This window comes from Bombina bombina, chromosome 1 (genome assembly GCF_027579735.1).
Source record: "Bombina bombina isolate aBomBom1 chromosome 1, aBomBom1.pri, whole genome shotgun sequence".
Classification (NCBI taxonomy): Eukaryota; Metazoa; Chordata; class Amphibia; order Anura; family Bombinatoridae; genus Bombina; species Bombina bombina.
The window spans coordinates 1,039,181,683-1,039,325,861 of NC_069499.1; the positions used below are offsets into that span (position 1 = coordinate 1,039,181,683).

The 144,179-nt window shown below is 36.9% G+C and overlaps 1 protein-coding gene across 2 annotated transcripts; it reads right to left on the reverse strand.

Annotated features, from left to right (window-relative positions):
* Positions 1–5,574: 5,574 nt before the first annotated feature.
* On the reverse strand, positions 5,575–114,952 carry MATN4 (matrilin 4). 2 transcript variants are annotated; one of them, XM_053720202.1, is made up of 13 exons: positions 114,925–114,952; positions 86,837–86,933; positions 83,114–83,683; positions 72,511–72,633; positions 69,256–69,378; positions 67,477–67,599; positions 63,859–63,981; positions 41,747–41,869; positions 22,603–22,725; positions 21,074–21,487; positions 20,522–20,674; positions 14,076–14,180; positions 5,575–8,812 (listed from the first exon to the last, which is right to left on the reverse strand). In XM_053720202.1, the coding sequence occupies exons 2-13, from the start codon at positions 86,922–86,924 to the stop codon at positions 8,754–8,756; spliced, it is 2,127 nt and encodes a 708-aa protein (XP_053576177.1). In that variant the 5' UTR covers positions 86,925–86,933; positions 114,925–114,952; the 3' UTR covers positions 5,575–8,753. The 2 variants fall into 2 exon arrangements, with proteins under 2 accessions (XP_053576177.1, XP_053576257.1); XM_053720282.1 differs by lacking the exon at positions 41,747–41,869.
* Positions 114,953–144,179: the final 29,227 nt, after the last annotated feature.

The following is a 144,179-nucleotide window of genomic DNA, read 5'->3' on the forward strand; positions in this document are numbered from 1 at the left end:
CCCCCTGTGCCTGCAGTCTGTGTCAGTCTCTGTCCCCTAGCCTGTGCAGTCTGTTTATAGGTCACAGCTGAGGTTACTGGGGTCTCTGTCACCCACAATCTTTCACACTCATTCTGGGGGCCCCTCAAAGAGTATCCTGTACCCTCCTCCCCCACACAGTCTGAAATCTGTGGCTTTGCTGCTTCTGTCCTAGAGTGGGCTAGTTTGCCCCCCTGCTCTCTCTCACAGTCAGTCTGCCACTTTGCATAATCACACAGAATCTGGTATCCTTTTGACACTGGTGCAGACAAGCACACATCTTCCTTCTGCCATTTATCACAACCATTGTGTCTTTTCACAGGGTACAGAATTGTCCCTGGCCGAGACTGGCACACATCATCCAGCGGCCCAGTCACCCAGTCATTCTCTCCCCTGTCAATCTCACCTCCTTCTATAGAATCCACTGATTCAATCACAGGCAGACACGCACCCCTCATCTGCCTTCTTTCACAAACAGCTCCTCCCTGTACAGGTAAACTCAGTTCAGGCACTGACAGACCCACACAGTCTATCGGCCTTTCTCCACTATCAGTTTCTCCCTGAACAGCTAATGGTAATTCTGCCGATACTGCTGGTTTAAGTACAGGAAGACACACACCGTCTGTCTGTCGTTCTCCCCAGTCAGCATCTCCTCGTACAGCTTCACCTCTCAGCACAGACACCCCCAGTTCAGGCACAGCCCTGCGCACACATGCACTCTGTCCTCCCTCCTGGTCATAATGTCTCTGAGCATTTTTACACACAGCCCTTTCCACATAAGGGTCTGCAACTAATGTCACTAGGTCACATGTAGCATTGTCAGGCACATAAAGAGATAACAATCTACCCAAATCAGTACCCAGTAAAACATCATTAGGAATATTTTCAGATACCCCCACATTTCTTAAACCTCTCCCCACTCCCCAATCAAGATATATACGTGCCATAGGCACTGCAAGTTTCATTCCCCCAATCCCTTTAACTGCTAGAGTCTTTCCAGGGATAATGTTCTCAGAGTTCACTAGCTTTGGATGCACCATAGTCACTTCTGCACCTGTGTCCCTTAGCCCTAGGGTTACCTTATCTCCAACAGTCACAGGTTGCAGGTTCTCATGGTTGTTTTCCTCTGGACAGGTAACAAACAAAACAGATGCTGGTACTTCTGAGGGATTACTCCCTCCATCTGATTGCCCCAAGTTAATCCTCTCTGGGCAAGTGGAGCTGATGTGGCCCACTTTGTTGCAAATAAAACATCTGCGGGTATCCCCCTGCCCAGATGCAGCACTCGCCCCTCCTTTCCCAGAGGGAGCAGACACACTGGATAAAGGCACAGCAGGCTTTGTGAAGGGGGGTCGTGCAGCAGCTCCTTTACAGGTGGATCCCCCCTTAGAAAAGGATTTCCTCCCATTCTCTGGAGACCTGTTAGCTGTGTAAAAATCAGCCAGCTCACCAGCTTCCAATGCTGTTATGGGCTTCCGATCTAAAACCCATTCTTGAACTCCGGCTGGGCACAGCTGCATAAATTGCTCCTTCACAATCAAATCTTCCAGCTCCTCCATAGTGGCAACTTTTAATCCTCTGACCCACTGTTTAAAGGCTGTCCTCAAGTTTCCAACAGCTGTAATATAGCTCTCTGACACACCTTTCTGCAGGGAACGGAATTTCTTTCGGTAAACTTCAGGAGTAAGATTGTATCTCCTCTGCAGGGCAGCTTTAATGGAATCATAGTCCTGATCAAACTCTGGGGGTAGTTCAGCAAACGCCTCCAGTGCAGGACCTTTCAGGCCAGGGGTAAGGTACTTGGCCCACTGCTCCCTTGGCAACTGGAACTGTCTGCAAACTTTCTCAAAGCTACGCAGGAATACATCCACATCTCCATCTTTCTCCAGGGTGGGAAAGTTCTCTGCACGCACTCTGGGAGCAGGTAGGTCTCTAGGTTCACCAACAACAGGTGAGACCATCCCTCTCTCCAACCGTGCAAGCTGTAGCTGATACTCTCTCTCTGCCTGTCGTTCAGCAGCCTGTCTCTCAGCTGCCAGAGACGCCTGTCTCTCAGCCACAGCAGCTTGTCGTTCAGCAGCCTGTCTTTCATAAAACTTTGTAATCAGTTCCATGCGCAAACTTGCATCCACTGAGCCCATATGTTTAAGAACAGTTTGCAAATAACAGTCCAAGGGATCCCCAGATTCTGATGAATCGCTGCCCCCAGCTGCAGACATCTCTCCTGAGACCTCAACTGGTGTGATTTGGCTGTTATCATATTCAACAAGAGCTTGTATTAGTAAATCTTTGTTCTTTGAACGTGTTGGAATATCCCGCTCCTGGCATAGGAGTATAAGTGCCTCTTTAGATCGCTGCTTGTATGCCTCCATAGCAAAAATAAAATAGAAAAGAACAACAGAGAATAGGGAAGGGGACTGTTTGCAATGTGTCACTATATAATGCACTGAGTTTTAGCCTTTGGAAATTGTAAGAAACAATCTCTTTTAGTACCGGGATTTCCACACTAGCAAATCCACAAGCACTAAAATCTAATAATAAAAAAAATTATCTACACCGCTGTCCACCAATTTGTGACGAACCAAGGTTATCCAACCCTGCGCCCGTCACTTATTTGGCACAGAAAGGGTTTTCAGCCCCCTTTTCTGTCACCTATAGGTCACAATCTAGCCACACCAGGCAAGCTTGTGATTCAGTTTAGTGGGTGCAAGAGTTAATTCGCATTCCCTTAATCTGTACTAGACGTAAGAGAAATGCCCAACACTCCCTTGTAATGCCACCCACAATAAACTATAAATCCTATAGCTCAAATGCTGCCACCACTTAAAATTTATTAAAGGGAAAATCTTAAGGAAAACCCCAGACTTTACACATTAACTCTAGAAATACAATTTAGCAGAAAATAACCTAAAATTATACAGTTCTAATATTCCAGTCTCTTTCAGTAACGTGGTTCAATTATTAGACAAAGGCCAAACTTAATAAAGGAATTATTTATTATGCCAAAAATATTATGCACAATGCATTATTAATAAAAAGTTGTTACAAATAAAATTACACACGCAAACAGTATTTTAAAATAAAAAGGAGAAAAACAGAATTGAATACTTTCCTAGTCTTCAAGATCTGCGCCAGGGGCTGGCATGAAAATGATGGCTCCTTACTTCTGTACAGCAGCTCCCCTTGTAAGAATGACAATCTTATTGTTAAAAAATAAGATTCTTAAACCCTACTTTTCAGAGATTAGGTTGCTTAACCACACCCTCCTGGGCGGGCTAAGAAACCCCCCTGTCTTTACAACCTTCAATAGACTAATTTCTTGCCTGAGTTTATACAACCCATTATCATTCCTGCTAGGTAAGAAATTTCTATATTTACATATTTAGAACCTCTTAGTTTTATTGGGAGAACCGGTTTGTTATCAAATATGCCATAGGTTGTCATATTTACCTGCCTTTAGGTTATAACAGCTTTAACCCACATATGTACATAATATACCAATGTCCTGTCAGTGACCTGGTCAGTTTTTGTAATGAAGAGCCTGTTTTGCATCAGGCATTCTATTGACAGCTTAAGCCATAAACTTTATCCTGTGTATCTCTGTGACTAAGAGTTTCAGTGACTTTATGACCCAATGCATACACACTAACATTTGGTGGCTATTTAGGGGGTTCTGGCACTTCAAAGAAAATACAAACACAATTCTTCTTGAAAACAAATAACTGTTTTGAGTGCAAGCTACACAGAATTAACTCCTTAGCAGCTGAATCCTGAGATATTTGTGACAGGTGTTTAGACTCGGGGTTCATGTTAGGGTGTTAGGTGTAAACATAAAATGTGTTTCCCCATAGGAATCAATGGGGCTACGTTACTGAGTTTTACGCTGCTTTTTTGCAGGTGTTAGACTTTTTCTCAGCCGGCTCTCCCCATTGATGTCTATGGGGAAATCGTGCACGAGCACGTACATTCAGCTCACCGCTGACTTAAGCAGCGCGGGTATTGGAGTGCGGTAAGGAGCTCAATTTTGCTCTACGCTCACTTCTTGTCTGTTAACGCCGGGTTTGTAAAAACTTGTAATACCAGCGCTGCAGATAAGTGAGCGGTGAGACAAAACTGCTCGCATAGCTCCTAACGCAAAACTCGTAATCTGACTGAAATGTTTCCTATTGTAATACATTTTCTTTAAGAGAAACAACATGCATGTGATACAAATTATCCAATTACATTTCTCTACATGACCAAGCACTAGGAGTTTTATTTTGATCACCAAGGTTTCGTCTTGAGTTAACCTGTATCTCAGATTCCCAAAACTTTATATTATTTGATAACTGGATCAATTAAATTTTTAAATAAATTCACTTATGATGTGATTACATACAAAGGAACACAAAACACAAATTTCTGGAAAAAAAAACTTTTATTGTCAATATTCAGTGCCTCATAAAAATCATAGTTTACAACATTGCTGTAGAATATAATTCTGCCAATATTAAAAACATTAGTATTTATCCCCCCCCCCACTTAGAATATAAACAGATATGTTTGCTTCAGAAAGTGACCCAAAGCCTTATGATAAACTAGATAATACGAATTCTTGACATTTTTAAGTTATCTCTAAAACGCAATTAACCAATTTTAGAACTATGTTGACATGCTTCTTTTATTTTAATTTGTACATAGTATTTTTTTTTTTAAAACAAACAAAAAATCAATGGACCTTCATTTTAAACCAGACAAGAAACTAGCAATTATTCTGCAATGCTATAAAGAGAAAGGATTACACTAACGTTTTAGAATTAAACACAAGTATCAAATATTTATATTTATTTTGGAGCAAACCTATCTACAGTTCATTACTCAATTTCATAAAATACTTTCACCCTTAAAGGGACAGTCTACACCAAAATTGTTCTTATTTAAAAAGATAGATAATCCCTTTATTACCCATTCCCCATTTTTGCATAACCAACACAATTATAATAATATACTTTTTACCTCTGTGATTACCTTGTATCTAAGCCTTTGCAGACAGCCTCCTTATCTAAGTGCCTTTGACAGACATGCAGTGTAGTCAATCAGTGAAGACTCCTAAATAACTTCACGGGAGTGAGCACAATGTTATCTATATGACACATGTGAACTAGCACAGTCTAACTGTGAAAAACTTTTAAAATGCTCTGAGTTAGGAGGCGGTTTTCAACGGTTTAGAAATCAGTTTGAGCCTAGCTAGGTTTAGCTTTTCAAAAATACCACCAAGGGAACAAAGCAAATTTGATGATAAAAGTAAATAGGAAAGTTGTTTAAAATTGCATGCCCTATCTGAATCATGAAAGTTTAGTTTTGACTTTACTGTCCCTTTAAAAGCCAACAAGAAAGCCAGAGAGCTGTAAACAATGCTTTGCTTTCAATGACACTAAGCCCCTGTTTTGAAATTGTGGAGTAATACTTATGCTTTAGCCGTATACAAGTATAATGTGTAATCTTTAGATGATTTAATAATTAATAATCAATAAGCAGAAAAAATGCATAGCCAAAAGAAAACAACAACAACAAAACTAAACAGCTATTTCTTTATTGTGGGCACACAAAATATTATTATCAACCAAACATATTTTAAGAACATAAAAAGTGGCCACTTGGATGTCAGGGCTATATATTATTGTATCTGCAAATGATATTACCTAGTAGAAAAAAAATACAATCTATGTAATGCTTTATGCAAGAAACTTTCTTAATGGTGCATAGATGGATTACATCAATAATGCAGTGAAAACAGCTAACTAGAACACATCCCTATTTGCAGAGATTCAAACTTGTAAAGCTTTTCAAACGTACTAACAGTTTACCATTAAATCTAACAGTACATGAACTTAAAACTGTGTGTATTTAAAGGGACATGAAACCCAATTTTTTTCTTTCATGATTTAGAAAGAGCATGTCATTTTAAACAACTTTCTAATTTACTTCTATTATCTAATTTGTTTTATCCTCTTAATATTCTTTGCTGAAAAGCATATCTACATAGGCTCAGTGGCCGCTGATTGGTTGCTGCACATAGAAGCTTCATGTGATTGGCTCACCCATGTACATTGCTTTTTCTTCAACTAAGGATATCTAAAAAATGAAGCAAAATAAATAAAATAAGTAAATTGGATTGTTGTTTAAATTTGTATTATCTATCTAAATCATGAAAGAAAAATTTTGGGTTTAGTGTCCCTTTAACATGCTGAATGCTACTTTCTAGTACTAGAATGTTGGCAAAGAATTGCAACAGACAAGAACATTCACTGGAGTGTTTCTGTTACAATGGATTTCTGTTGGGAAATCAAGCTGTAATTTACTCATTGGTATTTTTACATTTTAGTTATCACATTACGTAAGGCTCAGCAGCAACTGTTTTGTCATTTTACCATGATAGCAACAAGACAGCAGCATGTAATTAACTCTTTGCTAATGTCTTTATAGGCAGTACACAGGAAAACAAAAAAAATGTTGTAATAGACTAATTTTACTGGTTACTCTGACTCTTTAAAGGGACAGTCAAGTAAACATCTTTCTAATTAATTCTATTATCTAATTTGCTTAATTTTCTTTGTATTTGTGTTGAAAAACCATGCCTAGGTAGTCTCAGCATCAGCAATACATTAATGGGAGCTAGCTGCCGGTTGGTGGCTGCAAATATATTCCTCTTGTTATTGGCTCACCAGATGAGCACAGCTAGCTCCCAGCTAACCATGTTTCTCATATAACAAAGGATACCAAGAGAATGAAGTACATTTGATATTATAAATAAATTGGAAATTTGATAAAAATTGTATGTTTTATAGGAATCATCAAAGAAAAAAATTGGGTTGCATGTCTCTTAAAACTGGGATTATGTTAAAAAATGCATTGGTTAGCACACACTGCTTAGATCTTGTGATAGGACACTGGCATTACTTGGAGAAAAATAAATTCTGTGATGCTTTATAGAAGGCACTGAACTATGATTTATGATCAAAAGGGCTTAAAGGGACACTGAACCCAAATGTTTTTTTCGTAATTCAGATAGAGCATGCAAAATTAAGCAACTTTCTAATTTACTCCTATTATATATTTTTCTTTGTTCTCTTGCTATCTTTATTTGAAAAAGAAGGCATCTAAGCTTTTTTTTTTTTTTTAGAACTCTGGACAGCACTTTTTTTATTGGTGGATGAATTTATCCAACAATCAGCAAGGACAACCCAGGTTGTTCACCAAAAATGGGCCGGCATCTAAACTTACATTCTTGCATTTCAAATAAAGATACCAAGAGAATGAAGAAAATTTGATAATAGGAGTAAATTAGAATGTTGCTTAAAATGTCATGCTCTATCTAAATCACAAAAGAAAAAATTGGGTTCAGTGTCCCTTTAATTGTTAGAGTAGGTGAAAGGGTTCTAATCTTGAAATAACATTATAAATTACACATATGAAGGGATTTTCTTACTAAAAGTGAACACGCTAATAATCTTATATATTTTATCAACTATCAGAAATATAGAGAAATGATTTTCACTATTATTTGCCAGTTTGGTTCCTTGCAAATGATTGTTGTTAGAATAGTTTCCAGACCAAGGAATACCTTGTTACTGATCTTATATTTAAAGTTGCTGCTTAAACTTTATCATGTTCAAAATATTTCTTTCATGGAAAAAAACTTCCTCAACAGTATTGGTAAAGGAACACAAGATATCACGATTATAAAATAAAAAAGCAGCTTACAGAAACACAGGAACGTATATTTTTTTTTTTTTTAAGTAAAATGAATATTAAAATACCCTCTTTTAATTTCATCAAATTAACTAATTGAATATATGTCCCTTTAATGCAAACTAAGGATATATTCATAGTTCTAAACACTTCTTGACTCTTCACTAGCCAAACTATTGCACCATTGTTGCGGGTCTATGACATGTAAGTAAGGCACTGACAGTCGTAATTTATTTTTGCGATTGTTTTGCTTTTTACATAACACAAAGTCATTAGAATCATCATTTGGGATTTATAGAAAAAGTGCTACAAAACCACAGAATTAAAAACTTACGAAAACACACTTTGAAATCTAGAACAAAAGCCAACTTTATATAAAAGTAAAAAACTTGAATCTAACTTAGGCTCCAAAGAAGCATTCTTTAAATGTTTTTTTTTTTTGTTATGAACTATATTATAAAATATGAAAAAAGAAAGTCAGTTAAAAATGCAAAATATTTTTTAACATTATATGTTGATGGGTTGTCACATCATATGGAGATTTAGAGGATAATGAATATCAGACTTGTGTGGTATAACATTGTTCATTACTCAGTTTTGTCATATAATTTATTAGATGTACAACAATTACAGTAAAATATACTTTTTATTAACTATATGCTATGCCAGTATACACCTGGAAAATGATTGGCAACATTTCAATTCTATTTGCAATTTTTGATTTCAGACTGTGACCAATTTATACATTTTGAATTGCCATTCATTTCAAACATTGTTACTAGATGTTCCCCATAGTAATGTTGTCCGTTTCAATTTCAATTTAAAGTTATATTATTTGTACCACTTTTCTTCAATAACAAGTCAATTCACAATTATTTATAATGCGATAGCTTTACAATTTGAGTTGACCGTTATACAAACGCCTCCTTTGATTACAAAACAATACCACTTGACATTAGAAGAGACACAGTCATAGAATGTGAATTATTCTCAGCAACACTTCTTTATTTTTTGCTGACCAGCTGGTTTTCCAGATTTTCGAGTCTTGCTGTAAGCTGAGCTAGTAAGTTATGTTAAAGAATATAGGAGTATTTTGTATGTAATCATGCATATTGTATATAAAACATTTGAAACAAACATCTATCTTTATGTATCTATATATATAGTGTCAAAAATTAACAATATGACTTATACACCTCTTAAAGTGATTGTAAAGTTTAATAATTTAAAGCCCAGAATTAAAAAATAATCTTAAAAACAAGGGCACTTTAAGTCATTAAACTTTACAAAGACCCTTCTAATTTTAAATACTTACCATTTCATTACGCTAAACAGAACACCAATCCTCCGCCCGCATCTCCTTCTGTATATGGATGATGAATCCAGCTTCCTCCAATCATTATGTGCCCTGCGAGCTGGACGCCAAACGGGGCACGCAATGAAGGAGGAAGCCGGTGTTCTAAAATAAGTTGTCTACCATAGGAATGCGCGACCACTTCCGGTGACGTGAAATCAGCTACTGGAGGTTTGTGGAGCTCACTGCGCATGCGCTAGAGGCCCAACCTCCTACAACAGCTGTTTAAGACACAATAGGTGACTGAGCTGCATCTTCACAGATACAGAGATAACAGATATTGCATTAGCTCATTGGTAGACAATTAATTTTAAAACATGGCGTTGGAAACATGGTTCGGGTTTCAGCTATGAAGTGTCACTATGAGATGCTTGGTGTTCTCAGAGAATGCATTGATGATGATCTCAAGAAGGCCTACAGGAAGCTGGCCCTGAGGTGTCACCCGGGTAAGAGGAAGCTGGGTAGACACTATTTTCTACTGCCTCTCTAAAAGTGGACAAGATGTGAGGTTGCAATCTATTCTGTTCTTATGACCGAGGTAGATGTAAGGCTTGGGTAAACATGAGGCTGTTGTTTATTGCCTCCACGTCAGTAATAGTTGTGAGGTTGCGGTTTACTAATTTATTGTTACTTAACTCAGGGTGAGTGGACAGCCAAGGGGTTAACGCGATAATAGTGTCTACCCAGAACACTGAGCATCTCATAGTGACACTTCATAGCTGAAACCCGATGTCATTTGTCTGTCATCAGATGTTTTAAGGAGGTTGGGCCTCTAGCGCATGCGCAGTGGGCGCCACAAACCTCAAGCAGCTGATTTACATCACAGGAAGTGACGTAGAAGTCACATTCCTACGCGGTAGACAACTTATTTTAGAACACCGGATTGCTATTAAACCAGACATTCCAGAATCCAAACACATTTGGAAGGCGAAGTAGTGGGGGATGGTGTCCTTGAAAGGTTCAGGCTATCTGGGGCATCTCTCTGCAGTGGGCCTCCTGTGAGCTGAGGTAGGAACTGAGGAAGCCTCTACATGCCTATCTGCAGACTTCGGCTCTCACTCTCCCATGGAACTGCCTCAGCTCAGTCGCCCTTCCCCTTAACTATTTCATCAACCTCCCTGGTAAGACAGTGGTTTTAAGGTTCTTTACCATGACAGATTTCTCTGAACTGCTGTTTTTTTAAGAGCATCCAAGGATGTAGGAGATTTTTTGAAAACAGAAAATAAATACTCAACAGATTCTGATGTCATTCTTTTTTTTACTCAAAATTATTTGTTAATAAGAACATTAAATGCCCTATTAGTCAGAATTGCATTAATTTCCATACTTTAAAGGGACACTGTACTCCAAAATTATATGTCATCCATATGAAAGCATACCCTCTACTGTAAATGTTATTTTTTTATTTTTGCGTGAAAATATTTGAAGTAAAAGCTTTTTCAATTTCAGTTTCCAAAATACAGCTGCTCATTGTCTGTTAATGCTCATTGGTTGATATATACTATCTGTTAATGTTCATTGGTTGATAGATACTACCTGTTAATGCTCATTGGTTTATAGGTACTTTGTGTTAATGCTGATTGAGCATTATTAGGAAGTAACTATAATCCAATTACATATAAGCCAATGTGCATGTTATGTGCATATTGGTATGTTTTCAGGACTGCTTTTCCTTTTAACAGTCTCATGCCTATTCCACAGGCAGGCTCACATGGTCATACCTTACCCTTCTCCATATGCAGTTTTTATAGGCCCCTCTCTCCTTTCTTTTCCATACCTTAGCTCTCATGAACTACTTTCTATTTAAAAATCTATATCAATAACTGCACCACCTCACAGAAATATCCCCACTGCTATAAATCTCATTCTCACCTACTCCTACTTTACATCTTGCTGCTATTATCATCAGATGACATCTCTATAAATCATTCCCACCATTACCCAATCATGCACTCCTTATAGAAACTTTAATAAAAGGAACACACATAACCTAATTTCCATCCAATGCATACCGTATGCACACACTCCTTTTACTTGTGCACTATGGATCATTTGTTCTGTCTGCAACAAACTTACTATTTATGACCTGGGTTATATCAAATGCTTTCACCCTTTTAGCAATTACCGAAACGGCTATCTTCTTCTGACTCTGTTTCCATTGCTGCTCTCACACATGGTGGTCTCCAGTTTAGCCATACCCCGAGGCCAGGTAAGAACCATGGCGGCGGTGTTGGGATCCTGCTCTCCCCCTCCTGCACTTATCAGTACCTACCTCCAATCCCATCTCTCTCCTTCTCCTCCTTTGAAGTCCACTGTATTCGCCTGTTCTCCCCCCTCTTCCTCAGAGTGGCAGTTATCAATCGCCCTCCTGGACCGACCTCCCAATTCCTTGACAACTTTGCCGCCTGGCTTCCTCACTTTCTCCCTACAAATATACCAACCCTAATTCTTGGGGACTTCAACATTCCCATTGACAACCCATCTGCCCCTGCTGCCTCTAAACATCTTTCACTCACATCCTCTTTTGGTCTCTCACAATCCACCCTATTCCCTAATCACAGTGATGGACACTCCATCGACCTGGTATTTTCCTGACTCTGCTCTATATCTGACCTCACCTGTTGCCCTTTTTACCATTTCAAACCATCACCTGGTCACCTATAATATTAAAGCAACAGCTAAACCCACTTCTCCATCCTGCCTCCGCACCTGTAGAGACTACTTTTTCAACAAAACACGTACTATCCGAAACAACATCCCAACACCAACCTGCAATCTTACAACAACAGGCCCAGTTACTCCCTCTGCCACCCTCTGCATTTTCCATCCAGCCACTGAGTATGAAGTTTCTTTGTTACTATCTTCCTCACGCCTCACTACCTGCCCGCTCGACCCTATCCCTTCCCATCTTATATCCCCACTATCTTCCATCCTCACTCCTGCTCTCACTTACATCTTCATCCTAGCTCTCTCTAATGGTTCATTCCCATCTTCTTTCAAACATGCAAAGGTCACTCCCATACTCAAAAACCCCTCCCTTGACCTCCTGAAAGCTACAGCCCCATATCACTGCTTCCACTAAAATCAAAACTCCTTGAAAAACTAGTTTACAGTCGCCTAACCCACTTCCTGCCCACCAACTCCTTGCTTAACCCCCTGCAATCTGGATTCCACCCCAAACACTCAATTGAGACTGCCCTTACCAAGGTTACTATCGATCTTCTTTCTACTAATAGTAGTGGCCACTACTCCATACTTATCTTACTTGACCTCTCAGCTGTCTTCGACACAGTTGACCACCCCCTCCTCCTACAGACCCTTAGCTCTTTTGGCCTCTGTAACACTGCTCTTTCTTGGATTCACTCTTTCTCACAGGTCTTTTTCTGTGTCAATTGCTGGTGGCTCCTCCTCTTCAATGTCTCTGTCTGTTGGAGTACCTCAAGGAGCCTACCACCCAACTCAGTAATAAATTAATTTCACTTACCTAACAACATTTCCCTCCTCTAACTCTGCATTAACATCTGTCTCAATCTTGCAGTCCTCACCTCCTGTTTCTCAACCTCCTACCCTTCTGGATTGTAAGTTCCCATGGGAATAGGGCCCTCAATTCCTCCTGTATGTGTTTGTAAATTGTGTCCTTTCTCTTACAAGTTTTATATCATTGTTTTATTTAAATGAATTGTACCCATGGACAGTGCTGCGGAATATGTTGGCGCTTTATAAATAAAGTATAATAATAATAATATTAATTTATAGGCATGTGCATTTGTGGATTCATTTAAAAAATGAATGTTGAATAAAGCAGCAGGCAGCAGCATTCGACTATATTCAGCGCCAGATATATTCATGTGAATGTGTAACACACAAAGATCAGTATAAATAAATCTGGTGTCGAATATAGCCACATGCTGCTGCCTGTGGCCAAATCTGACATTTGTTTATGAAACTAATCTGCACATTCCTATTAGTTTACATCTAAATTTCTTCAGTTTTTGTTACTTCATATTTTTTCAGGTAAAATATGTCAATATGTTTATGGCAGCAAAAAAATTGAGTACAGTGTCTCTTTAAGGCAAAAACTGACATTTTTAATATGTTTACAAAAAGGTTTTGTTTTTAGGCCAGTTATAAAATTCTTTATTGTTGGCTGAGGTTGCCAGAAGTAATCTCTTTTGTAAAATGTAAACTATTGCATGTTTGGTACATATGTATATTATATTCTTGTTAAACAAGATAGAAAATAAACAGACATTACTAACATATGTTAAGTGTTTTCAAAATCCCATTTCCTTCCAAATTTCCTTTTTTGTTTTTGTTTTAAACATTCAATTACCTATTAAAACACATTGAGCCTTCTTCTTATGTAAGTGGATGTTTTTCATCTTCTAAAGGCTGCGTATAATGGCTTTGAAAAATGTAACTTCAAGATCTAAATTAGGCCTTACTGTAAGTTCAGATAGCTTTGCTCATATTTGTTGTATTAACATTGTCCATACTGGAGATTACCAGTTAATTCAACATCATAATACCCAGTAGCGGACCTACTCAACAGAGGGCCCCGGTGCAAGATTTTTTTGGGGCTCCCCAAAGGTAACTCAGTAGAAAGCAAAAGCATTAATCTACATTCTGCTCTGTATAATAATTTTGAGGATACATAGAAAGAAAGAGATAGACAAACAGACAGAGAGACTGATAAATAGACCTACAACTTGCATTAATAAAAGGCTCCTCCGCATTAGTATTGTACACATTCTGCACACAACTATGTATAGGCTGGCTGTAATGGGCCCCCTCCAGCTATTAGGCCCTGATGCCTAATGGTAGTTCTGCCCCTGATAATACTGACATTTGTTGATAAGTCAGTGTCTTAAATGGAGATTTGTAGACTAGCTACCAGGCTTTATTAACAGTAGGTTTCTTACCTTATTGGTGCACTACCTGAACAAAATTATTAATATACACAAAAGGATATGTTTTTCCGCAAGATTTCCCAAAGTTGTAAGCGTGGTTGATTGAAAACTGACAAGATGTTCACAGTCACAGGGATTCTTAAACTCAGTCTCACCTTTAATCTCCTCTGCAAAATAAGAAGTTAAATCATAATCTTTCCCAGTGTTTATTATATAATTTAATTAATTTATAGCTTGCACAGTTCTTTGCAGTCACATATAATATTTTTTTATTAGGCTACAAACAGTGTAAATGTAGTTGCTATATAAATATTTAGTGACACCACAATCATTATTATCAGGCAATCAATTAATTTTAAGGGACAATCTAGTCAAAATTATACTTTCATGATTCAGATAGGGCTTGCAAGTTTAAACAATTTTTCAGCTTTTATCGTCAAATTTGCTTTGTTCTCTTGGTAAAAAGCTAAACATAGGTAGGCTCATATGCTAATTTCTCATCCCTTAAAGGCCATCTTCTATCTCAGTGCATTTTAACAGTTTTTCACAGCTAGACAGTGCTAGTTTATGTGTGTCATATAGATAACATTATGCTCACTCCTGTGGAATTTTTTATGAGTCAGCACTGATTGGATAAAATTCATGTCCGTCTAAAAGCACTGAGATAAGGGGGCAGTCTGCAGAGGCTTAGATACAAGGTAATCATAGTGTATTAGTATAACAGTGTTGGTTATGCAAAAATGGAGAATGGGTAATAAAGGGATTATTTATAGTTTTAAACAATAAACATTTTCAATTAGACTGTGCCTTTAAGCAGGGCCGGCTCAACTATGGGACCAAGTGGGTCCAATGGACCCAGGCAGCACTTGATAAGGGGCAGCACTTCAGTGACTGAGTCAGTAACTGTCAGACCCAGGCCACTCCAGTTCTCTGTCTCAAGCTCGCAGCAGCACAACCTCATCTTGCACAAATGCACAGTACCGGTCAGGGGCGACATTCAAGGTGGGACAAGTGCATCCCTTCCCTAACTTCCTTCCCACATATTGTGCATCAGCATTGGTTGCATGTATCTAGGCAGGCTAGTAGGTTGATATGCTAATTGTTAATGTTGCTACGGGGGTGGGGCGTCATTGCAATCTTGGACAGCACAATATCTAGAGCCAGCCCTGCCTTTAAGTAACATATTAATAGATCATTTAAATTAAACTTTAATGTTTCAGACAAAAGTTTTCCCATTAGTTTCAATTGAAATGTACCTCATTCTCTTGATGTCCCTGTGACTCATGGGTGTGCATGTGTCTTGAGCACTATGTACAACCAGGGCTGCCACTAGAAAGTTTGGGGCCCCTTACTAAACCATTAATCAGGGCCCCCCACTTTGACATGTGCAATTTTTGACCAAGTGACTAAAACATTTATATGCACTTTATTCTTAAGTGTAGCCAAACTTGGAAATATTGTAGAGGTAGTAAAAACAAACACAGAAACACACAGACACACTCATACACTGAAACACACACTCACACATAAGGATTTACATATAGACACTCTAGCAGACACGCAAAGAAATACAAACACACTCAGACACAGACACCCACACAGACACTGAGCACTTGTTTACATTGACCTGACAAGTAATGGGGTAGACTACAGTTTTGTCAAAAAAGGAGATTACAAGGCAAAATATGGAGTTCTGATTATCTGTTTGTCAAGGAAGATGCCAACTGCAGTATATGATGACAACAGAATTCAGTGGCTGAAAGGAAGGGCCCTGAACTGCCTAAACAATAATTTAAAGGTTAAGTGGTGGATTGGTGACTTCCGGAAAGGTCTCATTAGTCTCAAAATCTGTAGAAAGATGTGAATAATCAGTAGTAAATGTCCTAAAAAGGAACAGACAATGGACACACACAAACTCAAACACAGACTTGCACAATTTTTTTTTAAAAACAATAATAGTTGTGCTTGCCTCATGGCCCCCCCCCCCCCCCGTCAAGTCGGCCCTTGACAGGAGTCACCCCTGTCACCCCCTAATGGCGGCCCTGTGTACAACATTGTTACAAACACTTGCACGCTCCAGAGCCAACCTCAGTGTAGTCTCATGGAAAGCTTCTAAGTTTCAGCAAAAGATACAAAGAGAAAAAAAGTAAAATTCCTAAAAGAGGGAAACTGGAAAGTTTTTTCTTTTTTTTAAATTGTATGCATGGAATTGAGAAAGGTATAAATATGACTGCTGTGTCACTTTAAAGGGCCGTTATGGTACAAAAAGGGCATGCTGTAATTCACCCTGCTGTAATGCTCCCTGCAAGTGTCAGTGCTTAACTCCCTCAAAGGGGTTAAACACAGAATAAAGTGCCACTCAGGAGAACTGCATTTCCTAAGGAAAACTGCTGGTTACCCAATCAGCAGCAGTAATTGCATGACCAAGCTGTTCAACTGCCACTGCCAATAGGCTCACTGGACGTATGCTATCGGCTAGATTACGAGTTTTCCGTTATGAGTGAAAAAGCCTCATAACGCTGCTTTTTTCACTACCGCTGGTATTACAAATCTTGCAGGTATATCTGTCCGGCACACTTTTTTGTCCGTAATGCAACGTAACTACCGCAGCTTTCAAAAAGTCCTTTTTCAATGGGACTTCCATAGCGCTGGTATTACGAGTTTGCCTGTCCGGCCAAAAAGTGAGCGGTACAGCCTATACCGTCAAGATTCGTACCGTAAACTGAAAGTCAGTAGTTATGAGTATTACGCTACAAAGCTGTAACATAAAACTCATAACTAAAGTGCTAAAAAGTACACTAACACCCATAAACTACCTATTAACTCCTAAACCGAGGCTCTCCCGCATCTCAAAACACTAAAATAAAATTATTAACCCCTAATCTCCCGCTCCCGACATCGCCAACAATATAATAAACATATTAACCCCCAAACCGCCGTACTCCTGCATCGCAAACACTAGTTAAATATTATTAACCCCTAATCTGCTGTCCATAGCATCGCCGCAACCTACATTACTGTTATTAACCCCTAATCTGCTGCCCCCAAAATCGCTGCCACTATACTAAAGTTATTAAACCCTAAATCTAAACTTAAGTCTAACCCTAACCCTAACACACACTAACTTTAACATACTTAAAATAAATCTAAATAAAAATTACAATTAATACCTAAATAATTCCTATTTAAAACTAAATACCTATAAAATAAACCCTAAGCTAGCTACAATATAACTAATAGTTACATTGTAGCTATCGTAGGTTTTATTTTTATTTCACAGGTAAGTTTGTATTTATTTTAACTAGGTAGAATAGTTAGTAAATAGTTATTAACTATTTACTAACTACCTAGTTAAAATAAATACAAATTTACCTGTAAGGGCCTTTTGCGGGGCATTGCCCCAAAGAAATCAGCTCTTTTACCTGTAAAAAAAATACAAACAACCCTACAACAGTAAAAATCACCACCCACACAACCAACCCCCCCAAATAAAATCCTATCTAAAAAAACTCAAGCTCCCCATTGCCCTGAAAAGGGCATTTGGATGGGCATTGCCCTTAAAAGGGCATTTAGCTCTTTTTCAGCCCAAACCCTAAGCTAAAAATAAAACCCACCCAATAAACCCATAAAAAAACAATCAGCCAATAGAATGTGAGCTCAATCCTATTGGTTGATTGGATCAGCCAATAGGATTGAAGCTCAATCCTATTGGCTGATTGCATCAGCCAATAGGATTTTTTCAACTTTAATTCTGATTGGATGATAGAATTCTATCAGCCAATCGGAATTCAAGGGATGCCATCTTGGATGAAGTCCCTTAAAGGAAGAGGATGCTCCGCGCCGGATGTCTTGAAGATGGAGCCGCTCCGCATCAGAAGGATGAAGATAGAAGATGCCATCTGGATGAAGACTTCTGCCCGTCTGGAGGATGACTTCTTGCTGCTTGGATGAAGACTTCTCCCGGCTTCGTTGAGGACTTCTTGCCGCTTAGATGAAGACTTCTCCCGGCTTCGTTGAGGATTGATGTCCGGTGTTTAAAAACTATAAGTGGATCTTCGGAGGTTATTGTTAGGTTTTTTTTAGGGTTTATTTGGTGGGTTTTATTTTTAGCTTAGGGTTTGGGCTGAAAAAGAGCTAAATGCCCTATAAAGGGCAATGCCCATCCAAATGCCCTTTTCAGGGCAATGGGGAGCTTAGTTTTTTTAGATAGGATTTTATTTGGGGGGGTTGGTTGTGTGAGTGGTGGGTTTTACTGTTGTGGGGTTGTTTCTATTTTTTTTACAGGTAAAAGAGCTGATTTCTTTGGGGTAATGCCCCGCAAAAGGCCCTTTTAAGGGCTATTGGCAGTTTAGTTTAGGCTAGGTTTTTTTTTTTTTTTTTTGGGGGGGGGGGGGCTTTTTTATTTTGATAGGGCTATTAGATTAGGTGTAATTAGTTTAAATATTTGATCATTTCTTTTTTATTTTGTGTAATTTAGTGTTTATTATTTTTTGTAATGTAGTTAATTGTATTTAATTAATGTAATTGATTTAATTGTAGTGTAATGTTAGGTGTTAGTGTAAGACAGGTTAGGTTTTATTTTACAGGTAAATTTGTGTATTTATTTCAACTAGGTAGTTAGTAAATAGTTAATAACTATTTACTAACTATTCTGCCTAGTTAAAATAAATACAAACTTAGCTGTGAAATAAAAATAAAACCTAATATAGCTACAATGTAACTATTAGTTATATTGTAGCTAGCTTAGAATTTATTTTATAGGTAAGTATTTAGTTTTAAAAAGGAATTATTTAGGTATTAATTGTAATTTTTATTTAGATTTATTTTAATTATGTTAAAGTTAGTGGGTGTTAGGGTTAGGGTTAGACTTAGGGCTAGGTTTAGGGGTTAATAATTTTAGTATAGTGGCGGCGACGTTGGGGGCGGCAGATTAGGGGTTAATAAGTGTAATGTAGGTGTCGGCAATGTTGGGGGCGGCAGATTAGAGATGTTTAGACTCAGGGTTTATGCTAGGGTGTTAGGTGTAAACATAACTTTTCTTTCCCCATAGGAATCAATGGGGCTGCGTTACGGAGCTTTACTCTCCTTTATTGCAGGTGTTAGGCTTTTTTTTTTTAGCCGGCTCTCCCCATTGATGTCTATGGGGAAATCGTGCATGAGCACGTAAAACCAGCTCAAAGCAGCACTGGTATTTGGGTGCGGTATGGAGCTCAATGGAGCTCAACGCTGCCATATTGCCTGCAAACCTGTAATAGCAGCGCTATAGGGAGGTGAGAGGTGGAAATAACTTGCAAGTTAGTACAGAGCCGCTCATAACGCAAAACTCGTAATCTAGCTGTATGAAATTAACTCCTTTTGAGGGTTAAACATATACACTTGCAGGGTTGCTAGTGCTTAAATTACATGCTCAAGCAAATCAAAACATGTCATTTTTGCACTATAATGGTCCTTGAAACAACATGAAAGTCTAAATTATACATTCCGATTAACAAGTGCTGGTCCCAAGCAGAAAGGGCCGGTGAGCCAATCAGCAATGGCAGTTTAGCAGCTGAGTCATGTGACTACCAGTGCTGATTGAGTCACTGGCAGTCTCTTCTTGGGTCCAGCAGTTCTCTTCTTTAACAATATGTTTAACACTTTTACAGGGGTTAGCCACACAGGCTTGACAAGTTACCAGTGCTAAAAGAAACATTCTCTAACAAATGTTTGCACTTTAGTTGCCCTTTAAGTCTGCCAAACTTGAGATATTTAATATATATATGCAATGACACGAGGCAAGGAAACCCTAGCACTCTAATTCACTGCTCTATGTCTGTTGCTGGCTCAGATTGGGTTAAGGCATTGTTCTGTGTGTGTTACTGACATACAGTGGATACATTCACAACTCTATATTTGCTACTGTCAGAGGCATAAAATGCTCATCTGTTATGTTTATGTGACAGGTTTTGGGTAGGGCTTAAAGGGACACTGTACACTAGATTTTATTTGAATAAATGTTTTGTAGATAATCCAATTATATAGCCCATCTGGGAGTGTTTTTGTAACAACGTATAGTTTTTCTTATTTTTTTCAATAACATTGTGCTGATTTCCAAACTCCTAACCAAGCCCCAAAGTATCAGATGTAGACCCAAGTCTACATATTCCTGCTTGTTCCTGTTTGTGTAATCTGAGTTTTAATATGCAGAGGAGGGGGGAGTGTCTGCTCCTCCAGCTCTCTCGGCCCCTTTCACTGGGTGTCCCAGCCTAACCTTATCAATAGTGCTAAACTGGGAGCCTCTAAGTAAAATTTTTTAAAAGGTTTTATACTGGATTTTTAGATCAGTATATGTGTATATTCTTATTTATAGCAGTGTCTATTACATGCAGTTATATAAAAATTGGTGTACACTTTCCCTTTAAGATGTGGCTTTGGGAGAGGCCACTGAAACACCTGATCTTTCTTTTTAGCCTTGTCTTTAGAAAAATGGATAAACTGGGGTAAAGCCACTGATTTATTAAGATCATACCTGGGCAAATATTGAGTTTTAAATCTTCAGCAATAAGATTGATTGTGCCAAAATCTGCTGTGTAGAATGAATGCTTGTTTACAGGATCTGAAGCAATTTCATTAAGTTCATCTTCAACAGCTTTGCCAACACCAACAGCATACATAGTAATGCCTGTAATGCAAAATAGAAATAGTATTTAATACATAATAACCTTTAGTCACTAATACGCAAACAACATTTATAGTTTAAGATACTGGCATAAATCTCCCATGTGTTCACATACTTTTTATACTAATGTTGGGCCTCTTTCCTTCTAGATCCCAAGAGTAGGACAATTAAAATATATTAATATTGAACATTTCTATATTCAATATTAATATATGTTGCAACTGGTGCCATAGTAATATACATAAAATATTCTCATCAATGTCTACTTTAATCTTCATAATCTTTAACCTATTTTGTGTTCTCTATGATTCTTATATTGTTATATTAATATTTATATTGATCAGATGAATGTTAAGTCAAATTAACAAAACCACAATGAAAATAAAATGAATAGGTTCTTACCAGCTTCCTTAGCCTTTCTTGCCCACTCAGAAATATCATCTTGAGAGCGACCATCGGTGAACACCAAGCCAATTCTTGGTATATTTCTAGAAGTGTGTCTTGCACCTTCCTGTTCTGAGAAACTATGTTCTACCATATGTTTAAGTGCTAGTCCGGTCATGGTTCCCTTTTCCATGTACTGTATGTTCTCCACAGCATTCTTAATATCTTTTGCAGTCTTGAATTGTCCCAGAGAAAACTCTGTACGCACACGACTTGAATACTGAACCAGCCCAACATGTGTTCCATGAACAGAAACATCCAAGGAATCAACAATCTTTATTACAAATTGCTTTACCAGTTCAAAGTTCTGTGGTCGAACACTCTTGGAACCATCAATTACAAATACCAAATCAATAATGCCTGATCCACATTCTGTAAAACAGGATATCACACCATCAGCACCATGCAGATAAAAACTCAAATGCACATATTACCTTTATAAGAGGTAAAATGTTTATGTAACTTTTATTTTTTTTAGATATTTATAGGTAAGATGATATTTCTAACCTCCATTTTGTATTAATAATTTGAAGTGAAAGATAAGCAAGTATATATTAATTTCTCTGATACTTCCTACTATATTAACAATTATTAGTAATGAATATTTAATCTCTTTGACATAAAGCATTATGATTACTCTTTTTTTTTTTTTTTTTTTTTTTTTTAACATTTGCAATGAGAATTCAAAGCATCCTAAAATGCTAAGGTGTTTGGGGCAGAATGAAGGTCTGTGTTTATGTGTCTTGCCTGGTCATAAATTGTTTTTTTACTCTTTAGCACATTTGCAATGCACCCCTGATGCCTCCCTCTAGCATGAGGCTGCCACCTTTCTAAATACAAAATACCAGCCTTTATAAGTATCAAAAATAATTGTTCAAATTAATTCAGAAACTAAAACTGACAGGAGTGATTAAAAAATATCATACATTTTAAATTAGATTTGCACATGCTTAGAAGGTGCACCAGGTCTTTATTTCTATATTTATTCTTTATTGTTTGGTACAATCTAAACCAGGAGTGTGCACCCATATTGGCAAATACTCTTCCAAAACATTATCATGTCCTTGGTACCTTTTTTAAAGGGACAATAAAGATGCATTAAATCATTTTTTTCTTCTAAAAAAATAATATTTTTCTGCCATCTTGTAATAAGTAAACATACTTGGTGAGGGTGAATAAAGTGAATGATAACACCTTGTCTGCTGCAATTGTTTTTGAATAACCAAACTCCACCCACCACTTGCCTTTAGAGGAGCCAGTTGGGCCTACTCTTAAGCTTTAAATTACTGCTTTTTAAATAAAGATAGCAAGAGAATGAAGAAAAATTGATAATAGGAATAAATTAGCAAGTTGCTTAAAATTGCATGCTCTATCTGAATCATGAAAGAAAAAAGTTGGGTTTAGTGTCCCTTTAATCTACTGTACAAAAAGAAGCAGGCCAGTTGCTTTTTAGACCTTGCATGCTTCTCTGCTAGAAGAATACTTACTGCTGCATGATTTCCCATCTGCCTGAAGTTCCTGTCCTTCTGGGCAAATACAATGGAAAGAGCCAGGTGTGCTGACACACTTAAATTCACATCCATGATCCACAACATTGCAGATGTCATTGGCTAAAAATGTACAATAAAATGTTATTTTTTTAGATGCAGTTGGTATTGATACATTTGTATTGGACTTACATTTCATATTAATGGACAATATTTCAAGATATTTCTTCTTTTAGTGTGAAGAAATACTCTTACATTTTAAGGAATATTCAAATTACATCAAAATAGCAGAATAGACTAAAATCATAAGATAAGATGTATGTGAGTTGAAAAAACAAAGCTCAGTTAATGAACTGATGTAGCAATTTTAATACAGAAAAGGTGAAGTTCAGCGCTAAACTCCTCCCACCTGCCAATCTAGGATAACTGCCTCCTTCCAAGGTAGTTAGTTTTCACAGAAAAATCACAATAAATTTAGATGGCGCTATAAGCTGTGGGAAACATTAGAAGATGCTTATTGGTAATATGTTTTTGTAACTCCCCTTTAAAAGATTATCCTAATGGACTATAGATCTCGTTAAATACCTTTTAAGAACTTATATTTACTTATGTCTTTATATATAGAGGATAATAATATTGAAAATATATTCTTTTTTAACCCTCCAAACAAATCTACACACCTGAATGTAGTAATCACACAAATGTATTTACTTTGCAATAAAATACAATTCTGATACTATCTGATCAAATCTTTTCCCAAACATTTGGGTGCTAAAAATTCAAATGATATAATTGTCACCTGCATTCACTCCAAACACACATTCAAATACCTTGCTCCATAATTTATCACACAATATAAAATCTTTAAGAATATAAACAACTTGAATCTAAACAACTTACGCTGATAAATTGAGATTCAAGTTGTTTATATTCTTAAAGATTTTATATTGTGTGATAAATTATGGAGGAAGGTATTTGAATGTGTGTTTGGAGTAAATGCAGGTGACAATTATATCATTTGAATTTTTAGCACCCAAATGTTTGGGAAAAGATTTGATCAGATAGTATCAGAATTGTATTTTATTGCAAAGTAAATAAATTTGTGTGATTACTACATTCAGGTGTGTAGATTTGTTTGGAGGGTTAAAAAAGAATATATTTTTAAAAAGAATATATTTTCAATATTATTAACCTCTATATATAAAGACATAAGTAAATATAAGTTCTTAAAAGGTATTTAACGAGATCTATAGTCCATTAGGATAATCTTTTAAAGGGGAGTTACAAAAATATATTACTAATAAGCATCTCCTAAAGTTTCCCACAGCTTATAGCGCCATCTAAATTTATTGTGATTTTTCAATGAACTGATGTAGAAATTGGAAATTCAAAGGGACATTTTTTAGTGTAAAGCAAATGCTCAATGTGGTTAAATACATAATGAAAATTGTGCTTGTTTGCCACTCCAGATAAGGATACATTTGGTTATCAAATAAGAAGCAGACATACAGTATATGAGTATGCTACAATTTCTGAATGTATCTTCATCTGCAACAGAATGGGGTGTTCCATGAATACAACATTCACTATGTGTTTAACCTTTTTGAAGGAATTAAACACATAAGGGTCGCCAGAAACAGAAGTTATGAAGCAGCGGTCTAAAGACCGCTGCTCCATAACCTGTCCGCCTGCTCTGAGGCGGCAGACTGAAATCAACCCGATCGAATACGATCGGGTTGATTGACACCCCCTGCTAGCGGCTGATTGGCCACGAATCTGCAGGGGGCGGCATTGCACCAGCAGTTCACAAGAACTGCTGGTGCAATGATATGAACTGCTGGTGCAATAATAAATGCCGACAGCTTATGCTGTTGGCATTTATCGATGTGCAGAGGACATGATCCGCTATATCGGATCATGTCCGGTTGCACTTACATAAATTGACCCCATAGAACAATAATAAAAGATCATTTTTTTTTTTTACAAATATAAATATTTTAGAATGGGAGACACAGATATGAACATCAACTCCTTTCTAAAAATCAAAAAAATCTGTAAGCCCTGCAAATATCCTCTACACACAAATGTTAATCTAGCATTCCTCTCCAGCTGCCATCCTATCCCTATAGGTCTCTTTCACAATTGCCTTCGTCACTGTAATAATGTTTTCCTTCAATAATGCTGCAGAGAACCCTGGACTCAAATGGATGATTAGATACAATTTAAATAGAAACATATTCATCCCTGCACTAAATAACCTAAAACAATTACACTACAATTAATGATTTTGATATCAGGAAGGAATGACAAAAAAAAAATGCACGTAAACACTTGTGTTCTGTAGTAATGCATTACATTAACCCTTCTATGTGTATATGTAATGTCACTACAAGTGGGATTAGCGTGCATACACTTATGACTACATGACATGATACTTAAAAAAATGTTACAAATGATTCATCAAAATCTGTATTTAGTTATATTCATATTTGCTTCATGCAGCAACATTTGTTTATCCTGATTACAATTGTATGTTTCATATATTTAAAAGTAATTGTTAAACCATTACAAAATAAGAAAAGAAAATAGACAGACACACACACACAAACTCAAATATACACTAACACACACATACACACTAACACACACACATACACACATAGACTAACACACACATACACACTAACACACACACTCACACTACACTAACACACACATACACACTAACACACACATACACACATAGACTAAGACACACATACACACTAACACACACACACACACACTAACACACACATACACACTAGCGCACACACACACAAACTCAAATATACACTAACACACACATACACACACACATACACACATAGACTAACACACACATACACACTAACACACACACTCACACATAGACTAACACACACATACACACTAGCACACACACACACTAACGCACACATACACACTAGCACACACACACACACAGTAAAAGTTATTAAGGGTTATGCAATAATTTGGCATTATCACAAAGGGTTATTTTGTTCACCAAAGACCACATGTAATAAGATCAGTCTACTTCTACTGGTTTCCAATTTGTAAAACAAGATGTTATTCCATTATGCAATTCTGTTGAGAAATAATATGAGCACAATAGTAAAGGCTACAGGGATTAAATGTGAGAGGACACTGTGTGCTTTTACACTGACAATGTGAAGCAAATTAAATCTATCAAAAGGAAAGGTAAGAAGCCCCTAGCACAAGACGTGTTTAAAGCTTTATAGGTTCAGTGAGCAAATACATAGGGCTGTTTTTAAGCAAGAAGAAGGCTACTTTGAAATTATGCAAAACAACACTTGCCATTTGACCGCTGTATCACCTTATGTATAATCTTTCAAAGCTTGGCATGCCAAACTACAACTGTGTTCTCTGTGTTTGGTTGCTTTTTTTTTTATATATTTCTCTATTTTTTTTTTTTTTTTTAAAATCAAAGATTTTTATTAAGGTATTGGGCACAATCATGTTCATACATAAATACAATAACAGGTTATTTCAAACTGAACATATCTAATAACAGCAGTAAATCGTGATAAAGATTATACAAGACATGAATATCCTACCGTATGACTAGCATACCTCAGGTAAAAATATTGCAAGATCTACATTAATACCTTATTTTGTTTTATTTTTTTTTTAAATTTAATACTCTTTACTTAGAAACCTCTGTATCGTGAAATAATGCCTAATAGAATGATACTTTAAATTGCACTGTATATTAAAATAACAACTACCTTAACTGAGAGGTTCCAACATATAACAAGTAAGGACACCAATTTCCCCTTGTGACATAGAGGGTAACTCTGATACCCAAAGAAGCGTGTAATATGAGCCAGGTAAGTTGGTGTCATGGAGCGGGTTAATACCGCTAAAGGATTCACCAAGGTGGGTGAGTATTTTAAAGAGGGGGGGGGGGGAGGGGGGAAAATGGTATAAAATATTCAGGACTTAATAATGTCGCACAAAGAGCATAGATTAATTATATCTGCAATACTGAAATGCTTAGCTGAGTCATAAGGAAACTGATACACCTTGAACACATATCTTTTAAAAGTGGGATTGGTAAAACTGTAAGTAAACATATGACCTGATCTGCCAGCCATACCAAGGGGGTCAGTAAATTCTCTACTTTCTAGGTTTAAGAGGATGCTTGGAGTATTTATCTGGTAAAAGAGTCTAATGAATAAGGGAATAATACATTTGCTAGTGAGAGTATAGATACCCCACTACTCCATGTCCAGTTATAAGTGTCATATTTTCCCCCAACCTAATAATACATCTGGGTAGTACATAGGATAGGGTAGGTACAGTTGGAGAATATAGCCCCAGAATCGCAAATAGCGTTGAAACCCCTAGTATATTTAATGGAAGAACTCTATCTCCACAACAGATATACTGCAAGATAACATTAGTTATGAAGTGAGGAACAATGCTGTAAATATTACAATAAAAAAAAAAAAATAAGTCCTCTCTTTTGCGCTAGTAGAGTAAAATAAAACCATCATATTTCTCTCTATTGGCCTCCCATTGTGTGAGATGACTGATGTCCACTTATATTCTGAGCTACACAAAATGTCTTGTATGAATTGCCCTAAGGGGAAATTAAAAGCAGATACTAGGGATGTGGGGGAAAGGTTACCCATACCATAAAGAGATAAAGAAGGAAACAGAAAAAGAAATGATAAACCTCTCCTCAGCAAACTAGAAATATATGTTTAACTGTGATTAAACTGTGATTAAACTGTGAATATCATACACACTCATATACCAATAGCCCTCAAACCCAGATTTTAATAACAACCCTTAACCATTTAGCCTAAAATTTATTGTACTATAGCTCCAAAGAAACAGAACTCTTATTATAACAGTTTAGCAGGAGTTAGTCCCTTTGTTTCCGATCTTCATATCATCATTTGTGGGATCTAAATTGAATTAGTCAGATTCTCAGGTTGGTGGGGAAAGTTCCATGATGATAAGACTCCTTTACCCCACCCCAGTTCTTATGGTTATAACCAATGCACTCTGAGTGAGCTGGGGAACAAAATCAATCATACCCCATGTGGATAGCGATGAGATATCAGGGTATCCTGGCCGACTATGGACATCAACTCCTTCCATTTGTGTACTGTATACACATTTGACCTCCCAGAGTGTAAACATACCGACCTGGCTGTTTAGATGGTCAGGCCGCTGCACATTTTCAAAAGCTGGATCTGCTTCTCCAACCGCCAACACCTCTGCAATGCTATTCGGAAGCGGTATCTCACCTATTTCTAGGTCCTCCTCAGTGAGAGCCATGCCGTGCACAATCGCTCTCCCTTGTGAGTGCTGACAGTTCCATATGGCCTCCGCCCAGAGACAACACTGGGGCCCCACAGCGCTGATCCGGACCGCAAAGACATCTGTGCACGGATCATGTGTATTAGAGGAAGGTAAATCAGCTCCGTCATGTAGTGCATCAATACAAGCTGAGAAATGTTGGTCTAGTCGATCAGACAGATCTTTCAAGAGTAAGGCAATGTGCTCCATCGGTATTTAGATTCTCTGCGTAATCTTTCGCTCTGGTCCGGCCCTCCTCCTCTCTTAGGAGTTGTGGCGACGGCTATAGATGTGTGAGTTGTTGCGTTATTTATTCTTTCACCTCTCGTTTCAAAAACATAACCAGCCTAATTCTGTCTCCATGTGTCATTCCCCTGGTGATCCGCAGCCTGCAGTTCTGTGGGGTTCCAAGAGCACATGGGGACTAGACTAGAACAGCGAAGTACGGTAACTGCCGTCTTAGGCCTGATTCCCCAGCCTAATAAAATCAAATGTTTAAAGGGTGGATGAAGGCCTGTATCCGGTAGATGTCTGGCCGAACATGGATCTGTTAATGACCTCACCACATTTGTAGAGTAATCTGCCTCTTTTGGGGATAGTTAATAACCATTAAATTATATTATATAGAGGAGCTCTGCAGACACGCGTCCATTCTCTTTGCTAGTTGGCTCCGCCCCCCATTTCTCTATTTTTTATTCATACAAAGAATGTAGAGCAGTATACATTTGTACTTGAAACATTAAAGGGACATTTCAAATAAAAAAATCACGTGCCCCAATTTGATTATTATTTTGTATCATTGATTGCTTAAAACGTATTTAACCCACGGAAAAGTGTTAAACTAGCGCTGCAGAATCTGTTGGTGCTCTACAAATAACCGATAATAATACTAACACATAATTCACACTCAGAAGCCATAAGCATTACATCTCCTAAGTAGAAAACAGATGGTTATTGGGGGCTGTGTGTAACTACCACTAGAAAAAGGGTACATTTTTTTGTTTGTATAAAGTACTTTAGTTTCAATGGCATTGCCATGTTGAAACCAAAGTTTCCCTTATCCAATATCCTCTGCTGAGGTCAACTAGTGACATAATTCTGTGCACACAATAGCGTGTGGAATATAACAATGTTATCAGGGTGTAAAGGCTATGATTATGGAAAAGAATCCAAAACATGTTAGTCATTCAGGGCTATGGTATTTTTCAATTGTCTGTTTTAACACTATTTCTATTTTTAATCTGTTTATAATAAATTTAAAATTTTAACAAGTCCCTTTGACATTGCTTTATTACACAGATATCTTTCGCACACGTTATCTGTCCTTAATTGACCTAGTTTTCAGCACAGTAGTACCCATTACTTTATAGAAACTCAGGGGGTTTGGAAATCCCATAATTTCCAGAGGTAAATTACAGGAAAAGAGGGGAAAAAATTATGAACGTATATTGCAACATTTTTTACTTTACAGACATATTTAAACAATTTATATTACAATCTTAAAGTATTTAATGTCCCTTTAAGTTTATCATCAAGTTTAAAATCAATTATATAATTTACACTTTCTGTTCTATCCCACAATATTTATAATTTATCTGTGAAAGTGCCTTATATTTGACTTTTGCCTAGGGTGTAGAAAGTTCCAGAAATCTAGATAATATTTTCTAATTATTATTCCTCAAAAAGTATTTTCGAAATGTCAATGTTTATATAGACAAGAAGGAACTATAAAAATCTCAGTCTCTTAAAATGGAATATACATAAAATAAGTTTAATTTCACTACCATAAGAGTATGCAGACTACTGCATTAGGGTGTGCACCCACTGTAATTCTGCACTAACCATATATATACACACGGACTTACATGTACACTTGCACTCATATACACACACATATACACACACACACATGTATACTCTTACACACTCACGCACACTGATCATAGACACATATATACAAATACACACTCATCCCCCTCCCATGCCCAAACCCCTTCTTTCTCCTCTTCCCATGCATATACCCCTTCTTACTCTCTCTCCATTGCACCAACTCCTTACCCCCCTCCCATGCCCATAGCCTTTCTCACTCCCCTCCAATGCCCATACCACTGCTCTCTCCCCCGTTCCATGTCTCTTCTATCTGCCTCCTTCCATGCCACTTCTCTCACCCCCCTTTCCATGTCCTTTCTCTCTCCCTCCTTCTATGCCCCTTCTCTCACCCCCCCTTTCCATGTCCATACCCCTTATCTCTCCCCCTTCCATGTCCTTTCTCTTTCCCTCCTTCCATGCCCCTTCTCTCACCCCCGTTCTAAATTTAGACCCCTTCTCTATCCCCCTCAAGCCCTAACCAACAATGTTATTCTTAGTTAACAACTGCTGTTTAAAGCTATCAAGACCATCATTTTTAATATTAATCCAAGAGGTTTTTATTTTTGTTGTTTTTAATTGTGATTTTTATTTTATTTTATCCATTGTGAGCTTACTTAGGAAAGTGAGTGTATAGAGACTGTGTTCAATTCTTTTTTACCCCCACAGATTTTGGCTTTTAACCACCAAGCAAGCATAATATACTCACATATACATATTGAGCTAGATTACAAGTGGAGTTCTAATTCATTGCAAGCCTGTAAATGGGTAAAAAGCAATACTCTATAGTCCTCAAAGGTCTCTCATCAGCAGAACAGCATATATAGGGAAGGATTCCTGTCACGTTTTACACATTATTATGACATAACAAAAAACTTTGAACTGTGCATATATGTAATAGCCACCCTATTTGCTATTTATCCTCCCCAGAGGTATCTAAGGGGCAGTCTTGGGAAGAAGGAGCAGGACCATTTCAGGAGTTGAAAGTAACGCTGTAGATAGGAAAGGGTTAGAAGATGCATCTGCTGGGAGATTACATAAGGAGGCTGTGCTACTGCACCACCTTACGTTGGTGGTATTGTGGGAAATGTAGTTCCCAGTCAAGTGGCCTTAAAAGCACCCAGTTTCACCAGGCTAAATCTTAGCTGCGTCTGGAATGTGTCAAGTGGCGGCCATCGATTAAACTTTAGTCCAGGGCCCAATTTTAAGGCACCAGGGGTGTCTTGGTGCGCCCGGAGTTGCACTGGATTAGTATTATGACATTATTTTGTTTTTCAGACTTGAAAATTATAAATTGTTGGTTACTCTGTAACCATCAAGAATATTTTTTAAAGGTCTGATAATCTAAAGGTCCCTGGGAAGGAGAGATTATTTAAGAATGCTCGCCAGTATTTCTATTTGTTTGGTGGAATTCTATACAGCGACTTTTTTCTCGCAAAAGGGGTATATACTACATTTTTGTATGTTTGTATGGGAAGGCGATGCATACATTATAAAAGTAAACAATTACATTTATAATTTAAAATCATTCAAAATGACTAATTGAACTATTCACACCAAAATACAGTGAAAAAAAGGTATTGCTAAAATTCGTAACAAAATTGTTCACCAAAATTCGTATTTTATCAAAAATCGTATCAAATATGCACAGCGTAAATTGGGCAAAAGACACAAACATTTGTACTTATGAGTACAAAATACAAAGCGTAATTCTAATTCTGCATTAAAAGTAGGAGAACTTTTCAGTGTTTTATTGGGCCTGTTTTGTGAAGCCAAGACAGCCCCACTAGGTTTCTGAATAGCTGTTCCAGAAAATACAGTTGTATTACAAGTCTGCATAGGTTCCTTCAATATAACATGAACTTAAGTGTTGTTGTGCCCTAGGTGTCTGTGTTCTCTCTACCATATGTGCTAAACTGAATGCCAGATGACTGTATTTCATGTGTTTTTCATTTCTATTTGTGCAATTCCTTGGTTTTGAATAGCTCTGTATATATGTGCACATACACAGTTATTTACCCAATGCAACAATGTTCAATTAATTGGTGGTAATTTAGTCAGAAATGACATTTAACAGAAGCATATTGTGTTTAGTGTGGCACTGGTACAATCCAAAATGCAGGAAACAGTTCATTAGTTTAACAAGGAAATTCCAGTTACAAATATAAATGTTATTCTAAGTTTACAGTGAAGGAAGCTACATGGAATGTTTGAACACCATGTAAGAACATTTTTATTTATTTGTAAAATTGTGTTGTAATATACAAATATTTATTGTGCATTCCTTCATTTAATTGTTTGTTTTCTCAAGATAATTGCTCTTCACATATCGCAATAACTACTCTACTAATCTCTGTTTAAATACTAGACTCTTCTGACAAAAACTGTGTTTTGTTTTTTCTTTCTTTCTTTTTCCAGCATGAGGCCTTCAGTTGTGAAAGGAAAATAATATAAGGGTGATCAAAGCTTAAAGGGACATGACATCCACATTTTTTCTTTCATGATTTAGAAAGAGAATGCAATTTTAAACATCTTTCTAATTTACTTATATTATCTAATTTGTTTTATCCTCTTGATATTCTTTGCTGAAAAGCATATCTAGATATGCTCAGTAACTGCTGATTGGTTGCTGCACATAGAAGCCTTGTGTGATTGGCTCACCATGTGCATTGCTTTTTCTTCAACTAAGGATATCTAAAAAAGGAAGCAAAATAAATAATAGAAGTAAATTGTAATGTTGTTTAAATTTATATTCTCTATCTGAATTTTGAAAGAAAGATTTTGGGTTTAGTGGCCCTTTAACCCCTTAATGACCGAGGACGTGCAGGGTACGTCCTCAAAAAAAGGCAGTTAATGCCTGAGAACGTACCCTGCACGTCCTCGGTTTGGAAAGCAGTTGGAAGCGATCCTGCTCGCTTCCAGCTGCTTTCCGGTTATTGCAGTGATGCCTCGATATCGAGGCATCCTGCAATAACCATTTGTAGCCATCCGGTGCAGAGAGAGCCACTCTGTGGCCCTCTCTGCTCCGGACATTAACGGCTACGTTCGTTGGTGGGTGGGAGCCGGTGTGGGAGGTGGGTGGCGGCCATCGATGGCCTTTGTGATGCGGAGGGGGGCGGGATCGGGGGCGGGGACGACCGGGGGGGACGCGCACGGACGCGCGCGCGTGCACGGGGAGGCCGGGCGGGCGCGTGCACGGGGAGGGAGCGGGTGGGAACCACTACGCTACAGAAAATGTTTTTGTTAGAAGTGGGGATCAAAGGGGTTAATATGGTTATTTTGGTGATCGGTTTGGCTGGTGGGGTATTGGACTGTGGGGGGGAAGCTACACTACAGAAACAAATAGTTAAACATTAAAAAAAAACATTTTTATTTGCAAACTGGGTACTGGCAGACAGCTGCCAGTACCCAAGATGGCCCCAATAAGGCAGAGGGGGAGGGTTAGGGAGCTATTTTGGGGGGATCAGGGAGGTTGGGGGCTAAGGGGGGACCCTACATAGCAGCATATGTAAATATGCTTAAAAAAAATTTTTTTTTTTTTTTTTATACCTTTTATTTTAGTACTGGCAGACTTTCTGCCAGTACTTAAGATGGCGGGGACAATTGTGGGGTGGGGGAGGGAAGAGTGCTGTTTGGGAGGGATCAGGGGGTGGGATGTGTCAGGTGGGAGTCTGATCTGTACACTAAAGCTAAAATTAACCCTGCAAGCTCCCTACAAACTACCTAATTAACCCCTTCACTGCTGGCCATAATACACATGTGATGCGCAGCAGCATTTAGCGGCCTTATAATTACCAAAAAGCAACGCCAAAGCCATATATGTCTGCTATTTATGAACAAAGGGGATCCCAGAGAAGCATTTAAAACCATTTGTGCCATAATTGCACAAGCTGTTTGTAAATAATTTTAGTGAAAAACCTAAAGTTTGAAAAAGTGAACAATTTTTTTTTATTTGATTGCTTTTGGCGGTGAAATGGTGGCATGAAATATACCAAAATGGGCCTAGATCAATACTTGGGGTTGTCTACTACACTACACTAGAGCTAAAATTAACCCTAGAAGCTCCCTACATGCTCCCTAATTAACCCATTCACTGCTGGGCATAATACACGGTTGGTGCGCAGTGGCATTTAGCAGCCTTCTAATTACCAAAAAGCAAAGCCAAAGCCATATATGTCTGCTATTTATGAACAAAGGGGATCCCAGAGAAGCATTTACAACCATTTATTCCATAATTTCATGAGTTGTTTGTAAATAATTTCAGTGAGAAACCTAAAGTTTGTGAAAAAATTTGTGAAAAAGTAAAATAATTTTTTTATTTGATCGCATTCGGCGGTGAAATGGTGCCATGAAATATACCAAAATGGGCCTAGATCAATACTTTGGGATGTCTTCTAAAAAAAAATATATACATGTCAATGGATATTCAGAGATTCCTGAAAGATATTAGTGTCCCAATGTAACTAGCGCTAATTTTGAAAAAAAAGGGGTTTGGAAATGGCAAAGTGCTACTTGTACTTATAGCCCTATAACTTGCAAAAAAAGTAAAGAACATGTAAACATTGGGTATTTCTAAACTCAGGACAAAATTTAGAAACTATTTAGCATGGGTGTTTTTTGGTGGTTGTAGATGTGTAACAGATTTTGGGGGTCAAAGTTAGAAAAAGTGTGTTTTTTTCCATTTTTTCCTCATATTTTATAATATTTTTTATAGTAAATTATAAGATATGATGAAAATAATGGTATATTTTGAAAGTCCATTTAATGGCGAGAAAAACGGTATATAATATGTGTGGGTACAGTAAATGAGTAAGAGGAAAATTACAGCTAAACACAAACACCACAAAAATGTAAAAATAGCCTTGGTCCCAAACGGACAGAAAATGGAAAAGTGCTGTGGTCATTAAGGGGTTAAGATCTGATGAAAGACAGAATTATTTAATGAGATTATTTTCTGTTTTGGATGTGAAAATAATGTAATTTGCAGTCAGTAATGTCATCAAATATGGCGAAGGGTAATTTCAATTTGTTTTGCCCTTGTGCAAAATGAGTGTTAAATTCAAAAGCTTTTGGTATGTTCAGTATTAAAGGGACAGTCTACAATATAATTATTGTTTTAAAAGATAGATAATCCCTTTATTACCCATTCCCCAGTTTTGCATAACAAACACAGTTATATTAATGTACTTTTTACCTCTGTGATTACCTTGTATCTAGGAACCTTCTTCCAGCCCACTGATCACATGACTGTGACTGTTTATTATCTATTGTCTTGCACTTAGCATTGTAATGTGCTAAATCTTAAATAACTCCCTGTGCCTGAACACAGTGTTATTTATATGGCCCACGTATATTATTATTATTATTATCATTTATTTGTATAGCGCCGCCAAATTCCGTAGCGCTGGGTACAATGATAGGGTATACAATGACAAGGATTTGTGATACAATACAAAACATAGACTAAACAAATCTAGCACAGGAGGAAGAGGGCCCTGCTCCGGAGAGCTCACACTCTATAGGTTTAGGGTGCAGAGACATAAGGTTGGGGTAGCTTGTTACATCGGTTGTATTTGCAGCAGTGAGTCAGGCAGTTCATGTACATGTATTAGCTTGGTTCGGATGCGGGATTGAGGAGAGATGGTAAACCTCTCTGAATAGGTGGGTTTTCAAGGATCTTCTGAAGCTATACAAGGTTGGAGACAGTCTGATGGAGCGGGGTAGAGAGTTCCAGAGGACAGGAGCAGCACGTGCAAAGTCTTGGAGGCGGGAGTGTGATGTAGAGATAACAGGAGTGTAGAGACGTAGGTCAGAGGTTGACCGAAGAGGACGGGATGGGGAGTATTTCACAATGAGAGAGGAAATATAGTTGGGAGTTAGACTGTTGAGTGTTTTGTAGGTTAGGGCTAATACTTTAAATTGTATTCTGGAGTGTATGGGGAGCCAGTGTAGAGACTGGCAGAGCGGAGCAGCTGATGTAGATCGTCGACTTAGGTGGATGAGTCTAGCAGAAGCATTCATAATAGATTGGAGGGCGGAGAGGCGGTGTTTTGGAAGGCCATTTAAGAGTAGATTGCAATAATCAATGCGTGACAGGATGAGGGAATGAATAAGTATTTTTGAAGTTTTTTGAGTAAGGAAGGGACGAATTCTGGAAATGTTGCACAGGTGTGAACGGCAGGATTTGGTAAGCATTTGTATATGTGGGTTGAATGTGAGTTCTGAGTCTAGTGTGACCCCAAGGCAGCGGACCTGGGGTGAGGTGTTGAGAATAGAGTCTACAACCGTTAGAGAAATGTCAGGTGTCGGATGTCTCAAAGAGGGGGGATAAGAAGCAGCTCAGTTTTGGACAGATTGAGTTGGAGGTAGTGTGAAGACATCCAAGAGAAAATTGCAGAGAGGCAGTTAGAAATCTGGTTGAGTAAAGAGGGAGAGATATCAGGAGAGGAAAGATAGATTTGGGTATCATCAGCATATAGGTGGTACTGGAATCCAAAGGAGGCTATAAGTTTTCCAAGGCAGGATGTATAAAGTGTACTTTCAGTCTCTGTGTTGAAATGCAATTTAAAAAGCATGTGATAATAGGCAGCCCTCAAGGGTTTAGAAATTAGCATATGAGTAGGGTGACCATATTGCTGCTTTAAAAAGGGACACATGAAAAATACATATATCAGGGTTCTTATACAAACCATTTCTTGATAATTTGGATTATGATCAGAAAAACAGGACTGGCACATGTTAAATATTGAGACATTTTCACTGAAATGATAATGAAAAGTCTGCTGCTGGTGAAGACTGAAAATGCCTTATTGTGATCGTGCTGACATTGAAAACAGCTGTTAACATGTATATAATTATTAAACCATAGATTGTGCTTAGCTAGAATCAGCAATGTAAACATTACTGAAAGGAGCTTGAGGGCCCGTGTGTCTGGGGAGTCTTCAGACTCGCCAGAAACATCAGTTATGAAGCAGCGGTCACAAAGACCGCTGCTCCATAACCCTGTCCGCCTGCTCTGAGCAGGCAGACAGGAATCGCAACAATTCAACCCGATCGAGGCCGATTGGCCGTGAGTCTGCAGGGGGGTGGCGTTGCGCCAGCAGCTCTTGTGAGCTGCTGGTGCAATGTTAAATGTGGAGAGTGTATTGCTCTCCGCATTCAGCGATGTCTTGCGGACCTGATCTGCCTTGTCCACAAGACATTTCTTAAATATGTCTCAATGAATTTGATCATGTCATATTTATAATCAGAATATCCCTTTAAACTTGGGAAAGCCAAGATAATGAGGATTTAAAAAGATTATATATATATATATACATATACAGAATATATATATATATATATATATATATATATATATATATATATATGTATAAATAATTGTCATTTAGACTGTGTCAATGGCTAGGCAGTTGTTACTGGTGTGTTAATGAATTAATAATAAATAGCTTGTAGTTGTGTGCCCTATTTATTAAGGATATGATAAGTGTAAAAATCATACAGCCAATAAGAGAATATATAATGATTGAGTAAAGTCTGCTCAACGTTAGGCTTAGCAGACAGTGTCACAAGTAATAATTTCAGAAAACGTTACATATTTTTTCCTTTATTCTTTGTTACTTTTGAATTTAGATGGTACCCGAATTTGAGGTGCTTACCTTTTCTGTAAGAACATATACCCCTCTAGTCCTCTACAGTCTGTTCTTCTAGTGAAAACTAACCAGTGGATATCACTATAATGGGAGACAAGTCCTCCACAGCTCACATATTCACGTTAAGGGCTAAATTGAGCTCAAAATACTGCTTCAGCAAAAGCGATATTTGCGCACAATTTAGTAATACAAGCACACGCAAATGTGCGCTAGAATTACAAGTGAGGTGCAATCGCATTGCGCTCATGAGAGAACACTCCCATAGGCTCTCTCTCTCTCTCTCTCTCTCTCTCTCGCTCTAGCTCTCTCGCTCTCTCGCTCTCTCGCTCTCGCTCTCGCTCTCTCTCTCTCCTGTTATTCACCCCTGCGCGTGCGATCAGCTGGGCTCTTTCACTTGCCAGGTCCTCGCGCTGCTGTCGGGTGGGTGCGCGTGCGATCAGCTGTCTAAGGCCAAGTGTTTGTCTGTACTGCGCATGACGGCTTCAGACAAACACTTGTCTTTTATAATATAGGATATGAATATATACATATATATTTATGTGTTAATATGTGTATATACACATATTAATACATAAATATATATGTATATAAGCATATGCACATATATTTACTGGGAACACACAGTTCCCTTAGACCACAATGTAAAGGTACTTTTCAGTGCTGTTTTTTTCTAACACCCCACACCCGCCAACTTTAGCCCCCAAAAACTGTTTAGGGCAGTTTGTTTGTTTTTTTATAAAAAATGGATATCACATTTTTTGGGGGACATTTAAAAATGAACCAGCGATCTGACCTTGAGCACTAATAAATTAGCGCTCCACTTGTAATCTAGCCCTAAATATAAAATCTTCAAAACAAGTGATGTTAATAATGTAGCAAAGCAAAAATATTGCAAACGTCTCTCTCTATTTCATAACCATATAAACAACCAGTAACCCTTCCAATATGTCCCGGGCAGCACAGCCTTGTAAAAAGGAAATACTAATGCATTTTCTGCCCTACTGAGGTAGTCATAGGAAATGTTTTAGGCATTATTTTTGTTGTCCAGTACACATGGAAAGAGTTACTATGTTTACAATCTACCTGGCTTTCTGAATTATTAAAGGGATACTGAACCCAATTTTTTTCTTTCATGATTCAGATAGAGCAGGCAATTTTAAGCAACTTTCTAATTTACTCCTATTATCAATTTTTTCTTCGCTCTCTTGGTATCTTTATTTGAAAAAAGCAGCAATGTAAGCTTAATAGCTGGCCCATTTTTGGTTCAGTACCCTGGATAGCGCTTGCTGATTGTTGGCAGCATTTGCCACCAATCAACAAGAGCTACCCAGGTGCTGAACCAAAGATGGGCCAGCTCAAATAAAGATACCAAGAGAACAAAGAAACATTGATAATAGGAATAAATTAGAAAGCTGCTTAAAATTGCATGCGCTATCTGAATCATGAAAGAAAAAATTTGGGTTCAGTGTCCCTTTAACATCAATTTATTTTGAGAATTCAATTTCACAAACAAATTTGTTAATTTGTTTATAGGTTTGTCTTAAATGTTAAGAAATTAGAACACAAGAAGAATATTTAAACTATAGTAAATGTTACAAATGTATAGAAAATATGACAATACTGGCTTGATTTTTGTACTTTAAAGGGACACTAAACCCATTTTTTTGCTTTCATGATTCAGATAGAGCATGCAATTTTAAGCAACTTTCTAATTTACTCCTATTATCAATTTTTCTTCGTTCTCTTGCTATCTTTATTTAAAAAGCATGAATGTGATGCATAAGAGTCAGACTATTTTTGGTTGAGCACCTGGGTTATACTTGCTTATTGGTGGGTAAATGTAAGCCTCCAATAAGCAAGTGCTATCCATGGTGCTGAACCTAAAATGGACTGGCTGCTAAGATTTACATTTCTGCTTTTAAAATAAAAATAGCAAGAGAATGAAGAAAAATTGATAATAGGAGTAAATTAGAAAGTTGCCTAAAATTTCATGCTCTATCTGAATCATGAAAGAAAAAAATTTGGATTCAGTGTCCCTTTAATGCTTTATAAAAGTATTTATTATGGGCTAGATTACAAGTGGACGTCCAAATTATTGCGCTCCTGCAAACGGGCAAATTTGCCCGTTTGCAGGAGTGCAATAATTATCCAGCTATTTCAAGTGGCTGGATATTGCTACAGCAAGCTCACGGTAGCAATTAGCGCTTATAAAATTAACCAGAGATCGGATCTGCCTCAAATGCCCCCACAATACTGTCTAGTATAGTTTATTAATAAATAGAGATAGCAGCACATAAATATTTATGTATATAAGTATATACAGTACATATGTATCTACATGTTGCTGCCATCGCTGCGCTACTTACCCCCTTCACTGCTCAAGGTTCTGATGCGGTCAAGCTCGCGTTCGTATTACAGCTAACGTGTAATACCAGTGTACGTTATCATGCTCTGATATTACAAAGTGGAGCGCTAATACCTCTTTCATGAAAGCTATATATAGCACTCTACTAATCTGGCCCTATATATATATATATATATATATTTATATAGAGAACACTGAATGATGCAGAGACATTGGTCTTATGTAGACTTAAAGGGACATAAAACCAAACATTTTTCATCCACAATTCAGATAGAGCACACAATTTGAAACAACTTTCGAATTTGCTTCATTCTCTTGGTATTCTTTGTTGAAGGAACAGCAATTCACTACTGGGATCTAATTTAACACATCAGGTGACTTAATGACAACAGTCATATATGTGCAGCCACCAATCAGCAGCTAGTTCCTAGTAATGCATTGCTGCTCCTGAGTCTACTAGGTATGCTTTTCAACAACAGATACAAAGAGAAGGAAGCAAATTAGATAAGAAGTAAATTAGAAAGTTGTTCAGAATTGTATGTTCTAGCTGAATCATGAATTCATGTCTTTTTAAAGATGTATCAATTTGTGTTTGTGAGTCACTTTCTCATTAGTTTATTGAAGATTGCTTCTGTATTATTTGCCAAAAATGCAAAAAAGACATTCTAGATCCATTACAAATCATGTCCGCCCGCCATTTCATAATTAGGGCCCCCTTAGAATTAAGTGTCTTCTGCTTCACAGCATTAAAGATATATTTTCTTTTAATTTTTATAGATAGTATATATCAGCATTTAAAGGGACATGAAACCCAAAATGTTTCTTTCATGATTCAGATAGAGAATACAATTTTAAACAACTTTCCAATTTATTTCTATTATTTAATTTGCTTCCTTTTACTGTTATCCTTTGCTGAAAGGTTTATCTAGGTAAGCTCAGGAGCAGCAAAGGACCTAGGTTCCAGCTGCTGATTGGTGACTGCATATACAGTATATACTGATTGTCATTGGCTCACCCATTTGTTCAGTTAGAAACCAGTAGTGCATTGCTGCTTCTTCAACAAATAATACCAAGAGAATGAAACAAATTAGATAATAGAATTAAATTAGAAATATGTTTAAAATTGTATTATCTATCTGAATCATAAAATACATTTTTAGGGGTTCATGTCCCTTTAAGCCCTTTTTTTTTTATAAAAGATCTGCACACAAAATATATAATTTAGCAGCATTTAAATCTGTCCTTCTTTTAGCAAATTTCCATTGTTTTGCAGTTCACTGACCTAGCCTCTATAGTGTTTTATCTCCTTTGCTTTGACCAATAAGAGACACATTTAAATGAGCTCCTGCACTGGTCAAGCAAACACTGTGTAGAATGTTTAGGACTAGCTTTCAGAATTTTGCAGAAACCACGACATCCCCTCATAACTTTAATAATTAAATTGGAGGAAAAGCTAGTAAAATAAATCATAAAAGTAAATTACTTTTTTTATTACACATAACTAAACTTTTTTTTTTTTTTTAATGAGAAATTACATTTTGATTTGAATGCCCCTTTAACAATAATTGTACAGCACAGCTTCATTCTGTAAATCAGTGTTTCTCAACCGCGGTCCTCAAGTACCCCCAACAGGGCAGGTTTTTATTATAGATGAATCAGTGCACATTTGGAGTAATCAGGTAATCAGTTAAACCATGGTTACTAACTTGCCCATCAGCTGATTTCATTTCTGCTGTAATGAAAACCTGTCCTGCTGGGGGTACTTGAGGACTGCGGTTGAGAAACAATGCTGTAAATTACATAATAATAAAATGAAAACTTTAATCATTACCTCATTTTGTTAAGCAGTAAAAAATACTGTCAAATAATTGTATTTTTTTCTACCTACCCAAGCAAGTTTTCCCATCATTTTGCAATGTGTAGTCTTCATTGCAGCGGCAATAGTAACCATTCAGAATACCAACACACTCATGCTGGCAACTGTGGTTCCCATACGAGCAATAGTCAATCACTAGAATTCACAATAAAAAGATACAATAATATAATTATTAGAGATAATATTAAGAAGAACGTGTCTAGACATATTTTATATTTGAATGACATTTTTAGCATCTTTATCTCTCCATCTTTCTAACTATATCTAGTGCTTGATTGATCTAACTTTAGCTTTTTACCTATATGTGTCTGTTGTGTCTGTCGCTTTCTATCTCTCTATATATCTCTGTCTATATCTGTCTATCACTCTCTCACTATATATATATATGTGTGTGTGTGTGTGTGTGTATTATCTGTTTATTAATGTATCTCTCTATATATCTCTGTCTATATCTGTCTATCACTCTCTCACTATATATATATGTGTGTGTGTGTATTATCTGTTTATTAATGTATCTCTCTATATATCTCTGTCTATATCTGTCTATCCCTCTCTCACTATATATATATATATATATACATATGTGTGTGTGTGTGTATTATCTGTTTATTAATGTATCTCTCTATATATCTCTGTCTACATCTGTCTATCCCTCTCTCTCTCTCTCTCTCTCTCTCTCTCTCTCTCTCTCTCTCTATATATATATATATATATATATATATATATATAATCTGTATATTAATGTATCTATCCCTATTACAATAGCTTTCAATGTTATGGAATAAAAGTTACATTTGGCTCAGTGGTATTGCAACCATTGGGGTGCTATTTTTTTCTATATCTTTGGCTCTCTTGACATTGCCTTAAAACATTTTATCTTGCAATAAATAAATAAATAAATAAATAAATAAATAAATAAATACAAAATAGTAAAAATTCATCATGCAAGCCAACCCAAAAGAAAAAAAGTATGTTTATCATAAACTTAAAAGAGCTGCTCTTCAACAGATACTAATTTGCAAGCTGATATTAATTATAGCCTGTTCGGGGAGATTTCAGTATTATATAAACCAGGGACATACAGAGGTAGACACTGCTCAGTACCAGGTGTTGCCGACTGTTGAAGAGATACAAAAACCTGGCAGCATTACACTGATTCATTCATTACTTGTTTTTTGTCTAAGGATTTACAGCATTTTATTACCATTTTCTTTGATATTTTTTCTGAAAGAAATCAGTGTAAAAAAAGGTCAAGATTCTTTCCCAGTTATTACTGCCGGACTGGACTCACATTAAAGTTCTTTATCAGTTTTGTAAAGAATTTGAAAGAGAGCTACAAAAGGTATTTGTGTGGATGTATCTTTCACATGGGATTGAAATTAAACCTTCTCAAGGGGATTATGCAGGTTTTTTTTGTGTCTACAGATACTGTATATTCTTTAAAATTGTTATTCAAAACATCTATGTCACATTGTATTTTAATCTACAAAAGTATTTATTTGTAACTAATATCAGTTTACATGGTAAAATAATAGAATATAAGGTTGTGGTTGAAGATAATGTGTTTAAAGGGACCTTAAAGTCAAAATTAAAACCTTCATGGATCAGAGAGATCATTATTTTTTAACAACTTTCCTGTTTACGCCTATTGTCAATTTTACCTTATTAGCTTCTTGTTCTCTTCTTTGTTGAAGAGCATGGCAACAACGTTTGTAACAATGTTTTTTTTAAAGTATGTTATAACACCTTGCTAAACACTAGAGGGCAGCAGTGTTAATACTGCTACTATATATTGCTCAGGACATAAGCACACTCCTGAACCTAAGCTCTTCAAGAAAGAAAAATACCAAAATAAAGTTCATTTGATAACAGAAGTAAATTGGAAAGTTGTTTAAAATTGCATCATTAAAGGGACAATATAATGTAAATCTTCTCCCAGTTAATGTGTTCCCAATTATCCACTTATATGCTGGAATGTATTAAACTATTTATAAACAACTCAATGACTTATATTTGACAGTTTAAATAGTTGTTTTTGCTGCTGTAAACTCTGCTAAAACAATAATAATAATAATAATAATAATAATAATAATAATAATGTAGTAATGGCTACAAAAAACTATGTAAAAAAGAGGCATCAGTAGAAATCAACACCCTATGGAAGTGTGTGGGGGGGGAGTGTCCAGTCCTATTTAAAGGGTGTTCCTGCATCAACTTTTAATACAATAAACTCATATTTCCATCTTGCCTCAGTACACTGTCCCTTCAAGACAAGGATGGTTGACAGAACACCATGTTGCCCAGAAACATTTATCTCTATGGGGCCTATTTAACAAAGGTCTGTCGGACCTGATCCGACAGTGCGGATCAGGTCCGACAGACCTCGCTGAATGCGGAAAGCAGTACGCTCTCTGTATTCAGCATTGCACCAGCAGCTCTTGTGAGCTGCTGGTGCAACGCCGCCCCCTGCAGATTTGCGGCCGCCAGCAGGGGGGATGTCAATCAACCCGATCGTACTTGATTGGGTTGAATTGTGGTAATGTCTGTCCGCCTCCTCAGAGCAGGTGGACAGGTTATGGAGCAGCGGTCTTTAGACTGTTGCTTCATAACTGGTGTTTCTGGCGAGCCTGCTTGGGCCCTCAAGCTCCATCTGGAGCTTGATAAATGGGCCCCTATAAGTCTAAATAATCTAGTCTGAAAGAATTGTACTTGATTTTATGGTATACAACATTTACAATATTGTGTGTATCAGGTCACCCCCTCTGAGGAAGCGTTCTGTGAAACGCGCGTCAGGGGTCCAGCAGGAGCAGCTGTGTCTGTTGTTTTTAATTTGCTAGCCTTTGTTAAAACTTATATGCTATCTCATTAATTCTTAACATTATTGTATGGTGCCCACCAGATTAACTGCTAATATTTAAAGTAAATTAGCCCTCGGATTGTAAGGGCTTATCTTATGTTAAGTGATTATAATAGTGGGCTCATACTTATCATTTTTTGTGACTATTTGAGCATAACCAGTGATTATTTCGAAACAAGGTCTTAGTGTTTTTAATTCACTTGCCTATGCTACAGTATGAATGTTGGTTCCTAGTTTAACCTAATAAAAACCGTTAAGTATGAATGATATGGAACTTTTTAAATAAATACTATAAGTCTCTACACTACATTAACCATATATAATTTTGCCTAGGAGTTAAGATTTATTCAATTTATGTGGAATTCTTTGCTAAAAGCTCTGTTGTATTTCTCTATACAATTAGCGTATCTAGTTGCTAAGTTACAATTACACCTAACACTACACTATAATTAAATAAATTCCCTAAACTAAATATAATTAAAAATATTTATCTAAAGTACAAAAAACAAACAAACACTAAACTACAGAAAATAATAAAATAATTACAAGATTTTAAAACTAATTACACCTAATCTAATCCCCCTAACAAAATAAAAAAGCCCCCGAAAATAAAAAAAGCCCTACCCTACACTAAATTACAAATAGCCCTTAAAAGGGCCTTTTGCAGGGCATTGCCCCAAAGTAATCAGCTCTTTTACCTGTAAAAAAAAAATGACAACCCCCCCAAACATTAAAACCCACCACCCACACAACCAACCCTACTTTAAAACCCACCCTACCTTGAGAAGTCTTCACCCAACCGGGCCAAAGTCCTCCATGAAGCCGGCACAAGTGGTCCTCCAGAAGGGCAGAAGTGATCCTCCAGACGGGCAGAAGTGATTCTCCAGACGGGCAGAAGTCTTCATACAGGTGGCATCTTCTATCTTCATCCATCTGGCATGGAGCGGCTCCATCTTCAAGACATCCGACGCGGAGCATCCTCTTCAAACGACATCCAATAGGATTAAGCTTGCATTCTATTGGCTGTTCCAATCAGCCAATAGAATGCAAGCTCAATCCTATTGGCTGATTGCATCAGCCAATAGGATTTTTCCTACCTTAATTCCAATTGGCTGATAGAATTATATCAGCCAATCGGAATTCAAGGGATGACATCTTGGAGGACGTCATTTAAAGGAACCTTCATTCTTCAGTTGGACGTAGTTTGAAGAGGATGCTCCACGTCGGATGTCTTGAAGATGGAGCCGCTCCGCTGTAACATATATTCTAGTGTGGTATGTCCCTTTAAGACCTGCTCTATAAATTCCCACAATCCTTAGAGCACTCTGTCAATTATTCTGTGTTTGTGCAGAAACTAAGAAGCCTGACTAGATGATTTAAAGCTACCTCTCATTAACTCCATTTTATTCCAACTGGGATATATTCAAATAGAGGACATTCATATTTAAATTGCTTGCTGCAGTTATCCAAAGACTCACTCTTTGCTCTACTGTTGTGATCCAAAACATTTTAACTCTACAGTTAAAGGAATCTAATTACTTCAGTTTAGCTGCATTACATAATAATTGACACAAAAAGTAAAATGGATCCAGCAGATCTACCTAATGTTGTATACAGTTTGTCCCAGCGTGTGGATCAGCTAACTCAAGGTCTACGTGAATTAAAAGTTCAAAACGATACTCTCAAGGTAATGGTTAGGGATAATACACCTGAACTACAAGTATCCCCCCCAGATCTCTTCACTGGAGACAGGGCAACCTTTAGACAGTTCCGCAATGCATGTTTGTTACTTTTTCAAATGAGACCTAAGACATATTTCTCAGAGAGGATTAAAGTAATTACAGTTATATCATTCTTAAGGGGGGAACCCCGCAAATGGGCAGATGTTTTTTTTGAGAATGATGATCCCATACTGGGATCACTATCAGATTTTTTTTTTTACAAATGGGAACTTTATACGAAGATGTTCATAAACAATTTTCTGCTGAAACAAATATGCGATCACTTAAACAGGGCCGCCGTCCTGTAGAAGAGTATTTAACAGAATTTAAGTTGTATGCTAAGGACTCTGAATGGAGTGATGTATCTCTTCGGAATCAATATAGATTGGGATTAAATGATTCTGTTAAGGATGAATTAGCACGTACTGATTTACCCAGGACACTAGAAGGGTTAATAGATCTCACAATACAATTGGATAGACGCTTAAGAGAAAGACGTGCAGAAAAAACACACTCTGATAGTCCACAGAAATATTTCCCTTCAATCAATAAATCTTCAAACCAAAAGGACACACCAGTTCCCATGGATCTAGGTATCATGAAGGGACCCCTACAGCCAGAAGAAAGGCTTAGAAGAAAAAGGGCGAACCTTTGTATGTACTGCGCTTCCCCCGTACATACCGTAAAAGAATGTCCCATTCTTCAAAGACAGAAGAGCAGTAAGTTCCTATATCATAAAAATAATTGTTTCACAACTAAAGTTTTAAATTCAGCTTACTGTACCTTACCTCTGTCATTGCAGTGGGATCTACTAACAATTCGTACTGAGGCCATTGTGGATTCAGGAGCCTACTCTAATTTCTTGGATTTTGATTTAGCAATGAAGAATAAAATACCTTTGTGTGCAAAAGCAAAACCTGTGTCTATAAGAGTTATTGATGGGTCATATGTAAACTCCGGACCAATCACACATCATACCATTCCTTTAAAAACACTCACTGAAACAGGACACACAGAATATATCACCTTTGACATCATACCCTCTCCTTTATTTCCTGTAGTTTTAGGTCTATCTTGGCTACAACTACATAAACCAAACATTAACTGGGGAACTTTACAGATAAATTTTGATTCATCATATTGTCAAAAAACATGTTTCCCCCACCAGCATATATTACAGGTTTCTGAATTTCATCTACCAGATCAATATGAGGATTTCTCTGATGTTTTTAGTAAAAAAGAGGCAGAAAGTTTACCCCCTCACCGAATCTATGACTGCCCTATTGAACTACTTCCAGGAGCCACCATACCATATGGGCACATTTACCCATTATCCGAACCAGAACTGCAACATCTCAAAACATATCTGGAGGAAAACCTGAAGAAAGGTTTCATCAGGCCATCCACTTCTCCTGCTGGTGCCGGTATTTTTTTTGTCAGGAACAAAGATCTTTCCCTGAGGCCAATTATTGATTACCGGGAACATAATAAACGCACGGTTAAGAACCGTTATCCTCTCCCGCTAATACCTGAACTGGTGGAAAGGCTCTGCGATGCAAAGATTTATTTAAAGTTGGATTTGAGAGGAGCTTATAATTTGGTAAGGATTTGCGACGGAGATGAATGGCTCACTGCCTTCAGAACACGCTATGGATTGTATGAGTACCTGGTGATGCCATTTGGGCTTTGCAATGCCCTAGCCACGTTCCAACACTTCATAAACGACATCTTTAGAGATTTGTTGGACGTGTGCATGGTCGTGTATTTAGACGATATTCTTATCTACTCAGACAATGAAGAAGATCATATAAGCATGTTCGCTGGGTTCTAGGATGGTTAAGGACACACCAATTATACGCAAAGCCCGAGAAATGTCTTTTCCATGTAAACCAGATATCTTTTCTTGGGTATCATATATCTTCTGCTGGTCTGAAGATGGATGACGGTAAGGTAGAGGCAATACAAACATGGCCCGTACCAACTAACACTAAGGAAGTTCAATGATTTTTGGGCTTTGACAACTTCTACCCGAAATTTATTAAGGGATTCTCCACCATAGTAAAACCTCTTACTATACTTACTGGTTCTCACACACCTTTCAAATGGAATTCCCAGGCAAAGGAAGCATTTAATACATTAAAAAAATCCTTCACCACCGCACCAATTCTACAATTCCCAAATCCCGATTTACAGTATATTTTAGAGGTTGATGCCTCCAACTATGCTATGGGAGCCATCCTCTCGCAAAGGAAGACCGCTTTGGATCCTGTACATCCTGTTGCTTTCTTTTCTAAATTGATGACATCTACAGAATTAAATTATTCTATTGGTGACAAGGAGCTTCTGGTTATTAGAAAAGCTTTTGAACACTGGCGTCATTTACTTGAAGGTACCAAGATACCAATACTTATTTATACAGACCATAAGAATTTGGAATATTTACAATCCAGTAAGACTCTCTCTGCTCGTCAACTTCGATGGAGTCTCTATTTCACCCGTTTCAACTTTCATATCACAAATCATCCAGGTTCAAAAAATTGTAAAGCTGACGCCTTATCCAGAAAAGACAGCCATTCTTTATCTCAATCTCCACCACATTCTATACTTACACCCGAACATTTTTGTGCCTTAGTAACACCCTACGAATTCCTACGTGAAACTCAAAGGGAAGATATCACATACCCTAAGGAGAAATTACAACAAAAAGATGATCATCTCTACTATCATCAGGACAAAATATTTATACCACCTCCTCTTCGAACAGAGATTCTAAACACTCATCATGATTCTCCTCTTGTAGGTCATCCAGGGATCAGTAAGACTTTAGAATTATTGAAAAGGAACTACTGGTGGCCAAACATTGACAAATCTGTGGAGGACTATGTTAAAACCTGTGAGGTTTGTGCCACTCTTAAACCAGAAAAGGCCCGGCCTTATGGATACCTAAAATCTCTTCATATATCTGACAGACCTTGGCAGACCATCGGAATGGATTATATAGTCGATCTCCCATTATCCAACAATTGTAACACCATTTTAGTGGTAGTAGATCTGTTAACAAAGATGGCACACTTTATTCCCTACCGAAAATTACCAACCTCATCAGAAACTGCTCAGTTATTTTTACATAACGTAGTAAGGTTACATGGACTACCTTCCATCATCATAACCGATAGAGGATCTCAGTTCACCTCCAAGTTCTGGAAGGCAATATGTAATGTCCTTCAAATCGATCAGAGATACAGTACAGCATTCCATCCACAAACAAATGGACAAACAGAAAGGGTAAACCAATGGTTGGAACAGTACATCAGATGTTACTGTTCTTTCCACCAAGACCAATGGTATGACAAGATCTCCACAGCAGAATACGCATACAACAATACTTTGAACGCATCTACGAAAATGACTCCGTTCTATTCCAACTATGGATATCATCCAACATTCCATCTTTTCCCTCATATGAACACCACTTCTCCAAAAGTTGATGAAACAAGTAACAGCCTAGTTTAATCGTTTGAGTTCCTCAAGGACAACATTAAAGAAGCACAAATGAGACAGAAAAAGTATTACAATACTAGAAGAAGAAGACCCCCAGCCTATTCTGTAGGAGATAAGGTATGGCTTTCTACTAAAAATCTAAAATTGAATACACCCAGTAGAAAATTCACTCAACTATTCATTGGTCCATTCCCTATCACCAAGGTGGTGAATGAAAATGCCGTTACTTTGGATCTTCCTCCCGAATATAAGTTTCATCTGACATTCCATGTCTCTTTATTAAAACCATATATTGAAACCAGACTTCAATCAACTAATTCATTACTTCCACCGACAGTCATTGAAGAAGAAATTTATGAGATCAGCTCAATTCAAGACTCCAGATTACTCAAAGGAAAACTCCAATATCTAATCCGATGGAAGGATATCATCCCGATGATGATTCTTGGGAACCTGCTGACAACATCTTCGCTTCAAGATTGGTTTCTGCTTTCCATTGTGCTAATCCGGATAGACCAGGTCCTGGTGCTGCGGTGCAGCCCCTTTGATGGGGGGTCCTGTAACATATATTCTAGTGTGGTATGTCCCTTTAAGACCTGCTCTATAAATTCCCACAATCCTTAGAGCACTCTGTCAATTATTCTGTGTTTGTGCAGAAACTAAGAAGCCTGACTAGATGATTTAAAGCTACCTCGCATTAACTCCATTTAATTCCAACTGGGATATATTCAAATAGAGGACATTCATATTTAAACTGCTTGCTGCAGTTATCCAAAGACTCACTCTTTGCTCTACTTTAGAGACAGGAATCTCACTGCTTATCAAGCGGTTCACCATACCTTACAAGCCTTTCAGTTGTAACTGAATCCCGGAATCAGACCCTCCAACTCGGGTTTAACTTTCAAAGACATCCCCTGCTGATTGCGGTTATAACCGCCAACAAACAAACATAACAAGGCTTGTTTTTCATTGCTATCAAAGCTGCCATTTTTCCAAGCTCCTGATTGCGCATCGGCCTCACACCCCCAGCGTGACGTCACGGCTGATCTGAAAGAGGCCTCAGAGACGCTGCAGCTTCACCAAACACGCTGAGTTTTACAAGGTATCTAATTGGAACAAGCGGACACACCTCTCAATAGTGAGTAACTGATAATTTCTTATCATCTGTTCTGCTAACTGCCTGACTCTAGCATACTACAAGCGGTCCGTGTAATCCATACTTAAAGGACAGTTCTAATATCTCATTGCAGCCTATGTACAGATAGCCAAAGTACCTAATTAACTACTGATACCCTCCTCTATCTAAAGCTAATGAAATTACATTCCAAAAGAATTACAGGACATCTTACTCTCTCCTGTAACCAATAAACAAGATCCTCCTTAAAGGGACAATTTACACAATATATTATTTAGAAAACATTCAATAGAAGAACTGCAGTTGTGATCCAAAACATTTTAACTCTACAGTTAAAGGAATCTAATTACTTCAGTTTAGCTGCATTACATCCGTGCTGGATGGATGAAGATAGAAGATGCCGTCTGGATGAAGACTTCTGCCCGTCTGGAGGATCACTTCTGCCCATCTGGAGGATCACTTCATGCCCGTCTGGAGGACCACTTCTGCCGGCTTCGTGGAGGACTTCGGCCCGGTTGGGTGAAGACTTCTCAAGGTAGGGTGTTCTTCAAGGGGTTAGTGTTAGGTTTTTTTTAAGGGGGGATTGGGTGGGTTTTAGAGTAGGGTTGATTGTGTGGGTGGTGGGTTTTAATGTTTGGGGGGGTTGTAATTTTTTTTTTACAGGTAAAAGAGCTGATTACTTTGTGGCAATTATTATTATTTATTATTATCGGTTATTTGTAGAGTTGCACTGTTGTAGTCAGCTCTTGAGAAGGTGATCAACAAACAGCTGGACTCTTAAGCTTATATGATAAGGGGGTTCAGGGGATAGCAATGGAGGAGAGGAACTGGTATAAAGAAAGGTTAGCGTAGGTGTATGTATCCCTGAACAGTAGAGTCTTTAGGGAGCACTTGAAGCTTTTAAAACTAGAAGAGAGTCTTGTGGAGTGAGGCAGAGAGTTCCACAAGATGGGAGCCAGTCTGGAGAAGTCCTGTAAACGGGAGTGTGATGAGGTGACAAGAGAGGAGGAGAGTAGGAGGTCGTGAGCAGAGCGAAGGGGATGGGAGGGAGAGTATCTGGAGACAAGGTCTGAGATATAGGGGGGAGCAGTGCAGTTGAGGGCTTTGTATGTCAGAGTAAGAATTTTGTGTTTGATCCTAGAGGCAAGAGGAAGCCAGTGAAGAGATTGACAGAGAGGTGCAGCAGATGAAGAGCGACTTGTAAGGAAGATGAGTCTGGCAGAGGCATTCATTAAGGATTGTAAAGGAGCTAGGCGGTAGGTGGGGAGACCAGAGAGGACAGAGTTGCAGTAATCGAGGCGGGAGAGGATGAAAGAGTGGATTAAAATCTTAGTTGTGTCTTGTGTAAGGAAGTGTCTAACTTTAGATATGTTTTGAAGCTGGAAGCGGCAGGCTTTAGCCAAAGACTGAATGTGAGGAGTGAAAGAAAGATCTGAGTCAAGTGTGACCCCGAGACATCGGGTATGCGGGGTAGGGGTAATGATGGAGTTGTCGACAGTTATAGAGAGATTGGGGGTAGAGAGTTTAAAAGAAGGGGGGAAAATAAGGAGCACAGTTTTGGAGAGATTTAGCTTGAGGTAGTGAGAGGACATCCAGTTGGAGATGTGAGAAAGACAGTTAGTGACACGGGTTAGCAAGGAAGGAGAAAGGTCTGGTGCAGAGAAGTAGATTTGGGTGTCATCGGCATACAAATGATATTGTAAACCGTGGGACTTTATTAGGGAACCTAGTGATGACGTGTAGATTGAGAAGAGAAGGGGACCGAGGCAGAGCCTTGCAGTACAGAAAGTGGTGACGGAGCAGCCCCAGAGAAGGTTACACTAAAGGTACGGTTTGACAGGTAGGAAGAGAGCCACAAGAAAGCTGTGTCACATATGCCAAATGATTGGAGGGTTTGGAGCAAGAGAGGGTGGTCAACAGTGTCAAAGGCTGCGGAGAGATCAAGGAGAATAAGCAGAGAGAAGTGGGCTTTTGATTTTGCTATAAGTAGGTCGTTGGTAACCTTAACAATTGCTGTTTCTGTGGAGTGATGGGGATGAAATCCAGATTGCAATGGGTCAAGGAGGGAGTTTATTGTAAGGAAATGGGATAGGCGTGCATAAGCTAGTTTTTAGAGAAGCTTTGATGCAAGAGGGAGGAAAGTTTTTTGAGGATAGGTGTGACCAGTGCATGTTTCAGCGATGAGGGAAATATACCGGTGCTGAAGGAGAGGTTGAAAGTGTGTGTGAGTAAAGGGGTAAGTGTGGCAGAGAGGGAGGGGAGTAGCTGTGAGGGGATAGGGTCAAGGGGACAGGTAGTGAGGTGAGAGTGCAGTATAAGTGCCGAAACTTCTTCCTCAGTAACAGGGGAGAATGAGCTAAGTTTAAGGTTATGTGGGTTGTGGTTGATTGAGAGCATTTGAGGGGGTGAGAGAATGGAACTATGTTGAGAGCTGATTTCATTTCTGATGGAGTTGATTTTGTGAAGTGGTTGTCAAAGCCTTGAGCTGACAGAGAAGTTGTATTAGGAGGTGGGGGAGGGCGGAGAAGAGTATTGAAAGTGGAGAACAAATGTTTTGGGTTTGAAGAAAGATTAGAGATACGAGTAGAGAAGTAGTGTTGCTTATGGAAATTAAGGGCAGAGTAGTAGGAGTTCAAGATAAATTTGTAATGTTGAAAATCAGCTGAACTCCTAGATTTTCTCCATTGCTGCTCAGCACTACGGGAACATCTGCGTAGGTATCGTGTCAGAGGAGTATGCCAGGGCTGAGGATGAGTGTTTGATTTCCGAGCTATGGTAAGAGGGGCGAGATTGTCAAGGACGGATGTAAGGGTTGAATTATAGTGGCAGATAGATAGGTCAGGGCATGAAAAGGAGGAGAAGGATGAGAGGGGAGGTTTGAGGGAATTATAAAGCTGTTGTTGATCTAATGACATAATGCTTCTGTGAAGTTTGGTGTGAGGAGCAGAAGGAGGAAGAGTTGTAGGGAGTGATGATATGTTGCAAGTAAGGAGATGGTGGTCAGAAAGAGGAAAGGGGGAGTTTGTGAAGTTTGAGAGAGTGCATCGATAGCTAAAGATCAGGTCAAGGGAGTGACTATCTTTGTGAGTGGGAGAATCAGTCCATTGTGACAATTCCAAAAGAGGAAGTGAGTTTCAGAAGTTGCAATGCACTGCAAAAGGCCCTTTTAAGGGCTATTTGTAATTTAGTGTAGGGTAGGGTTTTTTTTATTTTGGGGGGCTTTTTTATTTTGTTAGGGGGAGTTAGATCAGGTGTAATTAGTTTAAAAATCTTTTGTTTATTATTTTCTGTAATTTAGTGTTTGTTTTTTTTCGTACTTTATATAATTTTTTTTAATTGTATTTAGTTTAGGGAATTTATTTAATTATAGTGTAGTGTTAGGTGTAATTGTAACTTAGGTTAGGTTTTATTTTACAGGTATATTTGTCTTTATTTTAACTAGGAAGTTATTAAATAGTTAATAACTATTTAATAACTATTGTACCTAGTTAAAATAAATACAAACTTGCCTGTAAAATAAAAATAAACCCTAAGATAGCTACTATGTAACTATTAGTTATATTGTAGCTATCTTAGGGTTTATTTTATAGGTAAGTATTTAGTTTTAAATAGGAATTATTTAGTTAATGATAGTAATATTTATTTAGATATATTTAAATTATATTTAAGTTAGGGGGTGTTAGAGTTAGGGTTAGACTTAGGTTTAGGGGTTAATAAATTTAATATAGTGGTGGCGGTGTAGGGGGGGGCAGATTAGGGGTTAATAAGTATAATGTAGGTGGCAGTGGGCTACGGGAGTGATGGTTTAGGGGTTAATAAGTTTATTTAGTTGCGGCGGGGTACGGGAGCGGCGGGATAGGGGTCAATAAATTTTATTTAGGTGGCGGCGGTGTCGGGCGGCAGATTAGGGGTTAATAAGTATAATGTAGGTGGCGGCGGTGTAGGGGGGGCAGATTAGGGGCGTTTAGACTGGGGGTACATGTTAGGGTGTTAGGTGTACACGTTCCCATAGGAATCAATGGGATATCGGGCAGCAGCGAACATAAGCTCTCGCTGCTTTCGGACTCCCATTGATTCCTATGGCATCCGCCGCCTCCAGGGCAGCGGATTGAAAACCAGGTACGCTGGGCCGGAATGGTGCAAAACGTACCTGGAAGATATTTGATAACTTCCAAAAGTAGTCAGATTTATTAAGGGCAGAGTAGTAGGAGTTCAAGAAAAACTTGCGTTCGGAACATCTGTAGTGACGTAAGCATTGATCTGTGTCAGACTGAGTCCGGCGGATCGTATGTTACGTCACAAAATTCTACTTTTGCCGGTTTGTAGGGTTTGATAACTAAGGCGAATCAGGCTCGCCACAAATATGCTGTGGAATTCCAGCGTATTTGTGGTTGACAGCTTGATAAATACATTACACCTGAGTATGATGATGATTCTGGTGCATTTGATAGCATTCAGCATTCTTTCAACAAGTAGGATGGATAGGATTGAAGGAGATAAATCATTTCATGCCCTCATGGCTTAGTTCACTTTTGGCTCAAGTGCACATTCATTGAATGATAAAAGATGTTGTATTTATTATCCAGAATGAATCCATTTTTTATAAAAAGAGGGGTGTGGCTATAGGAAATGTTGAGGTAAAAATCTCTCTTTTTTTACATAGAGATAGTCTTGTGATATTTTCTAGTCAGCATTTTACAGACATGCTGCATTATTTTCAACTGATTTCCATATAGGCAGCATATCCCTTTAAAAAAGAAAACAAATTGAAAAGATAAATCTCTAAAACTAAGAGCTATGTTATAATTATATCAATAAAAAGAACCTGCATTTAAAAAAAAAAATTAATCCCTTTTTTTAATTGGGAGTACATTTTCCTTAGCATACAACAACCAAGCAACAATAGTTGTATTAAAATATTGAATCATGCTGACTGCATGCCAAGGACCATACTACTGCTATTAAATTTAGCACCAGCCATTTGACTACATTTACTACCAAAACTTGCCTTTGACCACCTCTGTGTTCTCTTGAAGTATTATCCTAATAATTCTACCTTAATCAGTAAGTATGAAGAAGAATGTGATATAATGAGTAAGACATAGATTGCTGTTCCCACCTGATTTTTAAAGGCTTTAAACCAGCTCTAAAATGCTGTAATCAAAATAACATTTTTCAAATAGTCACAAGGTTCATGTGATTACTTTGCTACCTTATATTCCTTAATTGCAGAAGTAAATGAATGTCTTTACTAGCATTGCACTACCCGGCTCAATCCTATAGAAATAACAAAGCTTTATAAACCACTAGCTGGTTTATCAGCCGGACTCATTTTTTGTGACTTTTTGGTAAGATTCCAACAAACCATGTTCAAAAAGCATGAAAATATTTTAGGCTCTAACATTTAAAGCATAAAGAATTAGACTAAATTCTTAAATACAATTATAATCATCTATATAAATATGATCTATTTTTATATGCAAATATGATAAAAGCCATACCAGTTTGCTGATGTAAATTGTTGGGGCATTTCATAGCTGATAACTTCTTAACTGCATGCATAAGATTACCAGACTACAAAATATAATTGTTTGCTCTGGCTAATTGGTCATCTTAAAGGGACATTAAAGTCAAAATTAAACTGTCATGATTCAGACAGAGTTGCAATTTTAAACACCTTTCCAATTTACTTTTATCATCACATTTGTTTTGTCCTCTTTTTATTCTTTGTTGAAGGCTAAACCTAGGTAGGCTCATAGGCTGATTCTAAGCCCTTAAAGGCCACCTCTTATCTCAGTGCATTTTATTAGCTTGTCACAGCTAGACAGTGTTAGTTCATGTGTGCCTTATAGATAACATTGTGCTCATTCCCATCAAGTTATGCACGAGTCAGCACTAATTGGCTGAAATGCAATGTAAAAAGAGCCAGCGGTAACATATATTTATCAACAATGATGAAAACTAAGCTATTACAATACAATATATACACGCTGAGCAGGTGTAGGATTGAATGTAGGTGCACGGGGTCTACAGTATCTATACATGCTCCATGCAAATTAAAAGCTGTCACTGAAACAGTCATAACTTTAACATGAAGCAGTTCTGCTAATGCATTGTGCATTTCAAATTTTAATTTCAGGTCCCTCTACATTAAAAAAAATGCTGCAAAAAAAAAAAAAAATCCTCTGAAAATAGGTAGAGGTTTTAGAGTATACTGATTGATAATTAGCACTAAAGTCTTTTTTTTTTTTTTTTTTTTTTTAAATTATTTTTTATTGAGACAACTTATTAAACAACAATATTGCCAACAAATACTGGGTTAATAGTACATTGAGATGTCATTGAGGTATACAGATAAGTATATTAAAAAAAAAAAAAGAAGAGAAAAAATAAAATTGAATACTTTTACATGAGAAGGAATGAAAATAAGTGAAGATAAGCATGAAGGCAAGTCTGTATATTAGATGGGTCTCTTTTTTAGAGGTAACATGTAGCAGATATAGGTTTTGCAATTGAGTCTGTGTCTAGAAATACTCATCATCAATCAGGTATGATATGCTGGGGTTGGTATAAGACGGACATAAAGGGTGAGAGAGGGAGGGGGAAGAGGGAAGAGAGAGAGAAAGAAGAAAAAAAAAAAAAGGGGGAGGGGGGAGAGAGGGGTGCAGGAAAAAGAGAGTGGGAAAGGATTGATATATCTATAGTGTGGTTTGAGGACTTGAGGACCAGTTGGGGAATATTGTGAGCCATGGGAGCCAAATTTCATGGAAGGCATTAGTGTTGTTAAGAACTCGATACGAGTATTGTTCCATTTGACCGATGTAATGTGTACAAGAAATTACCTGGGAGAGAGTTGGCGACCCCTTCTCTCTCCAGGCCCTCGCTAGGGACAGTTTTGTGGCCATGAGGACATATATCGTGAGTGCTTCTTGAGAGGTGGTGAGGTTGGGCATCTGCATGTGTAAGAGGGTGACTTCAGGGGTGAATGGGGGAGTCATGCCCAGTGCTCGGAGAAGTACAAATACTTTCTTCCATAGTGGTTGAATTACTGGGCATGTCCACCATATGTGGAGGGGAGAACCAAGCGACTTGCATCCTCTCCAACACTATGGATAGGATAGTTGGTACATGGTGCCAGCGGACTAAGATCTTATAGTGTAGTTCCCAGAGTGTAGCACAATGAAGGATCTTTTTGGTTATTTTAATTCTGGCATGCCAATCCTCTGGAGTGAGAGTGGTACCAATTTCCCTCTCCCAAGCCTGGTGTTGTGAGATTTTGTGTAAAGGAGCCGGGTTGATAAGTATATTGTAGTGGAGAGACAGGAGACGTCGGAGAGCGTGAGCTCCCCGCCATGCTCTCTCCCAAGCAGTTAAAGGGCGTAGTGTTTGTTTGGGGTACCCCCATGTGCGTAAGCGGGTGCTCAGTCGGAATCCCTCAAAATGCAGTCTGGGTGGGAGTTGTAATTTTGCGCACATTTTTGAGTGTGAGAGCCAAATGTCCTCTTCATAGAGGTCCGAGACTTGTAGTGTGTGCGCTTGTGGCCATAGGTCATAGTGGGAATCTGGGAGGCAGAACAGAGCAGCAGGAATTGTCATGACGGGGGAGGGGTGTGGGGATATGTCTGGGTGGTGTCTGATCTGATCCCAGAATCGAAGTGTATGTCTGAATATGGGGTGTAAGCCGTCAATATCTCGTCTGTGGTGGGGGGGGGATCCAGATTATGTCGGGGAGGGTTATATTCGAGGGAAGGAGTGAGGACTCTAGGGAGTACCAGCTAAGATGTCTCTCAGGATCATTCCAGCGGAGGATGTGTGAGAATCTTGCGGCATTGTAATATGAGATCATGTTCGGAAGAGCGAGGCCTCCCTGCAAGATCGGTTTTTCAAGTGTGCGACCTGATGTTCTCGGTCGGCGGTCTCTCCAGACATATGAAGTGATTAGACTTTGGAATTTGTTAAGTAGTGGTCTCGGGATATTGTAAGGGATAGATCTAAAAAGATATGTAACCTTGGGAAGAAAGGACATCTTTATCGCGGCAATGCGGCCTGTCCAGGAGATCTCCCGGAATTCCCACGAGTCAAGAAGCCTTCCAAACTCCGGGAGTCTGTCAGTATAATTCTGCAAGATGGTGGTGTTGGGATCTGGGCTAAGGTGAACTCCTAGAATCTTAAACGAGGAAGATTTCCATTGAAGTGATAAGTGGATTGTAATAAGGAAAGAGTTTGTGGGGGAATGTTTATGGAAAAGGCCTCAGTTTTGGTTACATTGAGTTTGTAAAAACATAGTGAACCGAATTTCTCTAGGAGAGTGAAGACCGCAGGGAGAGAAGTGTCAGGAGAGGTGAGGAAGAGAGTGATGTCATCAGCATAAAGGGAAATTTTGTGGACATGTGGTCCTATGGTCAGTCCTGTGGTCTGAGGGTCTAGGCTGATAGATTGGGCTAGAGGCTCTATAGTGAGGGCAAACAAAAGTGGGGAGAGGGGACACCCCTGTCGGGTGCCATTTGCAATTGTGAATTTGGGGGATTGGAACCCAACTCCACGGACAGTGGCTGTTGGATGATTATAAAGGGCTTGGACTGCGCTCACAAAGGCGGTAGGAAAGCCAAAGATGGTCATAGCTTCCCATAGGAACTCCCACCTGACCCTGTCAAACGCCTTTTCTGCGTCTAGTGACAGGGCCAGGAAGGGAGTTTTTCGACTATCTGCGAGATGGAGGATGTCTAGGATTCGCCTGGTTGCATCAATTCCCTCTCTATTCGGGATAAAACCCACTTGGTCGTTCGCTATAAGGGAGGGGATGACTTTTGAGACTCTATTAGCCAGGAGTTTGGAGTATATTTTTGTATCGATGTTAATCAATGAAATTGGGCGATAGCTGCTACATAGATCAGGCGGTTTACCAGGTTTTAAAATGGTAACTATAGTAGCTTCTAAGAATTCATCTGTGAGGGGGGTACCTGATAGTACTTCTTGGAAGAACTTGCTAAGGAGAGGGGTAATCTGAGGTGAGAAGGTTTTGTAAAACCTAGCTGTGAAGCCATCTGGGCCGGGTGCTTTCCCTAATTTTAGGTTGCGTATAATTTTTGAAATTTCTTGTGTGGTGAACGGGGATACCAGAGGGGAGGAATCCTCGGGTGGTAGTGAGGGTAGCTCAAGGGATCTGAGAAATTCAGAGATATGTTGGGCTGTACAGGTCGGGGATTCTATGTTGGATTCGATATTGTAAAGGTCGGAGTAGTATTGCCTGAATGTATCGCCTATTTCACGAGGGGCGGTGACCTGTATCCCTAAAGGGGTGCGCATGGACATGATTCTGGCTTGCGCTGTTCGATTTTTAAGTTTGTTGGCTAGGAGTGTGGAAGCTTTGTTACCGAAATGGTAGTAGATTTTTTTGTACTTCTCTAACATGGATTGGGTTTTCTGGAGTTCTAGAGTTTGGATTTGTTTCAGTGTTTCTGCGATTTTGTCATTGAGAGAGGGGGAGTATGCGTGAGATATGTCCACTCTAAGTTGGCGAAGCTTAATATTCAGGGAGGATAAGGTGGTCCTGCTTTTTGCCCGAACCTCCCCTTCAAATTGAATGAGGTGGCCCCTCACTACTGCCTTCAAGGCGGCCCATTGATTTTGAGCTGATGTCTGGTCATTGTCGTTGAGGGAAATGTACTCTGTGATTATGTTCTGTAGAGTGGTCTTAAGGTGTGGGTCTGTAAGAGTCCAGTCCTGTAGGCGCCAGGTAAACGGAGGTGGGCGAGTGTGTGGGCCTATTTGTATGTGAAGTGAGTCATGGTCTGACCACGAAATGGGGGATATATATGCAGAGTGGACCTCGTCAAGGAATTTAGGATGTACAAAAAAGTAATCTATGCGTGTATGTGATCTATGTGGGGAAGAGTAGAAGGTGAATTCCTTATCCTGTGGGTGGAGGGCACGCCAAGCGTCATATAAGTTATGTAATGCTATCAGTGATTGGAGGGCTGAAGAGAGGGAGTGAGTTGCTCTATCGTTTCTAGAGAGTGGAGGTCCCAGTCTGTCCATGTGGACATCCCATATGAGGTTGAAATCTCCTCCCAGTATGAGGTCTCCCTGCTGTATGGGAGCTATAGACTTGAGTATAGTTCTGAGAAAGTTAACTTGTTTACTATTCGGTGCATATATATTAAGGAGGGTCACTAGGTGGGTATTAATTCTACAAACAGCAATAATGTAGCGTGCTTGGGGATCTGATTCAAAATGGATCTGATCATAATGGACATCCTTGCCTATGTAGATAGCCACTCCTCTGGATTTCGATGGGAATGTTGCATCTAAGAGAGTCGGGTAGTGTTTGGAAGTGTATCGTTTGCTAAGTTCAGGTGTCCAGTGTGTCTCCTGGATGAAAGCAATGTCTACGTGATTTTTGCGTAGGTAGTTGAATAGAAGGCTGCGTTTAGTAGGAGAATTTAAACCCTGAACGTTAAGGGTTAAGAGATGTAGGCCTTTCATGGTGTATCTGGGTTATGATCTGTGGGTGTGGTAGAGAGAAGAGGAGGGAGGGGGAAAGAGAGAGAGAGAGGAAGGTAGAGGAAAGAAAAAAAAAAAAAAAAAGGGGGTGAGTGGGGTCCGACAGGTGTCGATGAGTACCAGCTAAAACAACAGGAGTAAGAGTTAACTTCACTTACTAAAATGTGTTTTCCGGGGGAAGGGAGACAGCGGGCCAGAGCCGCTTTGTTTAAAAGGAGGATAGGGATATAGGTAATAGGGGAGTATGGAGTTATGGTAGGAGCTCTTGAGTTAGGGAAGCGTAAATGGAGGGGTACAAGGTGGGGGGAGGGGAAGGGGGCGGAGCCTAAAGTGTGTATCGAATGGGGGGTTAGTGTAAGGATGGATGGGACGTTCTACCGATCATGAAAGGAGAGGGTGGTAATATAAAGTGGGGTTAGTGATGAGGAAGAGAGGTAAATGAGGGGAGATAGGAGAGGGAGATGCAGTCCCGTGGGAAAGTGTGGGGGGAGTGACTGTGCATGAATAGAGGGTAAAGAAGAGGCGCGGGGGGCCAAAGGGGTAGCGGGGGCAGGGCCCCCCAATACTATATGAAAAGGTGTGTGGGGTGGTTCAGCAGAGGTTGGTGGTGTGAGGAGTATTGAGGGCTGGATGAGTAGAGATTTGTATGGAGGCTATTCTGTGGTAAGAGATAGGATTTAAAGTATGTGAAGAAGAGGTGAGCAGTAAAGGAGGGAAAAAAAGGTAGCAGGAGGTAGGAGTAATATGAATATTGGCATGGGGGTTAACGGAAGAATCATGACAAACAGGAAAATACAGATAAGAGTTTGAAGGTGGTGTGAACATCATGTACCTAGGAGTAGATATGATCATGTTGACTAGAACATTGAACCTGGGATATGAAGTCTGACAGAGGCCTCTTAATTAAATTATATTAAGTGTACTGTTAGGAGAAGACAATAAAGTGTGATAATCGCGGGGAGAAGGATAGAGTAGGTCCTCTGTGGGGAGAGATTAGGGTCAAGTGAGAGAAAGTACAGTGAGATACAAAATATTAAACAAACAATGCATGTGTCATGTCTGAATACATTGAGCTTACCACCTCTTCCAGAGCAAAACAAGGGTAAAATGCAGTAACTTAGTAGCAGAAAAGAAAAAAGGTACCAACTAGGTGTGTAACATTTTGTGTATTTAACTAAACATAGATAAACTTAGATATGATCATGTTGACTAGAACATTGAACCTGGGACATGAAGTCTGACAGAGACCTCTTAATTATAATAAGTGTGTTGTTAGGAGTAGACAATAGAGTGTGAGAATCGCGGGGAGAAGGATAGAGTAGGTCCTCTGTGGGGAAAGATTAGGGTCAAGGGAGAGAAGGTACAATGAGAAACAAAATATTAAACAGATAAAACATGTGTCATGCCTGAATACATTGAGCTTACCACCTTTTCCGGAACAAAACAAAGGCAAAATGCAGTAACTTATTAGCAGAAAAGAAAAGGGGTAACGCACTAAAGTCTTTTAATATCTACTCAGTGGTGGAATATATAGTTCAGGACTTTTACCAGGGGTATCATGCTGTATAGAGAGGCTAGGCTCAGGGCTAGCATAGGTTGGCAACATTGACAAAATAGCAGAGAATCAGGCAGAAGTGGGTGGTTCATCCACCAATAAAAAAGTGCTGTCCAGAGTCTTGAATAAAAAAAAAGCTTAGATGCCTTCTTTTTCAAATAAAGATAGCAAGAGAACGAAGAAAAATTGATAATAGGATTAAATTAGAAAGTTGCTTAAAATTGCATGCTCTATCTGAATCACAAAAGAAAAAAAAATTGGGTTCAGTGTCCCTTTAAGCAAGCCCTATGGGCCTTTTGGTTTTTAACCTTTTATTTCTATTCATTTATATATTGGTTTGGCACAATGTGGCTGTGGGTGCACCAGAAGTTGCACAGATGGCAGAGCAGTGTTTTATGCAGTGCCAATGGCAGTGCAGATGAATTTGGGTGCAGGATGCTGAGGTGCAATGTCTAATACATTTTCGGTAGCAGCAGTTTTGCAAGAATGTTATCTATGTACAAGAGCACTAGAGGGCAGCACTATTTCTTGCCATGTAGTGCTCCAGACACCTACCTAGGTATCTCTCCATCAAAGAACACCATGATTTTTAATTTGTATGCTCTGCCTGAATCACAAAAGACATTTTCTGGGTTTCATATCCCTTTAATGCCTGGGCAATAGTTGAGCTAAAGTCACCTCAGAGTTTTACACTGTTGCTCCTGCATTTTGTTCTGTCTTATACTCAGGTAAACTGGGCAAAAAGTATATAACATAGATGTCCCTTTTTGTGCCCTAACTAAACTATAAATTTGCATAAATGTTCTACTTTTACCGACATATAAAATATTCAACACAAAAGTGTCAACTTACTAGAGCAGGTCTTTTTGTCATTGTTCAGTTGGAATCCAGTTCGACAGGCACAAGAATAGGAACCAAGGGAACTAATGCAGAGTTGCTCACAGCCGTGATTTCCTTGGGCACAAAGATCTATCACTGGAAACAATAACATATTCAGGTTAGTAGGAGAGTTTTTATCTCTAGTTATCATTAGGTTTTGCAGTCCTTTCAAAAACATTATAGATTGATTGCCTATACTTTTTGTAAAATGAAATTGGTTGAGGGCTCCTATATGATTTGATATAGGATAATAATAAGTATAATGTAGATGGCAGTGGGCTACGGGAGCGACGGTTTAGGGGTTAATAAGTTTATTTAGTTGCGGCCGGGTCCGGGAGCGGCGGGATAGGGGTTAATAACTTTTATTTAAGTGGTGGCGGTGTTGGGCGGCAGATTAGGGGTTAATAAGTATAATGTAGGTGGTGGCGGTGTAGGGGGGGCATATTAGGGGCGTTTATACTCGGGGATACATGTTAGGGTGTTAGGTGTACACGTTCCCATAGGAATCAATGGGATATCGGGCAGCAGCGAACATAAGCTCTCACTGCTTTCCGACTCCCATTGATTCCTATGGCATCCACCGCCTCCAGGGCGGCGGATTGAAAACCAAGTACGCTGGGCCGGAATGGTGCGAAATGTACCTGGAAGATATTTGATAACTTCCAAAAGTAGTCAGATTGTGCCGAACTTGCGTTCGGAACATCTGTAGTGACGTAAGCATCGATCTGTGTCAGACTGAGTCCGGAGGATCGTATGTTACGTCACAAAATTCTACTTTTGCCGGTTTGTAGGGTTTGATAACTAAGGCGAATCAGGCTCTCCACAAATACGCTGCGGAATTCCAGCGTATTTGCGGTTGACAGCTTGATAAATACATTACACCTGAGTATGATGATGATTCTGGTGCATTTGATAGCATTCAGCATTCTTTCAACAAGTAGGATGGATAGGATTGTAGGAGATAAATCATTTCATGCCCTCATGACTTAGTTCACTTTTGGCTCAAGTGCAAGTTCATTGAATGATAAAAGATGTTGTATTTAATATCCAGAATGAATCAATTTTTTAAAAAAAGAGGGGTGTGGCTATAGGAAATGTTGAGGTAAAATCTCTCTTTTTTTACATAGAGATAGTCTTGTGATATTTTCTAGTCAGCATTTTACAGACATGCTGCATTATTTTCAACTGATTTCCATATAGGCAGCATATCCCTTTAAAAAAGAAAACAAATTGAAAAGATAAATCTCTAAAACTAAGAGCTATGTTATAATTATATCAATAAAAAGAACCTGCATTTAAAAAAAAAAAAAAATGAATCCCTTTTTTTAATTGGGAGTACATTTTCCTTAGCATACAACAACCAAGCAACAATAGTTGTATTAAAATATTGAATCATGCTGACTGCATGCCAAGGACCATACTACTGCTATTAAATTTAGCACCAGCCATTTGACTACATTTACTACCAAAACTTGCCTTTGACCACCTCTGTGTTCTCTTGAAGTATTATCCTAATAATTCTACCTTAATCAGTAAGTATGAAGAAGAATGTGATATAATGAGAAAGACATGGATTGCTGTTCCCACCTGATTTTTAAAGGCTTTAAACCAGCTCTAAAATGCTGTAATCAAAATAACATTTTTCAAATAGTCACAAGGTTCATGTGATTACTTTGCTACCTTATATTCCTTAATTGCAGAAGTAAATGAATGTCTTTACTAGCATTGCACTACCCGGCTCAATCCTATAGAAATAACAAAGCTTTATAAACCACTAGCTGGTTTATCAGCCGGACTCATTTTTTGTGACTTTTTGGTAAGATTCCAACAAACCATGTTCAAAAAGCATGAAAATATTTTAGGCTCTAACATTTAAAGCATAAAGAATTAGACCAAATTCTTAAATACAATTATAATCATCTATATAAATATGATCTATTTTTATATGCAAATATGATAAAAGCCATACCAGTTTGCTGATGTAAATTGTTGGGGCATTTCATAGCTGATAACTTCTTAACTGCATGCATAAGATTACCAGACTACAAAATATAATTGTTTGCTCTGGCTAATTGGTCATCTTAAAGGGACATTAAAGTCAAAATTAAACTGTCATGATTCAGACAGAGTTGCAATTTTAAACACCTTTCCAATTTACTTTTATCATCAAATTTGTTTTGTTCCTTTTTTATTCTTTGTTGAAGGCTAAACCTAGGTAGGCTCATAGGCTGATTCTAAGCCTTTAAAGGCCACCTCTTATCTCAGTGCATTTTATTAGCTTGTCACAGCTAGACAGTGTTAGTTCATGTGTGCCTTATAGATAACATTGTGCTCATTCCCGTTAAGTTTTGCACGAGTCAGCACTAATTGGCTGAAATGCAATGTAAAAAGAGCCGGCGGTAACATATATTTATCAACAATGATGAAAACTAAGCTATTACAATACAATATATACACGCTGAGCAGGTGTGGGATTGAATGTAGGTGCTCCATGCAAATTAAAAGCTGTCACTGAAACAGTCATAACTTTAACATGAAGCAGTTCTGCTAATGCATTGTGCATTTCAAATTTTTATTTCAGGTCCCTCTACATTAAAAAAAATACTTGCTGCAAAAAAAAAAAAAAAATCCTGTGAAAATAGGTAGAGGTTTTAGAGTATACTGATTGATAATCAGGACTAAAGTCTTTTAATATCTACTCAGTGGTGGAATATATAGTACAGGACTTTTACCGGGGTATCATGCTGTATAGAGAGGCTAGGCTCCGGGCTAGCATAGGTTGGCAACATTGAAAAAATAGCAGAGAATCAGGCAGAAGTGGGTGGTTCATCCACCAATAAAAAAGTGCTGTCCAGAGTTCTGAATAAAAAAAAAAAGCTTAGATGCCTTCTTTTTCAAATAAAGATAGCAAGAGAACGAAGAAAAAATGATAATAGGAGTAAATTAGAAAGTTGCTTAAAATTGCATGCTCTATCTGAATCACGAAAGAAAAAAAATTGGGTTCAGTGTCCCTTTAAGCAAGCCCTATGGGCCTTTTGGTTTTTAACCTTTTATTTCTATTCATTTATATATTGGTTTGGCACAATGTGGCTGTGGGTGCACCGGAAGTTGCACAGATGGCAGAGCAGTGTTTTATGCAGTGCCAATGGCAGTGCAGATGAATTTGGGTGCAGGATGCTGAGGTGCAATGTCTAATACATTTTCGGTAGCAGCAGTTTTGCAAGAATGTTATCTATGTACAAGAGCACTAGAGGGCAGCACTATTTCTTGCCATGTAGTGCTCCAGACACCTACCTAGGTATCTCTCCATCAAAGAACACCATGATTTTTAATTTGTATGCTCTGCCTGAATCACAAAAGACATTTTCTGGGTTTCATATCCCTTTAATGCCTGGGCAATAGTTGAGCTAAAGTCACCTCAGAGTTTTACACTGTTGCTCCTGCATTTTGTTCTGTCTTATACTCAGGTAAACTGGGCAAAAAGTATATAACATAGATGTCCCTTTTTGTGCCCTAACTAAACTATAAATTTGCATAAGTGTTCTACTTTTACCGACATATAAAATATTCAACACAAAAGTGTCAACTTACTAGAGCAGGTCTTTTTGTCATTGTTCAGTTGGAAACCAGTTCGACAGGCACAAGAATAGGAACCAAGGGAACTAATGCAGAGTTGCTCACAGCCGTGATTTCCTTGGGCACAAAGATCTATCACTGGAAACAATAACATATTCAGGTTAGTAGGAGAGTTTTTATCTCTAGTTATCATTAGGTTTTGCAGTCCTTTCAAAAACATTATAGATTGATCACCCATACTTTTTGTAAAATTAAATTGGTTGAGGGCTCCTATATGATTTGATAGATCATTGGTTCCTAGTGTATGTGTGTGTGTATGCTTGTGTTTGTGTGAGTTTGTGTGTGTGTGTATTTGTATGTTTTTGTGTTTATATGTGTGTATTTGTATGTGTGTATGTATGTGAGTTTGTGTGTGTATATATGTGTGTATATATGTTTGTGTGTGTGTTTGTTTGTGTGTATACTGTATATGTTTGTGTGTGTATATATGTGTGTATATATGTTTGTGTGTGTGTGTGTGTGTATTTGTATGTTTTTGTGTTTATATGTGTGTTTTTGTATGTGTGTTTGTATGTATGTGAGTTTGTGTATTTATATATGTGTGTATATATGTTTGTGTGTGTTTTTGTTTGTGTGTATACTGTATATGTTTGTGTGTGTGTATATATGTGTGTATATTTGTTTGTGTGTGTGTGTGTGCGTGTTTGCATTTAAAAAATGAAAGACTACATTAATTAATTTTCTGATAACATTTGAGAATAGTATAGTATGAAATTCATACTTTACTTTATTTGAGGTGATGAGACATAGGGGCCGATTTATCATTGCCCGAATTGGCCCCAATGCAGCTGTTTCCGCGCAAGCCTTCAGGCTCACTGGAAACAGGAGTTAAGAAGCAGCGGTCTTAAGACAGCTGCCTCTTAACTCATACGCCTCCTCTGAGGCTGTGGTCTGCAATCTGCCCAATCGTATACTAATCTGCAGGGGGCGGCATTGCTTTTGCAATGTATGCTGAATGCAATCAGCGATGTCGGGCAGACATGATCACTACAGCAGATCATGTCTGTCCGACTCTTAATAAATCATCCCCAAAGACTGTAAGGGAATTCAAGAATATCAGTAAAATCATATTAGGGAATAAGATTACTCTTCAGAAGGAAATTTAATCAAGCCCTATGGGCCTTTTGGTTCTTACCTGTTAAACTTTTCTATTGCTTTATATATTGGTCTGGCACAATGTGGCTGTGTGGCTGTGTGTGCACACATGGCAGAGCAGTTTTTTTTATACCGTGTCAGTGTCTGTGCAGATGAGATTGGGTGTAGGATGCTGAGGTGCAATTTCTAATACATCTTTCAGGGCAGCAGACTGCCTAGCACAACACTCAGGAGCAATGTCAATAATGGTTCAGAAAGTGCACTAAAAATATGGAATTCTATTTTGCTCATGATGACAAACATAAAATGTGTATGCTTCACTAGGTCAAATAATTTGATATCAGATGTCTTCTCCTGGGTGTTTCTATCTACAGACCACCCACCTTACAAATACAGATTTCTCTTTAGACAACAAGACCACCCACCCACCAGCCTTCCAGACAGCTAAAACACTCAACCTTCAGCCCTCTAGTCCACTAGTGCTATACGTTTTCCTTTTTATGACATGACTGAGTCTATGATATATGCATAGAATTTGTATATGTTGCACAGGTAAAATTCAGCTGCATCTAGAAAGTAATGATATATTTAATTGACCTGAGACAGAATTAAAAGATGCAAGAAAGGGTGCCAACTTACTAGAGCAAGTCTTTTTATCACTGTTCAGCTTGAATCCCGCTCTACAAGCGCATGAGTAGGAGCCAGGGGAGCTAACGCAGAGCTGTTCACAACCAGGATTGCCTTGTAGACAAAGGTCTATCACTGAATAAAAATAGGAGAATTTACACACAATGTATAATCTGTATACCCAGCACGTTAAACATCTGCACAACATTTTATAAAGCTCACTCTGTCCTTTTAACATGACAACATATGTAGTTTTAAAGGAACATTGAAGCCAAAATTACATTTCACAATGTAGACTGAGTGTACAATTTAAAAACGTTGGGTTCCAATTTACCACATTCTCTCTGTATAATGAGCTGAGCACAAGAGCATGCATGTGTCTTGAACACTATATGACAGCAGTGTTACTTTGCAATAATGTTTGTAGAAATGTTATACATACAGTTCACATGCACGCTCCTGAGCCTACCTCAGTATTGCCATGGAATGGAGCCAAGTTTCACCAAAGGATGGCAAGAGAATGAGGCAAATTTGATAATAAAAGTTATTAAATTAAAACTGTACGTTCTGTCTGAATCATGAACATTTCATTTTGATTTTCTTGTACCTTTAAACTAAAATGTTTTAAATGCTAATAAAGTAGCTTTAATGTTTCTGAACTATCATGGTTACATATAGGATTAGATGACAATTAGGGTGCAATCAATAGCGTAAATTGTATTATCTTTTGTGCCACCATGCGTTACAAATAACACAATATCTGGTATTACAATTGTATGGCTAAAATATTTAACCAAAGCATCTTAACGAGGCCAAACATGTTTAGTACAACCTGTAGCTTTAATGGGTAATGCAGGAAGATTTAATAGCGCACTCGCTGTGCTTGTGTTACAAGAGGTGCATTTAAGTATTGAACTTGAGTGCAATCCAAAATATGTTGCACAAAATAGCACTTTCAGCAGATAGACTATCACTTGATCGATAAAAAGAAACTTAAAGGGACATAAAACAAGTTGAGATCTGTGCATATCCTAAAATAAATTATTAATTAAAAATAGTTTGCATAAAAAAATTGTTTAAAAGTTGCTTGCAACTATTTTTAAATAATTTTCAAAAAGAAGCAAAATGAATTACATAGCTAAGCTGCCTGGAGCAGCCAACTCCACCCCCCCCATCAATGTTTAGACACAGGCATTGTATTTCAACCGAGTTCATCTTCCAGGCATGCTCCAGCAGATAATCCCTATTTACTTTTGCATTCTACCAAAACAACAATAGATACAGTCATAGAGGAAATGTGTGGGGGAGTTAGAGCTGTACAATTCAGAAAATAAAAAGAAAAGGTTAATGGCGAGGCACTGCAGTATACATTTGCAGGTAAAGTAATTAAAGTACATATTATATTTTGTCTCTACCCCAACTTGTTTTATGTCCCTTTAAAACTTGTAATTTGAATGCAAAAATATAAGCACTATTACCTGTTTACTCACAATAGCACTAAGATTGTTTTAACCTTAATCAGTGACATTTACCTTCTGATAATAAATAGTATCATGTAATTGACCTATGTTTGGGTAATGCTTTTTCAGATTAGGGCAATTAAATAGTAAAACATTATCTTGATTGGCAGTGTTGGGCAGCCATGTTTGGAATTTGAAACATTGAAAACTGATTGCAAAATTGCATAAGTGACAAGCCAGCCAGACGCCCCACTTACTTAAGGTACCAATTACCTATTTTGGCAAACAAACAAAACAAGCTCTGTTTTCTATTACAGCAAAAGTCTGAGAAAGATTTGCATCCCACGTGGGAAATTGTTTTATAATTATTACAAATTCTGCCAATGTATACTGTATGACTATTTTATTTGCAATGGTCAGCAATAAGTGTAGTCATTTATAAAGTGGAAATTGGCTGTAGTGGAATTGTATTCTCCTCTTACCATAGGGAAAAAATTGCTTGTGTTTTTTTTTAAACTACATCCTTTGTTATCTATAGATGTAATAAAATGTGTTATTGCCAAAGAAACATAATTATGTTGAAGGTAACAAATATATATATACATATATACATAAATATATACACACACATGTATGTATGTATATATATATATATATATATATATATATATATATATATATATATATGTTTACCATATATATTATTTATGTTTAACATATAATAAAGAATATTTTTTACGTTGTACTCAAAAATGTTTTTCATCAGAACAGTGTCCTTGGTGCCCCTAACAGGCCAGATGAAATAATCAGAGCAGAGGTGAAATAATCAGGTTAGTAACCATGGTTACTGGTCAGTTGATTATTTCACATGTGCTCTAGTTCAGATATGATAACATTCTGTCCTGTTAGGGGTGCTGAGGAGTGACATTGAGAAACACTGATGTAGTATATATGAAAAAACAGCATTTCAACATGCTTGGAATATTTTTTTATGATAAAAGGTTAATTCAAAGCTGTTTAATTTGAAGTGGAACTAACAGGAATTGTACAGCTTTGTGTAACTGATACCTAGGTGTCAATTTATTAAAGTCTGGCATATCACGTCTGCCATAGCAAACAGTTCAATCCAGCACACAACGGAGCATGATTAAGGTAGTAATGCCGAAACGTCACTAGACATCACTGAATGATATGCTGTAGCGTATCACGTCTGCCAGACATCACTGAATGATATGTTGTAGCATATCACATCTGCCAGACATCACTGAATGATATGCTGTAGCATATCATGTCTGCCAGACATCACTGAATGATATGCTGTAGCGTATCATGTCTGCCAGACATCACTGAATGAGGACAGCATACGCTGTCCGTATTCAGCATTGCACAAGCAGTTCTAGTGAACTGCTTGTGCAATACCGCCACCCTGCAGATACGCGGCCAATCTGCCGCTAGCAAGGGGTGTCAATCAGTCCGATCGTATAGGATCGGGCAGATTGCTTTACACAGCCTCAGAGGTGGTGTATGAGTTAAGGAGCAGCGGTCTATAGACCGCTGTTTCTTAACTCCTGTTTTCGGCGAGCCTAAAGGCTCGCGCGGAAACAGGGTGAATTGGCCCAATTCAGCCAATAATAAATTGACCCCCTTAGATATCTGTTGCTTACTGGCTGTAATGACAGCTCCCACTTAGCACTGTAATACATTTTTAAAAACCCTCTTTCAAACGGAACAGATAAAATAACCTAAATACAATTTATTTCCCTGCAATACACCCCATAGACTAATATTCTCAGGAAAATATACTTACAAGAACATGTTTTCCCATCTGCATTGAGTTTATATCCTTCATTACATTCACAATAATAAGATCCAGGGACATTAACACAGCTATGCTGGCAGCCATGGTCCATCTCAGTGCACATATCGACACCTGCATGGTTGATAGAAAAAAAATCACTTTTTGTCCTTAACCGAATTAAACGGAATAATAAGGAATTTGTTTGCATTAAACGTACTATGGTCTGACTTACTAACTTATAAATTATTAGCAATAAAAGCCTTTCTTCATAATCATAATGGCAAAGGGTCAGTAAAGTCAAAATTATACTTTTGTTATTAAGGTAGAACATGCATTTTAAACAACTTCCCATTTTACGTCTATAATGAAATTATTCTTTTGTTATCCTTTGTTGAAGAGTAAATCTAGGTATTCTCATAAGAGCTCAGGAACATGCACATGTCTTTAGTATCTTTAGCAGCAGTTTTGCAACATTGTTTATAGCAGTGTTATACATTGTTGCAAAATACTGCTGTCATAGAGTGCTAAAGACACATGCACGCTCCTGAGCTTTTATGAGCCTACCTAGATTTACTCTTCTAAGGATAGCAACATAACTAATCAATTTTAACAATAAAAGTAAATTGGAAAGTTGCTTAAAATTGTATGCTCTGTCTGAAACATGAAGGTTTGATTTTGAATTTAATGTCCCTTTAAGCTAATAGTTTAGTCTCCTATTGATTGATTTGTAGAAGTACAGAAATGATGTAGTCAAACTCTTTAGAATTACTATTTTCTAATTGACTTTATGTGCCAATATGCTGAATTCTAATGAAGATTCAAGATTAAGAAATACTGTAAAAGCCATTGAATAGTTCCCCAACATTTTTTGTAATAATATTAAAGGGACATAAAACTCACATTTTTTTTTCAAGATTCAGATACATGTAATTTTAAATAACGTTCCAATTTATTTCTATTATCTAATTTGTGTAGTTCTCATTATATCCTTTGTTAAAAATTGTAGGCTCAGAAGCTGCTGATTGGTGGCTGCACATATATATTTTTATTGGCTTTTACCTAACTCCCAAGTAGTGCATTGCTGTTCCTTCATTAAAGAATAACAAGAGAATGAAGCAAATTAGATAACAGTAGTGAATTTGAAAGTAGTTTAAAATAGTATGATCTATCTGAATCATGACATTTTGAGTTTCATGTCCCTTTAAATATTTGACAACTCTGGCCTAGTATTATTTTTGGAAGGCATATCAACTCCCTATATTTATCTGAGGTTTTTTTTAGTCTCACAAATGTATAATAGTTCACTTTTCAAGAATGAAATAGGTCCATCGACCATTGTGTCAATGTCCAACATTTTTAGTCATTTAAACTGGATCTTTATAGTTACATTTTGTGAGTAATTATTGTTTTGTAGCTCAATTCATTCTGTTTTAGCCATATCTGATTCAACAGAATATATACAACATGAAGATGATGATTTAGAGGGCTATTTAGAAAGGCCTAAGAACAATCACTTTTCATAACTTTGCTTTGAAAATAGCTGAATGGTGATTTTTTTTTTTTATTAAAGAATTTACTAGGTAAAGCACAATGACTCTTTATAAATATACATCAACTGCTTTTAATGGGAATGCCCTCTGAATGGCTGAATATTGTATTATTTTAAGGAACAGTAAATGCTTTCAGATTTGAAAATATGTGTGGCAAAAGAAAGATTGTGTGACCATAAAGAGTAATATGTGTGGGTTTCATGGCAATCCACTGCAACTAAGATAAACAAAGCTGAATATATATATATATATATATATATATATATATATATATATATATATATATATATATATATATATGTGTGTGTGTGTGTGTGCATTGGAGCCCTTTGTAGTCAAGTAGCTGAATTTTAAAATAGATATGCCTATATATTTTACCCAAAAAATCATATACATATACAAATATTTATTTAAGAATAAATAGAACATATTGTTATTTATTCTACAAACTATCCAATCTTCATTTGGCATCTGTTCACATTTTTTACTCTACTCTTAACACCTAACAACAAAGTGAGCTGTGTATAAGTTATTAATACCATTTATGGTGTAAAGAAACTGAGACTTTATCCAATGTGCCAAATGGGTTGTAATGTTTTGTACTGTGCTTATGCCGAAATCCACCTCTTTTTCTTGATTTGTTTAAAAAAAAAAAAAAAAATACATTTATTCTTTTTGAAGAGGGCTCCAAAATTATAACTTCTCCAAATAAGTAGAACCAGAACAGAATGCCTGGGAAAAATGATTTGATATATAGAAGATGATTCTCTGATGTCCCACCAGAAAGCTTCTAGTTGCCAAATAAAACACTTCCACCCCAGTATTGTCTTTAAGATATTATCAAGATAAAATGTAAGATACAAATTGTAAGGCTCCCTTATTAATTCAGAAGTCAAAATGTTATTTTTATATATGCATTAAACATCAAAGGAACATTAAAGTTAAAATGTAATGTTCATGATTCAGATAGAGCATGCAGTTTTAAACAGCTTTACAATGTATTTATATTTTCAACTGTATCTTGTTCTTTTGGTATCCTTTGTTGAAGAGTACAGCTTAGTAGGCTGAGAGAAGCTTAGGAACTTGTCTTTAGGAACTTTTTCTATAGCAGTGTTTGCAACTATGTATAACATTGGTGCAACATTGTTGCAAAAACTGCTGGCACATCTCGTGCATGATCTGAGGTCACTTAGGGGCGGATTCTAAAAATGTGCTGCTCTCTGTTACATAATAGTTCACAATGGAGGACGAAGTACAGAGCGAGATCCCAGCGTATCTTTAAAGTTTAATATTATGCCTAATACAAATCATATTATGCTGATTTCAGTGCTATGTTCCTTAAATTCAATGTTATTTTCATATGCATAGGTTTTTTTTCCTTTTAGAGTAATTAGGGCTAGATTATTAATGTCATGCTAACTGTTGTGCGCAAGCGAAAAGTGGTTTATCGTGGCTATTTGCGCGTGACAGAGGTAGCGCGTGTATTACAAGTTGAAATTTAACACGTTCTCTTGAGTGCAATGGAATTGAATGCAATTTAGGATAGCGCGATTTCAGAGCTCTGATTAACTGTTACGCGAGTCAAAAAAGTTGAACAAAACACATCAAGAATATATTTAACAGTACAGTTACACTCATAATAACACTATCTAATACAATTTATTTAAAAAAAATGCAATAAAAAGTTATAAGGATATAGTCCAGAAAATAGATACTCCATCTTGTAATCTTCTCCCTGAAGTAAAAAACCTCCAAAGAAGAAAGAGAACTGGAAATGGTGAAGTAAGTAATCACATCAACATTCACATATAGAAATATAATGTGATTACCTCATTAGTTCCAGTTCTCTTTCTATTTTGGAGGTTTTTTCAACAAGGAGAAGACGGAGAATATATTTTCAGGACTGTATCCTTTAGTGCACATATATACACATTTATCTGCATTTTGATTCCAATTTTTGTATTTTGTCTATCATACGTTGTATCTTACCTTTTCTGTTAATAAGTTATAAGGGCTCAAAGATATGAAGTCTCAGGTGTTAGATACAAATGGACTGCAAAGGGCTTTAACATGAAGATATATTCAATGTATATGTATGTTTGTATGTATATATATATATATATATATATATATATATATATATATACTGTGTGTATATATATATATATATATATACACAGTACGTGTGTGTATGTATTTACTTATGTATTTATATGTATATAAATGTATTTACAGACATATATACACATATAAACACATACATACATATGTATACATATATATATATATATATATATATAAATATAAATATGAATATATAAGTGCATTGGAGCCATTTTCAGTCAAGCAGCTGGAAACATGTAAAAGCATATTTATGCTATATTCATATACTAATAAATGTAGTTACTGTAAATATTTCACATTCCAATATTCTTCACATAGGGGAAAATACATATATATATATATATATATATATATATATATATATATATATATATATATATATATATATATTGTGACAGAAAGCATGGCCTGGTTATAAATGGAAGATATTTAAGACCAAGCATTGTACATGCTATTTCTCCTTTCAGTTAAAACCCCAGGGAGAAAGAGTGTGTATTTGATTATGCAGTTGATAAACTGTGTTCTGGGTCCCTGGGGTTTGGGATAATTGGAGAGAGGGTGGGCCATTATCCCAGACAGCTGTGAAGCTGTCCAGCAGCTAATCACAGGTGTGGCTAATTAGAAGTTGTGAGGGTTTAAATAGCAGCCTCACTTAGGCCTTGAGAGAGAGTTACACAGCTACAGAAGCTGGTGTGTGTGTTTGTTACACTGTGTAAAAGACTTTTGTTCCTGTGAACTGTAAAAGGACATTATTTTTACAAAGCACTTGTGGAATGCTGTGAAGTGCTGGGACACATTTAAAAGTACTTAACTTTGCTGCAGAGGAAGGATTTCCCTCTTTTGAAAATGAACTGCCTGTTTGTTATTGTTGTGAAAAATAAAGCCTTTTAAAACTACAGTGGACTGTCCTGTGCTGCATTTGTGCCCTAGAAGACCGTGGTTAAAAGTGGTCCCTGTTACACTTGGTGGAGAATGCGGGCAACCACGTTGTATGTCTGAGGGCATAATAATCTGCAAGCAACATGGAGGAAGTCATTAAAGCTTTGATACATTCTAATGCTATACAGCAGGAGACTAACAGAAAAGCTGCTGAAAATAGTGCAGCACTGCAACAGTTGGTCTTGGCCCAGTCAGAGAGTGCTATGCTGCTGGCTAAATCACAGAAGGAGAACACTGAATTGTTGATACAACAGATGGCTGCTGTGCAAGCTGAGACATTCAGGAAGACCCGGGAAGAGCAACAAAGTGCTACACAAATTCTGCAACGAGAGGTTCAAGCCATATCAGAAAAACTGAACTCTGAATATGTTGGTGGCAGCCAAGGTTCCAGAGTAATAAGGGCTAGTCATTATCTTCAAAAAATGACAGCAGCTGATGATGTTGAGGCGTATCTTTTGGCATTTGAACGCACAGCAGAAAGAGAAAAATGGCCGACAGTTGAGTGGGCGAGTATACTTGCGCCATTTCTTAGTGGTGAACCTCAGAAGGCCTACTTTGATTTAGAGCCAGCACAAGCCAGTGACTATGAGAAATTGAAAGCAGAAATCCTTGCACCTGGGGGTGACTTTGGCAGTCCATGCACAAAGATTCCATTCCTGGATGTTTTCATCTAATAATGCTGCAAGATCCCAGATGTTCGACCTTATACACCTTGCCAGGAAGTGGCTGCAACCAGAGGTTAATTCGGCTACCAAAATAGTGGAACTACTGGTGATGGACCGGTTTCAGCGTGGATTACCTGCTTCCCTGCGGCGGTGGGTTAATCAAGGTGATCCTCAAACAGCGGATCAGTTGATTGTATTGGTCGAAAGATTTATAGCTTCAGGAGAAGTTTTGCAACAATCTTCAATGGATCAGCCCCACAATCCCAAGTCCCAGAGCTCTACAAGAACTGGTAAGACTGTTCAGGGGATAAAGGGGATAAGAGAGCAGCAGGTGTATAGGCAAAACATCAGAGACATTTCCCCAGGAATTAAGGAAACATTTAAATATAACCAACCTGTAAGATGTTTTAAATGTAATGAGGTTGGGCATATTGCTAGAGACTGTGATAAAGATGAATTTATGGACTGTAATGTTGCACATTCACTATTGTCTAATAGCAACAGCTCTGTTAATAATGATTCCCATTGGTGTACTGTGACGGTTAATGGTAAAGTGTCTAGGGCTTTGCTTGATTCAGGAAGTATGGTCACACTAGGGGCTAAATCTTTAGTACCAGATGCAGTATTAGATTATGGGGAAAAATGGGAATTATCTGTGTTCATGGAGATAAACAGGAATATCCTACAGCTGAGGTGGAGATTGAGACTCAGTGTGGTAAATTAAAATATTGTGTGGGTGTAGTACCAAATTTAGCCCATAAGGTGGTGATAGGGAGAGATTTTCCAAAATTTCTGGAGTTATGGGAATCTCCAGAAATATGTCAAACTTCTGATATTTATGTATTTCCTTTCTCTGAAACTGATTTTGAAGGGGGTTCCATTTAAAAGGAGAAAAATAAGATTTATTGCCCTATGCCTGTATTAGTAGGTGATCAACCTTCTCAGAGTAATGAAGTACCAAGTACTAGCTCGGAAAATATTGATGATTTGATAGATCTGGTTGGTGGCCCTGTTAATTTTAAAAAAGCCCAATGGGAGGATCCAACATTGGTAGAGGCAAGAAATAATATCAGGGTTATAAATGATGTTAATTACAAAGTAAGTCAGCCAGGGAGAAGGAAACCTGAGCAAATATATCATATAAATCTGTTAAAACCTTGGAAAGATAGGGAAGTTTTAGTTACCTTAAAACCAACAGAACTCCCTGTCACTGAACCAGAGATAAATATATCGGAAACCCTATCTGTACATCAGAAGCGAGAGGTCAAGGATTTTATTAGAATGAACAAAGAGGTATTTTCTGTGGTACCGGGAAAAACTAATGTTATTAAGCATGACATAATAACAGAACCAGGGAAGAAGGTCTGCCTTAAACCCTATAGGGTCCCTGAGGCTCGTAGAAAGGCTATTAAACTGGAGGTAGAAAAAATGTTAAAGCTTGGGGTAATTGAGGAATCACAAAGTGAGTGGAACAGTCCAATCGTGCTTGTTCCAAAGCCGGATGGTTCATTAAGGTTCTGTAATGACTTTCGTAAGCTTAATTGTGTTTCCAAATTTGACACCTACCCAATGCCTAGAGTAGATGAGTTGATAGAAAGGCTAGGAAAAGCATGTTTTCTCACTACAATTGATTTAACGAAAGGGTATTGGCAGGTGCCTCTCACTAGTCAAGCAAAGGAAAAGACAGCTTTTTCAACCCCAGAGGGCTTATTTCAGTATATGGTGTTGCCATTTGGTTTACATGGGGCCCCGGCAACATTCCAGAGGATGATGGATAGAATTCTGAAACCCCATGTTCGTTATGCGGCAGCATATTTGGATGATGTTATAATTTATAGTACAGATTGGGAATCCCATCTTCCAAAAGTTCAAGCAGTACTTGATACAATACGGTCCGCTGGGTTAACTGCCAATCCTGCAAAATGTACTGTTGGTTTACAGGAAGCTAAGTACTTGGGTTATACTATTGGTAGAGGATTAGTTAAACCTCAGACAACAAAAGTAGAGGCCATACAGAACTGGCGACAGCCTCTAACTAAAAAACAAGTAAGAGCATTTATTGGTATAACTAGTTATTATAGAAGGTTTATCCTGAATTTCGCTACAATTTGACAGAGGTCAAACGTTTTCTGTAAGTCTTCACAAGGTTGTCGCACACTGTTGCTGGTATATTGGCCCATTCCTGCATGCAGATCTCCTTTAGAGCAGTGATGTTTTGGGGCTGTCGCTGGGCAACACAGACTTTCAACTCACTCCCAAGGTTTTCTATGGGGTTGAGATCTAGAGACTGGCTAGGCTACTCCAGGACCTTGAAATGCTTCTTACGAAGCCAGTCCTTTGTTGCCCGGGCGGTGTGTTTGTGATCATTGTCATGCTGAAAGACCCAGCCACGTTTCATCTTTAATGCCCTTGCTGATGGAAGGAGGTTTGCATTTAAAATCTCACGATACATGGCACCATTCATTCTTTCATGTACACATATCAGTCGTCCTGTTCCCTTTGCAGAGAAACAGCCCCAAAGCATGATGTTGCCACCCCCATGCTTCACAGTAGGTATGGTGTTCTTTGGTTGCAACTCAGCATTCTCTCTCCTCCAAACACAACGAGTTGTGTTTCTACCAAACAGTTCTACTTTGGTTTCATCTGACCATATGACATTCTCCCAATCCGCTTCTGTATCATCCAAATGCTCTCTAGCATACTTCAGACAGGCCCGGACATGTACTGACTTAAGCAGGGGGACACGTCTGGCACTGCAGGATCTGAGTCCCTGGCGGCGTAGTGTGTTACTGATGGTAGCCTTTGTTACGTTGGTCCCAACTCTCTGCAGGTCATTCACTAGGTCCCCCCATGTGGTTCTGGGATGTTTGCTCACTGTTCTTGTGATCATTTTGACCCCACGGGGTGAGATCGTGTGTGGAGCCCCAGATCGAGGGAGATTATCAGTGGTCTTGTATGTCTTCCATTTTCTAATTATTGCTCCCACAGTTGATTTCTTCACACCAAGCTGCTTGCCTATTGCAGATTCAGTTTACCCAGCCTAGTGCAGGTCTACAATTTTGTCTCTTGTGTCCTTCGACAGCTCTTTGGTCTTCACCATAGTGGAGTTTGGAGTGTGACTGTTTGAGGTTGTGGACAGGTGTCTTTTATATTGATAACAAGTTCAAACAGGTGCCATTAATACAGGTAATGAGTAGAGGACAGAGGAGCCCCTTAGAGAAGAAGATACAGGTCTGTGAGAGCCAGAAATCTTGCTTGTTTGTAGGTGACCAAATACTTATTTTCCACCATAATATGCAAATAAATTGTTTCCAAATCAAACAATGTGATTGTCTGGATTTGTTTCCACATTTTGTCTCTCATAGTTGAGGTATACCTATGATGAAAATTACAGGCCTCTCTCATCTTCTTAAGTGGGAGAACTTACACAATTGGTGGCTGACTAAATACTTTTTTTCCCCACTGTATATATAAAAACGTTTTATATATATATATATATATATATATATATATATATATATATATACTGTATATATACACTGTATGTACTGTATATATATATATATATATATATATATATATATATATATACACACACATATTTAGACATGTGTATGTACTGTATGTATGTATGTCTATGTTAAATCCCTTTGTCTGCCTTTTTATTTTCTAACACCTGAGATCTCATATGTTTGAGCCCTTATAACTTTTTTGTGCAATATGTTTTTAAATAATCTTTATTAGATAGCATTTTTATTAGTGTAACTGTATTGTGCAATGTATTTTTGATGTGTTATGTGACACTCTTTTGTTTCGCGAAACAGTTAACCACAACTATGAGGACGCACTAACCCAACAAGCGTTATCTTCAATTGTGCTCAAGTGATTGTGTTTACTTTCAACTTGTAATATCAGCTACGAACGAACTTGAAAAGCTAATATCACTTGTGCGCAAACGTTTGTGCTGCACTCGTAATCTGGCCCTTAGTGTTTTGAGTATTTTGATAAAAGTTTGCCTTTGTGAGAAAAAACAGGGAGATCTGAAGGGCGGAAATGTTTGCGGAATTAGGCTGGGATTTGAGAGACAATTTTATATACGCCCATGGAACGCCCGAATTTACAAAAAAACAACAATTACGCTTTGTATTTTGTACAAATTTTATGTGTTTTTTGCACATGCTATGTACTTAAATTATGATTTACGATGTGCATATTTAAAAAAATGTATTCCTGTGTAATTTACATACAATTTTTTTTTTTAATAAAATACGATTTTTGATGAACCTTAACAATACAATTTTTTGTGTGAATGGTTCAATTACTCATTTTGTTTGATTTTAAATTACGATTTTCATTGTGCACTTTTGTAATGTATGCGTCTCCTTCCAATACAAAAATGCAGTATATGCCACTTAGCGAGACACTCTGTTTTCAGGGTAAAAAGCTTACTTTATAGGGGCCAATTTATTATGGCCCAAATGGGTCCAAATACATCTGTTTCCGTGCAAGCCTTTAGGCTCACCGGAAACAGGAGTTAAGAAGCAGCTGTCTTAAGGCCGCTGCTCCTTAACTTGTACGTCGCCTCTGAGGCGGCGGACAGCAATCCTCCTGATTGACATGCCCTGCTATCGGCTGATTGGCCGCGAATCTGCAGGGGGCGGCATTCACAAGAACTGCTTGTGCAATGATAAATGCCGAAAGCATATGCTGTTGGCATTTATCGGTGTCTGGCGGACTGGACATGATTGCTACAGTGGATCATGTCCGCCAGACACATGATAAATCGGCCCCATAGAGTCAACTAGGGAAATGGAAAGACTGGCGAGCATTGTTATAGAATCTCACTAGCCCAGAGAGCTTTTTAGAATTTAGCCCCGAGAATTACTCTTTAATAAAGGTGTCCAAGAGAACTAAGGAAAATTGAAAATAGAAGTGCGCTTAGCAGAATATATTTTAGAAGATAGAAATTACATTTAATTTGAAAATGTAATAACAAATTCAATATTGTCACTGAGCTAATAGACTAGTAGAAAACATTTATTATTTGTTTTTCTTTTTTCTTTTTTTAAATGGGTTTTTATTCCTAAGCTATGGTTTGCTCATTGTTAGAAATAAAGATTGTAAAATCAAAAAATCTTTTAACACAGTCTCATATAGGTCATATAGGGTTTTTTTTAATAGAAAGTAACAGCTGAAACAAAAAATTAAAGAACATTTTTATTGAAGATTTCAAAGAAGTCAATCCTTTTTCACCAATTTATCTAATTTTTTTTTTTTTGGGTCCTTTCAATTAGACATTTTTTTAATAAACCAACGGAAATGATCAATACTCACCACATAGTGCATCCTGAAACTTGATTGCAAATTGCTGAATAAGATCAAATGATTCTACGTGGTAAACATGGTCATCAAGGTTAGGGGAAGCCATGGCTCGAAGGGAGTTAACATCTGCTCTTTGTACACCAACAGCATAGATTTCAATACCAGCCTCACGTGCTTGGGCAGCTACTTCTGCAACACGATCTTGTGGTCTCCCATCAGTGACAATTATAGCAACTCTTGGAATCCTTTTTGACAATGGTCGAGCACCTTCTTCCTCAGTGAAAGCGACATTTGAGGCGTATTGTATGGCAAGGCCAGTCATGGTTCCTTGGGCCAGAGGAATTATGTCTTTAATAGCTTTTTCCATGTCAGCTTTGTTAAAAAAGGATTTGAGGGAGAAAACATTTTGCACTTGACTTGAGTACTGAACTACTCCAACCCTTGTAGCTGTTGGACCAACGTCCAGTGAATTAATGATATCAATCATAAACTTCCTCACAGTTTCAAATTCAAATGGCCGAACACTTCTTGAACTATCAATTATGAAGACTAAATCCATAGGACCTGGTTTGCATTTTAGTGCTAAAAAAAAAAAGAAAACATAATAAGTAAATACATTTTTAAATGATGTGTTTAATTTCTGATGTTATTTCAAATCTATGCAAACATGTAATCATCCTTTATGGCATAAGGCCTAATTTTCATTGCTGTTGTAAACTGATGACTTTAATGGAGATGCTTGTTGTCACCACCAGTTTACAAGTATCTCCATTAAATTATATAAAGATGTCATATGTTACCATCAGTTAACAGAGTTTATAACCGCAATGGAAACTTGGCTTAAATATGTAGTAAAACTCATGAAATAACTCAGAATACTAATTGTGTGTTTGTGACACAGAAATGCATCATTCAATGTTATTTTGTGTCTAAGAAATGCAGCAGTCCCAGTTCAACAAAGGCTTTCCATAAAAAGTCAATCAATTAGACAGTAACGTTTACCTAACAGGGTGTTTTCAAGTACTTGATGTCTGACAATTACTGGACCTTCATCCCTTACATATATCTCTTGTTTTTTTTCTTTCATTTATGGCTCTCCTCCAACATCCTATGGTTCTGCTACTATAATACCCCCATTTGTTTATTGACTAGACCTTGCCCCTCTTGATACACCCTCTGGCAACTAACTACTCCCTTTCTCCTGCAATGAATAGTTGGTAAAAGTATCTGCATAGTGAAAATCAGTCTGTGTTTAATCATGTGTCTTAGTATGTGTCTGTCTTTTCTATGGTTTGTATTGTGGCAAAAAACTAGCAGTCTGGTTTGGTGTAAGCATATGGTATTAAAAAGATTAACTTTTTACATTTTTTAATTCAGTGATTCTACTCTAAGGAACTATGATGTAATATTGAGAGAATACCAGAGCATAGTGTCAGAAAACAGCATGGGGCAATATCTCAGTTGGGGTTGCAGATGATGCATAATGCATTTGCTGCTGCATATTGTGGTGGGCTCAGGTTATCCACTCTTTGAGTGCAGTATTTTTATCACTTTCTCTTGGTTATCTTGAGGCAGAATATAATGGTATCTGATGGAAATTCCTTTTTACGTGGGAAATAGCAGCAGAAATGTGAGTAAATTAAAAGAGATCTTTTTATTTGGCCATTGATGTTCTGCCAATATTACAGTCTTGCTGATTGGCTCAGAGGCTGTTAGGGATGACATAGAACATGCACTTTTACTTAGGCTATGAGAATAGAGTGAGTCTTCTAAATATCTGTGTGTTTCTTGTTTCTACCCAGTATTTGTAGGATTAGACATATGCAAGATTATTTATAAATGTTATAGATAATTACATTTTTTTATTTTTTAATTGCTCAGATTTTTTATTTTCTTTATTCACTATTGAGTATTGCTGGGTTTGTATCATTTTTATGGAGTGAACTTGTGTTGATAACATATAAACAAAAGTGACTTGCAAGACTGAACTGTAGGACTCTGTGTTTTAATAAATAAATAACAATACTAGTCCTCAATTTGCTCTAACAGGCCAGATTTTAAATATTTCCCTTCTATGGCTGTTCATTAGTCCAATCATTATAACTGTCTCACCTGTGCTCATTTAGGGGAATCCTATAAATCTGGCCAGCAAGGGGTCCTTGATGAACGTCATTGAGAAACACGGTTTTAAACATTACAATCTAGTCTCTGCATTGTGAATGGATGAGCTGAAGTTTAGTAATCATAAAGGGTCAGATTACAAGTGGCGTGCTAATTTTTTTTTTTAGCTACAAGTGCTAACTACGATCAAAGTAAATAATTAGTGCAGCCGGGTTAGCGCACGTATTACAAGTTAACAGTAAAAAGGTAGAGCATGAGCAAAAGACTCAGGCATGCTAACTTAGGACTTTGGATATCTCAAATTCCACCTCCCCATTCACTTCTATGGGGCACACTGAAGAAATTATTATTGTAATATGAGCACTATTTAGCACAGTCGAAATCTCCATTGAAAGTATAAGTTGTGCTAAAGCGATGTCGATCATGCTAACCATTCTCTGGTAAATCCATTTTACCATGGACTTATAATATCAAGTTGCGTGCTAATGTTAGCTCGGTCCAGCAATATTACATATTGTGTCCCATGTTATCATTAGCACACCACTTGTAATCTGTAATCATATTTTGCCATGCAAGAAACACATTTATTTAAACTTTGTTATTTGGTATCACTGCATCTTTTTCTATCTCTTTTTGTATTTTACAAACTGCTAATTCATACAATATTTTATGCGTGCCCTAAATAAAATTATAATCATTTGGGTGAATTTGAAGGAAGAAGAATGCTTTAACTATGAGCTGCACAGTAAGACAATATTTCCTTGGCTCCAGCTCACTTATTTTTCATACAACAAGCTGAAATGATTTAAGGTTTAAAACAAACTTTAAATAAATTATAGAAAAGGTGAGAGTTCTGTGAACTTCAACTTCCATACAATTCCTCACCTTTTCTGTAAAAGAGATATATTGTGTACTAATGGAACAGAGATTGATATTTTACCTCAACTCAAATATCAACGTTTAGCCACATAAGAAAAAATTAAAAAAATGTCTTGTGACAGACAACATTTTGGCATGGTTTCATATTTGCCTGAACCTCACATGCAGGCACTGCAAACAAAAGTACTCTTATTAAATGACTTGGTTACTGTATCTGGCTATAGATTTTTCCCCGTGTCTGTAGACCATACTACAAATCACAACACATGCGACTGGAAACTTTTCTGCCTATTAATCAGTTGGCAGAGAGCTGGCATCGCACTTTAGGGACCACCTTGAAAGTTGGGGGTAAAAAAGATTTTATTTACCATTACTGAAAATAAAGATGTATTGATAATTTTCAGAATATTTTGTATAACTTCCAAAAGCATATTCACATATCACCTATTATAAAAAATTATATTTTTTTCTTCTTTGTGGCTATTGTGTCTCCATAGTATTGCAGAGTAGTATAAATATTGCAAAAGGTGAACCAAGTTTATATCGAAAGGTAGGTTAATATTACAAAAGTTAATGAAGAATAAACTATAAAATTATTTCATAAAGTTTGGTAAAAACAATGCAGTTCTGTAGAAAAGTATATTGTGTATGATGTTCAGTTGTATGGAAAGAAGACTTTGCAGCAGAAAAAAAGAGGTTCTTATGCGCTTTATAAATAATTAATCAATTTAATACCGGAGCTTTCAGCTGGTGCTTGTGGTCGCGCTTCCATTTTCGCCAAAAACATTAGAAGAAATGTTGCAAAGCAGAGCAGCTTCATCATGAACTAGATCTAAAGATAAAAGACAAAAATACAGAATGTCAGTCTACGTTGTGCCAAACCGATAACTACATTTTTTTTTATTTTTTTCTATTTTTTTTTTTTTTTATATAAATCAGTGGATCCAAACAAAAAACAAATACTGGCATTTATTACGTTCTCCAAATGTACACAAATGTTAATCCTTTGCCAGTCTGAGCTTTTGTAAAACATCTTAATTTAAAAATAAATAAATAATAATAATCATTTTTAACATAAACAAGAGGAACATACAGTGTAATTATTTAAATAGAATACATTTTTAATAATAAAAAAAATCTATTTATTGTATTGTATTGTTTAAAAATGTATTGTATTGTTTAAACAGGCATTAAAGTGTAAAATAAAATGCTCTGTTTTTATGTTGGTAAATAAATTCCTTTTTTTTATTATGTGTTTAACTCTTGAAAGTTAGTTAAATACATAAGCCTGATGATGAAAAAGCTGCTCACGTGCAAAGAAATCATATAAATCTTTGGGGGTTCGCTGACAATTTTATTGTAATGTATATGTTTCTCTTTCACATCTAGAGCCCTGCATAGCAAGATAAGGAGCTCTCAAGTTAAAATTTGCCTTTATAAAATTATTTTCGGGAGGTAAGTTTTTATTTATTTTAAGATAGGGATATTGTAATTTTAATTTAAAGTTAGGGGGTGATAGGTTTAGGGGTTAATAGTTTAATTTATTAGTGGCAATATGGGGGGCTGACGGTTTAGGAGTTAATAGGTTTATTTAGTAGCGGCGATGTGGGGGACTGGCGGTTTAGGGCTAGTTAGGTTTAGTTAGTGGCGGCGGTGTTGGGGAGCGGCGTAATAGGAGTTAATAACTTTATTATAGTGGCAGGGATGTGGGCGGACGGCAGATTAGGGGTTAATAAGTTTTAAATAGTGTTTGCGATGCAGGAGGGTGGCGGTTTAGGGGTTAATAGGTAGTTTATGGGTGTTAGTGTAATTGTAACACTTTAGTTATATGTTTTGTGAAACATTTTTGTTACACAAAATCCATAACTACTGCTCTCAGATGGCGGAATGGATCATTTCGGTATAGGCTGTAACGCAAGCATTTTAGCCTTACTGCCAAACTGTAATACCAGCGCTATGGAAATCCCACGCAAAAACGTAATTTTTTTGAGTGTGGGACTGAAGTTGCATTACAGGCTAAAAAGCTTGCGGTATAGCAATACCGACACGACTCATAATGGCTGCTTTACTGTTTTTACGCTGAAATGGCCATTTTTCAGCGTTAAAACCATAACGCAAAACTCGTAATCTAGGTTATTGTAAATTGATGATTACATTTTCTAGTCAATCCATGGTTGAGGAGATATTTGGGGACACGTGATAAATGAGCGCTCCACTTGTAATCTACGTGAAATGTAGTTCAAAGCAATCCACTCACGAAAAAGCGAGGTAGTGGGACAGTGTAAAATTAGAACATCTCAATATATTCATAAGAATAGGGCAAAAATGATTCCATATTATACATTGCTGGAATAGAGGTTGACTACATCTATAGTCATCCATACATATTCTAAGCTCCATTCTATGCCTTCCAACATTGTCAGCAACTGCTTAGTATCTATTAGAAAAGACAGTAAGATCCTAACTAAAGGCTGCAGTATTTTCTCCATCCATCTCCCCAAGGGCTCCAACAGGGACCCTATACCAGAAACAATAGGTCGTCCCTGTACATTTTCTAATGTTGTCTAATGTTTTGTGTGTCTTGGGGAGATGGTGGAAAATAGGTATCCTCTGGTTTTGGACTTTAAGATAAATGCAAGTATCCTCATCCATAACTCCTATCTCTTTGCCTTCATCTAAAATTAAAAAGAGACTTCTCTGAAATGGCAAGGTGGGGTCGAAATCTATGTTGAACATACACCTCCGTGCCCCCTAACTGTCTGAGGGCTTCATTCACGCAGTCTACCTTATTAAGGAGTACCACGTTCCACCCTTTATCACTCTGACAAATTACAATAGAATCCTTACTCTTAAGGTCATTAATAGCTTTAACCTCTTCCTTAGTGAGATTGTTCTTAAAACGGGGTGGAGTTTCTTGCAATTTTTCCAATTCCAGCTATACTCTCTTATGGAAGGATTCTAAGAATACTCCCCTGGCATGAGTTGGATAAAAAGTAGAGTACTGCTTGAACTTTACATTAATGTTTTCATCCTCTTTAGATTCCATCTCTAATCTTAACAGAGTTAAATAATCCCTTGCCTCCACAAAGGAAACATCAACCCTCTCCTGTTCATCTGATGATTCATCATATATGTTATCATCAGTGGCAGGATCTTGTTTATAAAACTTTTTGAAGGTAAGATTCCTCACAAATCTGTTAAGATGAAGGATAGTGTCAAATAGGTTGAAATTGGTAGATGGAACAAACTGAGTCCATATCCTAGGACCTTAAGCTCAATCTCTCCTAAGGTCACATCTGAGAGATTCAAAACTGTTAGATTATGTACTTGTTCTTCTGAACATATGTCCTGAATGTGTATCTGCTTCTCCCTACGCTTGCCTAGGATTGGAGCTTATAAATCTTTGTGAAGTCCATGTATATATTTTATGATAAGATGGAACATTATGGATACATAACGATACTGTGAATTGATTTATTTGTATTAATGAGCACATATTTAATTATGAGTGGTAATACTACATTATTGATATAGTAATTAAATAGAGGGACTATGTACCTTTAAAGAAGCAGGGTTTTCTTATTATGACATTGTAGCAGACACAGGTGATGTTTTTCAGATGTAATTAAGAGCCTATTTTACCTGCCGTTTATGACCGATGTAGCACGGTCTATGAGGAAGACGTAAGCTGAAACGCATAAGACCTTTTCTACTCGGCTTGATGTTTTATGCAATGTATAACATGGAATAATTTTTGCCCTATTCTTATGAATAAATTGAGATGTTCTAATTTTACACTGTCCCACTGCCTCACATTTTGTGAGTGGATTGGATATTTACGAGATTTCAGGTTCCCATTGGAATTTTGCATGGGTCAGTGAGCGAGTAGTAATCAGTAACTGATATTATTGAGGAACTAGGCTATAAGCCTGCACAGAGGGCAGTCTATGTTTAAAAAATACAAACCCCCAAGCTAAAGTTACAAAAAATAAAAAAAGTAAAATTACAGAAAAAAAATAAACAAAGCTATCCAAAATAAAAAAATTTAAACCTTAACTAATACCCATATAAACCCACCAAACCCCCCCAAAATAAAAAAAAAACTAAACTACCCATTGCCCCTAAAGGGGCATTTGTATGGGAATTGCACTTAAAAGGGCAATCAGCTCTTTTCCAGCCAAAAAAACCCTAATGTAAAAATAAAAAGCCACCCCAAAAAAACAAAAAAAAGCCTAAGACTATGCCCCAAATAGGTGCTCACCGTTCCTGAAATCCAGCAGAGAAGGCCTTCTTCCAGGCGGCTCCATCATCTTCTATCTTCATCCGGAACAAAGGCGGCGCAGAGCATAGGTGCGGAGCTGTCTTTCCCGATGCATTGATCCTCAGCGGCGGTCCTCAACGGCGGCGGTCCTCAGCGGCGGTGGTCCTCAGCGGCGTGGAGGCTCTTCTCCATCCGATGTCTGTCGTAGACTGAAGATTGAGTGCAAGGTACCGCATTCAATTTGGGGTACTTTGCATTTGTATTGGCTGAAATTTTGAAATCAGCCAATAGGATTAGAGATACTGAAATCCTATTGGCTGTTCAAATTAGCCAATACGATTTCAGTAGCTCTCATCCCATTGGCTGGTTTCAAAATTTTAGCCAATATGAATGCAAGGTACCCCAATAAATATTGGGTACCTTGCATTCAATCTTCAGTGTGCGACGGACAATCGCATGAAGAGGAGCCTCCACGCTGCTGAGGGCCACCGAGGACTGCCACAGAGGATCACTGCCATTGAGGACAGCCTCTGAGGATCCATGCATCAGGGAAGCCAGCTTCGCACCTCCGCTCTGTACCGCCTTTGCTTCGGATGAAGATAGAAGATGATGGAACCGCCTGGAAGAAGACTTCAGGAATGGTGAGTACCTATTTGGGGCTTAATTTAAGGATTTAAAAAAAAAAAAAAAAATATTTTTAAGATTAGGGATTTAATGGGCTTGAAAAAGAGCTGATTGCCCCCTTAAGGGCAGTAAAAGAGCTCAATGCCCTTTTAAGGGCAATGCCCATACAAATGCCTTTTAGGGGCAATGGGTAGTTAAGGTTTTTTTAGTGTTAGGTTTTTTTATTTTGGGGGTTTGGTGTGTGTGTGGGTTTTACTGTTAGGGGGGATTTATTAATTTTTAAATGTAAAAGAGCTGTTTAACTTAGGGCAATGCCCTACAAAAGCCCTTTTAAGGGCTATTGGTAGTTTAGATTAGGGGGTGTTTTTATTTGGGGGGGGGCTTTTTTATTTTCATAGGGATTAGGTATATATTTTTTTATTTTTGATAACTTTGTTTATTATTTTCTGTAATGTTAGACTTTTTTATTTTTTGCAATTTAATGTTATGTTTTTTTATTTTAATTGTAATTTAGTAGAAATTGGGGTTAATTTAGGGGGTGTTAGGTTAGGGGGCTTAGTAATTAAATTAGTTATTTGCATTGTGGGGGGTTGGCAGTATAGGGGTTAATATATTAATTAGGTTTATTGCAATGTGAGGGTTTGACGGTTTAGGGGTTAATAGGTTAATTAGGTTTCTTGCGATGTGGGCAGTTGGTGGATTAAGAGTTAATAGGTTAAATAGGTTTATTGCGATGTGGGGGTTTTGCAGTTTAGGGGTTAATAGATTAATTAGGTTTATTGCGATGTGGGGGGTTGGCGGTTTAGGGGTTAATATTTTAATTATGTTATTTGTGGATTAGGGGTTAATTACTTTATTGTTTTGCGATGTGGGGGTTGGCGGTTTAGACTTAGTGTGGGAGGATAGGTTTTTTTGTCTAGGGAGTGCATGACCTCACCATGCATTTCCAGCATCTGGTTGTGAGAAATACGGTATATTGCTGAATTTGTTGGGTTGAGGGTGTTCAGGGTACAATAAGTTTGGCAGTGCCTAGGGCAGCACAAACACAAAATTCACCACTGAATTGGGGACTAAGCGGTGAATGGCAGATAAACTGAAACATTTAAATTCCTGCCATGAACTATGCATTATGATGGGCCAAACCCAATGAGTATCTCCTGCAAGAAGAGCTGAGTTAGCCCTGCACAATGCATAGTTAATGCTGTGTACATTTCACATAAAATTGGAAAATTGCAGGTGAATTTTATACAGCATTAACTATGCATTGTGCAGGGCTAACTCAGCTCTTCCTGCAGGAGATACTCACTGGGGGCGCGATCCGATATACGGCGTAGTTTGCGGCGCAAGCGAGGGAACCCGCGTCGCCCGCAGTTTCAGCTCGCAACTCGAGCTATCCAATATACTGCACCGTCAGATGCTAAAGTGCCGTAAGTCGGATAAACCAGCGATGTCCAGAAATCTGCGTAAGTACAAATTTCTGGAGTCGCCAGTGACTTACGGCACGTTAGAAACTGCCGGCGCCTACAAAACCTGACTAAAGTATGAAATCACCCGCACTGTCTAACACGCCTCCCAAACATAGCCCGACACGTCTAACCCTCTATCCGCTATCTCCCCTCACTATCCTAACAATAAAACATGTATCAACCCCTAAACCGCCGCTCCCGGACCCCGCCGCCACCTAATAAAGTTATTAACCCCTAAACAGCCGCCACCTATATTAAATCTATAACCCCCTAAAGTGAGCCCTTAACACCGCCGCCATCTACCTTACCTACCCCCTAAAGTGAGCCCCTACCCCGCCGCCATCTACCTTAGCTACCCCCTAATGTGAGCCCCTTACACCGCCGCCATCTACCTTACCTACCCCCTAAAGTGAGCCCCTACCCCGCCGCCATCTATATTAAATTATTTAACCCCTAAAATACTAAACTATCCCTACCACTAAACCTAAGTCTAACCCTACAAATAGCCCTGAAAAGGGCTTTTTGCATGGCATTACCCCAAAGTAAACTGCTCTTTTGCCAGCCCTTAAAAGGGCTTTTTGCGGGGCATGCCCCAAAGAAAACTGCTCTTTTACCAGCCCTTAAAAGGGCTTTTGGCGGGGCTTTGTCACAAAGAAAACTGCTCTTTTACCAGCCCTTAAAAGGGCTTTTGGCGGGGCTGTGTCACAAAGTAATCAGCTCTTTTGCCTACAATCTAAATCCCCCTACACCGCTGCCACCTATAATAAATGTATCAACCCCTAATCTAATCCCCCTACACCGCCGCCACCTATATTAAACACATTAACCCCTAATCTAATCCCCCTACACCGCCGCCAGCTATATTAACTATATTAACCCTAATTATATTAGGGTTAATATAGTTAATATAATTATTATATTATATATATTAACTATATTAACCCTAATTATATTAGGGTTAATATCGTTATTATATTATATATATATTAAGTATAATAACCCTATCTAACTCTAACATCCCTAACTAAACTCTTATTAAAATAAATCTAATATTAATATCATTAATGAAAATATTCCTATTTAAATCTAAATACTTACCTATAAAATAAACCCTAAGATAGCTACAATGTAATTAATAATTACAGTGTAGCTATTTTAGGGTTTATATTTATTTTACAGGTAACTTGGTATTTATTTTAACTAGGTACAATAGCTATTAAATAGTTAATAACTATTTAATAGCTACCTAGTTAAAATAATTACCCAATTACCTGTAAAATATATCCTTACCTAAGTTACAAATACACCTACACTATCAATAAATTAAATAAACTACAAATATCTATCTAAAAATACAATTAAATAAACTAAACTAAATTACAAAAAAAACAAAACACTAAATTACAAAAAAAAAAGATTACAGCAATTTTAAGCTAATTACACCTATTCTAAGCCCCCTAATAAAATAATAAAGCCCCCCAAAATAAAAAATTCCCTACCCTATTCTAAATTATAAAATACCCAGCTCTGTACCAGCCCTTAAAATGGCTTTTTACGGGGTATTTACCCCAAGTTAACAGCTCTTTGGCCTGTAAAAAAACAGAACACAACACCCCCCCCCCAACATTACAACCCACCACCCACATACCCCTATTCTAAACCCACCCAAACCCCCCGTAAAAAAACCTAACACTACCCCCCTAAAGATCTCCCTACCTTGTCTTCACCCAACTGGGCCGAACTCCTCATCCGATCCGGGCGATGTCTTTATCCAAGCGGCAAAGAAGAAGTCTTCATCCCGGCGATGTCTTTATCCAAGCGGCAGCAAAGTCTTCTTCCATCCGGCAGCATCTTCCATCAAGCAGCATCTTCAATCTTCTTTCTTCGCTCCTCCGACGCGGAGCATCCATCCCGGCCGACGACTGAACGACGAATGAGGTACCTTTAAATGACGTCATCCAAGATGGCGTCCGTCGAATTCCAATTGGCTGATAGGATTCTATCAGCCAATCGGAATTAAGGTAGGAAAAATCTAATTGGCTGATTGAATCAGCCAATCAGATTCAAGTTCAATCCGATTGGCTGAACCAATCAGCCAATCAGATTGAACTTGAATCTGATTGGCTGATTCAATCAGCCAATCAGATTTTTCTACCTTAATTCCGATTGGCTGATAGAATCCTATCAGCCAATTGGAATTCGATGGACGCCATCTTGGATGACGTCATTTAAAGGTACCTCATTCGTCGTTCAGTCGTCGGCCGGGATGGATGCTCCGCGTCGGAGGAGCGAAGAAAGAAGATTGAAGATGCCGCTTGATGGAAGATGCTGCCGGATGGAAGAAGACTTTGCTGCCGCTTGGATAAAGACATTGCCGGGATGAAGACTTCTTCTTTGCCGCTTGGATAAAGACATCGCCCGGATCGGATGAGGAGTTCGGCCCAGTTGGGTGAAGACAAGGTAGGGAGATCTTCAGGGGGGTAGTGTTAGTTTTTTTTAAGGGGGGTTTGGGTGGGTTTAGAATAGGGGTATGTGGGTGGTGGGTTGTAATGTTGGGGGGGGGTGTTGTGTTCTTTTTTTTTGCAGGCAAAAGAGCTGTTAACTTGGGGTAAATACCCCGCAAAAAGCCCTTTTAAGGGCTGGTACAGAGCTGGGTATTTTATAATTTAGAATAGGGTAGGGAATTTTTTATTTTGGGGGGCTTTATTATTTTATTAGGGGGCTTAGAATAGGTGTAATTAGCTTAAAATTGCTGTAATCTTTTTTTTTTGTAATTTAGTGTTTGTTTGTTTTTGTAATTTAGTTTAGTTTATTTAATTGTATTTTTAGATAGATATTTATAGTTTATTTAATTTATTGATAGTGTAGGTGTATTTGTAACTTAGGTTAGGATTTATTTTACAGGTAATTGGGTAATTATTTTAACTAGGTAGCTATTAAATAGTTAATAACTATTTAATAGCTATTATACCTAGTTAAAATAATTAACAATTTGCCTGTAAAATAAATATAAACCCTAACATAGCTACAATGTAATTATTAATTATATTGTAGCTATCTTAGGGTTTATTTTATAGGTAAGTATTTAGATTTAAATAGGAATATTTTAGTTTATAATATGAATTAGATTTATTTAATAAGAATTTAGTTAGGGGTGTTAGGGTTAGATAGAGTTAATATAGTTAATATAAATACTATAGTAACTATATTAACTATATTAACCCTAATATAATTAGGGTTAATATAGTTAATATATATAATGTAATAACTATATTAACTATAATATACTTAGGGTTAATATAGATATAGCTGGCGGCGGGTTAGGTAGATTAAATTAGGGGTTAATAATTTTAATATAGATGGCGGCGGTGTAAGGGGCTTACATTAGGGGTTAATACTATTAATATAGGTGGCGGCGGTGTAGGGAGGGCAGGTTATAGGGCAAAAGAGCTGTTTACTTTGGGGCAAAGCCCCGCAAAAGGCCCTTTTAAGGACTGGTAATAGAGCTTATTACTATAGGGATATTAGATCAGGGGTTAATAATATTAATATAGCTGGTGGCGGTATAGGGGGATTAGATTAGGGGTTAATAATTTTTATATAGGTGGCGGCGGTGTAAGGGGTCAGATTAGGGGATAGATAAGGTAGATGGCGGCGGTTTTAGGGGTTCACATTAGGGGATAGATCAGTTAGATGGTGGTGGTTTTAGGGGTTCACATTAGGGGATAGATCAGTTAGATGGTGGCGGTTTTAGGGGCTCACAGTAGGGGGTTAGTTTATGTAGATGGCGGCGGGGTCCGGGAGCGGCGGTTTAGGGGTTAAATACTTTATTAGGGATTGCGGCGGGGGATCGCGGTTGACAGGTAGATAGACATTGCGCATGTGTTAGGTGTTAGGTTTTATTTTGAAGGTAGTTTAGGGAGTTACGGGGCTCCAATAGTCAGCGTAAGGCTTCTTACGGCTGCTTTTTGTGGTGAGGTGAAAATGGAGTAAGATTTCTCCATTTTCGCCACGTAAGTCCTTACGCTGTATATTGGATACCAAACTGCGCTAGTTTGGTATACCTGCCTATGGCCCAAAAAACTATGGGCGACGGCAGAAATTTACGAGCGTAACTTCTAGGTTACGGCGTATATAGGATACCAAACCAGCGCAAATTTCAGCGTCGCCGGCATTTTCGGGCGACACTGCATATCGGATTGGGCCCTGGGTTTGGCCCTTGATAATGCATTGTTAATAAAAGATTTCAAATCACCTAAAATTCAACTGCAATTCATCTCTTTGTGAAGAGAGCCCTAAATGATATACAAAATATTAATGTGAAACACAAATAACCTTCAGGTTCAGTGAATAAAATGAGTTTGAGCTTAAAAGGACATGAAACCCAAAATTTTTCTTTCATGATTTAGAAAGAGCATGTCATTTTAAACAACTTTCTAATTTACTTCTATTATCTAATTTGCTTCATTCTCTTGATATCACTTGCTGAAAAGCACATCTAGATATGCTCAGTAGCTGCTGATTGGTTGCTGCACATAGAGGCCTTGTGTGATTGACTCACACATGTGCATTGCTATTTCTTCAACAAAGGATATCTAAAGAATTGAGCAAATTATATAATAGAAGTAAATTGGAAAGTTGTTTAAAATTACATGCCCTATCTGAATCATGAAAGTTTAATTTTGACTAGACTGTCCCTTTAATTTCCTTAGACAACTGCCGGGGCACAATTTTGCATATTATTGAGGTACAACATTTTAAGAATTTGAGACTATAAAGTGCATTTGTTTGCTTCCTGTTCTATTGTTTACATGTAAAGTAATACTAATAAAATCCCCTAAGTTTACTTATTAATTCCATAAATGAATTAATTGTTGACCTATATAGTATACCTAGGTATGTTTCACAGAACTGGAAGTAAATGAAACGTGGCATACAGTTCCCTAAAGATAGATTTTCTTCTCACAATGAACAAGGCATCAGCTTTGTAAAATACACACTAATATAACATACATTATTAATGTATAATACTTTCACATCCCAGAAAGCTGTGATGATGGAGCGGCAACCTTTATACAGTTTAACCTAGTATGGTTCAAATGTTATTTGACACTAAAAGGAATGTTTGTTCTTCACATCAATACAAAGACTTGATTCTATGAGCAAGGAAATAGTTCTAAAGGAATAGCAATGCTTACTTTTAGTGAATAAACTGTGAACAGATTCCTAAAGGCAAAATGATTAAAATCTTAGAACGTTTGCTGCTTATTTAATACAGATGTACATTGAATAGAACAAAATGAATGCGGAGAGTGTTTGGTTTAAAAAAAAATAATAATTCATAAATGTTAAAAACTGCCTGTCTCAGATATTACTTTTTCTTCACTCTCAGATATTACTTTTTCTTCACTCTCAGATATTACTTTTTTATTTCCAGAAGAAATTAGAATGAAATATATCCATAATCATGAAAGCAGTGCATGTGTTTGCGGATAACAAATAATACTTTCATCATTTTCTTCTATTTGATACCATTATTCATGTTTATATTATTATTTATGCCAGTATAATATTTAAAGAGATATTAAATCCAAAAAAATAATTTGGTGATTCAGACAGATTTTACAACTATAAAAAAGTTGCCAATTTACTTCTATTATCAAATTTGCCTTATTCACGTGATATTCTGTGTTGAAGAGATACCTAGGTAGACATCTGGAGCACTGCATGCCACAAAATGGATAACATTCTTGCAAAATTGTTGCCATGTAGTGCTCCAGAAATGGGCCGTCCCTAAGCATACGCCCTGCTTTTCAACAAAAGATACCAAGAGAACAAAGACAAATGAATAATAGAAGTAAAGTAGAAAGTTGGTTAAAAATGCATGTTCTATCTGAATCATGACATAAAATATGTGGGTTTCATATCCCTTTAAAGGCATATGGACATAATGATCAATGAATTCGGGAGATTAAGAGAACAGTAACGTCAAAATTAAAGTTTAAACATTCATGATTCAGACAGAATTAAATTTAAAAAGTTGTTTAAAATGACAAGCTCTTATCAAATTTGCTTTGCTCTCTTGGTCTTTTTTGTTGAAGAAAAAAATCTAGGTAGCTTGATAGGAGCCCAGGAGCATGCCCGTGTTTATGGCAGCAGTGTTTGCAATGTATAACATTGCTATAAACAATGTTGCAAACAATGCTGCCATAGACTGCTAAAGACATGTGCACATCCCTGAGGACACATGCACACCCCTGAGCTCCTATCAGCCTTCCTAGATTTTCTCTTCAACAAGAGACCAAAAGAACAAAGCCAATTTGATAATAGAAGTAAAAGTAAGAAGTTGTTTCATGGTCACCTAAAATTCAAAATAAACTGTTAACCCATATTTGTCTTGCAACCAAGTTCTTCATAGCTAAAAACAAAAAAATCCCTTCTTCCTACTTTAAAGTGGTTGTGAAATGTAACCATTTACAAATACATCATGACAAAAATATCCACACAACTTGATGAAAAAGTAGAACATCTAGGTTCTATCTGATAGCCCTATGACCAGGTAATTTGTTTCTGTCCACCTGGGCACCTTACATAACTTATGACAAGGGAATAATTTATTTATATTAAGTTTGCTTTTGAATTTAATTGCTTGTTGAGCTCTGCCCCATCATTTTTCTATGCGCTAACACTCAATATTACTATCTCCACAAATTGCTTTTTTCCCCTTTTCCGCAGTCTCTGAGATTATATTTATACTGTTATTACACACATTATGCTCGCTATATTACCTACTGAGCATAATTATACACCTGCTACCTCCTTTTCAGTTTCTCCTCATCTCAGATACTTTATAGTTTATTATTCTACAATCTCTCTTGATCTGTTTGAAAAAAAAACATTTTAATAAATAATAAATTACAGAAACATTAAATTGCAATGCTCATCTGGGAAATATATTGTCATGATAATAGAATATACTGTTATTGTATATTATAATGTTGAATGCTACATTTTAAAGATGTGGTACTGAAAGGGGATTTTGGTATTATAGAATTTTTTTTAACAATATTTTTAGGTTTGATTTTTTTGGGGGGGGAATTTCAATATCTCAGTTGCAATTCTGGGCAAAATAGCAGGACAACTAGGACTTATATTTAAAGGGATAGTCTAGTCAAAATTAAATTTTCATTATTCAGATAGAGCATGCAATTTTAAGAAACTTTCTAATTTATTCCTATTATACTTTTTTCTTCATTCTCTTGGTATCTTTATTGGAATGCAAGCTTAGGAGCCAGCCCATTTTTGGCTCAGCACCTGGGTAGTGCTTGCTGATTGGTGTCTAAATTTAGCCACTGATCAGCAAGCACTACCCAGGTTCTGAACCAAAAATGGGCCGGCTCCTATGCTTACATTTTTGCTTTGTCAAATAAAGATACCAAGAGAATGAAGACAAATTAACAATAGGAGTAAATTAGAAAGTTGCTTAAAACTGCATGCTCTATCTGAATCGGGAAAGTGACATTTTGACTAGACTATTCCTTTAAGCTTTCACAATGTATTATGAACCAATATGAACAATTCAATCTTTTGTAGGATGTTTATGAATAATTGCAATTCAGCAAACTCCAAAAAGGTGTGGCACACACAGATAATATATTAGAACAATATGTGGCAAAAGACTGAAAGAAAATTTTCTACTTTCCTCTATTTGTTTAAAAATGATTGATCATGTTTCCACATTACAGTTGATGATACAGGAAAGATATTCTTAGAAATTGAGTTTTTAGTATATACCCTAGATGCTAAATCCAACTAGGATTTTTAATCTATTATTATAGTTCATTTTTTCCTGTATTCAAATTTTTTTACAGTAATCCCTTTAAAGACTTTTGTATTTGTTGAATTTTAACACCAATTTCAGAATTCTCTGTGTGTTACCTACACAACAAAAATGTGTTTTCTGAGTGGGCAATGCCCGTTAGGTTCTACTATTAGTTTGCAGATAAATAAAAAATGGCAAAATGCCATCACCAAGAATTAAAAAAAAAGTCCAAAATATTCTTGTGCAGTACATTTTATAGAGTGCTATATAACTTTAAGGAGGCATTTTCAAAGTAAATTCAGAAAACAATCACTCAAGGAAGTGAAACAGTTTCAGAAATCCAGTTGTATGCTACAAAAGAAAGGGGCAGGTAGGTCTAGTGTTTCTATGGACATAATTGGTATTCCTCAATCTATTCAGGAAGAAAGCCAAGATTCTTGAATTTTGAATACCATGAACAACAGTGCACAGCGCAGTGCCTGACAGGCATATGGATATGAAAACCTCCATTTATGCTGCAAACATGTGCATGACAGTTCAGAAAATAAACATATGATGCACACGCTCTTTCAACAGTGTTAGTGGCTCATTTTTCTTCCATAAAAAACCTTGACACCATGGAAGTGTACACTGTTCCTCCTACTAATACAGGAAATGCAACCACATGTCTTCTTTCAGCAAGAGTGGGCACCACCATATTGGATTATTATTGTGCACAACAAAATTCCTTAACCAATGAATCAGCGGGGATTGTCAACAATGTTACTGAATCAAGATATAGAATTGAGCAGGCAGTGGCTTTCATCACACTAGGCATGATTCCCAACACCTGGTATTAAATATACTATTGTCTTCATCAAATTCATCAAGACACTATTGGTACCAACGTATCTATCTATATATAGTATATATATATATATATATATATATATATATATAACCGTAATAGGCGGGATCAGACTGATATACTACAGGAAAGTTCTACTCTGTGAAAAGCATTACTGGGCTAAAAAGCTGCACCCAGGTGGTAAATCGCCATAGAACAGACTAACAATGTTATTGAGCCAGTTGTTCGTTCATGTGAGTGCACTTCTCTCTGTATGTATTTAGTCTCCCTATGGGAAAAAGGGGCAACCAGACGTGGACTCCTTGCTCAGTGTGCTTGGAGGAATATAGCTACACCTCACTGACGAGGCCCAATGAAGGCCGAAACGATCGTCTGGGGTTGCTTTGTTCCTTGTTCAGAGAGGAATTGCCTGGTATTTTGGCACTGGACTGACCGTAATAGGCGGGATCAGACTGATATACTACAGGAAAGTTCTACTCTGTGAAAAGCATTACTGGGCTAAAAAGCTGCACCCAGGTGGTAAATCACCATAGAACAGGCTAACAATGTTATTGAGCCAGTTGTTCGTTCCTGTGAGTGCACTTCTCTCTGTATGTATATATATATATATATATATATATATATATATATATATATATATATGGCGGACGAGTAAGAAAGTAAGTTTTTCCTATTGTTATGAATTAATGGCCTAGTTATTTACTGACTAATAACATTTGGACTAATAACATTCTCACTAGTGAAGCAGTAAAGAAAAATTAGATTTTTCCACCCCTGTATAATATTATATTTTAGACAAGATTTTGACTTTTTAACTCATTGGCTAGCTCTGTTTTCAAGCCTTTATCCTATTTTAATTGATGCAATAAACTTCTATGTTTTAAATGGACTTGGAGAAAACACCTGGATCTTTTCTTTATCTTTTAAATATATATATATATATATATATATATATATATATATATATATATATACAGTATCTCACAAAAGTGAGTACACCCCTCATATTTTTGTACATATTTTATTATATATTTTCATGTGACAACACTGAAGAAATGACACTTTGCTACAATGTAAGGTAGTGCTTGTACATCCTGTATAACAGTGTAAATTTGTTGTGCCCTCAAAATAACTCAGCACACAGCCATTAATGTCTAAACCATTGGCAGCAAAAGTGAGTACACCCCTAAGTGGAAATGTCCAAATTAGTCCCAAAGTGTCAATATTTTGTGTGCCCACCATTATTTTCCAGCACTGCATTAACCCTCTTGGGCATAGAGTTCACCAGAGCTTCACAGTTTGCCGCTGGAGTCCTCTTCCACTCCTCCATGACGACATCACAGAGCTGGTGATGGTTAGAGACCTTGTGCTCCCCCACCTTTCATTTGAGGATGCCCCACATCCCCCACCTTCCATTTGAGGATGTTTTTGTGCTTGTTATCATGTTGGAATACTAACCTGCGGCCCAGTCTCTGAAGGGAGGGGATCATGCTCTGCTTCAGTATGTCACAGTACATGTTGGCATTCATGGTTCCCTCAATGAACTGTAGCTCCCCAGTGCCGGCAGCATTCATGCAGGCCCAGACTATGACACTCCAACCACCATGCTTGACTGTAGGCAAGACACACTTGTCTTTGTACTCCTCACCTGGTTGCCGCCAAACACGCTTGACACCATCTAAACCAAATAAGTTTATCTTAGTCTCATCGGACCACAGGACATGGTGCCAGTAATCCATGTCCTTAGTCTGCTTGTCTTCAGCAAACTGTTTGTGGGATTTCTTGTGCATCATCTTTAGAAGAGGCTTCCTTCTGGGACGACAGCCATGCAGACCAATTTGATGCAGTGTGCAGCATATAGTCTGAGCACTGACAGGCTGACCCCCCACCCCTTCTGGCAGCACTCATACGTCTATTTCCCAAAGACAACCTCTGGATATGATGCTGAGCATGTGCACTCAATTTCTTTGGTCGACCATGGCGAGGCCTGTTCTGAGTGGAACCTGTCCTGTGAAACCGCTGTATGGTCCAGTTTCATAGTCTTGGCAATCTTCTTATAGCCTAGGTCATCTTTATATAGAGCAAAAATTCTTTTTTCAGATTCTCAGAGAGTTGTTTGCCATGAGGTGCCATGTTGAACTTCCAGTGACCAGTATGAAAGAGTGTGAGAGCGATAACACAAAATTTAACACACCTGCTCCCCATTCACACCAGAGACATTATAACACTAATGAGTCACATGACACCAGGGAGGGAAAATGGCTACTTGGGCCCAATTTGGACATTTCCACTTAGTGGTGTACTCACTTTTGTTGCCAATGGTTTAGACACCAATGGCTGTGTCTTGAGTTATTTTGAGGGGACAGCAAATTTATACTGTTATACAGGCTGTACACTCACTACTTTACATTGTAGCAAAGTGTCATTTCTTCAATGTTGTCACATGAAAAGATATAATAAACTATTTACAAAAATGTGAGGGGTTTAGTCACTTTTGTGAGATACTGTATATATAAGCTTCAGTATATAGATGGATCTACTGTTGTACATTGAATATTCGATAGAGTGTACTGCTAAAATAAACATATGACATAGTATGAGCTAGAAAAGTAACCACATGAGCTATAGTCAAAATAAGGTAATGCTCAGATGCCATTTATTATGGGATACTGGCAATAAAATCAACAGAACTGCTAGCACTGTCATGGATTTTCATGCATATTTTCCAGAGTTTTGCTAATTGGAAAACTGCAAATAAGCATCTGTATCCCTCTGTAAATAATCCATCTTAAGGGTATTTTGTCTCATCTCATTGCAGAATGTATGTCAGATAGGATGGAAAGAAATTAATACAGCCCTTCACAAGGTATATATTATGGCTACTGTGGTCAGGGAGAAGTATTCTCTTTAAATTGCTTTTTGTAAAATTACTAATTGAAAACTGAAACTATGCACAAATTCTTGTTACCATTTTTCACATTCTAATTCAAAATTGTGATTAAAATAATATTATATGGCCTCATTTGTTGAAAAAAATCATCATTTTGCAGAATAATAATTTAATTCCTTTGATATTTTTTGCATTTAAAATAACAATACTGATTTATTTACTCAGGTTTAGAGCCATATCTTTTTGTAAGCTTAAAGTTTAATAAAGGAGAGAATGCAATATTAATCTTATTTGTAATATTTTGAGAAATTCATAATTAAGACCGAAACAGGGTCAGGGAATACAACCTTGGTGTCCTTCCAGCAGTTCACTTTACTGTATTATATGTATCCCATTTTCTGGAAGTGAAGCTACAAACTGCCTATTCATGCACTAGGGCTAATCTGACCTACCCAAAGAACCCTAGTGATTCTGCCCCTACGTGTCAAGACTCCCCTTATGAAAACCCACAACTGAAGTCTAACTGAAGCAGACTAAGTGGTAGATTTATCAAGCAGCGGATGCTGGAATTTACCCCCAAAGTTTCAGGTCCGCAGTCATAAGACCGCTGCTCCTTAAATCATTAGCCACCTCTGAGGAGGCGGACTGCAATCATCCGAATGTGCAGGGGGCGGCATCATGCGGATCATGTCCGCCTAACATTTGATAAATCTACCCTCAAGTGTCTTAGTCCCAGTCTGGATCCAGGAAATGTTAAAGGGACACTCAATCAAAATTAAACTTTCATTATTCAGATAGAGCAGGCCATTTTAAACAACTTTCCAATTTACTTCCATTAACAAAATGTGCACAGTGTTTTTATATTTAAACTTTTGAGTCACCAGCTCCTACTAAAAGCATCTTCAAGAATAAGTGTGTATGCATTTGTGAATGGCTGATGGCTGTCACATGGTATGTGTATACATTTGTGATTGGCTGATGGCTGTCACATGGTACAGGGGGAGTGGAAAAAGACATAACTTTTAAAATTGTCTGAAAAAAATCTACTACTCATTTGAAGTTCAGACTAAGTGCTATTGCATTGTCTTGTTATCTTGCATGTGTTGATTATGCAAATCTACTGTGTTGGCTGGTCCTTTAAGATATATTAGTAAATATGTTTAAATATAAAGAAAATCCTTTATTGTAAGACTTGGAAACCATTAGAAGCTTTTTGTTTTACTTTTACAAGGTTTTCAAATTTAAGGTCATTGTAATCCATGAAAAAAATATTTTGCATGATTACCTAATTTTTTCACTTCACATCTCATTACTTTTATGAATGCATGGATTCCATCAGAATGCATTTTTTATACCAGGGTCTTCATCTAATTATTAGATTTATCTAATTCAGCAGCATCAAAATGATATTGACAAAGCTGTTTATGTCATTGATGAAGTTCAGGCACACTATCAGTTCACACAATAGTTTGCTGAGTTATAATATATGTCAACTAACATTTTTGTGTCAATGATTCTAGTACACAACTAAAATACTATAATTAGAATGTTCTTTTAAGATAGAAATGAAGTGTTTTTACATTTTAAAAATGTTAATTGAGATTATTGGTTAAAGGGACAGTCAACACTTCCGTTAACATGATTTGATATTGAAAATAAAAACCGAAGATCCGCCTGCACTATACCCCTCCTGCCTTTGCGCGTGCAATTTCTGTCCGAGGACTGGATTCTGATTTGCTTATCAGTTGAAGAAGAAGGCAGCTACGTAACGGTGGGGGGAGTTCGACTGCCATATTTACCGGGTATTAGAGTAGTTAGCGACGCTGATTAGGACAGAAGCAAGGCGGCAAGGCAGGAGGGGTATAGTGCAGGCGGATCTTCGTTTTTTTATTTTCAATATCAAATCATGTTAACGGAAGTGTTGACTGTCCCTTTAAGAGAAAATCATACATTTTAACACATTAGGAAGATTTAATTAAAGAGATATTTTACTCTAAATAAATGATAGTCTTAAGTATGTATTCAAAGCAAAGTCTAGCCTGAGAATATTATGCAGATGTATTTTTAAAATTTGTTATTTAAATATTGACCAAAATAAGTGTAAAATGTCAGTGTTCATAAAGCAATAGGTGTCACAATGTTATAACCTAGTTTTCTTCTCTGCCAAAGCCAATTAGGGAAAGTTAAAGAGAGGTTTGAGTTTGCAACCAATGAGAGTGTGGACTATAGCAGTGTCAAGTCTGGAGTCTACACTTACACTTTTAACTGGAAAGCACACCATTTTCAGAATATTTTATGACATATGTTTAAACATTTTATTTTACAATCTCAGACTGTTTAATGTCTATTTATTATTGAACCCTTTTGCTTAGGCTGTGTATATTTTGCTTCCATGAAGGTCATAGAAAACCTATGAGAAAACCCCCACAAAAGGCCTCAGAAACAATTTTCTTATTATCTTTTTTCATCTTTACCCAATCCAAAGTTTAAAAAAAATAATAATAACTATAAAGACTTTTTAATTGTGTATCATGTACTTTAGATTGCTAAACTTAATATAAAATAAACAAGTTGATTGAAATAGGCCCTTTGAAGGCATTGTTTTCTTGAAAGCTTGTTCCACAGGTGTTTATTGTCAGATAAATATATATGATCATTCCAAAAAGAAATGTATGTAATCACCCTAGACATATACAAAACACGGAAGGGGACTGCACTCTCAGACCTGACTCGGTACACATCCCATGACCCTGCAACATGCACAGCCATGAGTTCACAATAACACTCTCAGGAAGCTGCACTGTCCCCAGAGTCACAGGCAGTTAACTCCATATAGGTGTGGGGGCAAGGCCCATAGAGAAAATGACAAAACAAATTAATACAGCACACAGAGAAAGTCCATCATTCACTTACAAGCTCTCAGCTAAGATTAAAAGCAAACATGGAAGAGTTAGCTACCGCATATGGCCAATTGGGATAAGCCCAGGTACCACTTCAAAATCTCTTCCAAAACCTGAGTCCCTAAACAGCCACACAATGCAAGCTCTCAATCCAACATACTGGGAACAAGTAAAGGGTGCACAGGCTTATGTAATCACCCTAGACATATACAAAACATGGAAGGGGACTGCACTCTCAGACCGGACTCGGTACACATCCCATGACCCTGTCACATGCACAGCCCTGGGTCCACAATAGCACTCTAAGGAAGCTGCACTCAGTGCACTGTCCCCAGGGTCACAGGCAGTTAACCCCAGACAAGTCTGGGTGCAAGGCCCATAGGGAAAATTACAAAACAAATTAATAAAGCACCCAGAGGAAGTCCAGCACTCACTTACAAGCTCTCAGCTAAGATTAAAAGCAAAAATGGAAGAGTTGGTTACCGCATCTGGCCAAAAAATATATATTTTTTACTTTTTTTACATAAATTCACATTCTTTTTTCAATCATTCCTCAATCATATCAATCACCACTATTTTTAACACATTACAATGTCTTTTTGAATTTTTGCTTTTTACATTATTTTCATTTTTATTATATTTCATTTTGGTATGTGCACATCACATTGATTTTTATTCTTATTTTTACTGGACACAGTTGATCTCACTGACGCCAATTCTTCACGTATTTTTTCAATATTATTGGACACTACAGGAGGTTTATAATCAGGACATTATAGGATTCTAACAGGAATTTCACATTTTGGACACAATAGGAGTTTCCCACAACTGGACATTTCTAAGGACATAAATGACATTTGGTGAAATTCTTCTTGCATCAGTTTTAGCATCTCATTGATGTTTTTTAAACAAGAAATTATTAGCCCTGCAAACAGCATCTTGATATTGTTTATTGTTTATTGCTTTACATGTTGTTGTTTTTTATGTGACGCATGGATCCATGCTTTTAAATTTATATGTTAAGAGATTTTAAGTGATACGCAATAAATGTAGTACCACACAATATCAGCTGCATATATAGATCATTTTTATACTAACACTAGATGTACCCTAGCCTCTGTCAGGTCAGGCACTATGGTCACACACCAAACTAACTAAAGGGACATAATACCCATATGCTAAATAATTTGAAAGTGATGAAGTATAACTGTTCACATCTGACAAGAAAATAGATATTTCACCACAAAATGTCTTCTGCTCACAATAGTAAGTTCTCTGGAAACAGTTATCCTTCAGCTACCGTCAGCTGCATGTTGAAGAAAAAAAAAAAACAGCAGCCAATCAGCTTCATTAGTGCTGATGTCACACTTTGCTTTACTGTGATCTTATGAGATTTCACTGAAATTTTGTGAGATTTCATAGTAAGCTTCCTTATACTGAGAAGGGAAATAACATGACTGTCCCTACACGTACCAGATGCATGCTCCCTCGCAAGTCCTCGGACTAACATCCTGAGTGGCTGCTTAAATTCCCTTTACAATCGAATGTGGCTACTGAGGAAATTTTAAGGTAAAATATCTACCTTTTTATATAGAGATGTCAGGTGATATTTCTATCAGCTTTTTACAGATATGCTGCATCACTTTGAAGTGCTTCAACATTTGAGTTTAATGCCCCTTTAATCCAATCCCCCTGAATCATGTGACAGCCAATTACATGCATGTACGTGTAAACTGTGCACTTTTGCACATGCTCAGTAGGAGCTGGAGCCTCAGAAAGTGTGCATATAAAAAGAATGTGCACAATTTGAAAATGGAAGTATATTGGAATGTATTTTTACCCTGCATACTTTATCTGAATCACAAAACTTTAATTTTCATTTTAGTGTCCCTTTAAAAATCAAAGAAGTTTATCTACATTGTAATATGTACTCAGAATGCGTTATGTTCTACAGTAAGAATTACCAAGCTCGCCCTGGCAACCATAGCCAAGGTTTAAAATACTATAAGCTACTGCTATATCTGCTAAAAAGTTATTTAGCGTCCAAAATTAGTAGAACTCTGCAAATTAAACTTCGCATTTTGCACTTTTGTAGCTTTTTCCAGATATTCAAAATAATGTAACCTTAGCTGAGTTTTCTAAATGGTTTCATATGAATAGAAATTGGTATCTGTAATACAATTCACTGAAGCTTTCAGGTGATTATTTAATTTCAAACAACTTTCCAATTTACTTCAGTTATTTAACTTGCTTCTATCTCAAAGTATCCTTTGTTGATAGCTAGATAAGATCAGGTGCAGCAATGCACTACAAGAAGTTAGCTGCTGATTGGTGGTTGCACATATGTGCCTCTTGTCATTGGCTCATCTGATGTGTTCATCTAGCTCCTAGTAGAACATTGTTTAAAATGGTATTCTGTATCTGAATTGTGAAAGAAAAAATGTGGGTTTCATATAGTTTTAATTATATTGCAAGGTACATATATTAGAAATATTGTATTTGGTGATAAAAAATGATCACTCGATCCACCTGCCCATTTACTTTTGTTTTGATCCTTAGCCTACACTATGGGCAAGATTACAAGTGGAGCGCTAATTTATTGCATGCCTGTAAACAGGCAAATTCACCTAAGCAGTTTTTGGGGGCTAAAGTTGGGGGGTGTGGGGTGTTTAAAAAAAAAGTTAACTTATATACATATATATTTATGTTTTAATATGGGTATATACACATATATATTTATATTTGCTGCCTATCGCTTCTCATGCCATGTCTCACAGCATTAGAACGAGGCTACCATTGGAGCCTATGGAAGTGCACTCTCGAGAGTGCAATGCTTCCGTGCAATGCGAACACGAGGTCATGTTTGCATTGCACCTCACTTGCAATACCACATACAATTGCGTACAATTGCGTTTGCTGGTATTACTAAGTTTAGCACCAATATCACTTTGGTGGAAACAATATTTTGCGCTCAACTTGTAATCTAGCCCTTTGTAGATATTTTATTTTTAAAGGGTCATGAAAGTCCAAATCAAACTTTCATAATTCAGACAGAACATTTACTGCTTCGGAGCTGACTTTACATTTGTGTTTAATCCCTTTGCAAGGATTAAACACACAGTTATATGCAAACAATAGGGCAATAATAAAATGCTGTAACATAATAGAGCATTTTCTTTTTGTACTTATGTCCCTTTAACTACCATATTCAGTAAGTGTCTATTACACGTCTTAATCCTAAAACAGCCCACCCAGAAGCCACAGAGTAATGCAATAAATAATACTTTAGAACCAAGGACACTTGTTCTTATCCTGTTAACTCCATAGGTGAAATTCCTAAGAGAATGATTGTCTAGACTACCACACGTGCATTGGACGTTATAAATTGTATTATGCAGATACGGTGAACAGAATATGCAAGATGAGGTTTTCAAGTTAATTGTGCTTTGATGTACAAAAACAGAATTTCAAGAATGATATTTTATCAAGTGTGCAACTCAACCTCAAAGATATTGAAAAAAAAAATGGGAAAAGCAGTTTAGGAACCAAACAGAAGGAGCTCTGTCATAGATTTTCCAATAAACAAAGACATCCCTTGAATACCTACATTCAGAAGTCTTCTCCAGAAGTAAAATAGGTCTCCAATACCAACATTCCTGCTCAAACAATCATTCTTTTCTAACCACAGCGACTTTGGTGGCTATTTTTAACACAGGCAATAAAATCCAACTGTTCACTAAATTCCATTCACTTTATGGTAAAATGTTTACAGTTCAAGCTGAATAAATAATTTAAGGCCTTTCTTAGGTTTCATTATTTAATATATTTTTATTTTATATATATATATATATATATATATATATATATATATATATATATATATATATATATAATATATAATATAAAACAGTTGAGGCACTATTGAATGATTTTATTGAAAGCTTATTGAGAAATTTTCTACAAAACCCTCTATTAAAGTCTAGCAATTTTTTCCCCCAGATCAATAATTTTGATGATTTGCCACTAGAATATAACATACTCTATTGACATTTCTGTGTTAATGTTCAAAAATAAGACAGAGAGGGGGGAAGATTCAATTTGCTGTGAAAGTTTATCAAATAGTTTATCTTAAAAGTTTCCACAGAGTTTAATATAATAAGTTTTGATAAACATTTCAACAGAGCTAGAACACACTTCATATAGGTTTGTACATATAAATACCACATTTCTGTGTATATATTCCTATAAAATATATATTTCTATTTTATATATCCAATATTTCCTGCTATTTGGAATAGCAAAATAAAATGTTGTTCAAATAATGGGAGCAGTGTGCCATACGAGGCCACATCAGAGGAAAATTTAGCAATGATTCATTTTATAAAAATAATTTACCTCATATTTAAAATTAAACTTATTTTGAGCTATAAGAATTTCTTGTACTTTCATTCATTATTTTCCTTTACTGTATTACTACCTTAGATAAATTATTATTATTATTTTGTTTTGCATATTTAATGACATCACATTGAATATTACAGATGAGTAATGAGAGTTTGCAGCTTCAGAACAGAATGGGTATTTATGGATGGTAAGAGCTGCATTTAAAGGGACAGTATAGTTGATAATCCCTTTATTTACAATTCCTCAGTTTTGCATAACCAACACTGTTTTAATAATACACTTTTTACCTCTGTGATTACCTTGTATCAAAGCCTCTGCAGACGGCCCCATTATCACATTGCTTTTGACAGAATTTCATTTTAGCCAGTGGGTGTTGACTTATACAATGTTATCTATTTGACACACATGAACTAGCACTGTCTAGCTGTGAAAACTATCAAAATGCACTGATATGAGGAGGCATTAAAGGGCAATAGAAATTAGCATATGAGCCTACCTAGATTTAGCTTTCAACAAAGAATACCAAAAGAACAACGCAAATTTGATGATAAAAGTAAATTGGAAAGTTGCATGCCCTATCTGAGTCATGAAAGTTTCATTTTGACTAGACTGTCCCTTTAAGTATTATTAAACTCAAAATAAGAATTCTCTATAAAATGTTTATTTATCTAGAATAAAACACATTTGTTTTCTTTAGCCTTATTTTCCTGTAATTTCCAAGTACAGTAATTGATTAGTTAGTACAGTTGCTCATTTATACATCTTACTAAATAGCCACAGCACCCAAGGTAAGATATATATATGCAAGGTTATTCAAGTGGTATATCCTTGACTTGCAAACAAAATGCAAACTTTGCTAAAAATGGCAAAGTACTATACAATATTTATTTTGTTTGCAAATCAATATATAATAGCAGACAAATATTATGCATATATAGAAAAATAATAACATTTAAGATGTGGTAGCCAAAATATATCACTAAATAACGTCTATATATCCATCTCCTGCCATCTCTTCTTTATAATGCCCTTTAAATCAACAGGGGATAAATCATAGCTGTTTTTAGCGTCTGTCCTGCATCTGGGAAACACATAAATGGCTAACATACCAAGCTGAGGGCAACCTATATTTTTTTTAAAGAGTATTTCATTAGGGAGCAATAAAAGTCTGAAACTGTATTATTGTAAAAGACAATGAACATTTCTCTGTGTGTGTAAAACTAACAGTTGGAACATTCTATTCTGTTTGAAACAAAAAGTACTGCTTTGTAAATATCATGATTGGAAAAAAAAGGTTCTTTAATTCTAGATCTGCACAGCTGAATATCAAAACCATGTGAAGTATGTGGGCATTTACAGTAAATACCTTAAAACCAGATAAAATGTAAAACATTTTAGTGGAAACACAAGGAACCAATTAGGTAACAGTTTGAGATGGAACACACCATCAGCAGCAAACATCAAGCAATCACCATTCACAATACACAAAATGTAGGTAATATTAGACTAACTATAACTTGTAGCAATGTACTTATTAACCAGATGCCAAAAACATATCAAATTGACTGAACGTAAACTACTTTAATAGACTTGTAATTGTTTTTTTAATGTTCATATATAGCAAATACAATGTTTACTATATAAATCATTTAAACTGGAAATATGTGTATTACCAAAGATATGTATATTAGTAGCAACAGTTATCCCTAAAGCATACCTGGGTTTTCCATAAATTGTCATTATTTACTTTTGTATACATTTGCTTCTTTAAGTCTGTTTTGTTTCACACAAGCATAAAACAGATTGATCAGATGCACAAAAATGTGCACTTTACTAAGATTCCAATTTCTAGGTTTAGGATGCATAAATATAAGGTTTATAATCAGAAAGAGAGAAAAAGATCAAGGGAGGAAGAAAGAGAGATGGAAAATAAAAAAAACAATGGACTTAATTATCAAAACACTTGCCAGCATGAAGAGAAACCAAGCAAATTCTTTGTGACTTTTTTGAGCGTTATATTGTAACACATGTGTCTCTCCTTCACATCCACGACTCCGCACAGTTAGACAAACAGCTCAGAAAGTAAAATGTCCCTTTCTAAAAGTCTTTGAGGGATCTCACAGTACAGATTAGACTTTCTAGATAATCGTGCCAAAGATGAGAGCTTTAGATCATCTGGCTCTAAGGGGCCCCTTTTAGCTTCCACAAAGAGAAATTGTGATGAACCAGAGGGATATTTACAATGGATGAATTGTGTAACATTCCTGGTTATTTAATAATATTATTAATGAATAAGGCAGTAGGGCTGTTTCCTAGTTCTATTTCAATGTAAAAGCCTCAACAACTCTACCATGATGGAAACATTTACACTTAAACTAAGTTAAACCCAGTCAAAAGCCCTTACTTGCACCTGCTGTAGGCTAAACATGTAGGTGTGCAGGTGTATAAATGTTTATTGCACCTATCTATATCGATAGATAGATAGATAGACAGACAGACAGACAGACAGACATAGACAGACAGACAGACAGACAGACAGACAGATAGATAGATAGATAGATTGACAGACATGCAGACAGAAAGACATATAGATAGACAGACAGAGACAGACAGACACAGATAGATAGATAGATATATAGATAGATAGATAGATATACAGACATGCAGACATGCAGACAGACATATAGATAAATAGATAGATAGACAAACATACAGTTAGATAGAGAGATAAATAGATACATGATAGACAGACAGAGATTGATTGATTGATTGATTGATTTATTGATTGATTTACACAATATTTTAACAAACCAATTCTTATAATAATAAATGTATAGATATGTTTTACATTAACAAACCAGTGTAATCAGCTACTTAGCTGAGGTGTTAAAGAAACATGCAGTATATTAAAATACAGTATTTTCCAACATTTGACAGGCAAGGAGCTTAATATAGTTCGTATATCCCTGTTTCTAATTTGAGTATCGTAGAAATAGATAATGTACCTCAAAATAATTAGATGTTCACTTCTGCAAGTTAGATGACTTTGTAATGCAATCAATAAACTCTGAGTATCCAGCAAGCACTGTGCTTGTGCCAAAAATCCAATGATCAAAGCACCTTAATGAAGTAATGTTTCCAAAGCATGTGCAGTGCACTATAATGCTTCCTATGCTGAATCTCACATTTCTATTGACTAATCAAAAAGTTTAGTCTCAGCAGTTGATTTCCTGCTGATGCAGACTACAAAATATCCTCTCCATCTATTACTAGAGAATAATCCCATCACATCAGACATCAAAGAAATAATACAATTTTTTTTTTAATTATTTAAATAGTATTATATCAGTGCATGCAGCTATTTGCAGATACATAAAAAATACAGTACTTAAACAGATTAAAGCAGATTAAACATTTTACAGTTTAAATAATAAAGATACTGTTGAATTGCTTTTGAACAAACAGTATTTTTATAATTTAACCTATCTGTGATCAATTTAGGCAACAGACGTGCACTGTGTGTTAAAAAGCATCACACTGAGCTGTCAAAGCATACCACAAGGTTAGCAGAATTGAGATATGTTTTAGAATAGATATAGAATGTCTTACTTTGCAGTTCTGTCCCCCTTCTCTTTTCTATCCTTGGTATGATGTGCAGCCTGTGCTGTGCAGGTTTTTAATTCTGGGAGGTATAAGGCCACTCCCATTTTGAAATTGGAACTACTGTGTGCAGCCTAAAGAATAACACTGATTTGCCTAAGACTTTCACAGCCTGGATAAACACAGGTCCTATTATTTAGTATCAGCATGTTCTGGCCTCTGAGGAAGAGTTAATCAAAACTCCAAACGTTGTTTTAATTATTCTTTGAGTTTTAATTATATTATCTGTCTGTCTTCTATCTGTCTGTCTATATATCTATCAGTCCATCTATCTATGACTGTGTGTCTTTTATATTGCATTGTAAGTTAATTTCATAGACATAAAAAGAATGTTAGTTTCGTTATATTTCTATAGTATATATCAAAATTATAAAATACCCATGCCATAGGGCATATGACATATATTAAATCTAATATTTTTGTTAATGTTTTCTATATGTACAAACAATCCTTGTCATTGTTACACCCTTGTTTTAGAAGTAGCTTTTTAAATTAAATAGAGGCTTGGTCTTTAAAGAATTATTTAAAGGACATGGAAATAAAAGATTAAAAAAAACATGAATCGGATATAGCATATGTTATAACATTTTTCACTTAACGTCTAGAATCAAGCTTACTTCTATTTCTTGGTATCTTTTGTTTAAAAGTTCCATGAGAGCATACTGAGAAGCGGGTTTATGCGCTGAGCAGTATATAGTTCAGGACTGTGCTTTGGGAAGGGCGAGAAGGGCACCCTCCCTTGGTCCCATGCTTTGGGGGTCCCTGCGCTTCAAAAGGTGAAGGTATGAGATGGTGCAATGTACATCCTATATTTAGTTTAGGAAGAACTGTCTATGGTATCAGATGGGGTAAATTATAGTGTTATTCTTTATATAGGACACACCTGTCTTGCCCAGGGCCCCGCAAATGCTAAGGATCGCCTGATATAGCTTCAGTGTCTGCAACAATGGGCTAGATTTATGGAACCTTGTTAGACTGCTGAGAGGTCTCATTTTTAATGTAAGCATGTGTATGAAATTCATTGAGGCTCACTTCAGCTATCTTTTCAATCCAATGATCAGTGAGTGCTCTTGCCATTAACATATACAGGTAGCCCTCAGTTTACGCCGGGGTTAGGTTCCAGAAGGAATGGTTGTAAATCGAAACCATTGTAAATTGAAACCCAGTTTATAATCTAAGTCAATGGGAAAAGAGGGAGTTAAGTTCCAGGCTCCTCTCAAAATTGGCATAAGTAACACCTAATACATTATTTTTAAAGCTTTGAAATGAAGACTTTAAATGCTAAACAGCATTATAAACCTAATAAAATAATCACACAACACAGACTTTACTTGCATTTTTCTGCAAACAGTTCTTTCTATGCATTCCAATCTGGACTGATTTATAGACAGAAAGAGCTTGTTCCTTTGCAAGCTGCTCGATAGCTCAGGTCTGGTTAAACTGATTAATTTCAGCTTGTTTGGCTTGCATATCTTTGCTGCAACACAAGCGGACAGCTCCACCTACTGGCTATTTTAACCAATGCACTGCTTCTCAATGCTTTTCAATAGCAGTCACATGACTGAAAAAAAAGGTTGTTATTCTGAAACGGTGCAAATTGAACCGTTGTAAACCGAGGGCCACCTGTATTGGCCTAGTTTCCTTTGAGGTGGTAAATTTTGGAAACATTTATCTCCATTAAAGTTTACGAAGAATCTTTATTTTAGCAAGTTCACAAACGTTACTTCAATGGAAACTAGGTCATAGTTGTGTTAAATGGCCCAGCACATCATATCCGTCACAGCTAAGAAGAACCACTAGCAATGGGGAAAAACAAGAATTACAACCACAGCACTTTGGAAACACTTTGCAGGGCCGGTTATGTAAATGTGTGTGTTTGTTAAATATTTGCATGTCTAATTTGTTACATTAAAGTAATGTCGCTGGATAGAATGGAATTTTTCTCTGCAGTCTTGCAGACGCAAACAAGAGGCTGAACGGGGGCATTTTCTAGTGTTTTGGGAGCTTTCTCAAGATGTGGAAGTGTGGTTGGGATTTTTCACTTAAAGCGACAGTTTACTCAAATATTTTCTCCCCTTTAATTTGTTCCCAATGATCCACTTTACCTGCTGGAGTGTATTAAATTGTTTACAAGTAGCTCCTTTACCCTTATATTGGCATTTGAAATGGTTAATTTAGCATGTGGTATCCCCACCTATTCTGAAAGTTTGTGGCCGCGCGTACCAGCTATAGATAAGCTTTGTAAACACAGCCAGCAGAAGAAATTACACTCCCAGTGTGATAAAGAAGAGATAAGGTAATAAAATGTTGATTTTCCATTGTTCTCTCAAAGTATTGGTGATTGTTTTAAGGACAGATATAAGATAAAGAAGCAGGTATATGTTCACAATGTGATACAGTAATGAGATCTGATTATACCTACAAGCTCAACCTATTTTATTAGGCTGTGGCTTCAAAACACAAAATCAGAGCTTTAATATACACAAATAAACCTTAAAAAGCTAATTTTCATACATTTTTTACTCTGCAGTTGGTAAAAAAAGCAATTGTAAACACATTAAGGGAAAAACTATTTTACAGTATACTGTCCCTTTAAGACTCAGCATGCAAGATGTAGAAAGACGTGATTGTCTTTGTGAAGTATCTCATCTTCTGGTTATGTCTGCTATCTCAGAGCTGATAAGGTTGTCTCATTTTTCATTTTTATATTATGTTTCTTGAACTTTTTTTTATTTTTTTTTTGTCCAAATGTTAGAGTGGACTATTTTTTCAGTTTTTTTTGTTTGTTTGTTTTGTAATGTTTTTAAAACTTTTTTTGTGATGCCAGTATCCTTGACAGTGGTGGGAACTTAAAGGGAAATGAAACTTTTTTTTAGTTCAGGATTCAGATAGAGAATACAATTTTAAACAACGTTCTAATTTACTTCTATTATCTAATTTGTTTAATTCTCTTGGTATCATTTGTTGAAGGACCAGCAGTGAACTAATGGTTTCTAAATGAACACATGGGTTAGCCAATCACAATTGATATATGTATTCAGCCACCAATCAACAGCTAGAATCTAGGTTCTCTTCTGCTCCTGAGCTTGCCTAGATAAACCTTTCAGCAAAGGATAACAAGAGAAGGAAGCAAATTAAATAATAGAAGTAAATTGGAAAGTTGTTTAAAATTGTATTCTCTATCTGAATCATGAAAGAGCATTTTTGAGTTTCATGTCCCTTTAACAATTGTGCTATAGAAACTTAATGAAGCTGATCTGTTCTGAAAAGGGGCTGGTACAAAACTTTATAAATGTCACATTTTACAGCAAGATATTAGTTTCACAAATGAGTTTGATTGAATATTGGCTAATATAAATGATATACACATAGTGCTCAAGGCACATGCATGCCCCTGTCCTAAACCTACCTCAGTATGCTCTCATGAAAAGGGGCCAAGTTTCAATGAAGGATATCAAGAGAAAAATAGGTACATTTGATAATTGAACTGATTAATCTAAATCATAAAAGTTTGATTTTGACTTTTGTTTAAAAATATTAATTTTTTTATCGTTTAACTGTTGTTACATTAGAAAGAAAAAAACAAAAAGAAAAACAATACGTTTTATATATTCTTCTGTTTGTTCCTACTGTTTCTAAAATATGATATTTCCATCAATTACTAAGAAATTACTAGTGAGAAACTGCTTGAGAGTGGGTAGATAAAGTGACCTGAATGCCTACAGTCATATAGCGGTTGCTAATAGGATATTTAGTGCTATACAAAAAAGGAAATGTCTATTCTTAGGAAAGAATATATTTTTTGCGCAACAGGTGTCAAGGAGAGATTACTGGACTTAATTGTCAAACTTTACTTCATAGTCAGCAAAACTGTTCATAACTACTAGGGAGAGGGGCAAGTGAGCACTGATCCCAGATCAAATGAAATATTAACTCAATGATCACTCACTCTTTTAAATCTATATGACTAATCCTTAATTTACTAGGTACTAAATATCTAGTAATAGTGCTCACTTGTACTGCTCTTAATGAATTACAGTTAAAGGGACAGTTCACAGCAAAATTGTTATTGTTTGAAAAGATAGATAACGCCTTTACTATCAATTCCCCAGCTTTGCACAACCAACATTGTTATATTAATATATTTTATAACATTTTAATCTCTAAATTTCTTCCTGTTTCTGAGCCACTACACACAGCCTCTTATCACATGCACATATTTGCTTCTCACAGGTGACGGCTAGTTCATGTGGGCCACATTGTGCTCACGCCCGTGAAGTTGTACACAACACAGCACTAATTGGCTAAAATGCAAGTCAATTGCTAATAAATAAAAAGTAAAGTGATCAGCGGGCTGTCAGAAAAGGCTTAGATACAAGATAATCACAGAGTAAAAAGTGTATTAATATAACTGTGTTGGCTGAGCAAAACTGGGGAATGGGTAAAAAAAGGGATCATATCTGTTTTAAAAATAACAATGTTGGAGTTGACTGTCCCTTTAAATAACTGATAGCATGGATGTTGTAAAGGATTGAAAACTTTTCATAATTCCATGCACAAATAATTAATCCAACAATTAATGTATTAGCGGCTCATATTAAAACTTTGTTTTTAGACAACACGTATAATTACAGGCCAGCTAAGGTTATATGGTTTTGTTTATGTTCCCACTCTACACGCTACATAAACAATATAGGCATTCAGTATTACATAGCGCTATGGGAAACTAACTGGATTATGACTAATTAATATAATTTTTTAAACAATTGGCAGGAAAGTAGCAATGTCACTGCTTGTTAAAATATTGTTCACAGTCTTGTAATAAAAAGTTCTGTGTAAGGGGGCAAAGAGCTGCGGGCATGCCACAACTGTTTCTATGACACCATGCAGAGAGAGAGAAAGAGAGAGAGAGATGCAGTTTGGTTCTTTGTTCCTGTTGAGATGAGGCTAGGCTGAACATCTTGTACAAAGTGTTTGTCACCTGATCTAAAGATCGCTGATCCATAACTTGTCCACTTGCTCTGAGGCCACTGACATCAATCCGCCTGATCATATATGATCGGACTGATTGACACCCCCTGCTAGCGACTGATTGGCCGAGAATCTTCAGGGGGCGGCATTGCTCAAGCAGTTCACCAGAACTGCTTGTGCAGTGATAAATGCTGACAGCGTATGCTGTCTGCATCTATCGATGTGCAGCGGACACGATCCGCTCGCACCTTAATAAATAGGACCCATATATATATATATATATATATATATATATATATATATATATATACAATGTGTTATTACCAAATTATTACATTATTTTTCTTTACCATCTTGAAGTATTCTATATTTATTAATTGTATACTCAGAGAGTGTGTGCTATGATGGTGTGAGAGTACTCTTGGATTTAACTTTGTTATGTTTATCTAGATGGTCTTAGAATAAAATTGTTTTACAATATATTTTAACACCTTTAAAGGAATCTTTTTATTTGCTGCACTTAGAGGATATTTCAATATGTCACTATTTGTTTTTGGGTTTTGTTTACTAGATTCGTATTTGTTAAATAAATCTAGTTTTACTTTTCAGACAAGGGCAGGCTTTTCCGTCAGCCAATTGATCAATCGTTTCAGTTTCTAGCTGCCAATGAACAATGGATATGTAAACAGCTTTTACTTAACTACTTTAGTGGGAACATATTGTGTACACATTTATTAGCTATAAATGGGTTAATGCAACATTCTTAAAAAAAATATTTTCTACAGTTTTAAAATTATTATTCAAGAATGTGCAGAAATGTGAAAAAAAATAAAAAAAATAACCAAAAACAACCCCATAAGTTTTCATGGTAGCTATGTATCTTCCCACTACCCTGAATAAAAAAAGTTTAAGCTTATTAACCACATCCTTTCTAATTTTAATTTATTTTTTTAAAGATGCTTTGCTCCTAAATTACAGGTGAAGGGCTCTGTGGTTATGTTTTGTACTTTGGTGCCAATGAACTAATCTACTGCTTTTGTGGACATTTACAGTTATTGGGGTTGAAGTTTCCCCAGCAGTGGCACTTGGATACAGGTTTGATGGACTGTGTCTGCGCATTTACCATAATGAAGCCAATCAGCCTATAGAACTTACATCACTGTCCTAGAAGTAACCACAAAATAGCTCTACGGTTTGCCAATTAAAATATTAAGCTATCTTAAAAAGAAAGTACATTGGGCTAAAATGTGATTAAACAGTTACAAAGTGGAAATAAAAGCTGCACCCAAGAGTCCTTACTGACCGATATGGTGCTAGTAGATATGTATGAAAGAAATATATAGCCATGGCTCCCTATTAATCATGATAGATTGCAAAAGAAATTCCAGCTCCAGACAAATCTAACTCACCTACAGATCCTCACCTAAAATACCTTCTGCTTTTAGCTAAAAGGGCAAAAGCTTAGTGTTGTGATCCTAGTGTTTGTGCTCTCTTGTGTGTGTATAGTGCTTTCTCTGCTGTGCAATTTGCTACTCCTCAGTTGTTTCATGGGATTCCATATGCTCATAGGTTTTTCCCTCTTTACTATAGTTTGTGTATAGTACTCCCCCCTTTTGTGCCACCTTCTCCACACGTATTCTCACCTGTGTTTCATTTAGCTACACTTGTTTCATTACTTTCTCAATCATCTATCCCATTTGTTCAATTAGTCTCTCTTCTATGTGCCAACCCCTTCACTCATTTGTACTACTCTCTCTCTATTGTGCTTCCCTCTAATAAAAATCTCTCTCTTCTATCTGCCATCCATACCACTTATTGTTATTACTTTCTCTCTCTCTCTCTTTATCTAATGTGCCACCCTCTAATGATGCTCTCTCTTTCCTATGTGCCAAACTCTTCACTTATTTGTTTTACTCTCTCTCTAATGTGCCACCCTCTAATTATAATAATTAATTGTGACTACAGATAACCAAATTACTGTTTCTATACAAGGACCACGCGCGTTTTAATCATAGTGTATATCGCTTAAAAGAGGGTCTTTGCCATTGGTAATGCACATACAGTTTATCTCCAATGTAACTGTAGCATAAAATTATAAACCGTATCTTCACAAATATTTTATTACAATGTGCAAGTTCTAATGAACTAAATTAAGCTTAAAGGGACACTGAACCCAAATTTTTTCTTTCGTGAATCAGACAGAGCATGCAATTTTAAGCCACTTCCTAATTTAATCCTATTATTATTTTTTCTTCATTCTCTTGCTATATTTATTTGAAAAAGAAGGCATCTAAGCTTATTTTTTGTTCAGTCTCTGGACAGCACTTTTTTATTGGTGGATGAATTTATCCACCAATCAACAAGGACAACCCAGGTTGTTCACCAAAAATGGGCCGGCATCTAAACTTACATTCTTGCATTTCAAATAAAGATACCAAAAGAAGTAAGAAAATTTGACAATAGGAGTAAATTAGAAAGTTGCTTAAAATTTCATGCTCTATCTGAATCGTGAAAGAATAAATTTGGGTTCAGTGTCCCTTTAAAGGTTTAAAAGTTTAGTTACAATGTAAAGCACTTGAATGCATATATCTGTAAGGTAGATCTGCTTAAAAAGAAACATTTTAGAGTAAATGAGAAAACTTCTAAATACAAATGAAATCAATAAATAATAATACAAAAGCATAATAAATTATTATCTAATTTGCTTAATTCTTTAGATATCCTTTGTTGAATAAATAGCAACGCACACGGGTGAGCCAATCACACTAGGCATATTTGTGCAGCCACCATTCAGCAGCTACTGAGCCTATCTAGATATGCTTTTCAGCAAAGGACATCAAGATAATCAAGCAAATTAGATAATAGAAGTAAATTAGAACCCTGTTTAAAATTGCATGCTCTTTCTAAATCATGAAAGAAAAATTTTGGGTTTCATGTCCATTTAATAAAATGGGTTATTATGGATTTATGAAGCATTGAAATATGCTTGAATTAAAAAATACCACAATAACCCATCTGATAATATGATGAGTATCGGATAGCCAATTGTATAACCAACGTTTTTATTATATCCAAATACTTAGTTGCATTCATGTATTTATTAACACATTTCTTAGTGTTTGTTTTAATGAAAGTAGGAGCTGATTGTATTTGTAAAAAATTGAACTGAGCATGCACAAGACTGCCAAGTAGGCAAAAAAAAAAAAAAAAAAAGCCAATGAGTTCCATGAAAAACATGGCCAAAATGGACTTCATGAAGAAAAAGTTATTGAAAATACTATATAAAAAATTGTTTTTGGTGGATTGGAATAGGATTGGTGAGCTGTCTAAGTGCAAAGTATCTGACAAGTTAACAAAGTGCATTTAAATACCATTAGAGAAGCTTCTGATGGATAAATTGAGACATCTTAAAATTTGAAAGTAATTTTTCACTCCACTTTAAAGGGATGAAAAGCCTGAAAGGGCATTTTTAAGTGGCATAAAGCACCCCATCAAGTGCTTGTTTATGAGTACTATGTTCAGCCCCCAGACCTCAAGTTTTATTTTTCTTTATTTGCTGTAGCTGTATCCTCAAATACTTTTACTACAGTTTACTGCTGTATGTCATTTCATTGGCTGTACAGCCCACCTGCTCTATGAGAAAAAAAATGCTTGAGAACTGGCAGCTGGCATTAATGATCAAAAGCAATCACTGGTTAGAGTTCTTTACACAGATTAACTTGTGGCTAGATTTAGAATTTGGCGTTAGCCGTCAAAACCTGTGTTAGAGGCTCCTAACGCTGGTTTTGGGCTACCGCTGGTATTTAGAGTCAGTCAGGAAAGGTTCTAACACTCACTTTCCAGCCGTGACTTTTCCATACCGCAGATCCCCCTACGCCATTTGCGTATCCTATCTTTTCAATGGGATCTTTCTAACGCCGGTATTTAGAGTCTTGGCTGAAGTGAGCGTTAGAGCCTCTACCGACAAAACTCCAGCCGCAGAAAAAAGTCAGGAGTTAAGAGCTTTCTGGGCTAACGCCGGTTTATAAAGCTCTTAACTACTGTGCTCTAAAGTACACTAACACCCATAAACTACCTATGTACCCCTAAACCGAGGTCCCCCCACATCGCCGCCACTCTATTAAAAAATTTTAACCCCTAATCTGCCGACCGTACACCGCCGCCACCTACGTTATCCCTATGTACCCCTAATCTGCTGCCCCTAACACCGCCGACCCCTATATTATATTTATTAACCCGTAATCTGCCGCCCCCAACGTCGCCTCCACCTACCTACAATTATTAACCCCTAATCTGCCGACCGGACCTCAGTGCTACTATAATAAAGTTATTAACCCCTAATCCGCCTCACTCCCGCCTCACTAACCCTATAATAAATAGTATTAACCCCTAATCTGCCCTCCCTAACATCGCCGACACCTAACTTCAAGTATTAACCCCTAATATGCCGACCGGACCTCACTGCTACTCTAATAAAGTTATTAACCCCTAAAGCTAAGTCTAACCCTAACACTAACTCCCCCCTAAGTTAAATATAATTTAAATCTAACGAAATAAATTAACTCTTATTAAATAAATTATTCCTATTTAAAGCTAAATACTTACCTGTAAAATAAACCCTAATATAGCTACAATATAAATTATAATTATATTGTAGCTATTTTAGGATTTATATTTATTTTACAGGCAACTTTGTATTTATTTTAACCAGGTACAATAGCTATTAAATAGTTAATAACTATTTAATAGCTACCTAGTTAAAATAATGACAAAATTACCTGTAAAATAAACCTAACCTAAGTTACAATTAAACCTAACACTACACTATCAATAAATTAATTACATACAAATACCTACAAATAAATACAATTAAACCTAACACTACACTATCAATACATTAATTACATGAAATACCTACAAATAAATACAATTAAATAAACTAACTAAAGTACAAAAAATAAAACAAGCTAAGTTACAAAAAATACAAAAAATAATTACAAACATAATAAAAATATTACAACAATTTTAAGCTAATTACACCTACTCTAAGCCCCCTAATAAAATAACAAAGCCCCCTAATAAAATAACAAAGCCCCCCAAAATAAAAAAATGCCCTACCATATTCTAAAATTAAAATAGAAAAGCTCTTTTACCTTACCAGCCCTTAAAAGGGCCTTTTGCGGGGCATGCCCCAAAGAATTCAGCTCTCTTGCCTGTAAAAAAAAACATACAATACCCCCCCAAACATTACAACCCACCACCCACATACCCCTAATCTAACCCAAACCCCCCTTAAATAAACCTAACACTAAGCCCCTGAAGATCTTCCTACCTTGTCTTCACCATGCCAGGTATCACCGATCGTTCCAGGCTCCGAAGTCTTCATCCAAGCCCAAGCGGGGGCTGGAGATCCATCATCCGGCTGAAGTCTTCTATAAAGCGGCAAGAAGAAGTCCAAAAGAGGCTCCAAAGTCTTCATCCTATCTGGGCAGAAGAGGAGATCCGGACCGGCAACCATCTTCATCCAAGCGGCATCTTCTATCTTCATCCGATGACGAGCGGCTCCATCTTGAAGACCTCCAGCGCGGATCCATCCTCTTCTTCCGACGTCCTAAGTCCGAATGAAGGTTCCTTTAAATGACGTCATCCAAGATGGCGTCCCTCAAATTCCGACTGGCTGATAGGATTCTATCAGCCAATTGGAATTAAGGTAGGGAAAATCTGATTGGCTGATTGAATCAGCCAATCAGATTGAGCTCGCATTCTATTGGCTGTTCCGATCAGCCAATAGAATGCAAGCTCAATCTGATTGGCTGATTGGATCAGCCAATCGGATTGAACTTGAATCTGATTGGCTGATTCCATCAGCCAATCAGATTTTTCCTACCTTAATTCTGATTGGCTGATAGAGTCCTATCAGCCAATTGGAATTCGAGGGACGCCATCTTGGATGACGTCATTTAAAGGAACCTTCATTCGGACTTAGGACGTCAGAAGAAGAGGATGGATCCGCGCTGGAGGTCTTCAAGATGGAGACGCTCGTCATCGGATGAAGATAGAAGATGCCGCTTGGATGAAGATGGTTGCCGGTCCGGATCTCCTCTTCTGCCCGGATAGGATGAAGACTTTGGAGCCTCTTCTGGACTTCTTCTTGCCGCTTGATAGAAGACTTCAGCCGGATGATGGATCTCCAGCCCCTGCTTGGGCTTGGATGAAGACTTCGGAGCCTGGAAAGGATCGGTGATACCTGACATGGTGAAGACAAGGTAGGAAGATCTTCAGGGGCTTAGTGTTAGGTTTATTTAAGGGGGGTTTGGGTTAGATTAGGGGTATGTGGGTGGTGGGTTGTAATGTTGGGGGGGTATTTTTTTTTTTTACAGGCAAAAGAGCTGAATTCTTTGGGGCATGCCCCGCAAAAAGCCCTTTAAGGGCTGGTAAGGTAAAAGAGCTTTTCTATTTTAATTTTAGAATAGGGTAGGGCATTTTTTTATTTTGGGGGGCTTTGTTATTTTATTAGGGGGCTTAGAGTAGGTGTAATTAGCTTAAAATTGTTGTAATATTTTTATTATGTTTGTAATTAATTTTTTTATTTTTTGTAACTTAGCTTTTTTTATTTTTTGTACTTTAGTTAGTTTATTTAATTGTATTTATTTGTAGGTATTTCATGTAATTAATTTATTGATAGTGTAGTGTTAGATTTAATTGTAGGTATTTTATTTAATTAATTTATTGATAGTGTAGTGTTAGGTTTAATTGTAACAGGTTAGGATTTATTTTACAGGTAATTTTGTAATTATTTTAACTAGGTAGCTATTAAATAGTTATTAACTATTTAATAGCTATTGAACCTGGTTAAAATAAATACAAAGTTGCCTGTAAAATAAATATTAATCCTAAAATAGCTACAATATAATTATAATTTATATTGTAGCTATATTAGGGTTTATTTTACAGGTAAGTATTTAGCTTTAAATAGGAATAAGTTATTTAATAAGAGTTAATTTATTTCGTTTTATTTAAATTATATTTAATTTAGGGGGGTGTTAGTGTTAGGGTTAGACTTAGCTTTAGGGGTTAATAACTTTATTAGAGTAGCGGTGAGGTCCGGTCGGCATATTAGGGGTTAATACTTGAAGTTAGTTGTCGGCGATGTTAGGGAGGGAAGATTAGGGGTTAATACTATTTATTATAGGGTTAGTGAGGCGGGAGTGAGGCGGATTAGGGGTTAATAACTTTATTATAGTAGCAGTGAGGTCCGGTCGGCAGATTAGGGGTTAATAATTGTAGGTAGGTGGAGGCGACGTTGGGGGCGGCAGATTAGGGGTTAATAAATATAATATAGGGGTCGGCGGTGTTAGGGGCAGCAGATTAGGGGTACATAGGGATAACGTAGGTGGTGGCGGTGTGCGGTCGACAGATTAGGGGTTAAAAAATTTTAATAGCGTGGCGGCGATGTGGGGGGACCTCGATTTAGGGGTACATAGGTAGTTTATGGGTGTTAGTGTACTTTAGAGCACAGTAGTTAAGAGCTTTGTAAACCGGCGTTAGCCCAGAAAGCTCTTAACTCCTGACTTTTTTCTGCGGCTGGAGTTTTGTCGGTAGAGGCTCTAACGCTCACTTCAGCCAAGACTCTAAATACCGGCGTTAGAAAGATCCCATTGAAAAGACTTAGCTTCAGGGGTTAATACATTTATTAGAGTAGCGGTGAGGTCCAGTCGGCAGATTAGGGGTTAATTATTGTAGGTAGCTGGCGGCGACGTTGTGGGGGGCAGATTAGGGGTTAATAAATATAATATAGGGGTCGGCGGTGTAAGGGGCAGCAGATTAGGGGTACATAGGTATAATGTAGTTTGCGGCGGTGTACGGAGCGGCAGATTAGGGGTTAAAAAAATATGCAGGGGTCAGCGATAGCGGGGGCGGCAGATTAGGGGTTAATAAGTGTAAGGTTAGGGGTGTTTAGACTCAGGGTACATGTTAGGGTGTTAGGTGCAGACTTAGAAACTGTTTCCCCATAGGAAACAATGGGGCTGCGTTAAGAGCTGAACGCTGCTTTTTTGCAGGTGTTAGGTTTTTTTTTTCAGCTCAAACTGCCCCATTGTTTTCTATGGGGGAATCGTGCACGAGCACGTTTTTTAAGCTGGCCGCGTCCGTAAGCACCGCTGGTATTGAGAGTTGCAATGGCGGTAAATATGCTATATGCTCCCTTTTTGGAGCCTAACGCAGCCCTTCTGTGAACTCTAAATACCAGCGGTATTTAAAAGGTGCAGGAGAAAAAAAGCCAGTGTTAGCTACGCGGGTCGTTACCGACAAAACTCTAAATCTAGCCGTTTGTATTTAAAGCTTTTAAAGTTAAACAATGTATTTTATTCTACTGAAAATGCCTTACATGCATCCCAGTCATTTTAAAGATTTACTGTCCTTTTAATTCAGCCAAAGGATCTCAGAACCTATTGGAAAAAATATATATTAATACTGTCACCTGCACTTCCAACTTGCTGATTTGCATCCTGACTGAGCTGAGAAGGAGGGTGAAAATAATCTGTCCCTGCTTCTGTCCCTTCCTGATTATGCCTCTTGACTGAAAAGCCACACCCTGAACTGCCTAGCCATGCCCCTGGAGAACCAGTGTCCATCCACCCCTGAGTTAGTTCACAGCTTCCCGGCCATGTAGCTCTCCATTGTAATTGCTTGCCCCTTCATCCACAATATTTCATTTCTGGAGCCACCACTGGTTGTCTGGGATTTGTGCTATCATCTTAAAGGACCACTCAATGCAGTAGAATTGCATAATTAACAAGTGTATAATAAAAAGAAAATACAATAGCAACTACTCTGAATTAGATTTTTTTCTGACAAATGTATTTTTTCTACCATTTTCCGGCCCCTTGTATCATGTAACATCACAAAAGTTTTGGAAAACAACATACCTGTCTCTTAGTTGAGGGGCACGGAATATAGGACCTGCCACATCCTAATTGTAATCCAATTACCAAAAAAAAGGTATTCCAGACTCCAAAATGTAATAAAGATCTTTATATACATGACTAAGGGCCTAAAGCAGGCCTGAAATGTTGTATGTTTTGCTCTCTGGACCCTATGCGAACAATAAAGGTCTTTTTTTAAATTTTGGAGGCTGGAATACCCTTTTTTTGGCTCTTGTATAATGTGATAGACATTAGCCAATCACAAACTAGTATATGTATAGCATGTAAACTTGTGCACATGCTCAGTAGGAGCTTGTTACCTAGAAAGTGTGAATATAAAATGACTGTGACAAATTTGATAATGGAAGTAAATTGGAAAGTGTCTTAAAACTGCAGTTCTTTCTGAATCATAAAAGTTTATTTTGACTTGAGTGTCCCTTTGCCATTGTGTGACTCCATACAATATGTGGCACAGTTTGCTGATTTTTGCCAATTTTCTGAGGCTGACAAAACTATTTAGCCCAAAGTTTAGCCCATGCGGCCTCCTTCACATACACTTAAAGGGACACTAAACCCAATTTTGTTTCTTTCATGATTCAGATAGAGCATGCAATTTTAAGCAACTTTCTAATTTACTCCTATTATCAATTTTTCTTCATTCTCTGGCTATTTTTATTTAAAAAGCAGGAATTTAAAGTTTAGGAGCCAGTCTATTTTAGGTTCAGCACCCTGGAACACACTTGCATATTGGTGGCTACATTTAGCAAACCAATAAGCAAGCATAACCCAGGTTCTCAACCAAAAAGGGGCCGGCTCTTAAGCTTTACATTCCTGCTTTTTAAATAAAGATAGCAAGAGAACTAAATAAAATTGATAATAGGAGTAAAATAGAAAGTTGCTTAAAATTGCGTGCTCTATCTGAATCATTAAAGAAAAAAATTGGGTTTAATGTCCCTTTAACAAGAATATTGTTAGCAATAAAGTATGTAAATATATTAAAAATAACTAGGGTATGTAAAGCCGGCCTAGTAATATTTTTAAAAACATAACTCAGCTGATCCAATCAAAAAGTATGGTCTATTAGTAATGTAATCTAATATTTTTAACCTTTTAATGTTGCATAAAATTTATAATAATGAATTTACATTTGTATGACTTAAATTACTACAAACACAAAGTCCAAACTTAAGCAAGATGCTTCCAATAAGTAAAATTGAATTGAGCACATGAAGGTCTAGCTGCAGTCGAAGAAAACAGGAGGATCAGGAAAGCAATCAAAATAAATCAGCCAATAACATAAGTCACCTAAACTAAAGCAGGATATTGTTACACTCTGGCCTGATGCCAGTCCTGGAAGGTTGGATTTGCAAATGTCCAATCAAGAACCTTGCCAAATGTTTAGCTCTCAATTTAACATTAAATTAAATATGTCTGAATTAACTTGTATTTCCTTCTGCTTTACAGTACTGTACTAAAGGGTGAATTTATTTTTATATGTATTTTCAGTCCTTGTTTGCCAAGTCTAGTCAAATTAATCACTTGCCTTAATAAGGAGAGGCCACTTGGTTGAGACAACCCATTCCACATTATTCCTCTAATTCTTCCATTTGTAATATGAAATACTGATACTTTTCCATGTATTTTTGTAAATAAGTAGGTTTATGGCAAATACACAATAAACAGGGCAGTTTCTAAAGAATCTGTCTCCCAGCGCAAAATTCTAAAATGTGCCCCCTCTGTAAATTTTAAAGTGCATCTTTCAGGGGAATCTTAAGGACTAGGCGAACATGGCAAGTGGCTAGGGTGGCAGATTTGGGGGAAGGTGAGGTGGAGTGGCACATATTGAAGCATTGCTAACTTTTGACCACCTGGGGGTCACAGTGTTTCCTGCCCAACCCCTGGGGACATGAGGCTGCAAAGCTGTATTTAGTCATGGAGTGCGACGGGGCTGGGCAAGGACCGGCTACTGGAGCAGAAGGCAACCCAATGTGAGCATAGCCAGGCAAAGCAGCACAGCAATACGTATTATATTGTCCTAGTGTAGGAAGTTCTGGATTATGGACCATCTGTCAGGCTAAAATCTCATTACAGATCAGAATATAACAGAGGAGCAATACGTGTTACAACTGCTACTAAACACAGATAAAGGTTTTCTTTATGTTGCAGTGCAAAGCGTGATACGTTTCTGATTCATGAAGTAAATCCTGTAGGGCTGCACATTTTGTTTGTTATTTTTTTTCATTTGCAGCAGTAAAATCAGATTTAGAATTGAAACCCCTTCATAATTCTGATAAAAATGCTATATTGGTTACAGTATCAAGTATTCCCCCCCACCCAAAAAAAGTCTCAATTTTAAACTTGATTTTTTTAATGACTACAAAGTTCAAGTATTATGTGCATTGCAAATATGTTACAGGAACAAATAAGGTTAATACATTTAGAATTATAAATAATAATTATTATTATTATTATTATTATTATTATTATTATTATTATTATCAGGTATTTGTAGAGTGCCAACAGATTCCGCAGCGCTGAATTATAATCATATCCAGTTCACTTCCTATTATCTTAACATTTCCCGGCTGTTATTGAATCAGAGTTAATAAATACACACTTTAATTATTAAACACTTATTAGTTTCAGCTGATTAGTTCATTCAGCTTGAATATTATCATATATATAATATGGCTTGGATGGTTTTGGGCAGGGGGTTGCAGGCAATAACTGGGTGGCTTAACTGGTTTTGGGCAGGGGGGTGATGTCTATAACTTGGGGCTTCCCTCCCTTCTCTCCTCTACCTTCCTTACCTCCTCTCTCTCCCTCCTTTCCCTCCTCTCCCCCACTTCCTTTCTCTCTCTTTGTCTGCTCTCTCACTCCTCTTTTTCCCTTCTCTCCCTCATCTGCCATCTCTCACTCCTTCTCTCTCTCCCTTCCTCCTTTCTCTTCCCTCCTCCTCCTTCTCTCATTTACTTTGGAAATGCCATGAAACTATGATAATATAATACGTTATTTAAACAAGCAAGAACTCTAAATGCTGCTGCATGCTTTAATGGGTAGTTAGTTTCATTTTAGTTTAATAGTTATATTAGTTTAATTGTTAGTTTAAACTTATTTATTTTTTTATTTGACTTTGAATTTTAATATAAAGTTAGTGGGGCGTTAGGTTTAGGGGTTACTAGTTTAAATTAGTTTATTGTGATGTGGGGGGCATTTGGTTTAGGGGTTAATAGTTTAATTTAGTATATTTTGTTGTGGGGGGCTTGTGGTTTAGGGGTTAATAGGTTTATTTTATTGGCGGCAGTGTTGGGGAGCACTATAATAGGCGTTAATAACTTTAGTATACTGGGGCGATGTGGGCGGAAGGCAGCTTAGGGGTTAATCATATTTAAATAGTGTTTGCGATGCGGGAGGGTGGCGGTTTAGGGGTTAATAACTTTATTATAGTGGTGACAATGTCGGGCAATAGCGGAATAGGGGTTAATAAATGTTATTAGTGGCGGCACTGTCGGGTGCGGCAGATTAGGGTTTAATAACTTTATCTCTGTCTAACATTATGTCTATCCCGTGAGCGCATTTGCATGTGCCAGTATTACTGAGTGGAGCGCAAATATCATGCTTGCAAAAGCGCAATTTTGCGTTTCACTCGTAATCTAGGCCATTGTGTTTTGATGTCTTTTCTTTTTTAATTATGTCACCTCAGATCGACTTGTGATACAAATTGTGACTGATATTTTAAAATTCAATAAAGCAAGAAATAGGAAACCAGTAGCAGCTAAATGACGTTTCATATGTGGTGGGTGGCCGGAAGGGGTTTTGTTAGTAGAGAGCAAGAAAATAAAGGTAAATTTTAGCACAATTTAAATTAAAAATCATGAATGAAGATAATCTAATCTACTCTAATCTTAATCTACTCCTTACATACTGGCTAGTTTTTTTTAAAAATGCTACATTTTGCCCTTACTTTTAAATCTGTATCTAAGTACAGATACTGATTAGCAAAGAATAACAAAGTGTTGTGCTTATAACATAGGTATACTTAAAGGGACACTGAACCCAAATTTTTTCTTTCGTGATTCAGATAGAGCATGAAATTTTAAGCAACTTTCTAATTTACTCCTATTATCAAATTTTCTTTATTCTCTTGGTATCTTTATTTGAAATGCAAGAATGTAAGTTTAGATGCCGGCCCATTTTTGGTGAACAACCTGGGTTGTCCTTGCTGATTGGTGGATAAATACATCCACCAATAAAAAAGTGCTGTCCAGAGGTCTGAACTAATAAAAAAAGCTTAGATGCCTTCTTTTTCAAATAAATATAGCAAGAGAATGAAGAAAAAATTATAATAGGAGTAAATTAGAAAGTTGCTTAAAATCGCATGCTCTATCTGAATCATGAAAGAAAGAAAAAAACTGAGTTCAGTGTCCCTTTAATAAGTTATTATTAAATATACCTTGTTTCCAATTTGGACTTTTCAGAAATTATCCTAAAACATCTTTTATAGAAAGTTTCCTTGACTTCAATTACATTTTGTTTTATATAATAGGGCAAAATGAATTTATTCTATTCATATACCTGGATGTTGTGTTCCATATACTACAATACATAACATCAATTATATCTGATATTGTCTACAGATACCAGACTACAGTTATCTATATATTTTTCTAAACTGGGACATAGAACACATTTTTCTCGCATTATTTTTTTGTGGAAATTGCTATTTGGAGTTTTACTGGCAATTTGAGTGCTTTTTAAATTGAAAATTGTTTTGCATGGAAAAAAAGTAATTTAAATGTATTAAACAGGAAGTGTTGGGATATCTTGTTCTTTGACTGCTAAGGACAACTCAAACAGTTTTCATTTTAGACAGTGACTTACCCTCAAGCTTGAGAGAAAAATATATTTTTTTCCAGCAACTTAAAAATCCATTTTGAACAAACCATATACAATAATTAATAATAATAATTCATACTAATTAATATTAATAATAATAATTAATAAAATGACATTATAATGCTATGATGGTTATCATGGCTTGAGTGAAATGATGTGTGGTGGTGCATGCATTGATCTAATGAATTAGATACTGAGGTAGTGAGATAGACAAAATGTAGAGAGAGAGGATGGGCCAGTGGCAAAATAAAATAAATGGGAACATGGAAGAGTAACAAGGAAAGCGCAGTGGAAAGGGGGAGGGTGAGAAGAAGTAGGTTCTCTCTAGCGATAAGCTGTTGGAGATAGGGAACATTTGTGTAAGTAAATAAGAAGAGGGAATAGAGCAGTTGCAAACTCACAGAATAGGTGAGGAAAGGTTTTGACCTAAATGAACATTCAGGACAAAGGTCCTGGAGAGAGCAAACATATTTTGTATTCTACTGAGCGTAAATAAATATATAGATAAATAAATACATAAATAAATAAACAAATACATAAATATAGAATAAAAATAATATGCATGTGATATTATGAAAAATTATTTGTGTCTATGAGGCAAGTGCACAGAAGTCAGCAAATAAACCTCAGATGTAGTACTACTAAATTCATTATACACATTCCCTAAATGATTTGGTTGACTTTTTAATTTTTGTTAAACTATTTTTATCTTTAAGCTTTGCCACAGTACACCAGCAGAGCTATAGAAGTCTTTTGTGTCATTTGCTGAGCTTCTGTCCCAAAGACTAGGGGCCCGATCCGATATACAGCGCCGCCTGCAAAAGCCGTCAATGCCAAATTTTGCGTGGGTTTGGTATCCTATATACGGCGTAATATAGAAGTTACACTCGTATATTTCACCCTTCGGCCGTAGTCTTTTGGCCCATAGAGTGATATACCAAACCCGCGCAGTTTGGTATCCAATATACAGCGTAAGGACTTACATGGCGAAAATAGAGAAATCTTACTCCATTTTCACCTTGCCACAAAATACAGGCATAGTAAGTCTTACGCTGAGTATTGGAGCCCCGTAACTCCCTAAACTACCTGCAAAATAAAACCTAACACCTAACGCATGCGCAATGTCTATCTACCTGTCAACCGCAATCCCCCGCCGCAATCCCTAATAAAGTGTTTAACCCCTAAACCGCCGCTCCCGGACCCTGCTGCCACCTATATTATATGTATTACCCCCTACACCGCCGCCACCTATATTATATGTCTTACCCCCTAATCTGACCCCCTTACACCGCCGCCACCTATATTATATGTCTTACCCCCTAATCTGAGCCCCCTACACCGCCGCCAGCTACATTAAATTTATTACCCCCTAATCTGAGCCCCCTACACCGCCGCCAACTATATTATATGTATTACCCCCTAATGTGATCCCCTATCCCGCTGCCCCCTACATTAACTATATTAACCCCTAATGTGAGCCCCCTACCCCGCCGACACCTACATTAACTATATTAACCCCTAATCTGAGCCCCCTACACCGCCGCCACCTATTTTAAATATATTAACCCCTAATATGATCCCCCTACACCACCGCTACCTATATTAAATTTATTAACCCCTAATCTAATCCCCCTACACTGCCGCCACCTATATTAAATATATTAACCACTAAACCTAAGTCTAACTCTAACACCCCCTAACTTAATTATTATTGAAATAAATCTAAATAATATTGTGGGTGGTGGGTTGTAATGGGGGGGGGTTGTTCTTTTTTTTACAGGTAAAAGAGCTGATTACTTTGGGGCAATGCCCCGCAAAAGGCCCTTTTAAGGTCTAATAATATGGCTGATTACTTTTTTAATTTAGTTTAGGGTAGGGAAATTTTATTATTTTAGGGGGCTTTTTTATTTTATTAGGGGGCTTAGATTAGGTGTAATTAGCTTAAAATTCTTGTAATCTTTTTTTTTTATTGTTTGTAATATAGTTTAGTGTATTTAATTGTATTTTAGTTGAGATAATTGTAGTTTATTTAATTAATGTATTGATAGGGTAGTGTTAGGTGTAATGGTAACTTAGGTTAGGATTTATTTTACAGGTAATTTGGTAATTATTTTAACTAGGTAGCTATTAAATAATTATTAACTATTTAATAGCTATTGTACCTAGTTAAAATAAATACAAAGTTACCTGTAAAATAAATATAAACCCTAGGCTTGCTACAATGTAATTATTAATTATATTGTAGCTATCTTAGGGTTTATTTTATAGGTAAGTATTTAGTTTTAAATAGGAATAATTTAGTTAATAATATTAATATTATTTAGATTTATTTCAATAATAATTAAGTTAGGGGGTGTTAGGGTTAGACTTAGGTTTAGTGGTTAATATATTTAATATAGGTGGTGGCGGTGTAGGGGGATTAGATTAGGGGTTAATAAATGTAATATAGGTGGCGGCGGTGTAGGGAGATCATATTAGGGGTTAATATATTTAAAATAGGTGGCAGCGGTGTAGGGGGATTATATTAGGGGGTAATATATTTAAAATAGGTGGCAGCAGTGTAGGGGGCTCAGATTAGGGGTTAATATAGTTAATGTAGGTGGTGGCGGGGTAGGGGGCCCACATTAGGGGTTAATATAGTTAATGTAGGTGGCGGCGGGGTAGGGGGCTCAGATTAGGGGTTAATAGAGTTAATGTAGGTGGCGGCGGGGTAGGGGGCTCAGATTAGGGGTTAATAGAGTTAATGTAGGTGGCGGCGGTGTAGGGGGCTCAGATTAGGGGGTAATACATTTAATGTAGCTGGCGGCGGGGTCCGGAGTGGTGGTTTAGGGGTTAATATATTTACTATTAGGAGTGAGAGGGGGGATTGCCAATAGAGGGGTATACGTGTCGGGATGATGTTTGGGAGGCGTGTTAGACAGTTACGGGATATTTAATACTTTAGTTAGTTTTTTTAGGCGGCGACAGTTTCTAAAGTGCCGTAAGTCACTGGCGACTCCAGAAATTTGTACTTACGCTTATTTCTGGACATCGCTAGTTTGTCTGACTTACCGCACTTTAGCAACTATCGGCGCCGTATATGTGATAGGTCGATGTGCGAGGTGAAACTACGGGTGGCGCAGGTTTCCATTATTGCGCCGAAACCTGCGCCATATATCGGATCACGCCCCAGCTATGCACAGACGCATGTTCTCACTTAGTTTTTCAAAATAAAAAATGAACAGGTTAAACAACATTTTTTCCTGGAAAAAATAATTTAACATGTTAAAATAGTGAGCTTTCATATGTGCATGATAGAAATGTGTTGAAAAGTTCCTTTACATCACTGGTGTCTAAAACAAACATTTGAAAACAAGGTAACGTCTAATTTTGGGGTTATATAAATTAGAAATCTGCATTCATTTCATTCCGAATGCAAATTCATTAAGAAAACACGGATATTCTTTGTGTTTTCACGTAACGAATATCAGAATAAATGCACTACGAAATTTCCAGAAAATAAATAAACACTGATGAAATTCCTCAGTATTCATTTCCTTTAAATTACCTTAGGGGTTAAAATACTTACCTCTAGCACGCTGGAGAGCCACGCTAATCCGACCCTTCTTCACAGAGCCCAGGACCACGCTAATAAGAGGTTTAGAGCATGTGTAAACTTCCTATTAGCGCGGCCCAGCGCTCTGAGAAAAAGTGTTGGGATTAGCGCGGCTCTCCAGCATGCTAGAAGTAAGTATATAACGCTCCAGGTGAACTTTTTCACCTGTAGCAAAGGAATATTTACATTAGTTTAACAAAAACAAATGTAAATGGTCCACGAATATTTAGTATCCGTTTACTTTAAAAGAAAACCAAATACTGGAAGAAAAAAAAAAAATCTGAATGTTCGATTTAAAAGACTCGGCAAAAACAAATTTTTCTACTGTGCACATGTCTGATATGAATGTAAAAATAAACGTTTTCCCCTCTAAAAATACTCATATGTCTGGCAATAGATGCTTTCAATCTGCTGAGCTCAGTTGCATTACTAGTTGTCTACACATTCATTTTCTTTCTTGGTGATTTCCCAACATTTTAATTAACGGATCCAATGATTTTGTGTGTTTCACAATGTAAGCCCCTTACATGTATTTGTATTAACCCTGAAACACTCTAAATTTATTCAAGGTACTTTAGAAAATGTACATCCTGTGCTTATTGAATTACCATGAGTAATGTAATGTCATTAGCAAAAATAGACATTTTATGTTGCAATAAAGATTTATTTCACACTGTTCTTGTCAAGTCAATCAATATGTTCACTGTATGTTTTATTACACACTGGATAAATGGCTACTCCAGATATCACATAGCAGTTTTCCAACTGTGAGGTTTGAATGACATCATCTTTAACCACAAAAAGCAAAGCTGGGGTTTTTAAGGATTTCACCTGAGTCATAAGATGTGATTATCACCTTTTAAATGTATTTCTACCTGTGGTTTTTTTCAGCATACACAAAAGTCAGTGTATTTGCTAAATGGAATGAATATTGACATTAGATGGCTAGTAAACTAAAGATAAAAGTAATCATCTCAATATTTTTCTGGTTACTATGTGCTCTAAAATAGAGTTATATTTATTTTATTTAAAAAAGTGCTATAACTAAAAATAAAAAAATACCATGAAAGGTAAAGTAAGTTTGCATGAGAAGTGAACCTGATATATTGCATATTTTAACATCATGTTGTATGCATAGTAATAGATTTGTTAAATTGATCCAATCATAAAGTTAAAGGAACTTTAGACTTTAAAAGGTCACTATTAAAACCTGTTAAAAATACTATTTTACATAAATATAGTTTAAGTAGAGGCAATTTAACTTTATTTTGAAACTAACAGAAAGTGCAATTTGTGCAGATTTTGCTTTCATGAATCAGATAGAGCTGGCAATTTTAAATAACTTTCAAATTTGCTTCTATTATTACATGTATTTGTTCTTTTGTTATCTTTTGTTGAAAAGCAGGGGCGTAGGCTCAGAAGCGTGCACGTTTCTAGAGCACTATATAGCATCAGTTTTAGAAGAGCACTAAATTGCAGCACTATTTCCTGCCATGCAGTGCTCCAGACACCTATCTAGGTATATCTCCAACAAAGAATACTATGAGAACAAGCAAATTTGACAATAGAAGTAAACTGAAAACTTTTTTTACATTTGAATCACAAAAGAAAATCTTTGGGTTTCATAACTCTTTAAAAGTGAAGCAGGGTGGTTGGTTTTAAACGTCCATAACTTCAGTTGCAAGATCGTAGGAAGAGAATGAGGAAGACACCTTCTCTCACACGCTAGGCGATAGACTGCGAGTTCTCCTTGCATTAGTTTGTCCTTTTTAGTCTGTTTTATGTACAGTATCGGTATTCTTTAAACATGTGACATTGGCATTAAATACTTTCTTATGTACCCAGCTCCACTGAATTTGGTGATGATTTTCAAATAAATAAAAGCAATAATAATAGACCAAAAAAACTAATCTGATTTATGGATTTATGTCCTTATATTTTATGTACATATGCAGGTGTAAATATTTAATTATAGGTAAAGATAATGCAGTTGCAATATTCATTGAAAGTAATGGTCGTGCTTGAGCAATGTTAGCCACGCTAATCCTTTTCTGGTAAATCTGATTTACCATGGACTTGAAATATATCAAGTTGTGCAATGTTAGACATGTCCAGCGATATTGCTTATCGCATCCCGTGCTATCATTAGTGCGCCATTTTATGTATATTTATTGTGGCCTTACATAGCTTGCTGGAGTGGTGGACACATTCTATCCTGCACCCTTATTGGTTATACGCATGCTTAGTGTTAATTCTTTCATTTAATAATTACCTCAAATGTGTGTGTTCCACAAAGGGTAAGTGTTTTCTGACTGAGGTATTTAAAACAACATATTACTTATATAAGGTATTCATTTTCATACCTTCCCAGACATTTTTATTAGAATTTTTAAAATCTATAGAGCTTGTTTTAGACTAGTTGTAAACTAGTTGTAAACTTCACGTGGTAATAAATTAAGGGCTAGATTACAAGTGGCACGCTAAAGTTATTGCGGGTCGTAGTAAGCAATATTACTTACGCTCATATTACAAGTTGAAAGTAAATGGGTGCGATCGATCGCAAATGAAATTTACGCTCTATGGATTAGCGTGCCTAAAAGACCTAGCATAAAGTGTACGGGTTAAAAAAAGTTGCACCAAGCACAACATCAATACATTTAAAAAGTATTACACTCATATTAACACTTTGTGACCAAAAATATATTTAATATAAAATGTATATGGAATATGACAAGGTATTTGACTGCAAAGGGCTATAATGTATGTGTGTGTGTGTATATATATATATATATATATATATATATATGTATGTGTGTGTGTATATATATATATATATATATATATATGTATGTGTGTATATATATATACATATATATATGACTATACATGTGTCTTTATGTTTTTAAATATGTATATATCTATATATATATATATATATATATATATATACACACACACATATATAAACATATATACACATGTATATGCATACACGCACAAACACACACATATATATATATATATATATACACTAGGGATGGGCGAATGTTTCGCAACATTCGAAAAATGAAATGAATTTTAACACATTCATTCGTTTGAATCGAATTTCGAATGTTTACCTAACATTCTAACATTCAATTTTCAAATGTTCGGTTTCGAATTTTACGATTACATTATAATTACATTAAAATATTAATTTGAATGATAGAATGTTTTGCTTTGTATTATATTAAATGTAATATTTGAATTATGCAATATTCTAATTCGAAAAATTCAAATTTATATATATATATAATGGTATTTCTAATGCTTTCTTTAAATGTAATATTCAAATTATGCAATATTTGAATTCGAAAAAATTCGAGCAACAAGTTTTAACAGCCACTTCCCTATTATCTTCCTGTCCAGCAGCTTGAGGTGAGGGTGCCTAACTGCTTAATCACTGCAGATTGAAATGCATAGACTAGGTACAGACCCAATATTATCTAACATGCATCTAACATCTAATGCAGAGAACTGTTTGCAGAAAAATGCAAGTAAAAAAACGTTTTTGTTCATTAAACTTAGTTTGATGATGATGCAGTCTGTTGTGTGATTATTTAAATAGGTGCTGTTAGCAAATGTTTTTGTTCATTAAACTTAGTTTAATGGTGATACAATCTATATTTTTAGGTTTATAATGCTGTTTGTTTAGCATTTAAAGTCTTCATTTCAAAGCTTTAAAAATAATGTATTAGGTGTTACTTATAACAATTTTGAGAGGGGCCTGGAACCTAAGCCCCTCACTTCCCATTAACTTACATTATAAACTGGGTTTCAATTTACAATGGCTTCGATTTACAACCATTCCTCCTGGAACCTAATCCCAGCGTAAACTGAGGGCTACCTGTATTCGAATTATGCAATATTCGATCGAAATAGAAACATTCAAATTGATATATTTGTATATATTATGTATCAATTTACTAAATTCCCTACCACATGAACTATTGAACTTCTTATTAGTATTAAATCGAATGTTATATTTGGACATTCGATCTAATTGTAAACATTCAAATTCGAAAGTGACATTCGAAAGCTGTAAATAGCATTCGATTATAGAATTTTTAAGAATATTTGTTCGTATCAACATTCGGATTTGTAATTCAAATTTTGGTAATAACATTCCTTCTATCATTCAAATTCGGAAATGTACACATTCGCCCATCACTAATATACACACACACACACACACACACATTCACTTTTAATTTCATTTTTTACTGTGTTTTCAATGTAAATATTATACATTCCAATGTTCTTCATTTTTAAATAGATATTTATATGTATATATATACAGGGAGTGCAGAATTATTAGGCAAGTTGTATTTTTGAGGATTAATTTTATTATTGAACAACAACCATGTTCTCAATGAACCCAAAAAACTCATTAATATCAAAGCTGAATAGTTTTGGAAGTAGTTTTTAGTTTGTTTTTAGTTATAGCTATTTTAGGGGGATATCTGTGTGTGCAGGTGACTATTACTGTGCATAATTATTAGGCAACTTAACAAAAAACAAATATATACCCATTTCAATTATTTATTTTTACCAGTGAAACCAATATAACATCTCAACATTCACAAATATACATTTCTGACATTCAAAAACAAAACAAAAACAAATCAGTGACCAATATAGCCACCTTTCTTTGCAAGGACACTCAAAAGCCTGCCATCCATGGATTCTGTCAGTGATTTGATCTGTTCACCATCAACATTGCGTGCAGCAGCAACCACAGCCTCCCAGACACTGTTCAGAGAGGTGTACTGTTTTCCCTCCTTGTAAATCTCACATTTGATGATGGACCACAGGTTCTCAATGGGGTTCAGATCAGGTGAACAAAGAAGCCATGTCATTAGATTTTCTTCTTTTATACCGTTTCTTGCCATCCACGCTGTGGAGTACTTGGACGCGTGTGATGGAGCATTGTCCTGCATGAAAATCATGTTTTTCTTGAAGGATGCAGACTTCTTCCTGTACCACTGCTTGAAGAAGGTGTCTTCCAGAAACTGGCAGTAGGACTGGGAGTTGAGCTTGACTCCATCCTCAACCCGAAAAGGCCCCACAAGCTCATCTTTGATGATACCAGCCCAAACCAGTACTCCACCTCCACCTTGCTGGCGTCTGAGTCGGACTGGAGCTCTCTGCCCTTTACCAATCCAGCCACGGGCCCATCCATCTGGCCCATCAAGACTCACTCTCATTTCATCAGTCCATAAAACCTTAGAAAAATCAGTCTTGAGATATTTCTTGGCCCAGTCTTGACGTTTCAGCTTGTGTGTCTTGTTCAGTGGTGGTCGTCTTTCAGCCTTTCTTACCTTGGCCATGTCTCTGAGTATTGCACACCTTGTGCTTTTGGCCAAACTGGTGGCAAGTGGCATCTTGGCAGCTGCACGCTTGACTTTTCTCAGTTCATGGGCAGTTATTTTGCGCCTTGGTTTTTCCACACGCTTCTTGCGACCCTGTTGACTATTTTGAATGAAACGCTTGATTGTTCGATGATCACGCTTCAGAAGCTTTGCAATTTTAAGAGTGCTGCTTCCCTCTGCAAGATATCTCACTATTTTTGACTTTTCTGAGCCTGTCAAGTCCTTCTTTTGACCCATTTTGCCAAAGGAAAGGAAGTTGCCTAATAATTATGCACACCTGATATAGGGTGTTGATGTCATTAGACCACACCCCTTCTCATTACAGAGATGCACATCACCTAATATGCTTAATTGGTAGTAGGCTTTCGAGCCTATACAGCTTGGAGTAAGACAACATGCATAAAGAGGATGATGTGGTCAAAATACTCATTTGCCTAATAATTCTGCACTCCCTGTATATATATATATATATATATAAATATATATATACATATGTATATCTATAGCTGTGTATATTCATATAGATATATAGATAAAGTTATTTATTTTAAAAAAAACATCTTTTATATATATATATATATATATATATATATATATATATATATATATATATATATATATATACTGTATATATAGAAAGATATCTTTTAAAAATAAAAAGAACATTTTCTTCTTTGGGAAGAACATTGGAATGTAAAATATGCATAAATACCTTCAGGTTTAGCACATTTGGTCTAATGTGTGTCGGTAAGTGCACAAGCAAGTTACGTTTTTTTTTTAAATTCCCACTCCATTGAAGTCTATGGTGAAACGAAGTTAACAAGGTTGCAATATAAGTAATTTATATCTAAAATGTTGTCAGGGTATATTGATTGTGGTGGTAATGTTAGTGATTTCATATAACACTGCTTTCTTACAGACCAAAGTGTTGTCCAAAACTGAGTAGCAGTCTCTGTCACCAAAGGGTTTACAATGAGCCTAATCTCAATAGCCACTCAAAGCAGAAGTGTGTTATGCTTCACCCTAAGGCCAGACCTAGCACTTATGTTAGCCCTAACCATATAATAAACAACTGGCATTTTAAACACAATGTCCTTGAGTCAATAAAACTAGTGAAATTAATATATGCCAGACAAAAAACTTGCCACAATAAAACATTTTGAAAATTGCGCCATTCAAAGAGATTTGTACGCATCCCATGTCTCACGTTGCAAGTAACTCTCCAATATAGGGCCAGATTAAGAGCGAATCGCTAACAGTTATCTTACTGAAATGTTGCCTTCTCTTTTTTTTCTTCCTTTCTCTGCTTTGTTCTATCTTATATAGGTGGTAACAGAATATATAATTTGCTAAATGAGTGAGTTAGTTTTGTCGTATACCTAGAAAATTCCTTACTTAGAATAAAAG

Coding starts and splice junctions, on each gene's coding strand:
- MATN4 (XM_053720202.1), bottom strand. CDS start 86,924: ATGATGAAGCTGCTCTGCTTTGCAACATTTCTTCTAATGTTTTTGGCG. Junction 21,488..22,602: donor AGATGGGAAATCATGCAGCA/GTAAGTATTCTT, acceptor CCTGTTTTACAG/AATGTGGATCAGGCATTATT. Junction 14,181..20,521: donor AAAACTCAATATTTGCCCAG/GTATGATCTTAA, acceptor CTTATTTTGCAG/AGGAGATTAAAGGTGAGACT.